We start from the raw sequence: 120,592 nt of genomic DNA on the forward strand, positions 1-120,592 counted from the left end.
TGAAACAGGCCCTGTCCACCGGCACATACGATGAAGAGTCGGGAAAAAATACCATCCCCCTTTTTTAATAGTGATCTTAATGGTTTGCAATAAATTCCCTCTTCCCATTTGTAAGATTAAGTGGAGCTTTTCACTCCTGGTGGTCTTTCTTTTAATACCTCTGCCTTTGAAGATATCACATTCTGAGGGAGTCAGATCTACATTACAATTTTTTTTATATTTAAATAGAAAAGAACAAGCAAAAACCTAAATTATAAAAGTTTATTTTAATACCATTGTTACACAATTAAACAGGTTTATAAAGTAGTGTTATTCAGTTAGGCATTTATTCTGAAGTCAAAGTGGAATGTTTTTCATAAACTGCAGCATTGCAAATTCTCGCTACTTCACACACATGTATGTATGTGAGTATAAATAGTTAAACTGCAGCTCAGTGGTATAATACATGTATCCTTAGATTTTTCATATTGTGAAAAGCAACTCAATAAACAAGACTTGTAAAACCGTAAGAAAATAACACTGGATAAAAAGTGACTCTTGGGTGTTGTCAGACATGGGGCAACCCCACATCACTGAATCATAGGTTCTCCCATTAGTGTCAAAGCACACAGACACACTTTTCCTCATTGTGTTGTATGCCTTATTCACTGTCAGTCATCTTCCTTGCCTCTGAGAACTCAACATACAGCAGTCAGAACTATGCCAAGTAATTTCATGGTTCTAAAAAGGCAAGCTTATGCAACACACAATTAAATAATAAGTTCCACATGATTAAAGTGACATCAAAAAGACAGATCATAATTTTAAAATATAAAAGGAGTGTCAGTTGAATAAACTCAAATATAAGAGTGCTTATATACTGTACAAATGGTACAATAGGCCTACAGAAAATGATTACATCAGACACTAATTCGCATTGAAGGCCAAGATCAAACATTACCAGAGATAGCCATCTTCATTGGGTCCTTGTACCACTGGATTTGTTCCATAAGGTCAACATGAGCAACAGTGAGAAGCTACAGTGAAATGTATATACATCTGGGGCAAATACTTGTCTGCAAGGTTTCAACTGGACCCTGTAAACTGCTCATTCATTATCAAATGTGTGTGTATGTGTCTTTGTCTGTGTTGTGTGTTTGTGCTTGCATGTGTATCTTGTACACATTTGTGCGTATGTTCTTACCATGTGTGTGTGTGTGTGTGTGTGTGTGTGTGATCCTCTTTTTGTGCTCTGACCAATTGTCTGTGGCCATGCTGTGAGTTAAGTGAGCCTGTTTGTGACCAGCATAATGTGATGACGCCTATGGGAAGGGACAATGCAATGCTCTCAGATGTCAGTGGTCTCCAGAATCCTTGGCGTGTCCATCTCCCTATTGGTGCAGTGCTTGCCGTTGCTCTGTCCATTGGCTCGGTAGTGTACACTGCCACCTGGCTTAATGATGGTGTCCTCCTCAGAAGCGGTAAGCTCCAGGCTGACTGTAGCGCGACTCGTCTCGGTCACAGAGGAGTTGATGTTGTAGTGGGAGTAGGAATCTGTCCATTTCCACACCAGCTTGGTCTGGGCCCATTTCCTTCTAAGACATGCCTGCACCTGTGGAACCAAAGACAGAGTGGTTTAAGAGCAACATAAATGCAAGCTTGAACCTTATCAGTAAATACTGGCAAACAAATATATAGAGAATTACTGAATGACAATGATTCTACTTCTAAATGAAAAGATAGACTGAGGGTAATCATCAGCTATTTAAGAAATACTGGCACTTACCTCTGCATTGCAAAAGCAGAATATAATTGCGACCAGGAGTCCCTATAAAGGAATAAATATTCAGTGAATATTCCTCCAGATGAAACATTCTGTAATGGCCTTATATCGCTTGTGGATATTGGGTGGTGAAAGGTTATCAGATTTGCTTTTAATAAAAAAAACACCCATACCTGGAAATGTGTGAAGATGTTCATGGTGAACTCGTAGATGGCCCTGGCTTTATGTCCCTCTGGTCTCCAAGGAACCAGGATGAACTGGGCTCCCAGCAGAGGTATCAGGATTAGAGTGGCTCGCACAGCCTTCATATAGGCATTGGACTGTGCGCTGTGGGTCACCTGCAGCTTGGTGATCAGCACACGCACTATGTTGAGTAGGAAGAACAGGTTCACCTGGAAACAGCCAGAGGGAAGCAGAGGAGGAGGGATCGAGTTTGAGCACGCTGTCCACTTTGGTTTCTATTTTTGTTAGATATTTTTGTTTTGGTAGTGCAGACTCACCAGCAGGGCAGCCTGGAAAGGACCATGGATGATGTAGAGCAGGTGTGTGTCGGAACTGATCCAGCATCTGGGAGACATGGAGAGACGAGGCTAAACTCAACTGAGACAGTCAAATAAGATCCTGACCTTTACTGGGACACAAGTATTGTAACTGACAGGATGCAGCGTACGATTGCAGCATGCAGTGCACTGTCAACCTCTGCTATTATTGTGCACAGTAGCATATTATTCAGAGGGAGGAGTTGACACATTACCTGTCATCATAGAAGACCCCGCGGGCCACAGCATGTGTAATGGCAGGAATGATGGGGAAGCCTGGGAGAGAGACAGGAGTCCATGGCTGCAGTTCAAACGCAAAGTAGACGGCCCTCAGCCCTAAACCCTCAGCCCTTGAATGACGTTTTACATCGTTACATTGGAGTGTACCTTAAATGTCCCTTGCCCAAGCGAGGGAGAGAGAGGCAATGTCCTTGGTGAAAATCTTGAAGTTGAGCTTAAAAACAACCAACCTAAAGCTATTAATGTAGGCAGCAAGCTAACGTAACTAGCTAGCACTCCTGTCAGGTATCTAGCTACAGTTACCCATAGCTGGCTAGCTAGTTTTATAGTTTGGTCATTTATTCCAAATCATTTTCAGAATTCCCAAAAATGTTTATGAAGCTAGCTACATTTTATAGTCTCATAGTGAGGAGCCTAAGCCAATTTGAGCATTATTCCCATTTGCCAATGCTAAAATCAAATAAAATTGTAGTTGTCACATGCCCGAATACAACAGGTATACAGCAGTTGACATACCAGGCAGTGACGCAACTAGTCCGGATGCTATCAATTGTGCAGCTGTAGAATTTGAGGATCTGAGGACCCATGCCTAATCTTTTCAGTCTCCTGGCATTGACGTGCCCTCTACACGACTGTCTTGGAGTGTTTGGACCATGATAGTTTGTTGGTGATGTGGACACCAAGTAACTTGAAGCTCTCAACCTGCTCCACTACAGCCCTGGCGATGTAGTCCATGATCATCTCCTTTGTCTTGATCACGTTGAGGGAGAGGTTGTTATCCTGGCACCACACTGCCAGGTCTCTGACCTCCTCCCTATAGGCTGTCTCGTCGTTGTCGGTGATCAGGACTACCACTGTTGTGTCGTTGGCAAACTTAATGGTGGTGTTGGAGTCGTGCTTGGCCATGGAGTCATGGGTGAACAGGGAGTACAGGAGGGGACTTAGCACACACCCCTGAGGGGCCCCCGTGTTGAGTATCAGCGTGTCAGATTTGTTGTTGCCTACCCTAACCACCTGGGGGTGGCCCGTCAGGAAGCCTAGGATCCAGTTGCAGAGGGAGGTGTTTAGTCCCAGGATCCTTAGCTTAGTGATGAGCTTTGAGGGTACTATGAATAGCATTCTCACGTAGGTGTTCCTTTTGTCCAGGTGGGAAAGGGCAGTGCAAAGAGATTGCGTCATCTGTGGATCTGTTGGGGCGGTATGCAAATTAGAGTGGGTCTAGTGTTTCTGGGATAATGGTGTCGATGTGAGCCATGACCAGCCTTTCAAAGCACTTCAAGGCTACAGAAGTGAGTGCTACGTGTCGCTACAGGTCACAATATCATCTGTATATATATTTTTAGCAACCGAGCTTAATCATTTTGTTGATTAAATTTGACACTTCGTGGCCACCGGAGTTTGACACGTGGCTACAGTTTGTAGTCACATGTCAACCCCACAAGTGATTAAAGTTCTTCACTCGCTTCCTCAAGCTAAATCGAGGGCCGAGGGGGCAACGTTTGTGAATTTAACCTCCACTTACGTCGGCAATCAAACTGCATCTGGTTTCGACGGGGATTCCCCCAAGGGAAAGTGGCAAGCGCAAGGGCTGAGGGGGTAAAATGAACTTGTTTGGACTGCAGCCCAAGACTGTCATGAGCTTCCATAAGGCCTTCTTAGATGACATGATGCATAATATAGAGATATGAAAGCATAGAAGAGATATTCAACATTGTGCTAGGGGAACAGGATGCTGAAACAACAATGAATTTCAGACAGCGGAGCAGAACATACAGCAGTGTGACAAAGATGCAGTCAGTCACTCACCCCAACCAAGGACATAATACCAGCCCAGCTGCTGCTCTCCCACAAACACAGAAATGACGATGAGAGTGTGCAGGTAGATCCCCTCACACAGCATCCAGAAGTAGTTGGAGCCAAATGTATACTGGTTCAGGACTGTCAGAATCTTGCATCCAATCTGAGAACAGCACAGGGACAACTTTCTGAAGTTGTCACCGTCACTCATTGCCACACATTGTGGAGTGTAGCACCTCAAAATTGCATCTTCACCAACTTCATGAGTTCAACCAGTAGCCATTCATGTTCAGAGTAATCCCCCTGATGTCAGAGGTGTACATTACTTACAGGGTAGCTGGCCCCCAGCTGCTGGTTGTTGGCTACAGAGAGCCAGATGACGGTGCAGATGGAGTTGAAGATAAAGGACAGGAACATGTTCTTATGGAGGGAGATCCTCTGGCAGCTCAGACTCCTAATGGGAGGATTAGAACAGAGGGACACAACTCAAGAAACAAGTGGTGTGGTATGGTATGTGTAGGTCATAGGATAACTTTCTTATTTTTCACTTTTCCACTTCATGGTGTAGCACTAGTAGTCAAATGTTGTGAATTCAAGTTGGCAATGTAGGAAGAACCAAATACCTTTGTTTTAGAATAGAGGGCTCTGTGTGTAGTTAGAACCAAATACCTCTTGTCACGTCCTGACCAGCAGAGGGAGTAATTGTATTAGTTTTGGTCAGGACGTGGCAGAGGGTTTGTATGTATTTCTACGTTCTGTCTAGTTTAGTTTTTCTATGTTTAGGTTTGGGTGTTGGACTCTCAATTGGAGGCAGGTGTTTCTAGTTGCCTCTGATTGAGAGTCCTATATATAGGTGTGTGTTTGGTTTGGGTTTTTGTGGGTAGTTGATTTTGCACTGCTGTATGTAAGTACTTAGCCTGTAAAACTGTCGGTCTGTCGTTCTCTTTTGTTTATTGTTTTTCCCGTGTTCACGTTTATTTAATAAATTATCATGATGAACACGCAACCCGCTGCGTATTGGTCCACCTTTTCTGACAGTGATTTTAACATATCGTCAGATGAAGGAAAAGACTGTTACAGAACTACCCACCACAACAGGACCAAGCAGCGGAGGAAATCTGGCGAGGACCGGGGAACACGGCTGGTAAAGGAGCCCGAGAGGCAGCCCCAATATTTTTTTGGGGGGGGGCACAAGGGCAGTTTGGCGGGGCGAGGATGGAGCCCTAGGCCAGCTCCCCGTACCCTTTTTAGGCAGAGACGAACTGGACAGGTCCCGTGCTTTGGGGTGATGGGTACGGTGGCGAGGCCGAGCATTTTCAGGCCAGTACGCGCAGTACCAGCGCCCCGCATGTGCCAGGGGAAAGTGGGCATCCAGCCAGTAGGGGTGATGCCAGTCCTGCGCTCAAGACCGCCAGTTTGCCTCTACGGTCCAGTGTTTCCTGCTACACGCACGAGCCTTGAGGTGTGTGTCTCCAGGCTGGCACGTCCAGTACCAGCCCCACGCATCAGGCTTCTAGTGCGTCAGCCCAGCCTCGCCAGTCTGGAGCCACCGGAGCCGCCCGCCAGTCTGGAGCCGCCCGCCAGTCTGGAGCCGCCCGCCAGTCTGGAGCCGCCCGCCAGTCTGGAGCCGCCGGAGCCGCCCGCCAGTCTGGAGCCGCCCGCCAGTCTGGAGCCGCCAGAGCCGCCCGCCAGTCTGGAGCCGCCAGAGCCGCCCGCCAGTCTGGAGCCGCCAGGGTCGTCAGCCAGGCGAGCGCAGCAAGTGTCGCCCGCCAGCCGGGCGCAGCCAGGATCGCCCGCCAGCCGGGCGCAGTCAGGGTCGCCCACCGGTCCTCCGACGCGGCCAGGGGCGCCACCTAAGTGGGCGCCGTCGAGGGTGGAGCGGGGTCCACGTCCCGCACCTGAGCCGCCTCCGATATAGGTGGGTTGGAGGGTGGGTGTAGCACAGTGCCGTCGTTGACGGCAGCCACCCTCCCTTCCCTCCCTTTAGTTTAGGGGGATGTTTTTGTCTTTTCTTTTAGGTGCATTCAGGGTCTGCACCTTTAGGGGGGGGGGGGGGGGTACTGTCACGTCCTGACCAGCAGAGGGAGTAATTGTATTACTTTTGGTCAGGACGTGGCAGAGGGTTTGTGTTTTGTATGTATTTCTACGTTCTGTCTAGTTTAGTTTTTCTATGTTTAGGTTTGGGTGTTGGACTCTCAATTGGAGGCAGGTGTTTCTAGTTGCCTCTGATTGAGTCCTATATATAGGTGTGTGTTTGGGTTTTTGTGGGTAGTTGATTTTGCACTGCTGTATGTAAGTACTTAGCCTGTAAAACTGTCGGTCTGTCGTTCTCTTTTGTTTATTGTTTTTCCCGTGTTCACGTTTATTTAATAAATTATCATGATGAACACGCAACCCGCTGCGTATTGGTCCACCTTTTCTGACAGTGATTTTAACATATCGTCAGATGAAGGAGAAGACTGTTACACCTCTGTTTTAGAATAGAGGGCTCTGTGTGTAGGAAGAACCAAATACCTCTGTTTTAGAATAGAGGGCTCTGTCTGTAGGAAGAGCAACACCAACAGAATCACTTTGATTCAAGGATGTAAAGTGAAAAAGTACACTAATGTGACAGTCTACCGTTGTACTCTGAATATCTGCCTCAATGGGTCCATGGAGGAAACCATGAATGACTTACTTGAAGTAGGAGAAGATGCAGAGTGAGATGATGAGGGATACCACAGACAATCCATGTCCCACAATGGCCAAGTAGTACAAGCTGAAAGCAAACTGGGAAAGAAGGGAATAAGGAAGCATTAATTCACTTCTTTAACTAAGTGGACACAATAGAGACGTTGACAACAACAATCACTAAATTGACTAATAAAAATGGTTTAGCCACTGTCAGAATTGATAAACTACTTGGCTTAGAAGTATACCATCAGTTTACCCTTGGTGTACATCTGACACTGAGTGTAATTGGACCAAATACGGTTGCTCTCAGGGTGACGAAACCACTGTCCATCCAAGTTGCACACTTTGGTCGCTTTCTCTGTTTGAATGGACACAGGGAGAGGACGATGTCACAAAACATTTCAGCTAGGGCATCATCAGTAAAGATCAAGTCAGTTGAATTGTGATTGAATGAGATGTGTGGCTGACTGGCTGGCTCACCTGAGGGGTCAAAGTCCTGGAAGTAATCAGGGCAGAGCTGCATGGCCGTGCCAGGGGCAGAGTCACTCCAACACAGCCATCCGTCCCATGTGCGGTTACAGAATGTGCCTGCAGGGGGCGAAGAGGGAGGAGCAGCTGTTTGCAGTGTATTATAGTAATGCAACCATTTCATTTTTCAAAAAGTTTAGGTTCATTGCATTAGTGAACTCTGAACTGTGTATTATATCATGAACATATACAGGTAGAGTGACATCTGGTAGTTATATTAGTGATTAAAGAACAGTTCTAATAACCTAGGTATAAATCTTTTACACTTATTTTAAAATATTGTGTTGGGTCGTTTTCTAAGACAAACTGAAAACAGTCTCTTATTTCCTGTGAATGTGACGCAAAAGCCAACAGAAAAATGAAAAGCAGATGCAAACCAACACCTAAAATGTCCCTTCAAAATGATTTGTATTAAACATTGAATATTGTATCAATACTGTACATTAAAACAGCTGAGAGAAACAGCTACATATGCAAACACACATATCACTTTAAATACATTCCTAGTAAACAATACAAGGATGTCTGTGTCCAGGTTGTTGTATGTAGGGAAATGGAGCGCAAAATAGCATTTCAAAGGCTGTTATTTACTGAGCTCCAGTAACGGAAGCAGCTTGGAGACAAAGAGCACTTCCCTCCTTTCAGACCTGAGGGTAGTCACTTCCCTTCTCCCTATTTCTCTCCTGACCTGCACTACTCCTCCACTCTTATTATGATGAGTGTGTATGTGGCTGCATGTTAGTGGCGGTCAGTGCCATTTATTTTGATTATTAGACTGTATTTAACCAGGAGAACCCATTGAGACCAGGGTCTCATTTCCAATGGTGCCCTGAGAACAACAGTGAGCAACAATTCAAGCATGATCACTACAACATTACAGTTAAACTACGGTCCGTTCAAAGGGGCAGTAGAAACAAATAAACTCAGCAAAAAAAGAAATGTCCCTTTTTCAGGACCCTGTCTTTCAAAGATAATTCATAAAAAAATGAATAACTTCACAGATCTTCATTGTAAAGGGTTTAAACACTGTTTCCCATGCATGTTCAATGAACCCTTAACAATTAATCAACATGCACCTGTGGAACGGTCGTTAAGACACTAACAGCTTACAGATGGTAGGCAATTAAGGTCACAGTTATGAAAACGTAGGACACTAAAGAGGCCTTTCTACTGACTCTGAAAAACACCAAAAGAAAGATGTCCAGGGTCCCTGCTCATCTGCGTGAACGTGCCTTAGGCATGCTGCCAGGAGGCATGAGGACTGCAGTAGTGGCCAGGGCAATAAATTGCAATGTCCGTACTGTGAGACGCCTAAGACAGCGCTACAGGGAGACAGGACGGACAGCTGATCGTCCTCGCAGTGGCAGACCACGTGCGACAACACCTGCACAGGATCGGTACATCAGAACATCACACCTGCGGGACAGGTACAGGATGGCAACAACAACTGCCCGAGTTACACCAGGAACGCACAATCCCTCCATCAGTAATCAGACTGTACTCAATAGGCTGAGAGAGGCTGGACTGAGGGCTTGTAGGCCTGTTGTAGGTCCTGGCTGGTCCTCACCAGACATCACCGGCAACAACGTCACCTATGGGCACAAACCCACCGTCGCTGGACCAGACCAGACTGGCAAAAAGTGCTCTTCACTGACGAGTCGTGGTTTTGTCTCACCAGGGTTGATGGTCGGATTCGCATTTATCGTCGAAGGAATGAGCGTTACACCAAGGCCTGTACTCTGGAGCGGGATCGATTTGGAGGTGGAGGGTCCGTCATGGTCTGGGGCAGTGTGTCACAGCATCATCGGACTGAGCTTGTCATTATAGGCAATCTCAACACTGTGCGTTACAGGGAAGACATCCTCCTCCCTCATGTGGTACCCTTCCTGCAGGCTCATCCTGACATGACCCTCCAGCATGACAATTCCACCAGCCATACTGCTCGTTCTGTGCGTGATTTCCTGCAAGACAGGAATGTCAGTGTTCTGCCATGTCCAGCGAAGAGCCTGGATCTCAATCCCATTGAGCACGTCTGGGACCTGTTGGATCGGAGGGTGAGGGCTAGGGCCAATCCCCCCAGAAATGTGCGGGAACTTGCAGGTGCCTTGGTGGAAGAGTGGGGTAACATCTCACAGCAAGAACTGGCAAATCTGGTGCAGTCAATGAGGAGGAGATGCACTGCAGTACTTAATGCAGCTGGTGGCCACACCAGATACTGACTGTTACGTTTGATTTTAACCCCCCCCCCCCTTGTTCAGGGACACATTATTCCATTTCTGTTAGTCACTTGTCTCTGGAACTTGTTCAGTTTACGTCTCAGTTGTTGAATCTTATGTTCATACAAATATTTACACGTTAAGTTTGCTGAAAATAAACACAGTTGACAGAGGTCGTTTCTTTTTTTGCTGAGTTTATATACAGTCAATCAAAACAAGTACAGTTTTCATTGGTCAGATTTTTTTATCAGAGCCCTGAATTTACCTTTAAAGACCAAATAATGAAGTTTTAGAGTGACCTGTAAGTCATTCCAGGACGGAGAAGCATAGTAACTGAAACTGTCTTCCCTAACTCAAAGGAGACACTGGAACCTTTAGTACCAACCAGTCTTGAGAGCGAGTCTTATAGCTACTATATTTCCAATTTAGTGAGGTGAGGTAATAAGGGAGTTCCTGGAGAAGTGCTTTATATACGAATAATAGCCAATGTTGGGGTCTTCTGTTAGTCAGAGACTCCGAGCCAACAGAAATATATAAGAGACATGATGCGTACCGAATTCTCACCAGTGATAAAACGCAAGGCTGAGCGGTAGACTGAATCCAGAGGTTTTAACAGGCTGCTGGGTGCATGTAGATCGTGTCGCCATAGTCAATTACTGGGAGGAGTGTCTTCCTCTTATTTTCAAAAGTGAGACAGGATTTATTTCTATACTCGCAACTTTGTCAGCTTATCAATGTGTGTTTTTTTAAAAGGCCGGCTTATCGTCAATCAAATACCTAGATAATTATAATGGGTGCTTAGCTTAATTTGGACTTATTTTAATGTACATATATGCAGGTCTTTAGGATACATTTTAATGAGACCTGGAGAAAAATATAAAAACGTTGTTTTATCAACATTGTAGCACTAATTTAAGATTGAATTTAATCAAAGCCAAGCTGAAAGTTGTGAATGGCCTGCTGCACTGAGGGGACGGGAATACGTAACTGTCATCCACAGAGATGTAAGCCCCAGTTGTTGTTGTTGGGGGACAAACCAAAATTATGAATGTAAATAGTGAACAGTAAGGGCCTAGTACTGAGCCTTGTGGCACTCCTTTGGTTATGTTAAGAAAATTAGACTGAACTCCATCAACAGATATACACTGACTTCTGTCGTGCAGGTCATTTTTTAACCAGCCATAGGTCTCTTGGTCTAGACCAACTTCGGATAGCCTCCGTAGCAGGAGTGCATGATAAACTATATCGGATACTTTCGACAGATTAATAAAAAAGGCAGCGCAGTGCTCTTTCCTGTCTTGTGTGTTTATGTAATTTAAGACTCGAGAAGCAGCGAGATGGTGCTGTGACCTGGCCTAAAGCCTGACTGGTGAGCATTCAGAATACATTTTCTAAAAAGGACCGCATTTGAGAATTTACCAAGAGTTCTAATATTGTCGCTAGACGTGAACGTTTTGAGATCAGGCAATAATTATTAAGATCGCAGGGATCACCACCTTTGTGGAGCGGGAGAACAAAAAGGGCCAACTTCCACACCTTAGGAATAATACCCAAGAGAATGGCTAGATTAAAAACATGTCAAGGGCTCCAGAATCAGGCATGTGTCAAGCATGTCTGTCCCAGTGGATTTTTTTACACAAATAAAATAGGATTACTAGGAAAAGTTCTGGACGCTAACGGATTATTTTCATACCATAACTGCTACACAGGGTTGGGAAGGGTTGCATTCTTTATTTATTTAACAAGGCAAGTCAGTTAAGAACAAATTCTTATTTACCACGACAGCCTACCAAAAGGCAAAAGACCTCCTGCGGGGAAGGGGGCTGGGATTAAAAATAATTATAATCATTTCTAAATGTAATACATTAGTTACTAGATACCAGTCCAAAATTGTAATCAGTAACATAACTTTTGGATTACCCAAACTCAGTAATGTGATTAGTCAGTTACTTTTAGATTGTTTTCTTTTAATGACTCTTAGGGGAAAGTAAAAAAGATCCATCAAACGCATTTAGTGTGTCATCACATTGGTCTCTGACTTGTGGTTAGACTCACTCAGGTGGAACAAACTTAAACTTGTGCCTTTTTTCAACGCTGAATTGAATGTCAGAGGACAAAGGTATCATAATGTATTTTCTCTTTTTTCGCTAACATCCTTTCTGAATTTAAAAGTAATCTAGGTTTTTCAAAAGTATCTGCAATCTGATTACAATATTTTTGTGGGTAATGTAACTGATTACAGTTAGTTTCTTTTTAATAACATGCAATCAGTTACTCAACCAACCCCGCGTCTACACAACCTACATCGTTGTCACCATATTAGCTAACATCATAGTCAACAGCGAAACTAACGCGTTAGTAAACCTACAACCCAATCCATGTGTACAATCACGCAGTAGTGTACAGCAAGTAGTTACACCGTTGGGGCCCAGTGGCAATAAATTAATAAAAAATTGCCACTGTGTTGCAGTGTTGGATAGCCTTAGCCAGCTAGCTAACATTTTAATAGCATTCCTCTCTGTTTAAGTCAGGTTGTTGAGTAGGCTAAATTTGCTGCATTAGCTAGCTAAGTAAGTGAAAGGTAAAACAAAAAATGTAATGAAATATAACTAGCTCTCTCTCTGCTGCTTTTCCTTAATTTTTTAATACAGGAATTTGTTCAAAACTGTACAACTATTGTCTTTCTCTCTCTTTGAGTCAACTACTCACCACACGTTATGCCCTGCAGTGCTAGCTATTTGCAGCTTATCCTTTCAGTACTGGATGATTTATCTGATCTTTTGATTGGATGGACAACATCTCAGTTCATGCTGCAAGAGCTCCGATAGGTTGGAGGCCGTCCTCCGGAAGTCATCATAATTACTGTGTAAGTCTATGGAAGGGGGTGAGAACAATGAGCCTACTAGGTTTAGTATTGAAGTCAATGTACCCAGAGGATGGAAGCTAGCTGTCCTCCAGCTACACCATGGTGCTACCCTACAGAGTGCTGTTGAGGCTACTGTAGACCTTCATTGCAAAACAGTGTGTTTTAAATCAGCCATTTGGTGACTTGTGAATATATTTTTATTATAGTTTTTATTAGAGCCTCCACAGGTGCATGTGTGTGTGGGGGTGCATGTGTATAGTGCCTCACCATCTTCATTGTGTGGTGGGTCATGAAGAATCTTTAGGTAGCACTCAAACTGAGCTGACAGAATCTGGCTGCGTGTCACTGTCGTTGACACAGGGTTGATAGGCACCTCTTCTGATTCCAGCACATCTTCACAGTGGCACACCTATTGGATATGTTTAAGGGCCCCTTTTCAGTTTTTAATATTATAAAAGACATCACACACACACACACACACACACACACACACACACACACACACACACAGAGTAGTTGCGCTCTCTCACCTCAACTCCCAGGAGTAGCACCGGAAGCCATAGTGCTAGGATCCTCCACATGGTTCTATATGGGACAAAGAGAGGTGTTGCCAGTGAGCATCAGTGAACTATGGCGAGAGGAATCACAAGCATGGAAATAATATAGAGGAGCGTGTGGCTGTATTTCTAACTTTGGGATATACTTCATGTGGTTTGGTTCACGGTGGGGATTAATTGCAGCAATAGCTCCCATTTGAAATGGACCACTCAACAGTAATTGGCCATACTATGAGGAAACAACAAAAATACTTGTTTGTTCATGATTCTACTGTCTGTCTTTGCACTCGCTGAACACGCAGCGCAGTGTGTACAAGTGTCTCAGAACAGGATGTCCACCCTCAATAGGAGGTCACAGCAGTCGTTCCACTCAAGGTCAGGGAACATGCATATTTACAATACCAAGCAGGATGTTTATTTGATTATGGTTGAAATTTGAAACTGGAAAAACGTGAAGTATAACACTAGTCGCCCATCATGAAATCCAAATGTTAATTGACTAACCCAGTTTAAAGCACAGTAAACTTCCTGTTAAAACAGGAACATAAGTATGTTGATTTTTTTAGTACTACGCGACATGAAAACATATTTTTAGTGAGTTATAAAACATGAGCAAAGGGAGAGAAAGACAGGAGGAAAAGAGAGAGGATAGAATATGGAACACTGTGGAGCTTTGGGTGAAGACCAAGGACAATCCACAGAGGCTTATGATTGGCCCAGAAATACAATACACTGGTGTAGTGTATACACTCTTAAAAAAAAAAGGTGCTATCTAGAACCAAAGGGTTATTCGGCTGTCTCCATTGGAGAACCCTTTGAAGAACCATTTTTGATTGTAGGTAGAACCCTTTTGGGTTCCATGTAGAACCCTTTCTATAGGGAAAGCCAAATAACCCTTTTTTCTAAGTGTGTATATACAGTGCATTCGGAAAGTATTCAGACTCCAACTTTTTTCACACTTTCCTCATCAATCTACACAAAATACCACAATGATAAAGCAAAAAAAAAAAAAAAAAATACTTATTCAGACTATTTGATAGGAGATTCAAAATTGAGCTCAGGTGCATCCTGTTTCCATTGATCATCCTCAACATATATTTCTACAAATTGATTGGAGTTCACCTGCGGTAAATTCAATTGATTGGACATGATTTGGAAAGGCACACTATATAAGGTCCCACAGTTGAGAGTGCATGTCAGAGCAAAAACCAAGCCATGAGGTCAAAGGATTTGTCCTAGAGCTCCGAGACAGGTTTGTGTCGAGGCACAGATTTGGGGAAGGGTACCAAACATTTTCTGTAGCATTGAAAGTCCCCAAGAACACAGTGGCCTCCATCATTCTTAAATGGAAGAAGTTTGGAACCACCAAGACTCTTCCTAGAGCTGGCCGCCCGGCCAAACTAAGTAATCGGGGGAGAAGGGCCTTGGTCAGGGAGGTGACCAAGAACCTGATGCTCACTCCAGAGTTCCTCTGTGGAGATGGGAGAACTTCCAGAAGGACAACCATCTCTGCAGCACTCCACCAATCAGGCCTTTATGGTAGAGTGGCCGGATGGAAGCAACTCCTCAGTAAAAGGCACGACAGCCCATTTGGAGTTTGCCAAGAGGCACTTAAAGAACATGAGAAACAAGATTCTCTGGTCTGATGAAACCAAGATAGAACTCTTTTGCCTGAATGCCAAGCGTCACGTCTGGAGGAAACCTGGCACCATCCCTACAGTGAAGCATGGTGATGGCAGCATAATGCTGTGGGGATGTTTTTCAGCGGCAGGTACTGGGAGACTAGTCAGGATCGACAGAAAGATGAAAAGGGCAAAGTACAGAGAGATCCTTAGCAAAATCCTGATCCAGAGCGCTCAGGACTTCAGACTGGGGTCAAGGTTCACCTTCCAACAGGACAATGACCCTAAGCACTCAGCCAAGACAACGCAGGAGTGGCTTTGGGACAAGTCTCTGAATGTCCTAGAGTGGCCCAGCCAGAGCCCGGACATGAACCCGATCGAACATCCTCTGGAGAGACATGAAAATAGCTGTGCAGCGACGCTCCCACCCAACTTGAGGCTGTAAACGGCTGCCAAAGGTGCTTCACCAAAGTACTGAGTAAAGGGTCTAAATACTTATATGATACAGTTTTATATTTGCAAAAACAAAACAACTCATTATGTTGTATTGTGTGTAGATTGGTGAGGGGGGAAAAAACAATTAAATCCATTTTAGAATAAAATAACTTAATAAAATGTGGAAAAAGTCAAAGGGTCTGAATACTTTCCGAATGCACTGTAGGGTCCTCGCTCTTCAATGACTTATCACCTGACCAAAGTCCCAAAGGGAGACACAGGGACATGGTGTCACACGTGTTCAACAGTGTTCTCATCCAAGACTATACAACACCCTTTCACAATCAAGCCACGTTCCCAATCCCTTTACATCTATAAAACTACTATTTGCCTCCTATGCCAAGGAAAACAAACTATAATGAGAACTGTAATAACAGTCCGGTTGTTATCATAAACGGAGTAGTAATGAGCAGAATATTACATTCTGAGGACATCAATTCATCAGATGAGAGAGACTGCTAGGCCTGTGGGGAAGAATGTCCAACAGAAAATTATTCCATGGAGGGACATATTTCCATGGAGGGACAATTTTCAGGTTGTTCTCCATCATCTAGGGTTGTGTTTCCATGGAGGGACCTAGATCAGTCTATCATGTGAGTGACACCCTTCACTTTCTCCTTTTATGAAGGATAAAGGTCATCAGCAAACATCATGATCACACAACCCTAGATGATGGAGAACAACCTGAAAATAGTCCCTCCAACTGTCCTTTTGATGCTCTAAAGCTCTAGCATAGTGATCAGTAGATTTTCTGCCAACAACAGTTTTTTCCAAGAGGAACCCTTTTGGGTTCCAGGTAGAACCCTTTCTACAGAGGGTTCTACATGTAACCCAAAAGGGTTCCCCTATGGGGATAGCTGAAGAACCCTTTTACACATCCCAAGTAGCTCAGTTGGTAGAGCATGGTGCTTGCAACACCACGGTTGTGGGTTTGATTCCCATGGTGGACCAGTATGAAAAAGGTACGGAAATGGATGCACTCACTGTAAGTTGCTCTGGATAAGAGCATCTGCTAAATGACTAAAATGTAAATGTCAGTGGATTTTCTGCCAACTACAGTTAAGTACGAAATACAATGCTTAGTTGAGTAAATCTTGTAAAAAAAAAAAGTGTTAACGCCACTGTAGTTTGTCTGTGAACAAAGCTGATATTGTGTCATTGAATATTAGTGTCAAACAAGTCTGGGATTTTTTTTCTTTTCAATTTCATTTGGCACTATGCTTTGCCACATTAAATTAGCCCAATTAACAAATATTGATTCAAACACATGCAGTGTTTGCTATCAAAGCATTTGAATTCCTGTAGACCGGACAAAGAGGCCTAATTAGGCTATGAAAAATATCAAGACCAAGAAAGAAACTGCAAAAGAAAGCCTTAATCAAGCGGTTTCATTTGTTGCCAGAAACAAAGCCATGACTCATGAGCTACAACAGCTTTGGGTAGAGATCCATTTGTCTATTGTTATTGTACTGTTCTATGTGTTTGTTGCTTTGATGTAGAGAATCGAGGAAGAACGGAAAACAAAAGATAGAGGCCATGCTGTGATTGTGAACACCCTTGACTTGTATAAGGACGAGAAAGATATTACCAGAGGCCACTGCCTCCTATCATTACCCTGACATGGAGGGGAAGAGTAGTCTGTTTGGATATGTGTCTGTGGCCAACACTAATGGTCCCATACTCTGAGTCCGAATCTAGGTTCAAGAGAATTTCAACTCAAAACAAAATACACCAGAGATGGCGTTAAGAAACTCACATCCCTGGTCCAGCATCCTAGGTAATCAACATATTTAAAGATCAAATTGGTACTTATATTAATAGTTGATGCAAAAATTTGATTGACACAATTTACATTGATTTATTCACTGGTTTGCACACTGACATATTTACAGGTATGACTATTTAAAAATTGTAATTACTGCTAGAAACTGTCCCTTGACAACCACTCAGGAGGCTCTTCATAACCACTCAAATAATTTATTCATTCCAGTCCAAGTCTTTTAAGTCTGACTCACAGGATGTATTCTGTGTTCTAAGCTTTCAATGCACTTTTACTTGTTTTGTTTATCTTCTTGGGTTACATATAGCACATGTGCACTTTCATAGATAAATTAAAATGTCCATTTACACTTTCATAAATGTGTATGGGTAGGTTCAGACAAACCTTTCTCATGTTCACTCTTCCTTACATTATTTTCTACCAAAGAGTCCTGCCACTGGAAAAATACAGATGTGGCTGCAGTGTGTCTTCCCACATGAAAAAAAATACTACAGTTTTCTATAGTAAAATGTAGTATACTATACGACACACTGTAGCAATCAAGTCAAATTAAACTTTAATGGTTGTATACACATATGTAGCAGATGTTATTGGGGGTGTAGCAATGCTTACAATGTAGCAAAATGCTTGTAAAAACTACTATCCCTCGATCATGTGTAGTACTTACTATAGAATGTTGTAGTATACTATAGAATAATATAGTAAATACTACAGTATTATCATCAAAAACACACTGTAGTAAATAAAAGTAATGTTTTTTCACTATAGTAAAAACTACAGTATTTCATTTGCATATACCCTGCCCATTCCCCTCCCTTTGTATTGCAATTTGTGCCACCCATTAGTGAGTAACCTAAATGCCAAGTGTGGACCATATATTGTGTTCCCTACAGGTTATAGTTCAGCGCTTCTGCTCTGTTCCGACCCCAGTTTGACCTATCTACAAGTTATGGAAAATGTGCGCTTTTCTCCAGTATGTTTCCTGAAGACACTATAGTAAACACTGCAGTAATGTCCACAAACACACTACAGTAAAAATTACAGTATACTAGACTGCAAAAATAATACAGTAAATACTACAGTCCGCAAAAACACTACATGAATTAATATATTATAAACAAGTATATTTACTACAGTATTTAGTTGAGTTAACTGTAAATACTACATTAAATACTGAGTAAAGTCCACAAAAACACTATGGGAAATATAGTTTTTATACCATAGTATACTATAGTATTTTTTTAATGTGGGTCGCACCGTATATTGAACATCTTGAGTATTTCCGACAGCAGCAAGAGGAGCTGTTTATATTGTGTTGGACTTTTACGAGGGAACTCGAAGTGGATGGAGGGGAAGCAACACGTTTCCCACGATTTCCATTGGACTCTAAAGTGGCTGACGCGTTTGTGAAATGGATTGCCATGAAAATGTCATTTTCAACCCAGATCCTGAAACCTTTTTGTGTTATGATGTGCAGAATCATCCCAAGGCTCAACTACCCCCGTCACGTGGCAAGAAGACCCCTTCTTTATGATTTGTCTAACCTGGCTGTCTTTGACCGAACAATACAATATCATCTTATGGTGTGATTCTAAAACCAAGGTCTCTCAGGAAAGCTTTTCTCATGTTATTTTGTCTCTACCAAGCACCATCCTCCCTAACTCTAAACTGTTTACCGTTTTATTTCACCATTTAAAAAAAACTTGAATCCAGTCAGTTTTATAAATTCCTCTGAGACATCAGACCTTAATGACGTCTGGACTCTAAATTTCCACCCACGCGTTAGAAGCATCTGTAACCCATTTGACTAGGAGAGATGCTAATCATGCATTCCATGTTTTTATGAAAAATATTTGGATTTCCCAGCTCCTTTTTGATGACCCCATGACCCCCGAGAGCAATTCATCTATTTCTGTCCTTTAGGGGTTACATTCTAATGGTGGCTCTCTGGTGCCAATTAGTTGTTTCTTGCCACATGATGGTGGTAGTTTTGATATTTTATTATGATTCCCATTAGCTGTTGCAAAAGCAGCAGCTACTCTTCCTGGGTCCACACAAAACATGACATAATACAGAACATTAATAGACAAGAACAGCTCAAGGACAGAACTACATAAAAAATGTTTAAAGGCACACATAGCCTACATATCAGTGCATACACACAAACTATCTAGGTCAAATAGGGGAGAGGCGTTGTGCTGTGAGGTGTTGCTTCATCTGTTTTTTAAAACCAGGTTTGCTGTTTATTTGAGCAATATGAGATGGAACGGAGTTCCATGCAATAATGGTAAACCATTTGTTGAGCTTAGGGACGACCTCTACACAACTTCCCCCTCTCTTTTGCTAATTGTAGGTCAGGCAGTCATAGCTCACTGACTGTTACTCACTGGGGAGAGGCCTGTTTATTTGTATTTCAAAGGGGCTGCGGAGAGCCTCTCCAAATCCCAGGAAGGATAAAGTATGAGGAGGCCTCTCTTCCTTAGTTGTCCTGGCACTTCCGTCCCCCTCTCACAACAGCCACAGGTTAAAAATACGCCATTGTTACACCTACACAAAGGCAGAGGGTTTTAGAAGAAAATGTTGAACTTTCAACATTGGGTGTTGGTGTCAGTAATACTATATTTTTAACATTTAACTGCCTGAAAATGATTCCCGAAATGTTTTATTATAACTAAAACAGTTCTGTCAAATCAAAATGTATTCGTCATATACGGCGAATACAACGGATATAGACTTTACCGTAAAATGCTTGCTTACGAGCCCTTACCAATGATGCAGAGTAAAAAAATATTTTCACCTTCCAGGAATTGTGTACATAGCCTTGCGACCATGGGGCCGTGCATTATCATGCTGAAACATGAGATGATGGCGGCAGATGAAAGGCATGACAATGGGCCTCAGGATCTCATCACGGTATCTCTGTGCATTCAAATTGACATAAATAAAATGAAATTGTAATTGTATTCGTTGTCCGTAGCTTATGCCTGCCCATACCATAATCCCATCGCCACTGTAGGCCACTCTGTTCACAACGTTGGCATCAGAAAACCGCTCGCCCACACGACGCCATCTGCCTGGTACAGTTAATCGGGGTTCATCTGTGAAGAGCACACTTCTCCAGTATGCCAGTGGCCAACTAAGGTGAGAATTTGCCCACTGAAGTCTGTTACTACACCAAACTGCAGTCAGGTCTAGACCCTGGTGAGGATGACGAGCACGCAGATGAGCTTCCCTGAGACAGTCTGTGCAGAAATGTTTCGGTTGTGCAAACCCACAGTTTCATCAGCTGTCCGGGTGGCTGGTCTCAGATGATCCCGCAGGTGAAGAAGCCAGATGTGGAGGTCCTGGGCTGGCGTGGTTACACGTGGTCTGCAGTTGTGAGGCCGGTTGGACGTACTACCAAATTCTCTAAGATGACTTTAAGAGATTTTTGTTCAGTGTACATCTGGATAGATGGTACTTAAACACATCCAGTATACTGTACATTATATATAGTGTTTGTAGTCATAAATATCATAGATCAAGGGCTTTTAAACCCACCCCTCAGCTGCTCTCAGCCCATCCCACCTACAGTATCTCCGTAAACCACCCCCTTATGATTTTCATGTGCCATATATTTTTCAACTGTGCTGGGATAATTCACATACATTCTGAACCTTTCTAATCACATAGTATCTACAGATTGTAAGTTAAGATGAATATTTTTACATAAGTTATTATATTGTTGATTGACTATGGCTTTCCAAATCTCCCAACAGTGCTATTTGCAGGGCTAGTTTTAGGTAAATGTGATTTTTCAGACACTCCTGAACCTGTGATCAGAAATAAGCTACATAGGGGTAATACCAGAATAAATGATCTAATGATTCTGTTCCTTCTCAGCAAAATCTGCCAAGGTGAGATGGTTGTATGCCCCATACACATAACATTCTATTGGTGGCAAGAAATTTGAATAATAATTTTAATTGAAAAACTTTAAGTTTTGAATAAAGCGTTGTTTTGTGTATCAGTTCATAAACCATGTGCCATGGAATCGGAAAATCCCAAATCTTTTCCCAGCTATTTTGCAACCTGTATTGCGCCACCGCTGTCAACATTTGTCCTCAAATGAAACTGGAAAATGTGTTTATTTTATAATTGCTAATTTTGGTATTTTAATAAAAGGCAGACACACAAGAACCTTCTCCCCCTTCCACCTGCCTCCTCCATTTTTGCAGTAATGCTGCAATCAGTTGGTTTTGATAGTGAACAAAAATCTGGAAATGTTTGCTCTGCACTTGTGACATAACTCCACCATTCCTATTCATAATATCACTTTTTTTTAATAAAGAGTGTTTTTTTTATCAGTATATTTGCGTTTAACCATAATATTTATTCTGTCTTTTCTAGGGGATAACTGGAATTGCAACCAGCTTTGTATGGCTTGTTTGGGTATAACTTTTGTATTACTTTAGCTTTTAGTGAGAGGTTTAATGCTTTAATGTGTAATAATTTTAGACTCAAACTCTTATTCATTATATAAATAGGCATATTTAATTTTGTCTGTCTTACCGTTCCAAATAAAATTATTTTTTGCTCATTTGAAAAACTATTAGTCTGGAGTAAGCAGCGCCATAAGTCATTATGTAAACTGTGATATGACTAAAGAGTTAAATCAGTGTGATTTTTTTTTCCATAAATGGAGAGGTATTGCACTCTCCATGGTTGCAAGATCCTGTTAATTTTTGCTAACTTTCTATTGAAATTTGTTGTAGCGAGTTCATTTATTTTTGGGGGCATATGAATACCAAGTATGTCTACTTCACCATCAGACCAATTTATTGGTAAACTATAGGGTAATGTTAAAGTTGTCTTTTAACGATTAAATACGTAATATGGTTTTAGTCCAGAAAGGCTAGAGGAAAATATCTAGATCCTCAATGAGACTGTGCAGTGATCCAGATTGCAGACTTAAGAGAACTTAAGTCGTCAGCATACATTGACACTTTGGTTTTTAAACACTGGATTTGTAACCCCTTGACATTATTGTTGGAACTGATTTTCATAGTTAACATTTAGATGACCAAAACAAAGATACGAAGACAATGGGCAACCTTGTTTAACTCCTTGACAGTTCAATACTTTGAGAAGTAACCATTATTTACATTGCCTTCAGAAAGTACTCACACACACCTTGACTTTTTCCACATTTTTCTGTGTTACAGCCTGAATTTAAAATTGATTAAACATTGATTTGTCACTTGCCTACACACAATGCCCCATAATGTCATTATATATATATATATATATATATATATATATTATTTTTTATTATTTTTATTACAAATGAAAAGCTGAAATATATTGAGTCAATTCGTATTAAACCCCTTTGTTATGGCAAACCTAAATAAGTTCAGGAGTAACAATTAGCTTAACAAGTGACATAAGTTGTATGGACTCACTCTGTGTGCAATAATAGTGTTTAACATGATTTTTGAATGACTACCTCATCTCTGTACCCCACACATACAGATAATTGTAAGGTCCTTCAGTCGAACTGTGAATTTCAAACAGATTCAATCAAAGACCAGGGAGGATTTCCAATGCTTTGCAAAGAAGGGCAGCTATTGGTAGAGTGCATTTGGAAAGTATTCAGACCCCTTGACTTCTTCCACATTGTTACATTACAGCCTTATTCTAAAATTGATTTTTAAAAATTCCCCTCATCTATTTCATAACGGCAAAGCAAAAACAGGTTTTTGAAATGTTTGCTAATTTATCAAAAATAAAAATCTGAAACATTACATTTACATAACTATTCAGAACCTTTGCTATGAGACTCGAAATTGAGCTCAAGTGCATCCTGTTTCCATTGATCATCCTTGAGATGTTTCTACAACTTGATTAGAGTCCACCTTTTTGTAAATTAAATTGATTGGACATGATTTGGAAAGGCACACACCTGTCTATATGAGGTCCCACAGTTGACAGTGCATGTCAGAGCAAAAACCAAGCAATGAGGTTGAATTCCTTGTTTGGACAGTTTGCACATTCAGATCAAGACAATTGATCATTTAATATCATCACCCCTTTTGAGTTTCTTTGCCCATGACAGAAATATATTGCTCTCTCCCAGTCCTTTTCCACACAACCTCATCTGTAATTGTAGAGTGAGTTTACCTGGCTAAAAGACTCATCGTCTTTTTTTTCTAATCTGCTAAACCACTACAATTATAACTAGCTATACTCATAATGAGGTACAAGTTTCAATTATACATACATACATACATACATACATACATACATACATACATACATGTAAACTTACTAACAAAATGTACCATGATGATCAAGCTGCTAGACACTCTAAATGTATCATACCAATACCACAAGAATCAATACATGACCTCTATCCATGTAACTGTACTATAATTATAATGTATGCACTGCTAAACATACTGTAGCTGCAACTGACTCTCAGTAGACCTCCAGCTGTCTTCCAAAATCCTTCCTGTGAAAGTCTCCCCGATCCCAGATGGGGCTGTTGTCCCTGATACTATCATACCACCTCTGTACCCGTAACGCGCCTTTAGTGTCTTAAAGCACACCTTCAACCACCGATTGGCATGGCCAAAGTAAAGAATTGGTACTGTCCCATGACACGTTTCAATGCTGCCACCCCTCAAGCGCCCAGCCAAAACCCTGTAAGCCTATGGCATGACCATGAGAAGTGCATCCTCTTTTGGAATTCATGGAAAAAGAAAAAAGGACAGAGAGAAAGAGAACAATAAATGTAGTGCTATTGAGGACAAAAAGACCTTAAGATACCCAGATAACAGCAAAGTGTGGAACATAATACTAATGATAATAACTAATTATATCAATAGTGATAATAGTCTAACAACTAATCATCTTCCCAATATTATACCAATATTCACTTGTGAGCTTTACCTTTAACAGCATTGTATGCTGTATGAGGTAGATACTGTATGTACATGAAGGCAGGGTAAAGTCACTAGGTGTCAGGATAGATAAGAGTTGTAGTGTGTGTGTGTGCTTGTATGTGTGTTTGTCTTGTCTGTACGCGTGTGTGTGCGTTTGTAGTGTATGTGAATTTGTGTTGGTTTTGTGTGAGAGTGGCAGTGTAGTGTGTGTGGAGTGAGTGTATGTATACACTTAGTGTACAAAACATTAAGAACACCTTCCTAATATTGAGTTCCACCCCCCCTTTGCCCCCAGAACAGCCTCAATTCATCAGGACATGGACGCTACAAGGTATCCAAAGCATTCCACAGCGATGCTGGCCCATGTTGACTCCAATGCTTCCCACAGTTGTGTCAAGTTGGCTGTATGTCCTTTGGTGGACAATTCTTGATACACATGGGAATCTGTTTAGTGTGAAAAGCCCAGCAGTGTGGCAGTTCTTGACACAAACCAGTCTGCCTGGCACCTACTACCATACCCCGTTTAAAGAAACTTACATTTTTTGTCTTGCCCATTCACCCTCTGAAAGGCACACATACACAATCTATGTCTCAATTGTCTCAAGGCTTAAAAATCTGTATTTAACCTGTCTCCTCACCTTCATCTACACTGATGTATTTAACAAGTGACATCAATAAGGGATCATAGCTTTCACCTGAATCCCCCTGGTCAGTCTATGTCATGGAAAGAGTAGGTGTTCTTAATGTTTTCTACGCTCAGTGTATATAGTCTTGTGAGTGTGCATAGAGTCAGTGCAAGATAGGGTCAGTGCATACTGTACATAATGTGTAAACCTACCTCAACTACTGTATGGACCACAGTACAAAGTCTAATATGACAAAAGGTAAAGTATTTCATGGAAAAGATTCTTTACTTTTACTGACTGATTCCATAAATCACCGTTTTGTTTTCAAGGGATTTTCAAAAAGCTGTCTATTTGTGAGTGATTATGGACTTGCTTATTTTCCCATAGCTGGATCCAAAAATAGTTTTCCAAGCTTGGAGCCATGCCATACTTTTTCCTGGAGGCAAAGAGAGAAAGAGCGATAGAGAGAAAGGCAGCACAGACTGTCCAGAACAGCTCCCCAACACACTGTCCCGACTATCATAACTTATCACTGTGATACCCCCAAACAAATACACTCTGGTTGCACTCCCCCCAACTGTCAGTTTATAAGCCATCCAGTTACTCAAAATAAAAAATAATCCATAGGTAACATGATACCCAGGCCCCCCATTTCCTTTCGCTACCCCAAAAAAGCAGAGGTTAGTTAGGCACAGTGTCTTGGCATGATTGCAAAAGGGTTTTGGACTAAAGTATTAGGCACACAAAACCTATTTATACCACTCAACAGCTGCTTGGCAGGTCCAGCATGTTCTGGGGCAAAGACATGTTGGGGGGCGGGGACTTCTGAACAGCACCATTAAAATCGATAGTTCACCCAAATAAAAAAATGACACATTGGTTTCTTTAACCTGTAAGCAGTCTGTAGACAAGACAAGACCACAATCATGCTTTGGTTTAGTTTCCAGTGGTGGAAAAAGTACCCAATTGTCATAGTTGAGTAAAAGTTAAGATTCCTTCATAGAAAATTACTGAAGTAAAAGTGAAAGTCACAGAGTAAAATAATACTTAAGTCTAAAAGTATTTGGTTTTAAATATACTTAAAAGGAAAAGTCCACCCATACACTACATTTTGGTATTTGTTTCATTAGTCCATTGTTGATATAGTCCCAAAATGTTTTGAATATAAGCAAGTTAAGATATAAACTTTCAAAATACATAAATACAGCTGGTATGAATGCATCATATTGTCTGCATTTATGCATTTTGAAAGTTATACATCTTAAACTTGATTGCTTACATGCAAAACAAATTGCTAAAATATACTTAAGTAAATGTTATAAATCATTTCAAATGTATTATATTAAGCAAACAAGATAAACAAGAAATCGTGCTAACATTTTTCAGATAGCCAGGGCCACATTCCAACACTCAGACGTCATCTACAAATGAAGCATTTGTGTTTAGTGAGTCCGCCAAATCAGAGGCACTTGGGGTGACCACGTGAATTGGACCATTTTCCTGTCCTGCTAAGCGATCGAAATGTGAAGAATACGTTTGGGTGTCAGACGAAATGTACAAGAGTAAAAATAACTTATTTTCTTTATGAATGTAGTGGACTAAAAGTAATCAAAAATATAAATAGTAAGGTACAGATAACCAAAAAACGACTTAATAAGTAGTACTTCAAAGTATTTTTACTGTTAGTTTCCCTGGTCTGTTTCCACATGCTAACATTTTAGCATTTGTGGCACAAGCCCCATTCAAGTCATGGTACTTTCTCACACATGTTCAAAACCATCCTAAAGTATCTCAAATTGATTTGTGAAGCTCAACATAGTCACTTATAGATGTTTTAAATATGATGCACGAAAATGTCTAATATTGGTCCCATGACTTGAATGGAATTTGTGCCACAAATGATAAAACGTTAGCATGTGGAAACCGTGACAGGGAAACTAAATCAAAGCACGGACTGCAGTCATACCTTGTCCATAGAGTGCTTACAGGGTAAGGAAACCCAAATACAAATGTGTAATTTGGGCGAACTATCCCTTTAAAACAATATGCATAAATAGAACAGATCTGGAAACACCTCAAGTTACTTATTGCCAGCATTTGATGTGAACCACTACTCATAATTTGAGTGACACAAAACAGTCACATGTAGTTATGAAGGCACAACAGTCAAGGAAATTAATTTCATTTCACATACATCACTTGTTCATAAAAAGCTAATTTGTTGCACTAACCACGTACGTCCACACGCACGCGCACAAACACGTACACACAATTACATTTTGCAACTTTAAATTCATGCACTCCGATTCCCAAACAAGGCAACCAACTAACTGGTCTGGGCTTGTTTATCACTCAACATGCTTTGGTGGAGTTATTCGTGCATTAATGCCCAAATGTGCTTTAATTGTTTTTACTAATTTACATTTTTTTTTGTTTATAAACAAAAATGTTCCATTTACTTAAAAGAACACTAAATTCTTGAAGTTTCGCTGGGCATACATACAGTAAGCTACTGATAGGCTACGCGCGTTGCCTATCTATGATTTGAACTCGTGAGACAATCACAGTAACATAGATGTCACATTCTGTAGCTGGTAAAAAAAAAAAAAAGCTATTTATGTTACAAGCAAAAACATTTAAATCTAACATAGACATACTCTTGGAAAATGTGCAAAAATACCTTCAGAATTTGTTGGATGCTCTAACTACTTTCCAAATCTTCCCACCTTCACATGTTCCAGTGTAAATGTGTCAGGCACTGCGTCCAGCCCGCACCAACGCATTGAATTGATAACCGCGGATATTGAGGGCGGTCCATCTCACGGGCAATGAGGCTCTTGGGGATTTTACTATCAACATTAAAGGTGCAATATGCAAAAATCACACCACCATTTCCTGGTTGCTAAAATTCGAAAAGTTCTACTAATTTCACTTTATGTGACAAAACAAGCAATGTACAATATTCATTGTACCATCTCAACCGATGTGAAATATATTTTCAATAACCATACATATTGTATTTTCTGATTTTTGAAGCTGGTGAACAAAACTGAAAGTAAAAGAAGCAAATATGAAACTTCAGAACTGGAAGCATAGTGCACAAAGAACAGATATACCACTTCTTAGACTTGCTTTCAATGAGAATGACAGATCTATAACTCATATGTCTACATGAATTCGGTAGGTAGCCCAAAAAGTGACATATTGCAGCTTTACATTTAATTGGCTATTTCCATGATTGATTCAGTGTTTCAATTGTTGAAGTAATGCTCAGACATATTTTATAGTCACTATTATGTGATGTAGTCAACCTACTACTCCTTCCAATGCACATGACTGTTGACATTAATGGCAGGTCAGCTGTCTGAGGCTTTTAGACTATAGCAAGCTGCTGCTTCACTCACATTAAATAGAAAATGCATGAATTAATTGGCTGAAGAGTGTGTGATTATTATTATTTTTTTTCAATTTAATGAAGTCACAGTTACATTTATAAACATAGACCTTACATGGTCAACAAAAAAAAGGAAACTCTGCACAACCCGAATTTTGGTAACTCACTCAATTTCTCATGATCTAACATTGTAGTTAATATTCAAGAGTACTGAGCACAGACATAAGGATTTCCACCCTCTGACATAGAGAAGACATTACACGTAGACACTCAGTAGCTACTGAGTAATGCTGCCCTCTGATGTCTATTTAGGGCTCTCATTTTCTCATTTTATTTTTGTGCTGAATATATTCTGTACAATCTTTTGCATGAAATTTACTGGATCAACAACATTATACAAATGATGATGAACAAGTAAAAGTAATCATGTCATTAAGCCTGGAGATAAAAATGAATACATTGTATGTTATATTACAAAATGGAAGCTGAAATCTAGAACCACAAATAATTGTCAGTAACCACATTTCCATCCACAATTTTTATCATAAAGTATGAAAAAAAAGCACAACAGCTCTGATGGAAATAGGACTTTTCGGTAAAATGTTATAAATGCCGACAGATCATTTGTTAGTTTGACATGAGGGGGATCTTTTTGTCTAAAGTGAGTTATGCAAGAAATGTAGGACATAAGGTTACACATCCTTTATATGTATATGACTCGGGAAACCATGCCGTTAATTAGTCTACAGATTAAATAAATGATGATGAACTTCACAGAGTTGTGAAAATGCATGGTCATATTGATGCTCCTTACAATAAATATCGAAGGTGTTATTCTGGTGACATGATGATCGATGCTTGACAGCCTTTTGACGAATAAAAATATTCTAGCTTTTATCCATAATAATCTCATCATGTAGAACCTATCAGCACTGTATCTGCGAGCTGTTGGCTAGAGCGCACGTGCAAAAACCAGAGTAGGCACATTTGCTATTTAAAGCAGCAGTTTTTGTGACAAACTACAGTAGAGTTGAAAATAAGATGGAAACATGAAAATGTAAGCGAAGAAAAATTAATTTTGTGTGCACTATGTCATCATGCACTGACTGTTATCTGCAACAAGTCCGCTTGGTGGAAACACACTGGTGGGAAAATGCATATATTTTCTTTATGGTGATATTTGCATGAAAATCCGTCGCCAATTGGATGGAAACCTAGCTAGTGTGTTACATTTTTGGCTATAATGTTTTATCTGTATCCTTTTCCAGCGGTGGGGGCAGGCTCCATCACACATATAAATAGATATAGGACTCATCTTTATATCTGTGCCATTATAGCGTATGTGGCAGCATTGGTAGCGCCATAGCGATGTAGGTAGAGTTGGGAGAGATGATGTTAAAGTTAAGAAGACAACAACTAAGCATGACACATTGGGTAAATCTACAAAGACATAAGGTTACACATCCTACAAAAATGGTACTCGTGGAGTGCTGGAAACATGAACGAAATCTGAATACCAGTTTTGGGTGGATAGGCAATGGCATGGCGAGATGTTTGGGAAGAAGTTTAGCTGGTTCTTCCTGCTATCCCACCTTGGTTGCTCCCTCAGCCAGTGATAGATGTATGGTTGCTTGAGAGGGTAAGATATGTTGAGGAAGGAGTAGATTCAGTTGTAAGTGACCATTTAAGAACACAGTACTATGCTTTCTTGAATATATTCACAAATGGATCTAAGGACCATAAAACAGGGAGGACAGGTGCAGCTTTTGGTGTTCCTGAGTTTAAGGTCACAGTGATAAAAAGAGCAACAGATAATTTATCTGTTTACACAATGGAGTTGCTGGCCATACTTTTGGCTGCAGAGTGGGTGGAGGAGGTGAGGCCAGACAGGGTAGTCATCTTCTCTGTTACCTGTGCAGCACTGAGGAACTTAAATTAATTTGTGTCTCAGAGCAGACAAGATGTATCTGCTCTGCATACAATGTATTAATATCGGCACAGGCCTTTCCTGTGGCTCAGTTGGTAGAGCATGGTGTTTGCAACGCCAGCATGGTGTGTGCAACACCAGGGTTGTGGGTTCGATTCCCACGGGGGGCCATTACAAAAATACAAAAAATGCATGAAATTAAATGTATGCATTCACTACTGTAAGTCGCTCTGGATAAGAGCGTCTGCTAAATGACTAAAATGAAAATGTAAAAATGTATGAGGTTTTGCAGTGCTTGTATAGAGTGAGACAGATGGGTGTATGTGTGATGTTCCTCTGGGTACCAGCTCATATGGGAGTAGAGGGAAATGAGGAGGTGGATGTTTTCGCGAAGCAGGGTCCGAAACATCCTAATGTTGAGATTGAACTGTCAATCAGTAAAGCAGAAGCCAAGGGGTTGATCTAAACAGTGTTTAAAAACAAATGGCAAGAGTTGTGGAAAAAGGAGGGAAAGACATCTGTGTAAGATCCAGGAAAAGGTGGGGGCAGGAAGGGCTGAGACTGACTGGGAGGTGGGATCATTGTCAGAAGGAGATGGAGACAGTGGAACAATTTCTACTTTAGTGCCAGCAATATAGGAGGGAAAGGGAGCGATTTGTTATTAGATTTAAGGAGAAATGGGGTTGAAAAGCCAAGATGAAGTGAACTGCTGGGGATATCTTCAGTGGATGTACTATTTCATTATGCATTTCAATTTTGGGTAGGATTCAGACCTTTCCTGTCACTGGTCCACACTCCAGTACAGTAAGTAATGCACCTTAAAGTTGGTTGACAACCGCCATAAAATATCCACAGAAGAAGAATCTTAGCACTGTTGAGGCTATAACCCATAGGAATCCCAAACCAGGTGACTATTTTGACAACTTTATAATGGCAGAAGCATGTTGGAAGCCCTCAATGGCACTGCCCATGCTAAAACCACAGTTTCTAAACCCAGAGAAACAACATTACGAAACTTCCGAGAACGCTTGCAAAACAGACAAAACAGACTAGGCTGGGGTTTGAGAAGTCAATGAGAGATGTGAAAAATACTTATTTGGTAATTCTAACCGATGTCTTCAAGGGATACTTTCGGATTTTGGCAACAAGGCCCTTTATCTACTACCCCAGAATCAGATAAACTTGTGGATAACATCTGTGCCCATTTATAAAAGTAATATTGCAATATATTAATATTACTTATGTTTTACGTACATTACATATGGAAAGTATTCAGACCCCTTGACTTTTTCTACATTTTGTTAAGTTACAGCCTTACTCTAAAATTGATGAAATTGTTTTTTCCCCGTCAATCTACACACAATACCCAATAATAACAAAGCAAAAAGAGGTTTAAAAATTTAGCAAATGTATTACATATAAAAACCTGAAAGTTTTACATTATTATTCAGACCCTTTACTCAGTACTTTTCTGAAGCACCTTTGGCAGTGATTACAGCATCGAGTCTTTTGGAGTATGACGCTACAAGCTTGGCTCACCTGAAATGGCGCCGGAGAGGATGGCTGATATTTTACGTGCTCCTAACCAACTTATTTTGTTAATTTTTTTGCATTGTTTGTAACTAATTTTTGTAACTTATTTTGTACATAATGTTGCTGCTACCATCTCTTATGACCGAAAATAACTTCTGGACATCAGAACAGCAATTATTCAGCATGAACTGGAAGAAGCTTTTTCCTTTAACGAGTCCGACGAGAAGGATATACTGCTTTCACGGGAACAGGCCCAATTCCCTGTCATTTGTGTGAAGAGAAGATGGAGAAATATGGGGCGGAGGTCGGGCTGCCTTCTGAGAATTCGTAGGCGAGCGAGTACCAATTCGAGTTCCAATTCTATTGGCAAACATGCAATCATTGGAAAATAAAATCGATGAACTACGAGCAAGATTAAACTACCAATGGGATATTAAAAACTGTAATATCTTATGTTTCACCGAGTCGTGGCTGAATGACGACGTGAACAACATACAGCTGACGGGTTTTACACTGTATCGGCAGGATAGAACAGCAGCCTCTGGTAAGACAAGGGGTGTCGGTCTATGTATATTTGTAAACAACAGATGGTGCACAATATCTAAGGAAGTCTCAAGGTATTGTTCGCCTGAGGTAGAGTATCTCATGATAAGCTGTAGACCACACTAACTACCTAGAGAGTTTTCATCTGTATTTTTCGTAGCTGTCTACATACCACCACAGACCGATTCTGTTACAAAGACCGCACTCAATGAGCTGTATACCGCCATAAGCAAACAGGAAAACGTTCATCCAGAGGTGGCGCTCCTAGTGGCCGGGGACTTTAATGCAGGGAAACGTAAATCCGTTTTACCTCATTTCTACCAGAATGTAGAATGTGCAACCAGAGGGAAAAAAACTTGAGACCACCTTTACTCCACATAGAGACGCGTACAAAGCTCTCCCTCACCCTTCATTTGGCAAATCTGACCAAAATGTAATCCTCCTGATTCCTGCTTACAAGCAAAAATTTAAACGGGAAGCACCAGTAACTCTGTCAATAAAAAAGTGATCAGATGAAACAGATGCTAAGCTACAGGACTGTTTTGCTAGCACAGACTGGAAAATGTTCCGGGATTCTTCCGATGGCATTGTGGAGTACACCACATCAGTCACTGGCTTCATCAATAAGTACATTGATGACGTCATCCCCACAGTGACTGTACGTACTTACCCCAACCAGAAGCCATGGATTAGAGGCAACATCGGCACTGAGCTAATGGGTAGTGATAACTCATTCAAGGAGCAGGACTCTAACCCGCAAGCTTATAAGAAATCCTGCCATGCCCTCCGACGAACCATCAAACAGGCAAAGCGTCAAAACAGGACTAAGATCGAATCGTACCCCACCGGCTACGACTCTCGCTGGATGTGGCAGAGCTATTATAGACTTCAAAGGGAAGCACAACCCAGAGTTGCCCAGTGACACAAGCCTACCAGACAAGCTAAATTACTTCTATGCTCGGTTCGAGGCAAGTAACACTGAAACATGCATGAGAGAATCAGCTGTTCCAGACGACTGTGTGATCACGCTCCCCGCAGCCAATGTGAGTAAGACCTTTAAACAAGTCAAAATTCACAAGGCCCGCAGGGCCAGACGGATTACCAGGACGTGTACTCCGAGCATGCGCTGACCAACTGGCAAGTGTCTTCACTGACATTTTTAACCTCTGTCTGAGTCTGCAATACCAACTTGTTTCAAGCAGACCACCATAGTCCCTCTGCCCAAGAACACTAAGGTAACCTGCCTAAATGTCTACTGACCCGTAGCACTCACGTCTGTAGCCATGAAGTGCTTTGAAAGGCTGGTCATGGCACACATCAACACCATTATCCCAGAAACCCTAGACCCACTCCAATTTGCATACCGCCCTAATAGATCCACAGATGATGCAATCTATATTGCACTTCACAACACCTTTTCCCACCTGGACAAAAGGAACACCTACAGTTGAAGTCGGAAGTTTACATACACTTAGGTTGGAGTCATTAAAACTAGTTTTTCAACCACTTGTCACGCCCTGACCAGGTGAACTCGGGTATTTTGGTCAGGGTGTGTCATGTTGGGTATTTTTCCTTGGTTTGTTTTCTATGTTTGTGTTATAGCCTTGTGTGAGCTCTATGTGGCTTATTTCTATGTTGGGTTCTGTCGATTCCCAATCAGAGACAGCTGTCGCTAGTTGTCTCTGATTGGGATCACATTTAAGTTCCTTTTTCCCCCACGCTGTTTGTGGGGTGTTGTCTCTTTGTTTTGAGCAAGTAACGTATCGGCCTTGTCTTGGTTTTGTGTACGTGTTTATTTTCAGGTTAAAGAATAAACATGTGTTCGCTCCCAGCTGCGTTTTGGTCCGCTTCCTCATCACCCGACGACGAACGTTACACCACTCCACAAATTTCTTGTTAACAAACTATAGTTTTGGCAAGTCGGTTAGGACATCTACTTTGTGCATGACGTCATTTTTCCAACAATTGTTTACAGACAGATTATTTCACTTATAATTCACTGTATCACAATTCCAGTGGGTCAGAAGTTTACATACGCTAAGTTGACTGGGCGTTTAAACAGCTTGGAAAATTACAGAAAATGATGTCATGGCTTTAGAAGCTTCTGATAGGTTAATTGACATCATTTGAGTCAATTGGAGGTGTACCTGTGGATGGATTTCAAGGACTATCTTCAAACTCTTTGCTTGACATCATGGGTAAATCAAAAGAAATCAGCCAAGTCCTCAGTGTCACGACTTCTGCCGAAGTCGGCTCCTCTCCTTGTTCGGGCGGTGTTCAGCGGTCGACGTCACCGATCTTCTAGCCATCGCCGCTCCACTGTTCATTGTTCCATTTGTTTTGTCTTGTTTCCCCGCACACCTGGTTTACATTCCCTAATCACACTACATATATATTCCCTCTGTTCCCCCCATGTCTTTGTGTGGAATTGTTTTTGTTACATGTTTCGTGTTACGCGCCAGGCTGATTTTCCCCGGGTACCGTGTTGTACCCGAGTGTGTTTAATTGTTTAACTTATGCATTATTGTGACTGTTGTCGCGCTTTGCACTTTTGCCATTTTGGCAGGAGGTTTTTGATGCAGTTGCGTCTGTCTGTTGTTACTTCTGCCAATTAAAGTGAACAACAGCAAAGAACCTTGTGAAGATGCTGGAGTAAACAGGTACAAAAGTATCTATGTCCACAATAAAACAAGTCCTATATATCGACACAAGCTGAAAGGCCGCTCAGCAAGGAAGAAGCCACTGCTCCAAAACCGCCATGAAAAAGCCAGACTACGGTGGGGACATGGGGACAAAGATCGTACTTTTTGGAGAAATGTCCTTTGGTCTGATGAAACAAAAACAGAACTGTTTGGCCATAATGACCATCGTTATGTTAGGAGGCTTGCAAGCCAAAGAACACCATCCCAAACGTGAAACACGGGGGTGGCAGCATCATGTTGTGGGGGTGCTTTGCTGCAGGAAGGACTGGTGCACTTCACAAAATAGATGGCATCATGAGGGGGGAAAATTACGTGGATATATTGAAGCAACATCTCAAGACATCAGTCAGGAAGTTAAAGCATGGGTCTTCCAAATGGACAATGACCCCAAGCATACTTCCACAGTTGTGGAAAAATAGCTTAAGAACAACAAAGTCAAGGTATTGGAGTGGCCATCACAAAGCCCTGACCTCAATCCCATAGAAAGTTTGTGGGCAGAACTGAAAAAGCGTGTGCGAGCACGGAGGCCTACAAACCTGACTCAGTTACACCAGCTCTGTCAGGAGGAATGGGCCAGAAATTCACCCAACTTATTGTGGGAAGCTTGTGGAAGGCTACCCGAAACGTTTGACCCAAGTTAAACAATTCAAAGGCAATGCTACCAAGTACTAATTGAGTGTATGTAAACTTCTGACCCACTGGGAATGTGATGAAATAAATAAAAGCTGATAATAAATCGTTCACTCTACTGTTATTCTGACATTTCACATTCTTAAAATAAAGTGGTGATCCTAACTGACCTAAGACAGGGAATTTTTACTAGGATTAAATGTCAGGAATTGTGAAAACTGAGTTTAAATGTATTTGGCTAAGGTGTGTGCAAACTTCTGACTTCAACTGTATGTGAGAATGCTATTCATTGACTACAGCTCAGCATTCAACACCATAGTGCCCTCAAAGCTCATCAATAAGCTAACGACCCTGGGACTAAACACCTCCCTCTGCAACTGGATCCTGGACTTCTTGACGGGCCGCCCCCGGTGGTAAGGGTAGGTAACAACACATCCGCCATGATGATCCTCAACATGGGGGCCCCTCAGGGGTGCGTGCTCAATCCCCTCTTGTACCCTCTGTTCACGCATGACTGCGCGGCCAGGCACAACTCCAACACCACCATTAAGTTTTCCGATGACACAACGTAGGCCTGATCACTTTCAACGAGGAGACAGCCTATAGGGAGGAGGTCTGAGTCCTGGCCGTGTGGTGCCAGGACAACATCCTCTCCCTCAATGTGATCAAGACAAAGGAGATGATCGTGGACTACTGGAAAAAGAGGACTGCGCACGCCTCCATTCTCATCGACAGGGCTGTAGTGGAGCAGGTTGAGAGCTTCAAGTTCCTTGGTGTCCACATCACCAACAAACTAACATGGTCCAAGCACACCAAGACAGTCGTGAAGAGGGCATGACAAAACATATTCCCCCTCACGAGACTGAAAAGATTTGGGTACTCAGAACCTCAAAAGGCTCTACAGCTGCACCATCGAGAGCATTCTGACTGGTTGCATCACTGCCTGGTATGGCAACTGCTCGGCCTCCATCCGCAAGGCACTACAGAGGGTAGTGCGTACGGCCCAGTACATCACTGGGGCCAAGCTTCCTGCCATGCTGGACCTCCATACCAGGTGTTGTCAGAGGATGGCCCTAAAAATTGTCAGACTCCAGCCACCCTAGTCGTAGACTGTTCTCTCTGCTACCGCATGGCAGGAGGTACCGGAGCGCCAAGTCTAGGTTCAAGAGGCTTCAAAACAGCTTCTACCCCCAATCCATAAGACTCCTGAACATCTAATCAAATGGCTACCTAGACTTACCCAGGTCCCGAGTCACCTGGAGCAGGTTTTCATCAAGGATCTCTCTGTACTTTGCTCCGTTCATCTTTGCCTAGATCCTGACAAGTCGCATGATGCTGCCACCACCATGATTGACCATAGGGATGGTGCCAGGTTTCCTCCAGACGTGACGCTTGGCATTCAGGCCAAAGAGTTCAATCTTGGTTTCATCAGACCAGAGAATCGTTTTTCTCATGGTCTGATAGTCTTTAGATACCTTTTTGGCAAAAACCCAGCGTGCTGTCATGTGCCTTTTACTGAGGAATGGCTTCCGTCTGGCCACTCTACAATGAAGGCCTAATTTGATGGAGTGCTGCATAGATGGTCTTCCTTCTGAAAGGTTCTCTCATCTCCACAGAGGAACATCTCCACAGAGGAACTCTAGAGCTCTGTCAGAGTGACCATCGAGTTCTTGGTCACCTCCCTGACCAAGGCCCTTCTCCCAGATTGCTCAGTTTGGCCGGGGTGGCCAGCTCTAGGAAAAGTCTTGGTGGTTCCAAACTTCTTCCATTTAAGAATAATGGAGCCCACTGTGTTCTTGGGGACCTTCAATGCTGCAGACATTTTTTGGTACCCTTCCCCAGATCTGTGCCTCGACACAATCCTGTCTCTGATCTCTACGGACAATTCCTTCGACCTCATGGCTTGGTTTTTTTCTCTGACATAAACTGTGGGACCTTATATAGACAGGTGTTTGCCTTTCCAAATCATGTCCACTCAATTGAATTTACCACAGATGGACTCCAAGTTGGAAAACATCTCAAGGATGATCAATGGAAACAGGATGCACCGTAGCTCCATTTTGAGACTCATAGCAAAGTGTCTGAATACTTATGTAAATAAGGTATTTCAGTTATAATGTTTTTTATACATCTGCAAAAATGTCTAAAAATGTGTTTTCGCTTCATTATTATGGGGTATTGTGTGTAGATTGATTTTAATCCATTTTAGAATAAGGCTGTAATGTAACAAATGTAGAAAAAGTCAAGGGGTATGAATACTTTCCGTAAGGCACTATATATCAGGATTTTATGCTCATATATACAGATGGATCAGAAGATCCATGGACAGGTATCACTGGGTCAGCCTTTGCTGTACAGGGAAGTGGTTTTGCAGTAAGGAAACATATTACAGACCACCTGGCTGTATGCATTGCAAAACTGATGGCTGTACTGTTGGCCTTGCAGTGAGTGGTGGAAGTCAAGCCAAACAGAATAGATATATGCTCTGATTCATGTACTGTGTTGATGAGTATGCAAACACTTAGCTCATATAGCAGCTATATGAGGTACTCCAAATTCATGCACGGGTGAGACAGATGGGTGTCCAGAGGTTTTTGCTTGGGTCCCAGCCCATGTGGGGGTGAAAGGGAATGAGGAAGTAGATATGCTAGCTAAACAGGCCTTTAGGAGAAAGGATGTGGAGTAAAACATTTTAAGAGTGTCTCAACATTTTTAAGAGAAACGGAACTGGCACGTAGGATTTACTTCCTTCCTGTCTCTGGCCCACACTCCAGTACAGTAGGTGGCGGTAATATACCATAAAGTTGGATGCCAACCGCAGATAAACACCACAGAAATAGTATGCGTGCGCGCCACCTTGTTTCGGTCACGTGAGACGATTACGATTATGGTGGAAGTGTATTTCTTGAAGTGAAGCCGCAAAAGAACCAAAACAGACCGGGATATTAAGGAAAGTTGCCTGTCACGTCTTGAACTTCTTCTGCCCTTGGATTCGGGTAAGCATAACATCCGAGGTGGAAAGTCCTCAACCACAATATTTAGCCTAAACACTGGGTCAGCTAGCCACGACACAGTCTAGCCTGCCAGCTTTTTATTTATCTTTTGTATTTCGTGCACTTGTGTTGTCACGAGTAGTTGTGTGTAACCCATTCATAGATGGTATAACCATTCATAAGTTGCCAGGTGATATGTAACACGTGAACAACACAAATATTGCATCCAATCTCTGTATTCCGGAGCAGAACGTAAATAACATTTCGCTAGTTAGCAGATAGCTGAGTTCCAAGGTTGTAATTTAACTCGTTTTGAGTTAGACTACATCTAATTTAGCCACTCAGCCTCCTAGGCTAAACACGTTAGCCTTCTTCCTTGTCACACATGTCGGAGATACTTACACTTTGCCTTTTGCTAATGTCATGCGACTTATGGTTAACATCAAATCCTAGCGATGGCAAACAATCATAGTTAGCTATGTTTATGTTCTCCAGACATATTGTTATTGCGTAAAATGACGTTGGGGTTTTCTTGCTGTCATCCAGTCACATGGGTTCATAAAGCATACTGTCATTTCAACAACCCCACCCTGCCAATTTGTTTGAATTGAGGGGTGGGGCTCGGTAAATGTAGCGAACCTTTCACAATGCATTGTGGGTAATGATTTGTAAGGAGGAAGTTTGGCATTTATAAGTTGTATTCTTCAAGAAACAAAGTTCTTCCTGGAATGTTGCACTCTAACCAATACTTTAAAAACAAGTTAAACATGCCTGTGTGTATATTATACTGAACAACAATATAAATGCAACAATTTCAAAGATTTTATTGAGTTACAGTTCATATAAGGAAGTCATTCAATTGAAAAACATTAATTAGGACCTCATCTATGGATTTCACATGACTGAGCAGGGGTGAGGCCATGGGTGGTCCTGAGAGGGCATAGGCCCACCCACTGGGGATCTAAGCCCAGCCAATCAGAATGAGTTTTTTTTCCCCACAAAAGGGCTTTTATTACAGACAGAAATACTTCTCAGTTTCATCAGCTGGCGGTGTGGCAGGTCTCAGACGATCCCGCAAGTGAAGAAGCCATATCGGTAGGTCCTGGGCTGGCGTGGTTACAAGTGGTCTGCGGTTGTGAGGCTAGTTGGACGTACTGCCAAATTTTCTAAAACAAATATTTTATTTCAGCCCATGAAACATGGGTCCAACAATTATATTTTTGTACAGTATAGTTGATTTTGTCAGTTCATATGTTAACTATTAACTTGGTAGTGCGTTAGCTAAACCCAAAGACATAACCTAACCAAAACAGTAGTTTATGTGGAAAGATAGTCGTAGCCTACTAGCCTTGTCAACAAGAACCTCAGCGGCAGAGCTTTCCTGAGGTTGTGTACAGTTGCTTAAGCTGCTTTTTAGCCTTTAATCAGGACCTTTTCGTCTAACCTTGGCAATACTTAATTCGTTCTCGATTTGGACGTCACCGGTATTTAAACTCCCGAGGCTAGTTTCAGGGGGAAAGTTGGAATTTATTTATGCCCTGTTAATAAATTAAATATGTTTTTGCTGCATGAAGTAATCGAACAAGACTAGATGGCGGTGTATACCTTGTCGGGTTATTTCATGGATAAAAATTTATTTTAATTTAATTAAGGAGCATTTTCTAATTTCCAACTTTCCCCCTGCAACTAGCCATGGGAGTTTAGAAGACTTTTGTTGTTAGAAAATCTCTCTTTTGAATAGTTCAACATACCAGCTACAACAGTAAATGTTACATAGCTGTATTATCTACTTAGCCTTGCATTGTGTAACAATGTAACATAATGTAGATACAAAAATGGTTGAACTGCAGCTTTTAACACTGACAAGGGACTTGTGACTCGAGAATAAAGGACTGACTCGTACTCGAAACCTAAGAACTTGATTAGGATTCATGGTTTATTGACTTGACTACTGCCATCAGCTAGCCTACTTCTAGCCCTATCCTGTGTTGTAGGCATTCAAGCATTCCAAAATTCATAACCACCTGTTATCAACTCTATTAGCCTAGGCTGTGTTTCCACTTTTTTATTCATTTGTGCATTATCTCATATTTAGCTGAGGGAGGTAGGTAATCATTGGCTTATGATGAGTCTGATCCTGGTCATAGCTGATGAGTTTCTGACTAGTGAGTTACCTGGCACATAAAGCAGTCGCTCACTGTAGGCCCAGGATCAGCAGTAATAAATTATTAACTCCGGGTACAGCCAAAGTTAGTTTGTCAAGAGCTTTTTCCTCTCGTCTGCACAGGGGAGAAAGGCAAGGAACATACTTGTGTAATATAGTGTATGTAGACACTGCTTCAAATTAGTGGATTCTGCTATTTCAGCTGCACCTGTTGCTGACAGGTGTATAAAATCGAGCACACAGCCATGTAATCTCCATAGACAAACATTGACAGTAGAATGGCCTTACTGAAGCGCTCAGTGACTTTCAACGTGGTACCGTCATAGGATGCCACCTTTCATTGGTCCTGGTCAACTGTAAGTGCTGTTATTGTGACATGAAAACGTCCAAGAGCAACATCGGGTAAGCCGCGAAGTGTTAGGCCACAGAAGCTCACAGAACGGGAACTGTGAGTGCTGATGCGCGTAAAAAATGCCCCTGGAAGCATGTCAGCATAACTGTTTTGTCAGGGGCTTTATGAATTGTGTTTCCATGGCCGAGCAGCCTCACACAAGCCTAAGATCACCATGCACAATGTCAAGCGTTGGCTGGAGTGATGTTAAGCTTGACGCCATTAGACTCTGGAGCAGTGGAAACGCGTTCTCTGGAGGGATGAATCGCGCTTCACCATCTGGCAGTCCGACGGACAAATCTGGGTTTGACGGATGTCAGGAGAACGCTACCTGTCCCAATGCATAGTGCCAACTATAAAGTTTGGTGGAGGAGGAATAATGGTCTGGGGCTGTTTTTCATAGTTTGGGCTAGTTAGTTCCAATTTAAGGAAAATCTTAACGCTAAACCATACAATAACATTCTAGACTATTCTGTGCTTCCAACTTTGTGGCAAGAGTTTGGGGAAGTCCCTTTCCTGTTTCAGCATGACAATGCCCCTGTACACAACACAAGTTCCATACAGAAATGGTTTGTTGAGATCGGTGTGGAAGAACTTGGAATGGCTTGAACAGAGTCTTGACCTCAACCCCATCAAACACCTTTGGGACGAATTGGTACGCCGACTGCGAGCCAGGTCTAATTGCCCATGATTTTGGAATGATATGTTCGAGCAGGTGTCCACATACCTTTGGTCATGTACTGTGCATTCGGAAAGTATTCAGACCCCTTGACTTTTTCCACATTTTGTTACAGCCCTATTCTAAAGTTGATTCAATAGTTTCCCCCCCCCCTCAAATCTACAGAAAATATCCCATAATGACAAAACAAAATGTATTAAAAATAAAACTGAAAAATCACATTTGCATAAGTATTCAGACCCTTTACTCAGTACTTTGTTGAAGCACCTTTGGCAGCAATTACACCCTTTTTGGATATGACGCAACAAGATTGGCACACCTGTATTTGGGGAGTTTCTCCCATGCTTCTCTGCAGATCCTCTCAAGCTCTGTCAGGTTGGATGAGGAGCATCACTGCACAGCTCTTTTCAGGTCTCTCCAGAGATGTTGGATCGTGTTCAAGTCCGGGCTCTGGCTCAGGCACTCAAGGACATTCAGAGACTTGTCCCAGAGCCACTCCTGCATTGTCTTGGCTGTGTGCTTAGGGTCGTTGTCCTGTTGGAAGGTGAACCTTTGCCCCGGTCTACTGTCCTGAGTGCTCTGGAGTGTTCATCTTTCCCTCAATCGTGACTAGTCTCCCAATCCCTGCCACTGAAAACATCCCCACAGCATGATGCTGCCTCCATGCTTCACCGTAGGGATGGAGCCAGGTTTCCTCCAGATGTGACGCTTGGCATTCAGGCCAAATAGTTCAATCTTGGTTTCATCAGACCAGAGAATCTTGTTTTCTCCTGGTTTGTTTTGGCAAACTTCAAGAGGGCTGTCATGTGCCTTTTACCGTGGAGTGGCTTCCGTCCGGCCACTCTACCCTAAAGGCCTGATTGGTGGAGTGCTGCAAGGTTCTCCCATCTCCACAGAGGAACTCTAGAGCTCTGTCAGTGACAGTTCTTGGTCACCTCCCTGACCAAGGCCCTTCTCCCCCGATTGCTCAGTTTGGCTGGGCAGCAAGGTCTAGGAAGAGTGTTGGTGGTTCCAAACTTCTTCCATTTCAGAATGATGGAGACTTATGTGTTCTTGGGGAGTGGGGTGGTATCACACTCGAGGCATTTTCCAGAGAACAGTTATTTGTAGTTGGGTAATTCCACAGTAACAGAGTGGGACTGTTTCACTTTAAAATACATCTCAAACAAACCAATGATTGTGAAGTTGTCACTCTGTTACTGTGGAATTACCTAAATGACTCTTAGGAATCTTATAACTATACATCTTAACTTGGTAAGTTTGACCCCGACTTCCATGTACAGTCGTATGAAAACGTTTGGCCACCCTGACCATTTCCATGATTTCCATTTATAAATAATTGGTTGTTTGGATCAGCAATTTCATTTTCATCTATCAAATAACTGATGGACACAGTAATATTTCAGTAGTGAAATTAGACAGGTGCATAAATTTGGACACCCCAATAGAAAAATCACATCAATATTTAGTAGAGCCTCCTTTTGCTAAAATATCAGCCTCTAGATGCTTCCTATAGCCTCTAATGAGATTCTGGATGAAGGTATTTTGGACCATTCCTCCTTACAAAACATCTCCAGTTCAGTTAGGTTTGATGGTTACCGAGCATGGACAGCCCGCTTCAAATCATCCCACAGATTCTCAATGATATTCAGGTCTGGGGACTGGGATGGCCATTCCAGAACATTGTACTTGTTCCTCTGCATAAATACCCGGGTAGATTTTGAGCAGTGTTTTGTGTCGTTGTCTTGTTGAAATATCCAGCCCCGGCGTAACTTCAACTTTGTGACTGATTCTTCAACATTATGCCCAAGAATCTGCTGATACTGAGTGGAATCCATGCGACCCTCAACTTTAACAAGATTCCCAGTACCGGCACTGGCCACACAGCCCCACAGCATGATGGAACCCCCACAATTTTACTCTGGGTAGCAAGTGTTTTTCTTGGAACGCTGTGTTCTTTTGCCGCCATGCATAACGTCCCTTGTTATGACCAAATAATTAAATCTTTGTTTCATCAGGCCACAGCACCTTATTCCAAAATGAAGCTGGCTTGTCCAAATGTGCGTTTGCATACCTCAAGCGTGTGTGCAGAAAAGGCTTCTTCCGCATCACTCTCCCATACAGCTTCTCCTTGTGCAAAGTGCGCTGAATTGTTGAAGGATGCACAGTGACACCATCTACAGCAAGATGAGGTTGTAGGTCTTTGGAGGTGGTCTGTGGGCTGTTTTTGACCGTTCTCACCATCCCTCGCCTTTGCCTCTCCGATATTTTACTTGGCCTGCCACTTCTGGCCTTAACAAGAACTGTGCCTGTGGTCTTCCATTTCCTCACGATGTTCCTCACAGTGGACACTGACAGCTTACATCTCTGCGATAGCTTTTTGTAGCCTTCCTCTAAACCATAATGTTGAACAATCTTTGTTTTCAGGTCATTTGAGAGTTGTTTTGAAGCCCCCATGTTGCCACTCTTCAGAGGAGAGTCAAAGAGAACAACAACTTGCAATTGGCCACCTTAAATACCTTTTCTCATGATTGGATGCACTTGTCTATGAAGTTCAAGACTTAATGAGCTCACCAAACCAATTGTGTGTTCCAATTAATCAGTGCTAAGTAGTTACAGGTATTCAAATCAACAGAATGACAAGGGTGCCCAAATGTTTGCATAGCCTATTTTTCACATCTGATTTAATTTCATACAACTTAATATTGCTACACTAAAAATCTTTGTCTGGACAATACTCCAGAACTCAGCTTTTATTAGAAAATTAATGGCATGCCACTGTGATCATTTTCTGTGACGACAGAGTAAATTATTATGCATCCTCAGAGGGGTGCCCAAACTTTTTCATACGACTGTACTTATAGAGAAGACTAGCCTAGTCAGAGAATGGTAGGTACAAGCATAACTGTGTTACACCTTTTAACTAATAGCAATATCATTTCATTACCATTCAAAAGAAGTCTGTGTTAGTTGCTGGGTGGTAATAGTGTAACTAACAGAGTGCTGACCATGATTTTTTGTTGTTGTTCCATTACAATCAGATAAACTCACTGTAATATCATTAAGCATCTCGCACAAGGCACTGAACACAAATGTTATGTCTAGACAGAGGATAGAAAGGCTGGAACTTGCATTGCATGCAATGTGTGTTGGGCCATTGAATGTTTGACTGAGTGTGGTGTTTGTTGCAGGTATGTCATGGCCTCCAGCATTGCTAAACCAGGCCCTGGGAATGGCTACCCCATGAAGGCACAACTGCAAATTATGGGTAGGTTCTTAATCCTGATCCTTGTCATTTATTTTGGGTGTTGAAGGGCTTAGTCCATACCAAACATAGAAAACTCTCTCTCAGGGTGTGGGCGACGTTCATAAAACAGAATTGACTCGACGTGCCCTATAATATAGTAATATGTCAATTAGCAGATGCTTTTATCAAAAGAGACTTAGTCATGTGTGCATACATTTTTATGCATGTATGGGGGGTGAAATCAAAGCCACTACCCAGGCGTTGCAAGCACCGTGACTACTAACTGAGCTGCTGTCAAACAAACTTCTAGCTCTGCCATAATTCACAACACTCTTCATCTCCTCAGTGCTATCAGCAAAACTGAAAGAGAACAAGAAGAACTGGTTTGGCCCCAGTCCATATGTTGAAGTTGCAGTTGACGGCCAGTCCAAAAAGACCGAAAAATGCAACAACACCCACAGTCCCAAATGGAAGCAGCCGCTCACAGTGTAAGTTGTCGTCGTGTTATTGTTGACAGTCAGTGTTGAGAACAAGGAACAGCCGCCTATTAATTTAACGAGTACAAATTCTCTCGCAAGTGTACAGGGTTGACTGAGGATCCACTCATGATTTAGTAGTGCCAAGTGCCAACACATCCACACAATCAATCCCTTCTTTATATAGCTCTGGAGTCTTACTCTGCAGTCCCTTCTTAATTTAAAGTCCCTCTCCAATTTCAGTATGTCTTGGTGTGGAGAATTCAGAGCAGTTATACTATGTTTGAGTAAGCTGATGCGCTTCCATAACTGTCTTTTCCTGCAAATATTCAGGGTTTAAGTAGGCAGCTGTTATAGTGGGCATGGACACTTGCTTCTATTTGTCTCCATGCTAACTCTGTTTGTTTTGTCTTCAGATATTTGAAAATAATTGACTATTTGGTGTCTGATAAACTCTCATCTAAAATGTATGCTATATTCCCAGTGAATTAACCAATGTGATCTTCATTGTATGTTTTTCTTTTCTCGGCAATAGAATTGTCACTCCTTTCAGCAAGCTCATCTTCCGGGTATGGAGTCACCAGACCTTGAAGTCGGACGTATTGTTAGGCATGGCAACTTTGGAGGTCAGCGACACACTCAAATCCAATGACATGAATAGTGAGTGCCTTCCTTGTGTCATGTTATGCATACCTTGCTTGGCTGTGTGATAAGGGCCTGTACTGTGTCTGTGCTCTTTCTCTCTTACATAACACAGCCACAAGCACCTCCCTCTGCTTTGACTGTGTGATGTCACAGATCAGAGGCAGATGAGATTACTTCCCCTTCATAAAGAGTTCATTCAGTCCCCTGCCAATTTTCGAAATGCATTTAAGACAAACCAGATTGAACATATCACACCAGTCTCCTATTTTGACAAAACAGTAAACAATGACAGCTTAGTTTTGGAGTAGGGTAATTACTCTGTTTCTTATGGCTGGATATTTGTTTGACTCTCCTTGTATTCCTTTTACGGGAATGATCTCTCCATGACTTTTTTTCCACTAGTTTGTTGAAGATATATTTCATAAGGTGACAACAGAGATAATCATTGGTCCATAGCCTATGTGGTATACTATCCAAGCAGTTCTTTACTGTCCCTCTTGTGTCCCAAACTCAAGGTTATCATCCTGGTGCAAAGTGGCAGGATGACTCAAAGTGCTGATAAAGGCTTTTGACAGACAGGGAGCTGAGTGGAAGGAGGCTTTTTATTACATAACCAATAGTGCTGGGAATTGCCAGGGACCTCACGATACGACATTGTCATGATACTTAGGTGCTGATATGTATTGCGATTGGATATTGTGATTTTATTGCAACTCTATATTCCAAACATATTGCTCACCATATGTCTGCTGCAGAGGGACAAGAGAGCCATGAGAAAATGAGTTTTGATCAGTCATGGAAATTAAAGTGCAGAAAACAAATTGGCTCCCTATTTAAAAAGATGGAGAACAAGCTATGACGGAAAAATACTATCGTTTTGGTGCACATACAGCCAACTAGCACAAACATAATATTCAGCTTATTGACAATACGATATTTTGTCAAAAATATCCCGATTTGTAACTAGATTCTTTCCCCCATCTCTGATAACCAATGATTTTGTTCCATGGTGTTTTTCCTTCAGTCTCTGAGGTGGTGCAGACCCTGCAGCTGAGTGCAGACAAAGACCAGACGGATGTGGTGGGGGACCTGTCTGTCTGTCTGGACGGCATGCAAGTCGACCCAGAGATGTTTGCCTCTGCTGCCGAGGCCAACAACCGAAGTGCGTCTGCTCTGTGCAATGTTATCTGCACTGTTATCTGTATTGATTTATGGGGGGGAGTTCTGGTTTTCCCAACCTGCCCAGAAAATAAGCTCCAGCTTCCCGTCAGTATGTTCAGTTCACAACTCTGTTTGTGTTTCTGATCTCAGGTACGTCAAATGGGGAATCGCAACACAACGGGGATCATGATGTGAGGTAAGCCTATTATTCCTGCTTACTGTGGTAATGATGGTCTTGCTTATGGACAGAGTTAATAGTTGACCTTGTGGCAGGCGGAGTAGAGATGGCTCTCCTTCTGTGGATGGTTTGGAGCACAGAGCTTCCCCAACTGGGCGTGCAGTCGCAGTGAACGGCACAGGGTCTCCCGCTCTGTCAGCAGGGGGCTCCAAGGGGAATCCTCTACGGCCCCCCAGGCCCTCCCGACCCCCACCACCCACCCCGCGCAGACCAACCTCCTCTCCAGGTGAGTGGGTCAACCTCTTAGCCCATCTTAAACCAACACTAATGCTCCTGGGGATTTTATGGTATTTTGCTTTATGCATTTGTCAGATAATGTGGCGGAAAACAACCATTTAGTGTCGTTTTCTCAATCTTTTTTCTCATTCTCTGGTTTTCGGCAGCATCCTCTAATAGTTCCATACCAACTGAAGGAAGCGATGGCCCCAGCTCAGAAACCCCAGTCCGTATGCCTGCACCTGCAGTACCAGCCGCAGACCCCAATGCACCACCCCCTACACACGACCAGAGCCAAGCAATGGCAGCCAGACAAGCAGCCAGTGTTACCCCAGGCCCCCCCAGAGTCCCCACTGTCGCTGCAGGCCCACTGCTTCCAGGGTAAGGGTCAAGCCATCCATGTTGATCGGTCTGGCAGTAACAGTCAGTTAGTGGTGTCAATACAACTCTCAGGAGTTCATCTGACTATTATGTTCTGTTAAACTGAAGATGTAAGCAAGAGAGCTGTTTGAAATATGTCTGCTGTGACTGCTTACCAACTGCAATTACCTGTTATTATTGCTCTAGGGTTACATAGTCTCATAATTTGTATACTTTAACGCTACACTCTAGACTGTTTTTTTAAGTGTTAACATTTTATTTGAATCGCGTTTTGCTGTGAAGATGGGAGCAGAGGGTGGATCAGAACGGAAGGCTGTATTTTGTAGATCATGTGGAAAAGAGGACCACGTGGGAGCGGCCTGAGCCTCTACCTTCTGGGTAACTCCCCTTACATATCCTGTGTCTTCATACTCAACTGATACTCAAACTACAATGTACATTCTACATGCAGTATTCAAATGCATTTTTCCTACCCCTGTATTAACACAGAGAATAGTGTCTTTGTTACTAGAGGATACTAAATGCCAAAGGTCTTATACAGTCTCCCATGTTCCTCTTTGCCCTGTGTGTAGGTGGGAGCGGCGAGTGGACCCCATGGGCAGGGTCTACTTTGTAGACCACATCACCAGAACTACCACCTGGCAACGGCCCACCATGGAGACGGTACGGAACTATGAACAGTGGCAGCACCAACGCAACCAGCTACAGGGTGCCATGCAGCAGTTCAACCAGCGCTTCATATATGGGGTGAATGGGGTAAGTGGGAACTCTATGACTGGTCAAATCAAGTGTTCAGTTCCTTCAATAACAGTACTGAACAGTTGTGAAACACTCAACAGATGAAGATTTTAAATAAATGGGGCAAGCTGCTTTTTGCACTGTGTGACATAATGTCATCAAATGGATTGTGTAATTTACAGGAAGTTTATTAGGAACAAAATAACTAAAGGGGATGCTACCTCACACCTGGCTTTATTTAGCCAAATGAGCTAGCTGGCTAGCCAGACATAATATTATCTTCCTAGAACTGCTCTAACTATGAAATGTAATTAATTGGGCCTTGCTGTAGTGTCCAGACAATCTATTAGTGTTTATGTGTCAGCCTTATCAGATTGTCTGTTTCTCTTCATTCTTTACATATTGTGCTGTAAACAGTTTCCCCTTTTTCAGTTGGTGATATTTAACCAATCTTGATCAGTCGACAGTTGAGTTTTTTTTTAACTTTGTTCAAATATTATTCCTTATTTTCTCTGGTGCACTGAAGCTCCAGGACCAGGTTCCAGCCACTGAGAATAAGCAGTTTGATCCCCTGGGCCCTCTGCCACATGGATGGGGTAAGATCTCACTCACTACCTCACAGATTAATTAAGAGTTTTCTAGAATTTTTCATGAATTGATTTACGTCCTCAGAGAAAAGAACTGACAGCAACGAGAGAGTGTACTTTGTCCAACACACCACACGGACTACACAGTGGGAGGACCCTCGCACTCAGGGGTGAGAAGTTCATCTGTGCTACTCTTAGTGTAGATATGTATTCTAACATCTACTTTTAACTTCAGTGGGGGCTATCCTGGAAAGATTAGCTCAGCCCCTGGATGTAGTACTCTCCACATGCCCATGTGCTGGAACTGAAGTGTTAATTCAAATATTGTGCAGATCTGTGTCTGACTCTTGGTCCTAGTGATGACACTCTCTCTCAGGCTGCTGAATGAAAAGCCTCTTCCAGAGGGCTGGGAGATGAGGTTCACTGTCGACGGCATCCCATACTTTGTGGACCACAACAGGAGAGCCACTACATACATCGACCCTCGCACTGGAACATCCTCACTGTACGTCACAAGATTCCATTCACTTGATATAAAAGCATTGGGCTACCACTCTGACTAAACCATTTTTCTTGAGGCCATATTTTAGACTAAAACTAGGCTGTATGTAGCAAACACAGTTCTGTTTGAGACTAGTTTTGACCTAAAACAGACTGGTGATGGAAGTGTTGCTATTAATAACAGCCCTTTCTTTATGTTCTAAAAACGTCAAATAAGGATGACTGAAATGGGCTGAACCGATACTGTACTGTCTATCTTTAAGTATTCTAATGAGCCGCACCTGAGGGATGATGGTGTACTGTCAACATGACTGCTCTCTGTGCAGTAGTTACTTTGCTTAGCTCTATTCCCCAACTAACAGGAATTACTTGTTTGGTGCCTTTCACAGGACTGAGGTTATTGATATTTTCCCTCTAGTTGTTTCAGTCTGCTCACATGTAGCATGTTTTGGCTGAAATAATTGTCATTATCTAATCATTTGTTATTTCTGAAGAGTAGTGAACACATACCATTGTCTGTCTGGGGTCTATGATTTGACATTATTGTATAGTTCTCATAAACTATATTAAAAGCCAGGTAATCTGACAGGACTGATTTTGTGTTTTGGCCATAATGTGTGCCTTGTTCCTTCTCTCTTACTATAAAACAGTGAAAACGGGCCCCAGATTACTTACGTTCGAGACTTTAAAGCCAAAGTCCAGTACTTCAGATTCTGGTGCCAGGTAGGTGTCATGCCTTCTGAGTTTGAGTGGTTAAACATTGTCATTGTTTTTATGATCAACAGAACCACATGAATTCTAATACAGTGACCCAATTAAATGAAAATGATGACCTGTTATTTCTGTTGGCCCGTTCTGAAAGAAATCACATGCTTCAAAATCACTTATGATTTCCTCTTCTTCTTGTCCAGCAATTGTCAATGCCTCAGCACATCAAGATCACTGTCACCCGCAAAACCCTGTTTGAGGACTCGTTCCAACAAGTGAGTAAACATCCTCCCAAATGATCATGTTGACACTGACATATGTTGTCCATATTAATTTGACTCTTTCCGGTGTAGATAATGAGCTTCAATGCACAGGACCTCCGCAGGAGACTATGGATCATATTCCCTGGGGAAGAAGGCCTCGATTATGGTGGGGTGGCAAGGTAAAGCTCGAATGTGCTCTTGTACAGTCATTGCACTCCAATAAATAATACGTCATTGTAGTGATAAAGTTGCCTTTGGTCAAGGTTTCAGCTATTTGAATTGCCTTGTAAAATATCCTAGATAAGTGGTTGTCTACCAGTTATTTGATCACGTTATAAAGTATGGCGTTAGCTGGATGCTTGCAGAGAGGTATTGTGATGAGTTATCAATTTCTTCCTCTGTAGGGAGTGGTTTTTCCTGCTGTCTCATGAGGTGCTGAACCCCATGTACTGCCTATTTGAATATGCTGGGAAGGACAACTACTGCCTGCAGATCAACCCTGCCTCATACATCAACCCTGACCACCTCAAATACTTTAAATTCATTGGACGCTTCATCGCTATGGTAACTATTTTGAGTCACTAAGTTCAACTTTTTCTACTGCAATGTGATGTGTTTGCAAGTGCAAAGATCTGATGCAGTTCTATATTTTTAGATGTTAACCTCCTGATCTCTTTTCCCAGGCTCTTTTCCATGGGAAGTTCATTGACACAGGCTTCTCGCTGCCGTTCTACAAGCGCATGCTGAACAAGCCATGGGCACTGAAAGATCTAGAGTCCATTGACACAGAATTCTACAATTCTCTTATCTGGATTAAGTGAGTCTTCTGCGGAAGCTGTACTGATATTAACTTTGTTTGTAACGGATGTTAATGTTTGTTCAATGTTTTGGTCCCATTTTTCTTAATGAAAGAGTTGTTTTCTGTGTTAAGTCGCTGACACATGTCTTTGTCATCTTTTTGTGTACTTCAGGGAGAATGACATTGAGGAGTGTGGCCTGGAGATGTACTTCTCTGTGGACAAAGAGATTCTGGGTGAAATCACCACTCATGAGCTCAAGCCGGATGGTGGCGAGGTCCTGGTCACTGAGGAGAACAAGGGGGAGTATATTAGGTCTGTCTTAGCATATGGCCGCCTTCTCCCCTCTTGGTACCTCTGAACTCTTTTCACTACTGTCCTGGTGTGTGGTGCCTTGATGGTCTGCGTTTCTCCCCCAGGCTTGTAGCAGAGTGGAGGTTGTCCAGAGGTGTGGAGGAGCAGACCCAGGCCTTCTTTGAGGGTTTCAACGAGGTCCTCCCACAGCAGTACCTGCAGTACTTTGACGCCAAAGAACTGGAGGTATGAGTCTTAGTTTGGCCTACTTATTTACACCAGGTTCCCAATATTCACTCTGGTAAAGATCAGTTGTTCCAACGCATGTTCCATTGAACCAATTGTGACGTATTCACTTCCTGCAGGTGATGCTGTGTGGGATGCAGGAGATCGACCTGACAGACTGGCAGAGGAACACCATCTACAGACACTACGCACGCAGCAGCAAGCAGGTCCTCTGGTTCTGGCAGGTCAGTGTTACTACTCACCTGTGCTACAGTCAGATGCCACATCTCCTCAGTATCATTACATTCAGATCATGCACGAAAGAACATGCCTGGACCTCCTGTACTTTCCATCCAGCTCATCAAAGAGATGGACAACGAGAAGCGGATGAGGCTCCTCCAGTTCGTCACAGGCACCTGTCGCCTTCCTGTTGGAGGCTTTGCTGACCTATTGGGTAAGTTTGAGGCTGTTCCTTCCCCTCATGGGTGGATAACAAATACAATCTGCAGAGGTAAAAGATTGTGCCCTTTTTACCTGTAAGTAGATGGGTTAGTGACTTACATATTTGGTTTTGTAGGAAGCAATGGCCCGCAGAAGTTCTGCATTGAGAAGGTGGGAAAGGAGAACTGGCTGCCCAGAAGTCACACCTGGTGAGTAGTGTATGGAAGAGTCAAGGTTAAAACTGAGTAAAGGCTTCATTCGACAGATAACGAACCTGCCCCTGTTTTCCCCTTTTCTAGCTTCAATCGATTGGATCTGCCTCCTTACAAAAGCTATGAGCAGCTGAAGGAGAAATTGATGTTTGCGATTGAAGAGACTGAGGGCTTTGGGCAGGAGTGATCTAGCAACTGATCGATAGACACAGGAGTGTGGTCTTCGTTTGTCAGTGTTTTAGCCAGGGAGCCCGTCTCATAGAATGTGTGCCCCCCCATCATGCATTAACGCTGGAAACTCACCCTCAATAACATCATATCATATACGGGACAGGATTATCAACAGCATCGGTCCCACCACTATTTCTGACTAACCCAACACTGACTTTGAGGAAAATGTTGTAATTTCATCAGAAATAAAATTCTTATGTCTGATAAGACAATGGGAAGGTGCAATGCACATGCTTTAAAATAGAACAGTTCTTCTGTTCAAGGCTCCTTAGCATTTATCTGTGAATCAATAAAATATTGCACGGGACAATATTGGCCCCTATATTTATAAAGGTACATGGATGTGGCTCTACTATGACCCTAGTTTTATAGGGCGTTGTGACATGATGATAAAATGTAATCTCTTTAAATATTCTGGGGAAAAGGAAGTGTGAAATGTTTGTGTCCAGAATATTGCCTTGATGTCTTGGCTGATTTGAGATTTAACCAAGTTGTGTGCTGAGGTTGTGCCTGTGAAGACTAAACCGGTAGCTTTTAAAAGAGATTTTTTTTAATAAACTGATTTATCCATTTTATATTAATGGGAGATGTTTTTCTGGCCGTGGCAAAGGCATGGGAACGTCGGTGAGAATACATTTTGTTTGATTTTCTGGGTTGATTTTGAATGGAAATCCTAGGGAAGTTAATGTGTAAATAATGATAATTTATGGTGCATTGCAAATAAAAAGTCAGCTCCTATTTTTGTCTCCAGATTTATCCTTAATGCAACTTAAACTGCTCTCCTTGTATATGAAACCATGTTGTAAATTGTGTTAATAACAAATTAATTTCATTTTGTAAAATAAAAATAGCGTTTAGTAATAAGGGGTGTATTGTGAAACACAATTTGAAAGATTTTTCCCGTGTTGATTTATATGTACATTATGAATTTGTGTAAAAAAAAATATTAAAAATATCAAATTAATTCTATGGGTTTGTTTTCCTTTTGTGGTGTTACTGTGGTAGTGAAGTCAGTGAAGAAATCTAAACAATCTAGTTAAACGGCTTCAAATCATGGCTATCCATTTTGAATAGTTTCATTTTAGCTAAATGCAGCGTATTATACAGAGTGCATGCCTTAAGATTCATTCATAGTGTTATACAAAAATAGAATTGGTACCTCCAAAGAAAGTCAGGAATCTGCACGATAGATTTACTGTACATGCGGCAGGTGAAAAAAGACATCTGCCCATGGATGAGATAGTGACTTTACCACATTGTGTTACAGCCTGAATTCAAAATGAATCAAATGTTTTTCTCACCCATCTACATACAATACCCCATGACAAAGTTAAAAACATGTTTTTATAGATTTTTTTTTCCCCCAACTTATTAAAAATGAAAAATCGAAATTGCCTAAGTATTCAGACCACTGAGTCATTACTTTGTAGAAGCACATTTAACAGTGACTACAGCGGAGTCTTTCTGGGTAAGTCTTTAAGAGCTTTTCACACATGGATTATACAGCATTTGCCCATTGTTGAAAAGAATATACTTCAAGCGCTGTCAAATTGGTTATTGATCATTGCTATACAACCATTTCCAGGTCTTGCCATAGATTTAAGTCAATTGTAACTCGGCCACTCTATTCACGGTCTTCTTGGTAAGCAACTCGAGTGTAGATTTGGCCTTCTGTTTTAGATTATCCTGCTGGAAGGTGAATTCATCTCCGTGTCTCGGAAAGCAGACTGAAGGTTTTCCTCTAGGATTTTGCCAGTGCTAAACTCCATTCTGTTTTTTTAATCCTGAAAAACTCCCCAGTCCTTAACTATTACAAGCAAACATAACATGCAGCCACCACTGTGGTTGAAAATATGGAGTGATACTCAGTAATGTTATTGGATTTACCCCAAACATACCACTTAATATTCAAGACAAATGAATTACTCAGCCAATTTGTTTTGCGGTATTACTTTAGTGCCTTGTTGCAAGAAGCATTCATGTTTTGGAATATTTGTATTCTGTACAGGCTTCCTTTCCACTATCAATTAGGTAAGTATTGTGGAGTAACAGTGTTGATCCATCCCCAGTTTCACAGCCATTAAACTCAGTAACTGTTTTAAAGTCACCATTGGCCTCTTGGTGAAATCCCTGAGCAATTTCCATCTTCTCCAGCAGAGTTAGGAAGGACGCCTGTATCATTGTAGTGACACTCCATCCAAAGTGTAATTAATAAGTTCACCATGCTCAAAGGGATATTCAATGTCATTTTTTTTTACCCATCTACCAATAGGTGCCATTCTTTGCGAAGCATTGGCAAACCTCCCTGGTCTGTGGTTCAATCTGTGATTGAAATTCACTGCTCGACTGAGCGACCTTACAATTATCTGTATGTGTGGGGTAAAGAGATGAGGTAGTCATAAAAAAAAATAATCATGTTAAACACTTATTGCACACAGTGAGTCCATGGAACTTGACTTAAGCACATTTTTACTCCTGAACTTATTTAGGCTTGCCATACAAAGGGGTTGAATACTTGACAAGACATTTTAGCTTCATTTTTAAATATTAAAAAAAAAAAAATCCACTTTGACAACATGGGGTATGTGTAGGCCAGTCACAAAAGTATTTTTTGGGACAATTTTAAACTCAAGCTGTAACACAAAATATGGAAAAAGTCAAGGGGTGTGTATACTTTCTGAAGACACTAACTCACTGTTCTGAATAACAATCATCACTGAAAGAAAAGTGCAAAGCTTCAATGTTTTAATATAAAACAAATATTGAACCCCCTTTAATTTAATTGGAGCGATATAGTGAGAGATTCAAATCCCTTCCATATGCAAAGGTAGTCTCAGGACAATTTTTTCAAGATTCTGCTTGAATAACTCAGGCCTAGTCTTGGCACTAGTCTGTTTAGCTATCCTTCCACTCCTGTCATGCAAAACGTTGGCATTTGACAAGGAGACAAGGTGTGGAATGTTAGCTAAACAGACTGGTACCTAAGCTAACTCAGAACTCAATCCACTGTCTCTACGAACATGGGTGCTCTGCTGTAACCAGCCAGTCTCACTCAGCAGTCTCCAAAGTGTTCCTCTAGCTCTGCCTCTCCTCCCGCCGACAGATCCTCAACTGGGACAACTGACCACCTGAGGGTCCTCAATCCTCTCCTCTTCATCATCTTCCTCGTCGCCCTCCTTTTCATCCACCTCTTCCACCTTTGACCCCTCGTTCCCCTCTGTTCCATGTCCCTGCCTCGTCACTCTTTTCTCCGCCCTGTCCTTCTCCACCGCAGCCCCTGCCATGGGGCACTTGTGGTCTCTGTAATACTTCTGTCGGGTGAAGCCCTTTTTGCAGGTGGCACATCGGAAACGATAGTTGTTTGTGTGGGAGCGTTGGTGCTCAAGCATGTGGGCTCTTCTGCTGAAAGCTTTCTGGCAGTACCCACATTTATAGGGCTTGATACCTTGGGACAACAGAAACAAAAGCATGGCTCTAAATTGTTTTGAATCAGCACTTTAAATGGCCGTCAAGAGCTGCAACAAGGTAAATTATGTTTACAGTTGTGACTGGTGTATTAATAATTTACTACAACAGACAGGAAATACTCACCAGAATGAGACAGTATGTGTGCCTTCAGCTTGTCTGGTCTGTTAAACTCTTTAATGCAGCCAACATGTGTCCTGAAAGTACAAAATGCTTTGAATACACCAATAAAAAAAACGCAACTTTCTGTTACATTGACGTCGAAGGTATCCCCAGGTTTTTATTGGAATCTTTTGTGGCTCAGGTTTCCAAATAGGCTCACATATGATCTGTTAGTAAAATAGACACCTCACTTACCGAAATGGACATTTGTATTTCTTAAAGGGCTCATGAATGAGCATGTGCCTCTTCACCTTGTCCTTCCTGTTGAACATGGCCTCACAAACAGAACATTGGTATGGCTTTTCTCCTGCAATGAAATGACAGTGTTGCCATAAGCACAGCAGAGAGAATCGAGTGAAAGTTATTTGCACCATGGGGTAATGTGTCTGCATGCCTCACCTGAGTGGATACGAGTGTGCAGTTTGAGGTAGTGCTCTGTTTTGAAGAACTTTGTACATATCTGACATTTGAACCTTCCTCCGATACCATGTGTGGGCAGGTGCCGCCGGAAATACCTCTCACAAGGAAAAACCTGTTAAAAATAAATGCATTATTTAGAGTGACTTAAATTCTAACATAGCAGCGAGTGACATCCATTTTTTCTAGAGCATACCTTTTGGCAATGTGGGCAGGGGAAGTTATGTGAGGCGTTTAACAAATGCTGCTCCAAGGCCTCTTGCGTGGAGTACCGGCTTTGGCATTTCCCGCACCTGAGTGTGACAGTAACACTGGTGAAACCCGTAACCATGGGGTCAAACTAAAGGCCATATAAAACACAGAGAGAAGCCGTGATCACACTGAAAAGAAAGCAACTGACAACTTTGTAGGCATTAGTGTGGCCTAATTAGGAGACTGGAGATAGTGAAGCTAACCTATAGAAAGTGGTCTCCTTGCGTGGGTTCTGCTGGGGACAGAAGCAGTGGGAGTACTGGTGCACCCCCAGCTCAAACAGTGAGGGGAACACCTTGCCACACAGGTGGCAGCGGTAGGTGAGCTGCTCCTGGTGCATCCGGGTGTGCTCCAGGAACAGATCCAGCTTCTGGAACGTCTGGGAACAGGTCTTCACCACACACTTATATACCTGAAACACAGCAGGAAGGAACATTAGAAGGATGAGTGGTGAGGACAGAGCTCTTAACGAAGACATCTGACACAATAACATTTCTATTTGAAAACCTGTTCAAAGGAGAACCATTTTTTTCTCTCCAAATAATATGAACACCGATTGCCCCCTGTGCTTAATAATGCTTGTGCTTCATTATTGTTCTGGGTAGATCCTTCCCTCTGGCCATGTGGACTCACCTGCTCTCCTTTGTGCTGGGTCATGTGAGATTTGAGCTGGAAGTAGGTGCTGAACTTGCCAGCACAGAACTGGCACTGGTAAGAGCTGTCGATCAGGATGATCTGCTTGGTCTGAGCCTGCTGGCTGTTGTGCTTGCCGTCACCATCACCCAGGCTGTCTACATCAGTCTGGGAGTCACAGTCTCTCTCCTCAGGCTTACCTGGGGCTTCTAAACACACAATCTACATTTATAATACATACTTATGCCCTTAATAATACATTCATTATGACATACTTCATTGATTTTGGTTATTATTACCACTATGTCATCCACAAAAGGTCTCAATGGCCTATAGAAAAATAAAGATTCCACAGTGAGATGATTACCTGGCTGCTCCTCCTCCTCCTCATGCTGTTGTTCCTCCTGTTGTTGTTCCTCCTGTTGCTCCATGACCTCCTCTGCACACAGTGGGACCACCTTGACTGTGATGGGCAGTCTGGACACTGTACTGGCCACGCCCGAGGGCCACACTTTGTGTGTCTGCATGTGCTTCTTCACATTAGACTTCTGGGCAAAGGCCCGGCCGCATACGATGCACTGGAAAGGCTTCTCCCCTGTGTGACTGTAGAGACATCAAAGATTCTAAATGTAAAACATATATTATTATCCTGGGTAGATTCAATGCATATGGATATAGCTTTTCTGTTTTGGCTGAATGGTACATTTGGTTTGTTAAGCTCACCTTCTGATATGTTGCTGGAGATCAAAGTTTTTGGAGAAGACTTTGTCACAGAAATTGCACTTCAGCTTCTGCAACTTTCCTTTCATTTGTTCTGCTGAAGTGCCAATGGATATTAACAACATTGTTTCTCATCATTGGCTAAATTAAACAATGTAAAAAATATATTTGTTAGGATCAGACCAATATGTACTGTATATTGACATTTGTTTTCAAAATCATACCCACTGCTCCATCCTGGCCTTTCTTGCCATTTTTGGGTCGTTTAGGAATGATCACTTTGTCAAACTCCTCAAGCCCAGTTAGGTTTGCAGTGATGCTGCAGGTTTTAGTTTTGGTGCCTTGCTTCCCAGGGCTGTATACTGGAGGAGTATTGAATGACTGGCTCTCCACACACTGACTCGGGACCTGTGGGCAGAAAAAAATACATCTATAGTGTTAGTGAACTACTGAGCCAAACTCTTTTGGAAAATGCCCAAACACTGCAGAGTACAAGTCTGTCATCCTCCTCATTCTCTGCAAATGACAGATTGCATTAGTTAAAGCTCACCTGTACAGATTGGAACAGCTGCAAACCCAAGGTGTGAATCTCTGCACTACCACTCCCAGACATTTGAGGCATTGTGCTGTAGACCTGGACCACTGAGTTGCTGATACTGGATGGCACCTGGGAGGACAGAGGCTGAGACTGTCCGGGGGGGAGAGAGTGGGAGGACTGCTGATGGTGCTGAAGGTAGGATGCCCCTGTGTGCATACTCAGGTTACTCTGAGAAGGAAAGGTAAACACGATATGCAGTGAATAAAGGCTAAAGGAATATACATTTTACATTTTAGTCATTTAGCAGACGCTCTTATCCAGAGCGACTTACAGTAGTGAATGCATACATTTCATTTTATTTATTTATTTTATGTGCTGGCCCCCCGTGGGAAACGAACCCACAACCCTGGCGTTGCAAACACCATGCTCTACCAACTGAGCTACACAACCCTGGCTTCTGAGACCCACAACCAACTGAGACCCACAACCCTGGCTTCTTATTGAGAAGAATAGCTTAATTCGGGATGCAAAGTTCCGTTAACAATTCCGGAAAGCTTCCCACACAAGTTAGGCAATAAGCAAGGAAATCTGCAATCCTACAAAATGAGATTTCTGGAAAACCAAGGAATCTTGGGAAAGTTACTGGAATTGTGCAACCCTATACTTAATTGAATGAAAACAACTTACCTGAATAGGTGGCTGCATTGCTGCCATGGGTTGGTCAATGGATGTGAAGGCAGAGATGGCAGACATCAGAACATCATCGCTCACTAAAACATTGCCTTGGACCAGTGTGTGAGTAAGAGGAGATGGAGGCACTGTGATGTATGTGGATACCTGATGTGGATAGCAAAAACAAAGAAAAAAGGAAGACTGCATTTACATTGCAAGTGAATTATTCTTCTGGTGCATGCTATGATACTCCCCAGCCCATACAGTAAGTACAGGAGATAGGTAACTAGGTTCTTGCCAGACTCATGGTGTGCCGCTGTGGGAAAAGACTAAGTAATTAAAAAAAACATCTTAGCTATCAATCAAAACCTTACATCATAAGCCAGTAGTGCTGTACCCACCTGTCTGTTGGCGGGGGTCTGTGGCACAGAGCTAATGGAGGGCACAGGGGTGTAGGCGTTACTAGATGCCAGTGATACTGTAGACAGGGAAGGGGCATTGGACTGGCACTGCTCTCGCTTGTGGGTCATAAATGCAGGCAATGAGTTGAACTGTTTCTTGCACTTCCCACAAAGAAAGACATCTTCATCATCTGTAGAGAACAATTGGGAATATACAGTACTTTCAGAAAGTATTCACACCCCTTGACTTTTTCCATATTTTGATACATTACAGACTGAATTTAAAATGTATTAAATTTAGATGTTAAGACACTAGCCTACACACTATACCCCATAATGTCAAAGTGGAATTATGTTCAGGAGTAAAAATATGCTTAACAAGTTGCACGGACTCACTGTGTGCAATAATATTGTTTAACACGATTTGTACCCCACACATACAACTATCTGTAAGGTCCCTCAGTCAAGCAGTGAATTTCAAACACAGATTCATCCACAAAGACCAGGGCGGTTTGTCAAAGCCTCACAAAGAAACGCACCTATTGGTAGATGTGTAAAAAAAATTATTAACCCGACATTGAATATCCCTTTGAGCATGATGAAGTTATTAATTTGACTTTGGGTGTTGTATCAATACACCCAGTCACTACAAAGATGCAGGTGTCCTTCCTAACTCAGTTGCTGGAGAGAAAGGAAACCGTTCAGGGATTTCACCATGAGGTTAATGGTGACTATAAAACAGTTACAGAGTTTAATGGCTGTAATAAGAGAAAACTGAGGAATGGTCAACATTGTAGTTACTCCACAATAAATGACAGAGTGAAAATATGGAAGTGTGTACAGAATAAAAAAATATTCCAAAACATGCATCTTGTTTGCAATAGGGCACTAAAGTAAATCTGGAAAAAACGTGGCCAAGAAATTAACTTTGTCCTGAATACAAAGCGTTATGTTTGTGGCAAATCCAACACAACACGAGTACCAATCTCCATATTTTCATGGTGGTGGCTGCATCATGTTATAGGTATGCTTGTTATCGGCAAGAACTAGGGAGTTTTTTTAGGATAATAAGAAACAGAAGAGCTAAGCACAGGCAAAATCCTAGAGGAAAACCTGGTTCAATTTACTTTCCAACAGACACTGGAAGACAATAACCTAAAATACAAGGCTAATTATAAACTGGAGATGCTTACCAAGATGACACTAAATGTTCCAGAAGAGCCTAGTTACAGTTTTGACTCAAATCTGCTTGAAAATCTATGGCAAGACTTGAAAATGGATGTCTAGCAATGATCAACAACCAACTTGGCAGAATAATAAAAAAATAAAAAATTATGTGCAAATATTGTACAATCCAGGTGTGCAAAGCTCTTAGACTTACCCAGAAAGACAGCTGTAATCACTGCCAAATGTGATTCTAACGTATTGACTCAGGGATCTGAATACTTATGCAAAATGAGATTTCTGTATTTCATTTTCAATTTCTAAAAACATGTTTTCACTTTGTCATTATGGGGTATTGTGTGTAGATGAGTGAGACAAAACATATATTTTGAATTCAAGCTTTAACACAACAAAATGTGGAATCAAGGGTATGAATACTTTCTGAAGGCACTGTATCAACACTTCCATATTTAAACTGCAATCAGTGGAGATACAGAATGCATCCTTGTTTTGAGTTACTGTAGTACCTAGTTCTCTGATCAACACAATAGAAATTGCAGTGAGACAAAAATGAAGTGGATAAAGGGAAGTACACACCCATTGCCTGAATGGTAGATGAGCCTGAGATGTTCTGGTTGTTTGGGTCAGGGACACCTCCCTGGCCATCCAACAGAGACTGGACAGCCAGGACTGTCTGGTTGTCCATCCCTAGAAGAGAATAATAGATCTGGAGGTCAGAACGGTGCAGATCATGGTGATGATATACCATAGCACGACAGGAACAAATCAAAATAGGATTGGTGCGCCACTGCTATTTTGACAACAAGCAGCCTCTCAGTGGGTTGTAGCTAGCGCAAGTGGCTGTTGTTTCAATGCGACATACTCCCTCTTCTCAAAACAATCCCCAAACAAAGGAAATAGCAATACATTACCATAAGCAAATTTAAAGAACACATGCAAAATTATCCAAATTTACTCAACGAAATGATAACTAGCTAGCTCTCTGGCATCGATTATTATAATACAAATTGTGCTTTACCATATGACATTGCCATAATTACACCTCCTAGATAACCCAAAATAACCTCACTTTTTAGAGAAAAAGTTGTCTTACAACCCATTCATATGTTGTTAAATTAAAAGCGTGGTATATGATCAACGTATCGATACCTTCCAGGACTTCAAATATAGCCTGCGCCATCTTGTAGTTCTTCTGTGTGTAGGCGTTCGATGAATACGACTGCGTAGCCGATAACGTTAATGTAGGCGGATTCTCTCTGCCCAACAGCTAGTCCAGGGCCAGTTTCAACAGTTTTTGTTATATTTTTAGTTTTGGATTCGGGTAGGAAAGGCTGATCCCAAGTCAGACGTTAACTCATTCATCACCCCTCTCGATTTGCTTCACAAAATAGTTACCAAAGAATAAGCTAATCAAATCACTCATGACATATTCAAAGGTACACTTTCTCACAGTTTATCTATTAGCCAAAAACATGTTTTCCCATTCATAACAATGAAAAGCGTGGCATCACAGAGAGTGGCATTTCATGGGAGCCAATGACAAGTCTGGGAAATTCTGACGTTAGAGGGGCGCATTCGCCCAACCAATAGAAATCGTGATTTTCATGCACGTGCATGTTTCGCGGCAAAAATATTTGGCGCGTAAACCTCAACACTTGTTCTGATCAGCTGGAACAATAACAACAATAACACCGTCGGTTTGGCGCTCAGATTATAACTTTTATGGATGGACTTCAGTCAAGGTGATCCATATAATTTGTTTATAGGATATGTAGACTGTCGGATTGGTTCCTGGGTATGCTGACCAAACGACAGGGTGAAGAACTGAGTTTGCTGGTAACGTTACTGCAGCAAGCTAGCTAGCATTCTAAGGTGCCCTAATTGTCATTTGAAAGGATGCGTAATAAATCCAGTTATTCGTCCAAGGTAGCTGAACTAAAAGTTGACGTTAGTGCAATATTGCGTTAGGAAGAATACAAGCTATTTAGGTTGCTGATTTGTTTGTAGCTAATATGTTGCTGGTACATTTTGTCTGAAACTGAATTGGCTTGCGTCTTCTGTCCCATCCTAACCCTGAAGCGAACACAACCACTTTTCTTGGCTAACAATACCAGCTAGGTAGCTAACTAGAGTAGCTAAGTTTTTCTAGGTCGTTGCAGTATTCAAGGAACTCTGCTTGCTAGCAACACAGTAAGCAAGTGATGAGTTGTGTTTACAAACTGTACCAAACGAACGTTATTTTGATGTCAACTAACGTTAGGTAGCGATTTAGCAATTGACAAAGGGAAAGTAGTTGATAGATGTGGCCAGGCCTCACCGGACTCTCATTGTAAATATGAAAACAATAGATTGCATAGAAAAGCTAGCAGCGAGTTAGCACGCTAGCTAACATTGATGCATGTTTATTTCACTTTTGTAAACTATAGATTAATTATTCAATATAACAATTTATCTTGTATAGTTACGGACTGTAACTACAATCTGCTAGACTGCAGCTGTCAGAAAGCGCAACAACTGTCTCTAAAGTTATATTATAGCTGGCTAAATGTGAGGAAGCATTACCATGCATTTTTGATTTTGTGAGTTTTAGTTGTTGACGCTTGATTGTCAGTAAGCTAATGTTAATATTAGACATGCTTAACCTCGGTATTTGTAAACCAACTCTTCTAATACGTTTGCACTATTATTCTCACAAATTAGACATGACTTGTGTTAGAAGGTGCTGATAGTACCATATCAAGCCATTGGACTTGAACTCTGCCACAAAAGACAATTTAGGGGACTTGAGCACCCAGTTGTGTGTGCCATGTCAGAGGCACTCGTATCAGGTCAGACGTCGGAGGATCTTTTGGCAGACTTTGAGTCTCTTTTGAATGCTGGGAGTATTGACCTATCAGAGAACCACCAGATAGTCATAATTTCCACCCCCAGCAATGTGGGCTTAAACTCAGCTGTCCCCAGCAACACTGGAGAGATCCTCCTGTTCGCTACCCCCCAAGGCCCTGCGGATGTGGTCCAGGACCAGCGACGGCCAACTCTGGGACGACCTCCGGTAGGTAGCTAACTGACCATTTTGATATGGGTGTTGGCCGGGGTGGGAATATGATGTAAAGTTATCCCTGTACAATGACTGCAGAAAGTGTGTCTGTGTGAGAAAGAATGATCTGTGGCATCCACACTAACTTTGTACCTTTGTTCCCCCCCATAACTTGTTTCAGGTGAAGAGGAAGCTGGACTTGGACAGTGATCACCAGTATGTCAGCACCTCTCGCCCACCTTCTCTTGGGAGGGCCCCAACGTCCACACCAGCACCACCCAGAGGTACAGACCCCCTGTTCACAATTCAAATATAACTATTCATTTGAATTCAGTTGTAACTATTATAATTTTGGCCAAAGACAATAAATAAAAGTATTTTTATTAATGTGTCCCGCTCTCAGTTCCAAAGCCTTCGACAGAGAAGTCTCGCTATGACACATCTTTGAACCTGACCACCAAGCGTTTCTTGGACCTGCTAGCACAGTCTCCTGACGGGGTGGTGGACCTAAACTGGGCCTCACAGGTCCTGGAAGTGCAGAAGAGACGCATCTATGACATCACCAATGTCTTGGAGGGTATCCAGCTCATCTCCAAGAAATCAAAGAACAACATACAATGGCTGTAAGTCTGGACTCTCATACTGTACAGTATGACAATATCAAAAGTGTGTTCTGGCCTTTCTGGCTTACAATCCATATTGTCTCAACAGCCTCTACAGATATTATTCAATACATACAATACACCATCATCAGTGATTCCACAGGATATGTGTATTAGTTAAAAAATAAAAACATTATCCTAACATTCTCTTTGTCACAGGGGGAACCGCATTGATGGAGCGTCTGTTTCCCGTTACCAGGACCTACAGAAAGAGGTCTCTGATTTGACACAGGCGGAGGAGAAACTGGATGAGCTCATTACCAAGTGTAACTTCCAGCTCAGACTCCTCACTGAGGATACCCAGAACAAGAAATATCCTTTTGTGTCTTGTCTGTCTTTCTCTTTGTGTGTCTGTGCTTTTTGTATCTACTGTATGTATTTGAATATGCATTATAGGTCAATGTTTTTTTCTTTAACATAATTGCACGTTGGGTTATTTGATGTGCCAGGATCTACGGAAGTCTTTTGACTCTCCTGACCAGCTGGTGATGGTCATCAGAGCCCCTCCAGAGACCCAGATGCAAGTCTCAGAGCCCAGTGAGGCATGTGGGAGGATAATAGACCAATGGATGCTTGCTCAAGACTCTTTTTCTGGACCAAATACTGTATTCCAGCTAATGTGGTTTACATACCAACCACAAGTATTGAATTGTATCCTCTCTGTTTCAATAAAGTATTCCTTTGTTGTCTTCTGGCAGGGCTATCAGGTCTCCCTGAAGAGCACCCAGGGTCCCATCGACGTCTTCCTTTGTCCAGAGGACATTTCTGGTGTCTGCAGCCCAGTGACAGGCATCAGCCCTTCTAAAGCCACATACCAGATAATGCCCCAGCCTGCAGAACAACCACAGTGCAGCTCCACACAGGAAATGACATCGTCAACAGCTGCGTCCCAACAGAACTCCTCTCCACTGCCATTGTTTCGTGAAGCGGGTAAGCTGCTCTCACTAGTGTCACACTGTCACCCTGATAGGTTCAAGAATGTCAGAGATTTCTTCCAAGAAATCCATTAAAGCACAACTGAAGGCAATAAGCAACTTATCTGATAGAAAACAGCTTATGGGAATCAATATTGGTCAGAAACACAAGGTGAGACAGACTACTCAGTAGCGTATTGTACTTTGTTTACATAAGACATCACGTCACACATTTTATTACATGAGAAATACTGCACCTTAGGTAGATTTAAATTGCCCGACCAAAACCTATGCGATAACGTCAGTTAATTACACATTTCTTGAGTTGTATTACAGTGCATTTTGTTACGTTACAGCCTTATTCCCGTTACCAGGACCTTATTCCTGTTACCAGGACCTTACAGCCTTATTCCCGTTACCATTCCTAAAATTGAATATTATTTTTTTCCCCTCATCAATGCCCCAAAATGACAAAGCAAAAACAGGTTTTTAGACATTTTTGCAAATGTATAAAAAATACAAAACTGAAATACCTTATTTACATAAGCATTCAGACCTTTGCTATGAGACTCGAAATTGAGCTCAGTTGCATCCTGTTTCCATTGATCATCCTTGAGATGTTTCTTCAACTTGATTAGAGTTCACCTGTGGTAAATTAAATTGATTGGACATGACTTGGAAAGGCACATACCTGTCTATGATCCCACATTTGACAGTGCATGTCAGAGCAAAAACCAAGCCATGAGGTCAAAGGAATTGTTCGTAGAGCTCAGAGACAGGATTGTGTCGACTCACAATTCTGGGGGAGGGTACCAAAAAATGTCTGCAGCATTGAAGGTTCCCAAGAACAGTGGCCTCCATCGTTATTAAATTACTCTTCCTAGACCTGGCCGCCCAGCCAAACTGAGCAATCGGGGGGGGGAAGGGCCTTGGTCAGGGAGGTGGCCAAGAACCCAATGGTCACTCTGACAGAGCTCCAGAATTCCTCTGTGGAGATGGGACAACCTTTCAGATGGACAACCATCTCTGTAGCACTCCACCAATCAGGCCTTTCTGGTAGAGTGGCCAGATGGAAGCCACTCCTCTGTAAAAGGCACATGACGGCCCGCTTGGAGTTTGCCAAAAGGCACCTAAAGGACTCTAACCATGAGAAAAAAGATTCTCTGGTCTGATGAAACCAAGATTAAACTATTTGGCCTGAATGCCAAGCGTCACGTCTGGAGGAAACCTGGCACCATCCCTACGGTGAAGCATGGTGGTGGCAGCATCATACTGTGGAGATGTTTTTCAGCGGCAGGTGCTGATAGACTAGTCTTGATCGAGGGATAGATGAACGGAGCAAAGTACAGAGAGATTCTTGATGACAACCTGTTCCAGAGTGCTCAGGACCTCAGACTGGGGCAAAGGTTCACCTTCCAACAGGACCACGACCCTAAGCACACATCCAAGATGACGCAGGAGTGGCTTCGGGACAAGTCTGAATGTCCTTGAGTGACCCAGCCAGAGCCTGTACTTGAACCCGATCCAACATCTTTGGATAGACCTGAAAATAGCTGTGCAGTGACGCTCCCCATCCAACCTGACAGAGCTTGAGAGGATCTGCAGAGAAGAATGGGAGAAACTCCCCAAATACAGGTGTGCCAAGCTTGTAGCGTCATACCCAAGAATACTCAAGGCTGTAATCTCTGCCAAAGGTGCTTCAACAAAGAACTGAGTAAAGGGTCTGAATACTTGTTTTTCTTAATGAGCAACAGAGAAACCCATACAGAATCGGTGCGTTCAGTCGCTCTTTAACATTCCTCAATGGCTATTGGCCGTGGTCACTGAAACTGCATTTCCATTTCTTTTTTCCTTTACAGGAGCAGTCCTGGAATGTGATCCGTTCCCCAACTTGGGAGTGCTGCCAGAATTTGACCTTTCACCCTTGTCATCCTCTGACTTCCTCAGTGGGGAGGGCCTTGGTAACCCACTGGATGGGTTCATCAACTTGTCCCCTCCACAAAGCCACGGCTACCACTTTGGCCTAGATGAGCATGAGGGCATCACTGAACTGTTTGACTCTGACTTTGGAGACTTCACCCCACTAGAGTTGGGGTGGAGAGAAACACCCACAGAACAAGAATGAGGTTGTATCTCTATGGAAACACCCAAAACACACCCTTTTCCCCTATCAGAAAAGTATTCCCATGTGGCTATAATACAGAATTGTACAGCACAGACAGTAATGGCACTTAAGTCGTCTAGCAAAAGAGGTTAGCTTTCGATGGCTATTTAATTTATTTCTATACAGATAATGTTTTTGTACCAAGAATGTTTTTTTTATATTTTTTTTCTTCTAAGTGGCTTGTGAAGATGTACTTGTGGGATATGGACTTATCAGCTTGGAAGCTAATACTGAATTTGTTATATTAGGTAGGCATTTTTGCCATAGTCTCAGGTGTAAGGAAGAGCTTGACTTTTCCGCTAAGAGTTGGGTTTCAGATGCATTTTAAGAAGTCTTACAGTATGTTGGCCAATGGTAATGGCAGGATATAGCCTATGTAGGTTAAGAGACCTTTTTATAGATGAAGTTTGGGATGGGGGTTGGGATGTCATGCCTTAAAGCAGTGGTTCTCATTCCTGGTCCTGGGGACCCAAAGGTGTGCACATTTTAGTTTTTGCCCCAGCACTACACACCTGATTCAAAGCCTTTTGATGAGTTGATCATTTGAATCAGGTGTGTAGTGCTAGGGCAAAAATAAAAATGTGTTTCCCTTTGGGTCCCCAGGACCAGGATTGAGAACCAGTACCTTAAAGGTAAGATTCACCCATTTTGAATGTTATATTGTTTTTGTGCATCTCTGAGCGATGTTCTATCGATTCCCGGGGTCCTTTCATGTTTTCACGTGTATCTAAGCTATTGCCTTTTCAATTTTGAGATGCACAAAAACGCTTACATTCAAAATGGCCGAACCTTTCCTAATGACCAATAAGAAAATATTATCTCTTAAAATCTGTCCATATTGGTCTACAGTTTGAATATATTGTTTTACCAGGCTTTACATTTGGTTGATTGTCAGTCATACATTATATCACAGTTTGTCGTTATCATGAACCTTATCACAGCTCCTTTTCTGCAGGTCTTATGCAGTGCCTTATATAAAAAAGTGTTGGATGGATTCAGTTCAGGTGTTATTCTGTGTCTATAATTGAGGTGTTTGAATGAAAGTGTTAGATTTGCATTTCTTAACAGCAAATTGTGGATTACTACTATTTGGGGCTGTCAGGCTACTGTACTTGAGAATTCAGCCACTGTGTTAAAAGTGCTTAAGGGAATTTAACTCTGTAATCAATTTCACATTGTTCAGCGCTTTGTTTTATAACAACATTACAAAATGAACTTTTTTTCCCCCACAAATTCAGTGGTGAAAATGCTTACTTGTACCAGACCGAGTGGTTTATCAAGCATGTATTTTGTATCAAATTAGTTTTTTGAAGAATAAAAACATTGCTATATGGGGCAGTTGATGATAAAAAATAAAGTGAAAACAAACTGTGAAGAGTTCCATTAGCGTAAAACAGATATTTCTAGTTCCATCCCGTTGTTTAAGTGACCAGTGAGCTGAGATAAGGCGGGGCTTTACCTAGCAAAGACTTATAGATGACCTGGAGCCAGTGGGTTTGGTGACAAATATGAAGCGAGGGCCAGCCAACAAGAGCATACAGGTCGCAGTGGTGGGTAATATATGGGGCTTTGGTGACAAAACCGATGGCACTGTGATAGACTACATCCAATTTGCTGAGTAGAGTGTTGGAGGCTATTTTATAAATTACATCGCCGAAGTCAAGGATCGGTAGGATACTCAGTTTTACGAGGGTATGTTTAGCAGCATGAGTGAAGGAGGCTGTGTTGCAAAATAGGAAGCTGATTCTAGATGTAATTTTGGGTTGGAGATGCTTAATGTGAGTCTGGAAGGAGAGTTTACAGTCTAACCAGACACCTAGGTATTTGTAGTTGTCCAAATATTCTAAGTCATAACCGTCCAGAGTAGTGATGCTAGTCGGGCGGGCAGGTGCGGGCAGCAATCGGTTGAAGAGCATGCATTTAGTTTTACTAACATTTAAGAGCAGTTGGAGGCCACGGAAGGAGAGTTGTTTGGCATTGAAGCTTGTTTGGAGGTTTGCTAACACAGTGTCCAAAGAGGGGCCAGAAGTATACAGAATGGTGTCGTCTGCGTAGAGGTGGATCAGAGAATCACCAGCAGCAAGAGCGACATCATTGGTATATACAGAGAAAAGAGTCGGCCCGAGAATTGAACCCTGTGGCACCCCCATAGAGACTGCCAGAGGTCCGAACAACAGGCCCTCCGATTTGACACACTGAACTCTGTCTGAGAAGTAGTTGGTGAACCAGGCGAGGCAGTCATTTGAGAAACCAAGGCTATTGAGTCTGTTCTTTTTGAGAGAAAAAAATATTACTTGTTAAACAAAATCTCTTGTAGCTCAGTATTTGTATGTGCCAATAATTCTGGACCTCACTGTATATTGCAATATATGGCACTTCTGCGTGTACATAACTAATTTACATTTTTGGCTAAATTATCATTAAAATCAGGCAAGCAAAAAAATACTGATCGGCAAGTGCCTTTCAGAATTTAATCTCAATCCCTGGTTCAAGATATAAATAATTGAAATGTCACTGAGTTTTAATGTGTTCTTTAATTCACTGAGTGTACAAAACATTAGGAACAGCTTCCTAATTTGAGTTGCACTCGCTTTTGCCCTCAGAACAGCCTCAATTTGTCCGGCATGGACTCTACAAGGTGTCAAAAGCGTTCCAAAGGGATGCTGGCCCATGTTGAGTCCATGTTGAGTCCAATGCTTCCCACAGTTGTGTCAAGTTGCCTGGATGTCCTTTGGGTAGTGGACCATTCTTGACACACACGGGAAACTGTGGAGTGTGAAAAACGCAGCACCATTGCTGTTCTTGACACACTCAAACCGGTGCGCATGGCACCTACTACCATACCCCGCACTTAAATATTTTGTCTTACCCATTCACCCTCTGAATGGCACACATACACAATCCGTGTCCCAATTGTCTCAAGGCTTAAAAATCCTTCTTTAACCTGTCTCCTCGTATTCATCTACACTGATTGAAGTGGATTTAACAAGTGACATCAAAAAGGGATCATAGCTTTCACCTGGATTCACCTGGTCTCTCTATATCATGGAAAGAGCCAGCGTTCTGAATGGTTTCTGCAGTCAGTGTATATGTCATGTATTGGTGGATTCTCCATTGTAAGGTGTAATGTTTGTGCCAAGCCAACAAAATGCTCATCACATACAGCACCAAGTTTGGGAACAACTGTAACCTCTCTCTGTGTGTCTCCTCTTCCTCCTGCATTGCAGCCTGCCTTATATACATGATAATAATATTGAATTGACTTTATATTTAAATTATTTATATTTCACAGCATTTTAGGTCCCACATGCTGTCCCAACACAAAGTGCGTTCTAACAGTGTAAAAGACCCTTAGTTTACCCATTTGAAGAGAAACAAGTTATTGTGTTTGATAAGATTAAAGATTATCTCAGGGGACCCTATTTAAATTTCATGGGACCCCACATGGATCCCCTACCCCAAGTTTGGGAAGCACTGTACTACTAGTCTCGCTCTCTGTGTCTCCTTTGCCTCCTGCATTGCAGGCTGCCTCACCAATGTCTGTCTCACTATTCTCTTTAAAGCAAGGTTATTTTGTTATGAGAACTTATGTAGCCTATCTTTTGTTAATATTATAGCTAGCTTTGAAAAGGCTTTTGATAAAGTTTGACTGGAATGTATATATAAATGCCTGGAATATAACAATTTGTACAATGGGTTAAAGTGATGTATAGTCACCCTAGGTGTAAAAGAGTAAATAATGGCTACTTCTCAGAAAGTTTTAAGAGGAGCTAAACAAGGTTGTTCACTATCGGCATATCTATTTATTATGGCCATCGAAATATTATCTATTAAAATCAGATCTAACAATAATATCAAGGGGCTAGTAAATCCAGGGATTAAAAACAGGTGTCATTGTATGCTGATGATTCATGTTCTCTTTCAAATCCACAATTAGAATCCCTCCACTGCCTCAATAATGATTTAGATAATTTTTCGAACCTCTCTGGATTACAATCAAATGATGATATGTGTACTATATTGCGTATTCGAGCACAAAAAAAATACAACTTTTACATTACCGTGTAGTTTTCCAATAAAATGGTCTGACGGTGAAGTGGAAATACTAAAATCAAATCAAACTTTATTTGTCACATGCGCCGAATACAACAAGGGTAGACCTTACCGTGAAATGCTTACTTAGAAGCCTTTAACCAACAGTGCAGTTCAAGAAGTGTTAAGAACATATTTACCAAATAAACTATTTGCAGTGTAATAGTCCGGTGGCCATTTGATTAATTGTTCAGCCATCTTATGACTTGGGGGTAGAAGCTGTTAAGGAGCCTTTTGGTCCTAGACTTGTAGTCCGTAATAGTTTTCAAGCCCTGCCACATCCGACGAGCGTCAGAGCTGGTGTAGTTGGATTCAATCTTAATCCTGTATTGATGCTTTGCTTGTTTGATGGTTCGTCTGAGGGAATAGCGGGATTTTTTTATAGGCGTCCGGATTAGTGTCCTGCTCCTTGAAAGCGGCAGCTCTAGCCTTTAGCTCGATGCGGATGTTGCCTGTAATCCATGACTTCTGGTTGGGATTTGTACGTACGGTCACTATGGGGATGACGTTGTCGATGCACTTATTGATGAAGCCGATGACGGAGGTGGTATACTTCTCAATGCCATTGGATGAATCCCGGAACATATTCCTGTGTTAGCAAAACAGTCCTGTAGCGTAGCATCCGCGTCATCTGACCACTTCCGTATTGAGCGAGTCACTGGTACTTCCTGCTTGTAAGCAGGAGGATAGAATTCTGGTCAGATTGGCCCACCACCACCGAGACTGGTCCACCACCACCGAGCAGCATCAGCTGAAGAGCTTGGCATGGCCTCATACCACAGGAGGTTTGTACGGGGCTTCTCAAGTGTCCCTGCTCCCCTGAACCGCCTGCTGCTGAAGGACAAGGTCTTCACTTGGACAGTGGGGTGTGAGGGGGCCTTCAACACCCTCAAACATGATCGAGGCCCCTGTGCTTGCCCCCCCTTGACCTCACCTTGACCTTTATCCTGGACACAAACGCGAGCAATGTGGGCATGGGTGGGGTGCTGGCCCAGGTGGGGCCAGAGGGGATGAGAGTGGGGGCGTACTTCAGCAAAACATTTGACAAACATGAGCACTGCTACTGTGTCACCCAGCGGGAGCTCCTTGCTGTTGTGGCTTCCATCAAACACTTCAATTACTACCTGGGTGGCCTGCCCTTTACTGTAAGGACTGACCACTCTGCTCTCCAGTGGCTCATGTCTTTCAGAGAGCCAGAGGGGCAGGTGGCACGCTGGTTGGAGGAGCTTCAGCCGTACGACTTTACAGTGGTGCACAGGGCAGGGGCACGCCACTCCAACACATGGCGTCGGCCCTGTACTGCAGACGGGTGTCACCACTGTGAGCGGAGAGAGGGCTGTGAGAGAGAGCTGTGTGCAGAAGAGGGGGTCTGTGCCACAGTATGTCGGGCGAGCTGCCTGTCTGCTGTGAGCTGTAGACTGTCGACGTGGGGCAGCAGCAGGGACGGGACACAGACCTACAGCCGGTGCTACAGTGGGTAGAGGCGCAGTTGAGCCCACCGTGGGAAGAGGTGGCAGCACTTTCACTTGCGACCAAAGGGTTGTGGTCATAGTTTGAGAGACTGCGGCTGGCTGATGGCGTGCTACAGCGGGCATGGAAGGAATCAGCTACGGGAGAGGAGACGTGGCAGATGGTGGTCCCAAAAGCACTGCGGGGGACTGTGCTCCAGAGCACTCATGGGGGGATGGGGACCGGACACTTTGGGGTCACAAAAACACTCCGCCGCTGCTGCCCCCTGTAAAAGCCCTCTGTCAGGGCTTTTACAGGAGGCAGCACAAGAGAGACTTTTCCCGCCACTGTGACAACTGCACAGCGAGAAATGGCCCTCCAGGCCACTCTCATGCTCAGCTCCAACAGTTCCCAGTGGGGGCTCCCATGGAGAGGGTGGGAGTGGATGTAGTTGGGCCGTTCCCCACCACAGACAGTGGAAACCGCTGGGTGCTCACGGCCATGGACTATTTCACAAAATGGCCCGAGGCCTATGCTCTGCCTGACCAGGAGGCAGAGACCATCGTCGACGCCCAGACAGCGGGGATGTTCAGCAGGTTTGGAGCTGCGGAGTCCATCCACAGCGACCAAGGCAGAAACTTTGAGTCCCATCTGTTCGCCACCATGTGTGAGAGGCTGGGTATGCACAAGACCCGCACTACTCCTCTCCATCCTCAAAGTGATGGCCTTGTGGAGTGCTTCAACAAAACGCTTGGACAGCAGCTGGCCGTCAATCCCGGTCAAACACCAGCTTGACTGAGACAAGCACCTGCCTATGGTCCTCATGGCATGCCGCTCCGCTGTCCAAGACTCCACCTCCTGCACGCCTGCCCTCCTCATGCTGGAGAGAGAGATCCGCACGCCTATGGAAATGGCGTTTGGTCGGCCCCTGGATATCCCTCCTGTTCCCCCAGGGCCAGAGTATGCCCGGAGACTCCAGGACCGCCTGGAGACAGCCCACACCTTCACCAGAGTGCAGCTGGTGAATGCAGGAGTGAGGCAGAAAAGGAACTATGATGTGCACACCCGGGGAAAGCACTTTGTGGCTGGGGAGCTGGTCTGGGTCTACAATCCTCTGAGAAAGAAAGGCAGATGCCCCAAGTTGGCCCTGCATCATCCTTGAGAGGGTAGGGGAGGTTGTTTACCGGGTGCAGCTTTCTCCCAGGGTGAGAAAGGAGGCATTGCACCGGGACAGGTTAATGGTCATTAGCTTATTGGGTTATGTTGAAAGACTGTGAGGTTGAGCATCACACTGCTACTGTTCTAGACTGTTGGGAATATAAGGCAGTGGTTTTGGTTGGACAGTTGGAAAGATTGCTGATGAGATCAATTTGAGGGAGTTGGAGGTTGGCCCTTCTGTGGTGATAGGGGGTTTTCTACCATGGAAACTCCCATATCCTGTTGTTGATATTACCTTGGTAGAGAAAAGGAAAGATTGGTCAGAAGTCAGTGATATAGGGAAACTGGTTGAAAATTACATTGGTTGAAGTTTTGATGCTTTTTTACTACTTTTCACAGATGGACCCTGATAGTGGGCCCACAGGAGCAAGCGTTTATGTTCCTGAATTTGATGTGCAGATATGTAGAAGACTAACAGATGAACTGTCAGTATACTCAGTGGGACTGTTGGCGATAGTAGTTGCCCTCCAGTGAGTGGAGGACGTACAACCTGTTAGAATTATAGTATGCTCTCTGTCTATATTGAATAGTTTATCATCTGGTAAATCTAATAGGAGTGACCTACTATTGGAGGTATTAATGTTATTATGGAGAATTGAGAGACTGGGTGTAGTAGTGAGATTCTGCTGGGTCCCAGCACATTCGGGTGTGGAAGGGAATGACATTTAAGACCAGTTAGCCAAAAGAGCTTTGAAACTAGAAAAAATAGCTACTAATGTTCCTCTGGGTAGAAGTGAGGCCAAATGAAAGATCAGAGACATTTTGATAGATGTGTGGCAGAAGAGATGGGACTCTGAGCCCAAGGGCCGGCATTAAAATACCCTCCTAAGAAAGGTCGGTGGACCAAGATTCAAAGGTCAGATTAGGAAGGAAGAGGTGGTGTTTGCTTGATTGTGCTTAGGGCATTGTACATTGAACTCGTTATTACATCTGGTTGGCAAGCATGTGAATGGTTTGTGTATGGTCGATGAAACGGTGGAGAATGTTATATTGTTGTAAGTATGTTGTAGAGAGGGAAAGATTGAAGTGTAGGTTCATTGAGGTTGGACGGGGTTAAGTTTTTTTTAAGGGATTTGGGGGTGGGGAGGGTATATTTGAAGTTAGTAGGGCTCTTTTTATTTTCTCAGAAGTACTGAGTTAGGTAGGATTTAGAAATGTTGTAAACCGTGATTGACCACACACTCCAGCACAGTAGATGGCGGCATGCACCTTTAACGTTTGTTTGCGCACCACCATTATAAACTCAGCAACAAAAGAAATGTCCCTTTTTCAGGACCCTGTCTTTCAAAAATAATTCGTAAAAATCCAAATAACTTCACAGATCTTCATTGTAAAGGGTTTTAACACTGTTTCCCATGCTTGTTCAATGAAACATAAACAATTAATGAACATGCACATGTGGAATGGTAATTAAGACACTAACAGCTTACAGTCGGTAGGCAATTAAGGTCACAGTTATGTAAACGTAGGACACTAAAGAGGCCTTTCTACTGACTCTGAAAAACACCAAAAGAAAGATGTCCAGGGTCCCTGCTCATCTGCGTGAATGTGCCTTAGGCATGCTGCCAGGAGGCATGAGGACTGCAGTAGTGGCCAGGGCAATAAATTGCAATATCCGTACTGTGAGACGCCTAAGACAGCGCTACAGGGAGACAGGACGGACAGCTGATCGTCCTCGCAGTGGCAGACCACGTATAACAACACCTGCACAGGATCGGTACATCCGAACATCACACCTGCGGGACAGGTACAGGATGGCAACAACAACTGCCCGAGTTACACCAGGAATGCATACTCCCTCCATCGGTGCTCAGACTGTCCGCAATAGGCTGAGAGATGCTAGACAGAGGGCTTGTATGCCTGTTGTAAGGCAGGTCCTCATCAGACATCACCAGCAACAATGTCGCCTATGGGCACAAACCCACCGCCGCTGGACCAGACAGGACTGCCAAAAAGTGCTCTTCACTGACGAGTCGTGGTTTTGTCTCACCCGGGTTGATGGTCGGATTCGCGTTTATCGTCGAAGGAATGAGCGTTACACCGAGGCCTGTACTCTGGAGCGGGATCGATTTGGAGGTGGAGGGTCTGTCATGGTCTGGGGCAGTGTGTCACAGCATCATCGGACTGAGCTTGGTGTCATTGCAAGGAATCTCAACGCTGTGCGTTACAGGGAAGACATCCTCCTCCCTCATGTGGTACCCTTCCTGCAGGCTCATCCTGACATGACCCTCCAGCATGACAATGCCACCAGCCATACTGCTCGTTCTGTGCCGGATTTCCTGCAAGACAGGAATGTCAGTGTTCTGTCATGGCCAGCGAAGAGCTCGGATCTCAATCCCATTGAGCACGTCTGGGACCTGTTGGATCTGAGGGTGAGGGCTACGGCTGGTGCAGTCGAGATGCACTGCAGTACTTAATGCAGCTGGTGGCCACACCAGATACTGACTGTTACTTTGATTTTGACCCCCCCCCCCCTTTGTTCAGGGGGACATTATTCCATTTCTGTTAGTCACATGTCTGTGGAACTTGTTCAGTTTATGTCTGTTGTTGAATCTTGTTATGTTCATACAAATATTTACACATGTTAAGTTTGCTGAAAATAAAGACAGTTGACAGTGAGGTTTGTTTTTTTGCTGAGTTTATCATCGAATAAGAATTTATGTAGCAGGTTAGCTGAATTGGGTTAAGTTTAGAATAAGAGTTAGGGGAAGAGTTAGTTAAGATGCTATGGTTGTCCCTGACAAGACTGGAACATGCAAGTTTTGGATTGACCTTTGTGGATTATGCCTACCCATCCTCCCTGACCACTTTCCCAACTTTTATTTCCGTCTCACGCAACTAGAGCATTAGTATGTATCATAGATGGGTTGGTTGTTTAGTAACAAAACTGACGCGTACACAACTATGGGACAAAACAGAGGTGTTGGCTGACCATGGAAGGCTCAGGATTGATCGAGGGCAAAGACCAGACCAAGTAAGTGATCGTGCACCGGAAGACCAAGAAACTGATATTCTAAACTATTCTGAAAAACCAAATAATACATTGAGCTCTCTGTCTCTATGGAACACATTCTAAGTTTAACACTTTATGTTTTGATGACAACAAAAACACCTGTTCTTGAGGAAGTATTGTAGAAACGTAGTATTGGTATGTCACCAGGTATGCTTTTGGTTGTCAGTTTCATGGAACTAATGCATGTGGTTGCATCATAAGACTTTGACCACAAACTAAAAAGGTCACACAGGTTGTATAATGCCTGTCTCAGACAATAACATACTAACGCTATATATACACAGTATATTCCTGTGTTTTATATACTGTATATGGTTTTAGCAACAGTAGAAGGAATAGGGGCGTTCATGGATCTTATAGTGACATCCTAGATTAACTCAATACAGGCATTCCTTGACATTTACTCTAGCCATTCTCTACAAATATTTTTCTCCTCTTAAGGTGTACCTAGTGCAACCAGGACAGACCATGGAGAAAAAAGGTTTCTTTCACCCCCCACAACAACTGGCACAAAACTGTTGCAGGCAAGCCTGGTTTACAACAACAGTCCCACAGCCATCAGAAACTTCCTCAAAGTCTCTGTTTCTGCATAAAGCATTATTGCTTTCTACTGAGCATACTGAAGGATGTGAGTGTTTGTAATGTCTTCATTTTGCTTTTGCTAAGTTCATGTTAAAATGTGTTATTCCTATTATTGATTTATTTCAAGAAAGATTTGTCAACATATTGAAAATGTTTTGTCTACGTTTCATAAAAATCAAGCAAGTCCAGCCTTCTTCCCTGAATGCATTGTGAATTAATCAATCAATGCAATGTGGAGCGAGCATGCCATTATTGTTACAAAAACCTGTCAAGAGTTATATGTTAATTCAGCTCTTGGTTGATTAATGGGAGTGTATGTCCCCCGTTAGAACATGTATCCCTCTAACAGACATTGTGTTGTCCAGTGACTGTAGTATGATGAACTCCTATTGGATGATAAGGGGCTATCATACCACTCACTGGTAGGGAGTGTTTCCTCGACAGACAGTGTGAGGGAAACGTTTCACAGAGATAAGAGGCACATGAAAAAACATGGAACATGATAGAATGAACAACATTTACAGTGAAGTTTAGCTCTCAGACATAGTGCTGTCCTAATTGTTAAATGACAACATTGACGTTTTATTAGTAATATGTATAGGATACACATGGTTTGTACTGTCCAACGTAATGCTTACTTACAGGTTCCTTCTCGACAATGCAACAATTGGAAATAAAAGTTAAGAAAACAAACATTAAATGGCTTAGTAGAATATAGACATTTTAGCATCAGTATATAATACAGGAAGGCACTATTTATAGTCCAATATTTACAAGTATCAGGGAAGGGGGAGATTCGGGGGCAAGTGTTTAAATTGTGCAGTATTAGCAATAATAAATTGGTGGGAAGCCCAGTTAGAGTGTTCAGCAGTCAGGTGGCTTGTAGATACAGTGGCTTGTGTGGGAGATAAGCAGCTGTGCTGAAGGAGAAAGAACATAAATACATAAATACTGGCTATAGGAGGAGAAGATGACATCTGTTTCTGATTGAGCAACAGGCCACTGTGGGAGGCATAGCGACCTGACAACCAGACTTGAGTTATGCAGAAAGGGCCCCAAATACTCAAGATAGCCAGACAAAGGGGTACAGAGAAAAGGATGAGCATGCAGTGCATGCATTATTTTTGTACCACATGAGGAGGCCCTGCTAGCATTATAACCTATACAGCTGTCAGATGTGGGCGTTAACAAGCAACAACTGATATGGAGAGATAATGGTAAAGAACGGTCAAGGGAGGCTATTTTCATATAGAGGGAGGGGACTCTATACGTTATGCAAAGACAGAATCATATAAAGATAGGACTCTGTAATATGAGAATTTAGTATTTTCCATGGAGGGGCTTGGCTCTGTTACGTGTGTAATAAGGTCCTTTCATGGAAGGACTTGGCTTTGCTACTCTGTATTAAAGTCTATATTGAATTCACAAGTTCTTGTAAGAGTATTATGTTCTTAAGACAATTTTCCATGACACAATCAACCCCGTTTGCATTTTTCCTATTTTGTTGCCTTACAACCTGGAATTAAAATTGTTTTGGGGGTTTGTATAATTTGATTTACACAACATGCCTAACACTTTGAAGATGCAAAATATTTTTTCTTGTGAAACAAACAAGACAAAAAACGGAAAACTTGAACGTGCATAACTACTCACCCCCCCCCCCCCGAAGTCAATACTTTGTAGAGACACCTTTTGCAGCAATTACAGCTGCAAGTCTCTTGGGGTATGTCTCTATAAGATTGGCACATCTAGCCACTGGGATTTTTGCCTATTCTTCAAGGTAAAACTGCTTCAGCTCCTTCAAGTTGGATGGGTTCCGCTGGTGTACAGAAATCTTAAAGTCATACCACAGATACTCAATTGGATTGAGGTCTGGGCCTTGACTAGGCCATTCCAAGACATTGAAATGTTTCCCCTTAAACCACTCAAGTGTTGCTTTAGCAGTATGCTTAGGGTCATTGTCCTGCAGGAAGGTGAACCTCCGTCCCAGTCTCAAATCTCTTGAAGACTGAAACAGGTTTCCCTCAAGGATTTCCCTATATTTAGCACCATCGATCATTCCTTCAATTCTGACCAGTGTCCCAGTCCCTGCTGATGAAAAACAGGAGCTTTGCAGCTCCTTCAGGGTTATCTTTGGCCTCTCTGATTAATGCCCTCCTTGTGTGGTCCACGAGTTTTGGTGGGCGGCCCTCTCTTGGCAGGTTTGTTGTGGTGCCATATTCTTTTTTAATAATGGATTTAATGGTGCTCCATGGGATGTTCAAAGTTTCAGATTTTTTTTTATAACCCAACCCTGATCTGTACTTCTCCATAACTTTGTCCCTGACCTGTTTGGCGAGCTCCTTGGTCTTCATGGTGCCGCTTGCTTGGTGGTGCCCCTTGCTTAGTGGTGTTGCAGACTCTGTGGCCTTTTATATACAGATGTATATATATATATACTGAGATCATGTGACAGATCATGTGACACTTAGATTGCATACAGGTTTACTTTATTTAACTAAATGTGACTTCTGAAGGTAATTGGTTGTAACAAATCTTATTTAGGGGCTTCATAGCAAAGGGGGTGAATACATATGCACACACCACTTTTCTGTTTTAATTTTTTAGAATTTTTTGAAAAAAGTAATTTTTTTATTTCACTTCACCAATTTGGACTATTTTGTGTATGTCCATTACATGAAATCCAAATTCAATTCAATTTAAATTACAGGTTGTAATGCAACAAAATATGAAAAATGCCAAGGGGGTGAATACTTTTGCAAGGCACTGTAGAAACCTGTCTCCGAGCCTGTTGATATCAGACCTCATGCTCCGATACCGTCTGCCTGACGGAAAGGGAGTGAACAGCTTGTGCCTGGGGTGTGTGGGGTCCTTGATGATGCTGTGGGACTTCTTCAGGTACCGTTTCAAGTAGCTGTTTGTTATTTGGTATTTTATTAAGAGAATCATTAGCTGTTGCAAAAGCAGCAGCTACTCTTCCTGGGTTCCACACAAAACATGACATAATACAAAACATGAATAGACAAGAACAGCTCAAGGACAGAACTACATAAAAACATTTTTAAAGGCACATTTTGCCTACATATCAATACATACACACAAACTATCTACGTCAAATAGGGGAGAGGCATTCGAACGTGAGGTGTTGCTTTATCTGTTTTTTAAACCAGGGTTGCTGTTTATTTGAGCAATACAAGATGGAACCTAGTTCCATGCAATAATGGCTCTATAAAATACTATACATTTTCTTGAATTTCTTCTGGACTTGGGGACTGTGAAAATACTCCTGGTGGCATGTCTGGTGGGGTAAGTGTGTGTGTCAGAGCTGTGTCTAAGTTGACTATGCAAACTATTTGGGATTTTCAACACATTAATGTTTCTTATAAAAAGATTTGATGAAGTCACTCTCTCCTCAACTCTTTGCCAACAGAGACTGACATGCATATTATTTACAGTGCCTTCGGAAAGTATTCAGACCCCTTGAATTTTTCCACTTTTTTTTACATTACAACCTTATTCTAAAATGGATTGAATGAAAAATGTCCTCAGCCATCTACACATAATACCCCATAATGACAAAGCGAAACCAGAAATACCTTATTTACATAAGCATTCAGACCATTTGCTATAAGACTGGAAATTGCGCTCAGGTGCATCCTGTTTCTATTGATCATCCTTGAGATGTTTCTACAACTTGATTGGAGTCCACCTGTGGTAAATTCAATTAATTGGACATTATTTGGAAGGGCACACACCTGTCTATACAAGGTCCCACAGTTGACAGTGCATTTCAGAGCAAAAACCAAGCCATGAGGTCAAAGGAATTGTCCGTGGAGCTCCGAGACAGGATTATGCCGAGGCACAGATCTGGGGAAGGGTACCGAAAAACGTCTGCAGCACCGAAAACAGTGGCCTCAACTCCTTGTATGACCTCTTATACACTATATTAGGCCCAGCCTTTGGAACTTTTGTTTTCCTAGATATGGCTGCTATATTGTGATCACTTCATCTGATGGATCTGGATACTGCTTTCAAGCAAATTTCTGCAACATTAGTAAAGATGTGCTCAATACATGTTGATGATTTCATTCCTGTGCTGTTTGTAACTACCATGATAGGTTGACTGATAACCTGAACCATGTTGCAGGCACTGGTTACAGTGTGAAGCTTTTTCTTGAGTGGGCAGCTTGGTAAAAATAGAAAAGAGTAGAGGGCCTAGAGAGCTGCCCTGTGGTACACCACACTTTACATGGTTTGACATTAGAGAAGCTTCCATTAAAGAAAACCCTTTGAGTTCGATAAGATAGATAGCTCTGAATCCATGATATGGCAGAGTTTGAAAATGTTTTTCAACAACAGGTTATAGTCAATAGTATCAAAGGCTGCACTGAAATCTAACAGTACAGCTCCCACAATCTTCTTATTATAAATGTATTTCAACCAATCATCAGCTATTTGTGTCAGTGCAGTACATGTTGAGTGCCCTTCTCTGTAAGCATGCTGAAACAGAGAAATAGCATTGTATTTGGTCAACAAAAAAAATCCAACAGTTTGCTAAGAGCTGGCAGCAAGCTTATAGGTCTGCTATTAGAATGAGTAAAGGCCACTTTACCACTCTTGGGTAGCGGAATTATTTTGGCTTCCCTCCAGACTAGAGGATAAAGTCTTTCCTCTAGGCTCAGAATAAAGATATGACAGATAGGAGTAGTTATAGAGTTAGCTACCATCCTCAGTAGCTTTCTATCTAAGTTGTCAATGCCAGGAGGTTTCATTATTGATCGATAACAATAACTTTACAAAATACAAACTTGCAATGCTTTTCTTTCATAATTTATTTTTTAATGCATGAATACGATGGCTCACTGTTCGATATTGGTATTTCCTGCCTAAGTTTGCCCACTTTGCAAATTAAGTAATCCTTAAAATAACTGCCAACATCAAATGGTTTTGTGATGAATAAGCCATCTGATTCGATAAAAGATGAAGTTGAATTTGTCTTTCTGCCCATAATTTCATTTAAAGTACTCCAAAGTTTTTTTTCCATCATTCTTTATGTCATTGATCTTGGCTTAATAATACAGTTTCTTCTTCTATTGTTGAGTTTAGTCACATCATTTCTCAATTTGCAGTAGTCAGACTTATTAGCCACTCCTTTTGCCCCATCTCTTTCAACCATACAATTTTTCAATTCCCCATCAATCCATGGAGCCTTAACAGTTCTAACGGTCAGTTTCTTAACAGGTGCATGTTTATCAATAATTAGAAGAAGCAATTTCATAAATTCAGTGCAGCGTCTGGATGCTCCTTATTAATAACATCAGACCAACAAATATTTTTAACATCCACATAAGAGTCACAGCAAAATCTTTTGTATGATCTCTTATATACTATTTTCGCCCCAGCTGTTGGAACTTTGGCTTTCCTGGATATAGCCACTATATTGTGATCACTGCATCCAATGGGTATGGATACAGCTTTAGAACAAAGTTCTACAGTATTAGTAAAAATGTGATTGATACATGTGGATGATCTTGTTCCTGTAGTGTTTGTAAACACCCTGGTAGGTAGATTCATATCCTGAACCAGATTACAGGCACTGGTTACAGTAACAAGCTTCCTCTTGAGCGGATAACTTGATGAAAGCCAGTCAATATTCAGGTCCCCAAGAAAGTAGACCTCTCTGTTTACATCACATACACTATCAAGCATTTCACACATATTACTTAGATACTGACTGTTAGCACTTTGTGGCCTATAGCAACACCCTGAAAGAAAAGGCTTTAGATGTGCCAAGTGAACCTGCAACCACAACACTTCAATAACACTTGACATGAGCTCTTCTCTAAGCATTACATGGATATGGCTCTAAATATATACAGCAACACCTCCCCCATAAGCATTTCTGTCTCTTCTATAGATGTTATATCCTTGTACTGCTACTGCTGTATCATCAAATGAATGATCTAAGTGAATCTCAGAAATGTCTACTATATGAATGTTATCTGATGTTAGCAAGTTATTGATTTCATGAACCTTATTTCTAAGGATACATATATTAATATGGGCTATTTTCAGCCCTTTCCTGGGTAGCTTATCAGAGATAGACATAATACTGAAAAGAGAAAATAAAGCAAGAAAAAAGAATATACATACAACAGTCCATTAATCACTTGGTGTGTGGCTCTCTCATCCCTTCCAGGCTTCTGAGAGCGAGGGTGGACAATGATCCTGTCATAGCGGATGTAAGCAATGCCCCCACGCGCACTGGCAGCTTTCATGGCTGGGATCAGTTCTTTCCTCTTCTGGTGCACAGCTTCAGGACAGTCCTCGTTGAGGAAGATATATGTTCCTCTCAAGTTCTTGGCTCTTTCCAGAACAGCTACCTTGTCCTTGAACGTCAGGAACTTGACCACTATAGGCCTGGGCCTATCACCTAGGCCGGTGGGTTTTTTTCCAGTCCTGTGGGCGCACTCCACCTCAATCTTCCTGTGGTCCATCTTCAATTTCTCAGAGATCATTTCCCTCACTTTGTCCTGTCTCTGTCCAGGTCTCACGTGGAGATTCTGCAATTCCATCCACAACCATGTTGTTCCGCCTTGATTGTCCCTCAATTTATATGTCATTGTTATCATGGATTTACGCACATAATCTCAAATATACAATATATTTTGATTTGTTTAACACTTGTTGGGTTACTACATGATTCAATATGGGTTATTTCATAGTTTTGATGTCTTCACTATTATTCTGCAATGTAGAAAATAGTAAAAATAAAGAAAAACCCTGGAATGAGTAGGTGTGTCCAAACTTTTGACTGCTTCTGTATATTCTGACAATTATGTAGATTTACCTCTAGAATAGGTAGATAGTCTTGGCATGTTGCCTGTTAAAGACCATGAAAAGCATATGCATAACCATTGTAGCAATTGAAAGGGAACAGTTTGGAGATAATCTCTAGAAAATTGTTTTAAAAAAAAACCTGGAATGAGTAGGCGTGTCCAAATGTTTGACTGGTACTATAGGGCTTCTCACCAGGGGTATGGATTAGTTTATAGGACTTGAGGTGTACCGTGTAGTCCTACCTGTTATGATCTTGATTCGCCACTAGATGGCAGTAATGAAGTTTCAAAATTAATGTCACCTTCTTGTCTCTGTGTGTGTTTGCCTTTGTATCCCTTCTGTGTGAATATGGCAAGGTGTCATATTTAAAATTCTTTCTAATGTCAACATTGTTTTGACAAATGTTCTGCTGTGGCATAGAAAATAATAAGCATGATTTTTGCTGAAGTCAATTTGATAGGTCTATAACCTAGGCTAGAAATGGTGGGTGAAGGCTGATGTTTTGAACATCCTTGCGAACTCTCTCTTCTGGTGCCGTGGAGCTTTCATACGCAGTCATATTGGCAGATGTGTGCGATAATCAGACTGCACGGTTGCTGATTTTCAGACAAATTAAATGTCAGGGGGAAACCGGGGAGTGGGACCACTCCAGTGTTTGAAAAGCTGAGGCAACCATAAATTATTAAAGGCATAGTGCAGTCAAAAACGTGATTTCCCTGTGAAATTGGGAAAATTATGATAATGCCCTTTTAGTGTAAGAGCTGTTTAAAAAGACCACCTGAAATTTTTGCCTGTTTTGGTGGGATTAAGTTTTGGCCTGCCTGGTGACATCACCAGGCGATAAATGAGTTAATAGACCAACAAGAAAGAGAATTCCAAACCTCTCTGGCAATAACAGCTAGTTTTCCCCTCCCCATTAAGACCACTCCCAGACCGTCCTAACAAAATTCTTGCTTGAGAAATTGCTATTTGCTAACAGGCTATTTTTGTTTCTTTTTGACCATTTTAATTGAAAAGAATCAAAGTAAGGTACTTAATTGTTACCCAGAAATTATTTGATATTGAGATAAAAATGGCTGCATTGGACCTTTAACAGCTTCTTCTCTCCCTCCCTCTGCCGTTTCTAAGAGCTTCACACTGAGATTTGAGTTGAGAGGTAAAGTTTCTGAACTTCACAGAGGAGTGGGGGAAACAAAGTGAGAGAGCAGATATATAGTAGCTGTATTAAACTGAACAATGACGAAGCTGCAAAGTAAAGTGTCAGTCCACTAACTCTTATGGACAAGCAGAGACGGTGCAAGGTTTCATAGTTTGGGATAAAAAAGACTGATTCCTCTTTACTTTTCATTATTCTGTAGTCTATATAGTGTATGATTTTGAAGTATGCCCTATCTTTCCAGAGAACAGTTCAATGAAGCCTTTACAGAGTTCCACTGCCAAATGATGTCACCTATTGCAAATATGGACATATAATGGGGAATTCAGAGGGAAATATTATTCAAGCTATTGCATTGGTGGTAATAATAGTCCCCAGCCCTAGCTCCCACCCCCTGATTGAGAAATGTGAGTAATCAGACTTTAATGACTGTGATAATGAATCTAGTAGTGACCCATCCGTCGTCACCCGTTAATGGGTTTTCCCCGAGGTCACAGCTTCAATAGCTAATTATTAACATTGGCTTATGTGCCAGAAGCGCCACGCATTGGTCAAACAGTCCATTCTTTTAGCCGTGCAACTGCCGTTGCCTTGCTTCCTCTCACGCCATTGATCTCTGTGTTTCATTATGATCTATGAATGCTTGGAGAGGTGAGTGAGGGTATTTCCAATGCTACCGATACTAACTCTGCATTGTTTCATTAGCCAAGAGAGGGTCGCCTGTGGTCATTGCAATTACTCTGACCACAAAATGTTTCACCTCCTGGCCAGGCTAGGTAATATGTGTGGAATTGCTGTTCTAATAGGTGCAGATTGATGGAGATGTAGCCAGGTCTAGCAGTTCTGTGTTTGCTTTGTTTTATTGATCATGTTTACACTGTCCATGGTACTGCTGGGCAGAGGTACCCTGTGGATAAAGCCTGTGCTATTTTTCCTGAGTGCTTAGCTTATCTGTCTTGGAGCTTGTTTTTGTATTTATTCAGAATGCTATTCTGTTATAAAGGCTATTGTAGTTGACTAACACTCATCTTGAATCACTGGGTTTTCATGGCCCCATAGCCACACCTGTAGAGAGACAGGTCCTCAGGTTGGTGATATGGCGACTGGTCTGGGATGACGTTTGTTGAAATGGCTATTTTCTTACCACCATAAATCACAGGCAGGATTGAGGTCTGGATGACAACAGCAATCTTTCTCAATGGTTTACTGAAATACCAAAGGGAAAATGAATTGATGGGAACGTTGCCATTCACACCCAGGTCTCTGTGTTTTTCTGCTAGAGGAAAGGATTGGGATGGTCACCTGCATTGACATGAATTGTAATTTGAGTGTTTGTCTCCGTATCCGCAAAGTATGATACCCCTAAAATGACAACTTATTTGCTGCCATGTTCATGGCCAAATCAATACTCGCCACAAACTGTTTTTGACCTCTGTCCAGCCCACCTTGTCCTGCCTTGACTCGCAGCACATTCTCATGTTGAAGCTATTACTTCTCTGTAGAACCACAGGACATGAAAGACCAAAATAGCCTCTGGGCATTTTGTAGGATTTGGTATGTAAATTTGTATCCCTCCATTTAGTATCATAAATTACGTTACGTTACAATAGAGGGTCATGTGATACCACACTGTTATGCTCTGTGCTGTAGAATAGCAGCATGTATGTAGACATACAGTATGTGACGCAATACAATATTGCAGTAGAGAAATAAAAAACGTGCATCATTCCCATCTGTGCCATGCAAGTCAGCCATTTGTAAGCCACTATATTTGTAAGGGTTTAATCAATCAATTAGACCAGTGGATGATGAATATGGCAGGATTGGCAGAACTAGAGCCAACACAGAATTTGGCCAACCGACCAGGATCATTCCACTATTAATTACAGTAAGTGGGCTGTGAGTTGGGACCATTTTGTATGATTAAGTCAAGAAAGAAAACAGGATACATACACACGGCATAACTGCATACCGAAATTCAATTCAATACAAACTAATATTGGTAGCCAAGTATTCATGTAATCATCAGTTAAAATATAAGCATCTTGTCAGGAGTTGGTAGGGCTGAAATCAATTCAAGAGATCAACTTCTTGATAATCCATAACCTTCCCCATGGTTGATTCAACGTTGTTTCCACGTCATTTTAAGTACATCGAACCAACATGGAATAAATGTTGAATTGACATCTGTTCCCAGTGGGTTGGGTCATATAGGCTGCTGAGCATTGATCAAGGTTCTCTATTTAAAGTTCACTACATTTCATTAATATTCTAATAATACCTCAGACTGTTTCCTCCAGAAATAAGTACAGTGTAATACATTTTCCAGTAGAATAAAAGGGAGCTTTAGGATAAGCAGCGCCTGTACAAATGGAGCAGCATGCCATGAGGTTTAATTAAGTCCCCGGCTCTCCCATTTTAATATAGAGGGATTATTAATCAGAATGTGACTTTACAGGTGAGCCAAACAGAGCCTGACGAGTTTGTATATCAGTCCCGTCCCCCTGGGGTTATGACATCAATCTACACAGCGATAGCTCGTCTGAATGATTATGTAGCCATTTACACTCGTACCCGTATATGGGTTGAAAATGGCAGATTTGGGCACTAATACTGTAGGTGCCTAAATTGGAATGTAGTGGCTGTACAGTAACATGTAATACATGACATCAGAGCTCTGGCTCTGCGTTTCACAGCGTTGTATTGGTTTTGACTGACAGCTGTTCTGAACTTGACCACCGCACATGACAAGAAGTTGCCCCCATCCCTCCTGGTAATTGGGCAACTTTTGCAACAAAAAATTATGTCTGAGTAAGGGAAATGCTGTACATTTTGTTGTCTCGATATATTTTGAAAGATGAGATGTTGAGGATTATAATAAATACTGCTTTGATGTCATACAAGCAAGCCAAACACAAATGTGCACTTCACATCTCCAAATCATGAAACTCATGTCATATACAGTGTCAACATTTATGATCACTGTGTTTGATGTATGGCGTCATACCCTGGGTTGTTCTGAACAGAAAAAGCCTATGTCTGTTTATTGTGAAGAACATTTGCAACAGTATTCACACCTGAATGCACTGATGACTCCTTTCTATGCACACCAAAATTACAATCTGTTTCCCTGAATTGCCTTGTGGAAAGCCTAACACTGTAAGATCATATTTTATAACTTAGCTAGTCATGTTGGCAATAGAACAAGCTTTCATATCATGCCCACCTGACCCAGATTCTTCTAATCATAAAAGTGCATTGAAATTGCTTTAGGAACTGTACTCACTTTGGAGAGGTGTATGTCCACTTGAAGACACCAGTTATTCCTCTCACTCAAACCCTTGTAATTTCTTTGTCTTATGTTGCACTTACCCCACATTTTCTAGGAATATTCATATCATGTTACTGAACGTATCCAGTGTATTTTCTGATTTCATTATCAGTAAATGCGGCAAATGTACAGGAAATGTAAAACGCACATACAATCATCAGTGTAATGTGAAGATTCAGACTTATGTCAGGGGAACTGTTGTTGAACTCTGATCTAATCATTTTCCCATTATCCCCAAACTGTTCCCTTTCAATTGCTACAATGGTTATGCATATGCTTTTCATGGTCTTTAACAGGCAACATGCCAAGACTATCTACCTATTCTAGAGGTAAATCTACATAATTGTCAGAATATACAGAAGCAGTCAAAAGTTTGGACACACCTACTCATTCCAGGGTTTTTCTTTATTTTTACTATTTTCTACATTGTAGAATAATAGTGAAGACATCAAAACTATGAAATAACCCATATGGAGTCATGAAGTAACCAAAAAAGTTTTATATTTGAGATTCTTCAAAGTAGCCACCCTTTGCCTTGATGACAGCTTTGCACACTCTTGGCATTCTCTCAACCAGCTTCATGAGGTAGTCACCTGGAATGCATTTCAATTAACAGGTGTGCCTTGTTAAAAGTGAATTTGTGAAATGTCTTTCCTTCTTAATGTGTTTGAGCCAATCAGTTGTGTTGTGACAAGGTAGGGGGGTATACAGAAGATAGCCCTATTTGGTAAAAGACCAAGTCCATATTATGGCAAGAACAGCTCAAATAAGCAAAGATAATCATTACTTTTAGACATGAAGGTCAGTCAATGCGGAACATTTCAAGAACTTTTAAAGTTTAAGTGCAGTCAAAAAAACATCAAGCGCTATGATGAAACTGGTTTTCATGAGGACCCCCATGGGAAAGGAAGACCCAGAGTTACCACTGCTGCAGAGGATATGTTCATTACAGTTACCAGCCTCAGAAATTGCAGCCCAAATAAATGCTTCACAGAGTAGAAATAACAGACACATCTCAACATCAACTGTTCAGAGGAGACTGCGTGAATCAGGCCTTTATGGTCAAATTGCTGCAAAGAAACTACCACCAAAGGACACCAATAATAGGAAGAGACTTGCTTGGGCCAAGAAACACAAGGAATGGACATTAGACCTGTGGAAATATGTCCTTTGGTCTGATGAGTCCAAATTTGAGATTTTTGGTTCCAACCGCCGTGTCTTTGTGAGACGCAGAGTAGGTGAACGGATGATCTGTGCATGTGTGGTTCCCACCGTGAAGCATGGAGGAGGTGTGATGGTGTGGGGGTGCTTTGCTGGTGACACTGTTTGTGATTTATTTAGAATTCAAGGCACACTTAACCAGCATGGCTACCACAGCATTCTGCAGCGATTCGCCATCTCATCTGGTTTGCGCTTAGTGGGACTATCATTTGTTTTTCAACAGGACAATGACACAACACACCTCCAGGCTGTATAAGGGCTATCTGACCAAGAAGGAGAGTGATGGAGTGCTGCATCAGATGACCTGGCCTCCTCAATCACCTGACCTCAACCCAATTGAGATGGTTTGGGATGAGTTGGACTGCAGACTGTTGGAAAAGCATTCCAGGTGAAGCTGGTTGAGAAAATGCCACGAGTGTGCAAAGCTGTCATCAAGGCAAAGGGTGGCTACTTTGAAGTATCTAAGATATGAAAGCACTTTTTTGCTTACTACATGATTCCATATGTGTTATTTGATCGTTTTGATGTCTTCACTACATGACATTTTAGGGAAGACCCAGATGCAGTGTCAAAGTAACAAAAGTGTATCACTAGAACAGGGGCAGGCAAAACGACAGGTCAAGGGCAGGCAGAGGTCAGTAATCTAGATCAAAGTAAAAAAGAACAGAACAACAGGCAGTCTCAGAGTCAGGGCAGCCAGAGGTCAATAATACAGGGCGGTGTGACAAGGTCCAGAAGGCAGGCAGGCTCAGGGCAGACAGAATGGTCAAAACTGGGAAAACTAGAAAACAGGAACTATAGAAAAAGACAGGAGCAAGGGGAAAACCACTGGTAGTCTTGACAGACCAAACGAAGTGTCAACAGACAAACAGAGAACACAGGCATAAATACACAGGGGATAATGGAGAAGATGGGCGACACCTGGAGGGGGGTGGAGGCAAGCACAAAGACAGGTGAAACAGATCAGGGTGTGACACACTAGTATTCTACAATGTAGAAAATAGTAAAAATAAAGAAAAACCCTTGAATGATTAGGTGTCCAAACTTTTGACTGGTACTGTACATGCCACCAAATTAGTTGTAGTTTACTATAGATGTTGACATTTAGCTATTTCCTCTGTTGTGATGAGCTACACTGAATTTGCAGGAATGGATAGTCTTTACAGAATCGCATTATACAATGTTATAGGTTACCACCCAAAGAAACCATTTACTGTAATACTTTCTGTAAATTAATGGATGTGTGCTACTACTGTAGATGTGTATTCACAATTTTCAATGGACAAAGATTACTGTGAGAATTTAGGACTGAGCTATACTGCTATACAAAATAGAAATGTGGAAAAGCTGGAAATAAAGTGATTTTGTGACTAGTCAATTGTAAAACTCTCCAGAAGTCTGATTCCTCCAGTAAGCTCCCTTTGGCACAGAGTTCCCTTTCCCCAGAGAATAAATCATGAATCGTGAACAATAATAAGCAGGAGATAATTTTCCTATGAGGGAAATAAGTGTAAAAGCATTTCATCTCAGTGGCTTGGAAGAACTCCAACCTCATCAGAGGAGCACATTTATTTTGGACTCAGAATGCATTCCCTTTAATTTCACGCTTAATGCCCTGATACCAGCCAGAAGAGAAAGTATAACATTTAATTTTCTGTCAAGAGTAACTAAGAGAATGTAAGTGCCACACACAAAGGAAAGAGAAGAAAAAGTTTATTTCAGAGGTTCTTTTTTTTGCATTTGTTTACTTCACTTGTCTTAGATGTTTTTTCCTCTGCTTTAGAAGGGGTATAACTGATGTTTGCTCTGTCTGCTGTGTCAGATATAATATGAAGAGATTGACTTTGAGGGCATTCCACTTTTGTGTGCCATTCATATTCCTCTGTGTTGTCTGGCCTGTTGATGCCTCCATGCTTTTGGGTCTTAAAACCTCTTAGATGTAAAGTCCCCTGTTTAGGGGACCTGCGTGGTTCGGGTACCGGTTCCAACCGACATTTCCACTTATACATCGATCTTTGGACACTGTAATCGAAATGGCTTGCATTGAGCAATAGCCCTGGTTCCCACAGACACAGCAGCATGTATTCTGAGCCTGTAGGACGTGAAATCTGAAACCACTTGAAGCTGAGACGTACCTCCTACCATTTAATTCGCTCTTCCGACTGTCCATCAACTCCTGGCTGAACCATATGTCACAGCCACTGACAAACCATTATATTGTAGCACATCCAGAGATTGATATACAGCTATTCATCTAAAATAATTCATACATTTTAAACAAAAAACACTGTGTTTGTCATAAACGGAGAAGATTAATGAGATGAAATGTGAGTTCCTAACGAGTTCAAGAAGCCAAGCTAGAGCTCTGTGAGATGTTCACAGCGATGAGGGCAGACATTTTGATCAAGAGAGACATTGTCTCGTCCTGACCAGTAAAGGGGTTATTTGTTATTGTAGTTTGGTCAGGACGTGGCAGGGGGGTGTTTGTTTTATGTGGTTCGGGGTTTGTTGGGATATGTGGTTATGTAGAGGGGTGTTTGTTTAGAGTATTCCGGGGTTTTTGGTTATATTCTATGTTTTGTATTTCTATGATCTGTCTATGTTGTGTATTTCTTTGTGTTGGCCTGGTATGGCTCTCAATCAGGAACATCGTTGTTGCTGATTGGGAGTCATACTTAGATAGCCCTGTTTTCACATGTCCCTTGTGGGAAGTTGTTTTTGCACTGCTGTGTTTAGCCTGCAAGACTGTTTAGCTGTCGTTCGTTTTTGTTAATTGTTCAAGTTTATTAAAATAAAATGTTAAAATGAGCACTCAACCCGCTGCGCCTTAGTCTACTTCATACGATGGCCGTTACAGACATTTTGAAATAGGCACAAACATACAAACATACAAATATGTATTTGACAGTTATAAGAAAGGTGAAATCTTATAGTCAGTCGTTTTATAATTTGATTATACTATTTTTAGAAAGTATATAAGTAATTTCAAGCTTTATTCATACAGTTTTGTTGAATAAGAAATACATCATATAAAATATTTTAGAAATATTTTAGATTTGTATCATATTGGTACTGTGTACTTGAGTTTGTGTCCTCAAAAGTGACCACACCTCAGCAAGTTAGAACTATTTTTACCAGAAAGGTGAGATTTGAACCTTTCTTGGAGTATGCAGCATTAATAGTTATTGTTTATAGCCCTCTTATGATAAATAATTACTTTTGTGGATTACGCAGATAACGTTTTCGATTACATTTAGTTACATTTAACCGGTTTTAAAAAACAATTAACACAGAGAATGGAGTTTTCTTTATTCCAGCTAGCTGCCTGAAGGATAGTTGAAATGTTCTATATCAATTCCTCTTAGAGCAGGAAATCTCATCAACAAAACAAAGACGGTTCTGCCAAGTTGCTCTGCAGAGTTATTCGAGGAAGGAAAGAGAGGAAGGCTCCACACCACTCTCTCACTTGAGTATCTTACCTAGTTATTTTCAGATGACTTCATTCTGCTCTTTTGTAGCTTTGTTAACTATGTGTGTGTGTTTTCTATACCTGTTCGCTCATTTCCCTGTAGAGTCTCCCCACCTCTTGCCTGCAACCCTTCTAATTTAGTATACCCTCCGCACAAAACCCATGTGGAATTCCTGGTCTCCAGAAACGTTTGGAACTGCTGATCAGTGGTCAAGAACACAGAGTTCATCTCAGCCTATGCTGCCCTTCAGTTCCTAGACTTTTTGGCCCTGACGGAGACATGGATCACCCCAGAGAACACTGCTACTCCAGCTGCTCTCTCTTCATCTGACTACCTGTTCTCTCATAGTCTGAGAGCATCTGGTTGTCACGATGGTGGCTACTCATTTCACCGAAGTGGAGATTTTATATTTTCTCCCTCACTCACCTGTCCATCTTCACATTTGAATTCCATCTGTCGCCCATCAGGTACCCTTAGAGAGTTCCTCAATGAGCTTGACACCTTGATAAGCTCATTTCCTGACGATGACTCACTTCTCATTGTACTGATTAACTTCAACCTCCTGACATCTGCATTCGCAAAAATCTACATTTTTCTGTCCCCTCCTTGCCTATTTTGACCTCACTCTTTCCTAGTCCCCTCCCACTCACAAGGCAGGCAATACACTTGACCTCATCTTTACTAGAAGCTGTTTGCCTACAAATCTCACTGCAAACCCTCCAGGTCACCGTTTCCTGTTCTATCTATCTCCCTATCCTCTAACCCTACCCACTCAGCCCCTACCCAGATGGTAATTCGCCATCTCATTCTTCGCTCTCTATCTCCCACTACTCTCTCCTCTTCTATCCTATCATCTCTCCCTTCTGCTAAATCGCTCTCCCTCCTATCTCCTGATTCTGCCTCTTCGACCCTACTCTCCTCACTTTCCGCAACCTATGACTCACACTGTCCCCTTTCCTCTAGGCCGGCTCGGCCCTCCCATCCTGTTCCGTGGCTGAGTGACTCATTGCGAGCTTATAGAACAGGGCTGCGGGCAACTGAGTGAAAATTTAGGAAAACCAAACTTCCGGAGGACCTACAGTGAGGGAAAAAAGTATTTGATCCCCTGCTGATTTTGTACGTTTGCCCACTGACAAAGAAATGATCAGTCTATAATTTTAATGGTAGGTTTATTTGAACAGTGAGAGACAGAATAACAACAACAAAAATCCAGAAAAACGCATGTCAAAAATGTTATGAATTGATTTGCATTTTAATGAGGGAAATAAGTTTTTGACCCCTCTGCAAAACATGACTTAGACTTGGTGGCAAAACCCTTGTTGGCAATCACAGAGGTCAGACGTTTCTTGTAGTTGGCCACCAGGTTTGCACACATCTCAGGAGGGATTTTGTCCCACTCCTCTTTGCAGATCTTCTCCAAGTCATTCAAGGTTTCGAGGCTGACTTTTGGCAACTCGAACCTTCAGCTCCCTCCACAGATTTTCTATGGGATTAAGGTCTGGAGACTAGCTAGGCCATTCCAGGACCTTAATGTGCTTCTTCTTGAGCCACTCCTTTGTTGCCTTGGCCGTGTGTTTAGGGTCATTGTCATGCTGGAATACCCATCCACGACCCATTTTCAATGCCCTGGCTGAGGGAAGGAGTTTCTCACCCAAGATTTGATGGTACATGGCCCCGTCCATCATCCCTTTGATGCGGTGAAGTTGTCCTGTCCCCTTAGCAGAAAAACACCCCCAAAGCATAATGTTTCCACCTCCATATTTGACGGTGGGGATGGTGTTCTTGGGGTCATAGGCAGCATTCCTCCTCCTCCAAACACGGCGAGTTGAGTTGATGCCAAAGAGCTCCATTTTGGTCTCATCTGACCACAACACTTTCACCCAGTTGTCCTCTGAATCATTCAGATGTTCATTGGAAAACTTCAGACGGGCATGTATATGTGCTTTCTTGAGCAGGGGGACCTTGCGGGCGCTGCAGGATTTCAGTCCTTTACGGCGTAGTGTGTTACCAATTGTTTTCTTGGTGACTATGGTCCCAGCTGCCTTGAGATCATTGACAAGATCCTCCCGTGTAGTTCTGGGCTGATTCCTCACAGTTCTCATGATCATTGCAACTCCCCGAGGTGAGATCTTGCATGGAGCCCCAGGCCGAGGGAGACTGACAGTTATTTTGTGTTTCTTCTATTTGTGAATAATTGTACCAACTGTTGTCAACTTCTCACTAAGCTGCTTGGCGATGGTACTGTAGCCCATTCCAGCCTTGTGTAGGTCTACAATCTTGTCCCTGACATCCTTGGAGAGCTCTTTGGTCTTGGCCATGGTGGAGAGTTTGGAATCTGATTGATTGATTGCTTCTGTGGACAGGTGTCTTTTATACAGGTAACAAGCTGAGATTAGGAGCACTCCCTTTAAGAAGATTTTTTTGTGGTTATTCTGTCTCTCACTGTTCAAATAAACCTACCATTAAAATTATAGACTGATCATTTCTTTGTCAGTGGGCAAACATACAAAATCAGCAGGAGATCAAATTATTTTTTTCCCTCACTGTATCATCCTTTCACTCCCTCCTCTCGATCTTCCCTTTCTCTGTATCCGCTGCTAACACCATTTTCAAAATTGTAAGATTCTGCCCTAGGAAACTTTTTTCCACCTTCTCCTCTCTCCTATTAATCCTTCACCCCTCCCCCTCCCTCCCCTCCAACTTTGTCAACCACTTTGAAAAGAAGGTTGATGACATCCACTCCTCTTTCACTCAGCCTATTGAGTCCACTGGTTACACTCACACAGATCTACCCTGCGCCTTGACCTCTTTCTCCCCTCTCGCTCTAGGTGAAATCCTGCAATCCCCCCCCCCCCCAAAAAAACTTGCCTTTCACAAACTAACACTCGCACTTTACTCCCCCCCCCCCCCTTAGTATCACTGACTTTGCTGATAGCTACTCTATGGAGGTAAAATGTACTTACTATGACATGTGGTTGTCCCACCTAGCTATCTTAAGATGTATGCACTAACTTTAAGTCGCTCTGGATAAGAGTGTCTGCTAAATGACTAAATTATAAATGTAAATCAATGACGGCATTACCAGATTTTCTCCCCTGATGAATTGTTTTTGATTTCTGCTGTCAACAGACATAATGGGTTTTTGCCCATGTACAGTGCCTTCAGAAAGTATTCATACCCCTTGACTTATTCCACATGTTGTTGTGTTACAGCCTGCATTCAGAATTGATTAAATCGTTTTTTTCTTCTTGCCCATCTCCACATAATATCCCATAATGACAACGTGAAAACATGTTTTTGGACATTTTGGCAAATGTATTGAACATTTTATACAGAAATAACAAATGTACATATGTATTCACACCCATCAGTCAATGCATGTTAGAATCACCTTCGGCAGTGAGTACAGTTGCGAATCTTTCTGGGTAAGTGTCACGAACGTCGTAGTAAGTGGACCAAGGCGCAGCAGGTCGAGTGCTCATCTTAACTTTATTTGTGAACACATAAATAACAAAACAAGAAATGAACTAACAGTCTTGCAGGATAAATACAGCAGTGCATAGAACAACCTCCCACAATCCCCAAAACAAACATACTCCTAATTATAGGACCTTCAATCAGAGGCAACGATACACAGCTGCCTCCAAATGAAGGCCCCAATCCCAAATACCTAAACATAGAATTAAACACCCTAGAACAGACATAGAAAGATACAATATAGAACAATGACCAAAACCCCGGAATACATAAATCAAACGCCCCTCTACATAAACACACACTCAAAACCATATAAAACAAATACCCCCTGCCACGTCCTGACCAAACTATAATAACAAATAACCCCTTTACTGGTCAGGACGTGACAGTAAGTCTCTAAGAGCTTTGCACATCTGGATTGCACAATATTTGTCAAATTGGTTGTTGATCATTGCAAGATAACAATTTTCAAGTTTTGGCTGTGCTTAGTTCCATTCAGTTTCTTTTTTATCCGGAAAAACTTCCCAGTCCTTTATGATTACAAGCATACCCATAACATGATGCAACCATCACTATGCTTGAAATATGGAGAGTGGTGCTCAGTAATGTGTTGTATTGGATTTACCTCAAACATAACGCCATGTATTCAGGACAAAAAGTGAATTGCTTGCCATATTTTTTGCAGAATGACTTTAGTGCCTTGTTGCAAACAGGATGCATGTTTTGGAATATTTTTTATTCTGTACATGGTTCATTCTTTTCACTCTGTCAATTAGGTTAGTATTGTGAAGTAACTACAATGTTGTTGATTCATCCTCAGTTTTCTCCTATCACAGCCATTATACTCAGTAACTGTTTTAAAGTCACCATTGGCCTCATGGTGAAATCCCTGAGCAGTTTCCTTCCTCTCCAACAACTGAGTTAGGAAGGACGCCTGTATCTTTGTAGTGACTAGGTGTATTGATACACCATCCAAAATGTAATTAATAACGTCACCATGCTCAAAGGGATATTCAATGTCTGCTTTTTTTATTTGTTATCTATCAATATTATTTTGTATCTACCAAATAGATGCCCTTCTTTGAGAGGCATTGGAAAACCTCCGGGTCTTTATGGTTGAATCTGTGTTTGAAATTCACTGCTTGACTGAGGGACCTTACAGATAATTGTATGTGTGGGGTACAGAGATGAGGTAGTCATTCAAAAATAATGTTAAACACTATTATTGCACATAGAGAGAGTTCATGCAACTTATTATGTGACTTGTTAAGAAAAGGTTTACTTATTTAGGCTTGCCATAACAAAGGGGTTGAACACTTATTGACTCAAGAAATTTAATTTGTACCAAAAAAAATGGAAAACATAATTCCATTTTGACATTATGGGGTATTGTGTGTAGTCCAATTTAAAAAAATCTCAATTTAATCAATTTTAAATTCAGGCAGTTACAGGAAGAAAAAGTCAAGGGGTGTTAATACTTTATGGAGGCACTGTAGGTGTGTGATTCTGCAACTGCAGGCACTTATGTCCTCTGGGTAAAAAACATTTTTTACATTCTTTATATGCTAAGTTCACACTACAATCCCTCCAGACTTTTTTAACACCTCTCTATCAAGTATTTTTGCTACTTTTCAGATGCATTTTATACCTAAATGTCGCTGTTACGCTCCTGTCCCTTACCCAGACTTTTGAGATACTACTATCTTTTTATATGAGAAAGCATTAAAAATGACACATTCTATGAGGTTATCTACTAGAGAAAGAGTCAATTAAATAAAATCTATATTAATATTTATTGTGAGTATGCCCTTTATATCGTTTTTTCCCCAAAATATACCTGTCCTTTGTTAGTGGTGTCATTTAAACCACTGAGGACATATTCCTCATTAATATATTTTTTTTCAAGAGAATGTTCATTTAGTTACCATGGAAACTTATTGTGACACTGAAGCACATGGCTGCAGCAGACAGATGTTCCAGATGTGATGTCCAGAAGTTAAAGAAAAATATAAGTAAATATTGCTTGTGTAGAGAATATTTGTATTATCAGTAATTTCCAAACAGGCTATAATTTATTTAATTTGTGGAAAAATGTTGTATATTTTATGTAATTAGTGTAAACTATATGCTAGCTGTAATACTAGCCAAAGAATGTTAAGGAGCCTGTCACGCCCTGACCTTGGAGATCCTTTATTCTCTATTTTGGTTAGGTCGGGATGTGACTAGGGTGGGCATTCTTGTTTCTTTATTTCTAGGTTGGCTTGGTATAGTTCCCAATCAGAGGCAGCTGTCTATCGTTGTCTCTGATTGGGGATCATATTTGGGCAGCTTTTTCCCACTTGTTGGGTGTGGGATCTTGTTTGTGTATAGTTGCCTTGAGCACTGCATAGCTTCACATTCGTTTAGTTCTTTTCTTTTTTTTTACCGGTTCACGTAATAAAGATGAACCCAAACCACGCTGCATTTTGGTCCGATTCTTACAACAACGGCCATGACAGAGCCTGTCATTTTTCTCCAAAAACTGTAGAAGCATAATTTCCATCACAGTCATTTCCATCACAAACTCAACTGTGGTGGAAATGACAGAATGTGGTGGAAATGACAAAAATCCATTATCTTATTAGTTGAAACTTTTTTTTTTACTTTAGGCTTATTTAATGTTTTAAATTAATTTAATCTAGAACATGTTACAAAAAACGAAGTAGTATTTTTGTTGTTGTTGTTTTTAGAAGATGCCACATAAAACAGCACAGAGATCACAGACATAAAAAAAAAAATATATATATCCTTTATGATACCAGGAACATCTGCAAAAAGACAGGGAGAGATACTGGAAGAAAAAAGAGAAGGGAGAAGTGAAATCTATCTCTGAGCTTACAAAGCGAGAACAAAGAAGCAAGAGAAGGTAACGGAAATGCAACGGAATAGAAGAGACTTTAAAGAGAACAGATGCAATGGACACCTACCTATCAAGCAACACACCACCTCAGTCACCAGATAACTTGCAGCCAGAACATGAGGCCAACATACCTGCCCTTAACTTGCCTACGCCTGATGTACGCTCTGATACCCCTTCCTCATCGTCTGCAACAGGAATGAGTAGTCGAATACCTGCTGGAAGGAAAAAGGTTGGAAGAGGTTGCTCAAAAACATACAGAGATCTTTGCATGACAAATGTCAAACTTGATATTGCTTTATGGAAAACTGAGAAATACAAAAAAGGTATGATTGACTGATGAAGTAAATGGAGACACAAGCTTCCCCAAAGACCAAGACAAAACAGCAAATGAAGGGAACTTCAAAGAACTTGAGAAGGATTTTATAGTTTCAAAATGTTAAAGTATCAAAAAATGTGCAGTGCCAAGGACAAACAGGTGTCTTCAAAAATGCTCAGAAGCAACATCCTGAGAAAGTATGGCCTGGTCAAAGACGCAAACAGAGAATTTGGATTTTCAACAAAAGCAATGAGAGCAAATGAAAACAGGCCAACATGTCTTCAATACTCCAAGAAAAAGCAGTGTAACAGAATTACCACAGCCACAGAAGAGAAAATCACTAGATTATATGAACGTGATGACAACAGTAGAGCAACAACAAGGAAAAAGGACTATGAAGCTGCACCAGGTAAAGTTGTGGGTTATTTTATGTCAAACCTCACATTTGTTATACGAACATATTATCACTACACTATGTATCACTAGACTATGCTGTCATTACATATTTTGAATGTGCATAACTTTTAGAATTTCCTGTGTTTCCATATCATCACCGACAGTCCAGGAGAGATAACTTGGACGATACTCAGTTGCTTCTGGTCCTTTCCACATCACTGCAGCTGTTTCAGCCCACAGACCGTGACTCTGGTTGAAAAATCAGAGGCAGACCAAGATGGAAAATCCAACACATCTCACAGCGCCTTCCAGCCTATTGAAGATCTAAGTGAAGCATTGATCGGAAAGTGGTGTGTGGTGGAGCATGATCAGGACGTTTACCCTGGCATCGGGCAATGCGTTCACGCAGAGAGTGGTGCTCTTGTGAAAACCTTGAGTCGCATTGGCCCCAACTGTTTTTTGGGGACGATGAGAGATAGCATCATAAGGTACAGACCACAGCATGTGATTGGACTTGTCCCTGAGCCCCATCCAGTGACCAAAAGGCACATGGAGCTGGATGCCTTGGTCTCGGAGGAACTTTGCTCTCTTTCTAAGCCTTAGATACCCTTGAAAACTCACTATATAGTACATACAAAGCAGGACATGAAATCATACATTAAATAAAACATGTGCAGCTCTCAATTAACTCTTCCCTCAATATATAGTGCATTCGGACTTCCTTCACTTTTTCCACATTTTGTTATGTTACAGCCTTATTCTAAAATAAATTGTTTTCCTCATCAATCTACCCACAATACCCTATAATGACAAAGCAAAAACAGGTTTTCAGAACAGAAATACCTTATTTACATAACTATTCAGACCCTTTGCTTTGAGACTCAAAATTGAGCTCAAGTGCATCCTGTTTCCATTGATCATCCTTGAGATGGTTCCACAACTTGATTGGATTCCACATGTGGTAAATTCAATTGATTGGACATGATTTAGAAAGGCACTCAATTGTTAACAAACGTGACAGTACCCCCCCCCCTAAAGATGCAGACCCCGGATGCACCTCATAAATAATAAAAAAAAAAAACAACAACAAAAAATCCCCCTAAACTAAAGGGAGGGAAGGGAGGGTGGCTGCCGTTACCGACGGCACTTGTGCTACACCCCCCCCTCCCCAACCCACCTATACAGGAGGTGGTTCTGGCTCCGGCCTACTGTCCTCCAGAATGCAGACAGACTTGATTCGTTTCGGGCCGTAGGCAGACTCCCCTTGTTCCGGATCGTAGGCAGACCTCTTCCTTTCCACACTGTAGGCAGACTCATTAAATACATAGTTAATCATTTTTAGTTCCGGATCGTCAATTGCCTTACTTAGTTCCGGGTTGCTGATAGACTCCTTTGGTTCCGGGTCATAGGCAGACTCACCCGGTTCTGGGTCATAGGCAGACTCACCCGGTTCTGGGTCACAGGCAGACCCCTTCGGTTCCGGGTCACAGGCAGACCCCTTCGGTTCCGGGTCACAAGCAGACCCCTTCGGTTCCGGGTCACAGGCAGACCCCTTCGGTTCCGGGTCACAGGCAGACCCCTTTTGTTCCGGGTTGCAGGCAGACTCCCTCGGTTCCGGGTCGCAGGCAGACTCCCTCGGTTCCGGGTCGCAGGCAGACTCCCTCGGTTCCGGGTCGCAGGCAGACTCCCTCGGTTCCGGGTCGCAGGCAGTCTCCCTCGGTTCCGGACTAGACACTGCTGCCGGATACTCTGGACCGCACACTGGTGCCGGATACTCTGGACCGCACACTGGTGCCGGATACTCTGGACCGCACACTGGTGCCGGATACTCTGGACCGCACACTGGTGCCGGATACTCTGGACCGCACACTGTTGCCGGATACTCTGGACCGCATACTGTTGCCGGATACTCTGGACTGCACACTATTGCCGAACTCTCGAGGCTGGGCTGACGCACTGGAAGCCTGATGCGTGGTACTGGTACTGGATGTGCCAGTCTGGGGACACGCACCTCAGGGCTAGTGCGGGGAGCGGGAACAGGCCGAGTCGGACTGGGTTGACGCACTGGAAGCCTGATGCGTGGTGCTGGTACTGGAGGTATCAGCCTGGGAACACGCACCTCAGGGATAACGCGGGGAGCGGGAACAGGACGAGTCGGACTGGGCTGACGCACTGGAAGCCTGATGCGTGGTGCTGGTACTGGAGGTATCAGCCTGGGAACACGCACCTCAGGGCTAGTGCGGGGAGCGGGAACAGGCCGAGTCGGACTGGGTTGACGCACTGGACCGTAGAGGCGTACTGGCGGTCTCGAGCGAAGAACTGGCATCGCTCGTACTGGCTGGATGCCCACTTCCCCCTGGCAAATGCGGGGCGCTGGTATTGCGCGTACCGGCCTAAAAATACTTGGCCTCGCCACAGTACCCATTTCCCCGAAGCACGGGACCTGTCCATTCACTGGTTGCCCAGAAAAGGTACGGGGATTTGGCCTGAGGCTCAAACCTCGCCCAGCCAAACTACCCATGTGCCCCCCCAAAATGAATTCTTGGGGCTGCCTCTCGGGCTTAAACGCCAGTCGTGTTCCCCGGTAGTGTTCCCGGTCCTCACCAGACTTCCTCCATGGGCCCTCTCCGGACAGAATCTGCTCCCACGTCCATTTCTCCCGCCAGTCCATATTGAATTCCCCTTGCTCCTTACTCCGCTGCTTGGTCCATTTGTGGTGGGAGATTCTGTAACGGTTGTCGTTGGGAATGGAGGACCAAAACGCAGCAGGAATGTGGATGCTCATCTTGTATTTTATTTTAAACCAAGAAAACACCAAAATAACAAAATGAAGAACGAACAACAAAACAGTCTTGTCAGGCTCACACACGCAAAACAAGAAACAATCTCCCACAAACACTAAACCAAACAATTACCCATATATAGGACTCTCAATCAGAGGCAACGAGAAAGCACCTGCCTCCAATTGAGAGTCCAACCCCCCATTAACCTACACATAGAAATACACCAACCCAGAAAGAACATAGAAGTACACAACATAGAACATAAACCAAAACCCGGAAATAATAAATCAAATACCCTACTAAATAAACCACCACCCCGAACCACATAAAACAAATATCCTCTGCCACGTCCTGACCAAACTACAATAACAAATAACCCTTATACTGGTCAGGACGTGACACCACCAATCAGGCATTTATGGTAGAGTGACCAGACAGAAGCCCCTCCTCAGTAAAAGGCACATGACAGCCCGCTTGGAGTTTGCCAAAAGACACCTAAAAGACTCTCAGACCATGAGAAACAAGATTCTCTGGTCTGATGAAACCAAGATTGAACTATTTGGTCTGAATGCCTAGAGTCACGTTTGGAGGAAACCAGGCACTGCTCATCACCTGGCCAATAATATCCCCATAGCATGATGCTGCCACCCCCATCCCTGGGGTGAAGCATGGTGGTGGCAGCATCATGCTGTGGGGATATTTTTCAGCGGCAGGGACTGGGAGACCAGTCAGGATCAACGGAAAGATGAACGCAGCAAAGTACAGAGAGATCCTTGATGAAAACCTGCTCCAGAGCACTCAGGACCTCAGACTGGGAGCGAAGGTTTACCTTCCAATAGGACAACGACCCTAGGCACACACCCAAGGCAACGCAAGAGTGGCTTTGGTACAAATATCTGAATGTCCTTGAGTGGCCCAGCCAGAGCCTGGACTTGATCCCGATCAAACATCTTTGGAGAGACCTGAAAATAGCTGTGCAGCCATGCTCCCCATCCAACCTGACAGAGCTTGAGAGAATCTGCAGAGAATAATGGGAGAAACTCCAAAAATACCGGTGTGCCAAGCTTGTTGCGCCATACTCAAGAAGACTCGAGGCTATAATCACTTGAAAAGGTGCTTCAACAAAGTTCTACTTAGCTAACATGTGGAATTGTTTTAACATGGTCATACCATTGATCATTAGCTATTTGATTTGGAAATGTAGGACCCCTGTAGGTTAAAAAATATATATCAAATCAAATATTTGATGAACCATTGAATTTGGCCGTACTGCTATTAACCCATAGAAACACATTGAATAACACATTCATACATGGCAAAACATTTAGTAAAAACAATTATCAAAAATAAGTATTTGAGCGATATAAGAAAGGTCAGTAGAATGACCAGTATACCTTTAACAAGGAAATGCCCTATTTACTTCCATTCAGTTTTGCCCGGTACTGGGTTACCTTCGGACGAGTCTTGCAAGGCTTGTGGGCATTGTAGCGCAAAAAGAGGCATGTTCTAGGGTTGAATGGCGGGAACCCTGCTCAGGCGTTTATTTTACCCATGGTACGTTAGGTTAGCTTAAAGAGAAAGACTGATGAGGATTTATTATTATGCTAATTCAATTTTTTCGCGGCCAAGGACATCGACTTTAGACCTCTTTTGTGGTTGCAACACCCCAGTAATTTGGTGGATTGTCACAATTAGACTTGTATACAATATGGAAATGTTATTTTATTGTTGTGTGAAGTAGTTTTGGATGGACATCCATCAAGTTGCTGTTGCTTTGGCTGTAGATTTTTGCTCCCCTAACATGCAATGAAAATCACTTTGTATCGAAGTACCATAAAAAGAGTGTGTCCCGTCGATTTTTACGAATTTCATTTATTTCTAAATTGACAGATTGCAATCAAAACACAAGTCAAAGTACTGTGTGGACTGCTTTCTGCCATCTTTGTATTTACATTCTTATTCATTTTCAGCAGAGTAATACCTGAAGGAGAACGAATGAGACATTGATTTAGGCCCTCTAGGGTAGTTAGTTATTTTTTACTGGAGCGAAAGTGGGACCAGCCCCGCCCATAACCCTGGCTGCCAATCTATTCCTATCAATAGACATTATGCTTTCTATAAATCTCTCTTCTGAAATCAATAGACATAAAATATCATCATCACTTGCACATTCCCAAGCAGCACAAGCTCAAACTGCAGGTAGATATCACAGTGAAAACTATTCTAGCTGTGTACACATCTGGCTTTTAAACATCAGCTGAGAGCAGTAGTAACTGTTACTGAAAGAAATCAGCTTAAAACACCATGCTCATGCGCGTTTTTCAGGTTGTGTAATATCACTATAGTGCTTTGACAGTTTCAGTCAACATACTGTCCACTCTAACCACTGAACTGTTACAACCAAATGTATGATGAACCACATGTATTAAAGGGGAAGTGAAGCATGTCGGGCAACTTAGGAATTTGGAATATGTAGATGGAGGGCTTGTTGGATTTTTCAGAGTATGTTGCAGGTCTTGGTCACATGCTGAGATCATCAATCATCCCTGACTTTGTTGTAGAATATAAGGTCATTGTTTGCCGCCTCTGCTTGTTGACGTGGATCCAAAGGTACACTACTTGTCAGACACATATTAAGATGGATAGTGCGTGTGTGTGTGTGTGTGTGTGTGTGTGTGTGTGTGTGTGTGTGTGTGTGTGTGTGTGTGTGTGTGTGTGTGTGTGTGTGTGTGTGTGTGTGTGTGTGTGTGTGTGTGTGTGTGTGTGCGCGCTCACATTTGCGTGTCAAATAAAAATTGTCACAAAATTAAACCATGGTATGTATGTCAGTCATCTATCTGCCTTTCATGTAAGTTTCACCATGGTAATGAGCGAGCGGTCAGCTAACAGTCACCTTGTTGCCCTACTGTATGTGGGGAGTTTATGAGTGTGACACATTCAGGACACTGTACTGACAGAATAACAGATGTATCCCTGTGTTCTTCTCCTAAGTGTGCTCAGAATAGGTTATCACAAAGGTGACTTTATGCTATCATAGATGAAGTAAAAATGGGGGAAAGAAGATACAAATTCTATTGACCATGGTGATTCATGTTCAGACTCTCTGATGGTAGATGGCCTTATGACTAAGATCTAATGACTACTTATTAGCTGCAATTAGCCATTAAACGCATTAATCAGATCTATTGGCAACGTTTTAGTTCAGAACCACATGTTCATATGAACTCATTAATAGTGTGAATAGCATTTTGAAGCGCTAACCTCTGCATCTACAGTATATATTCTCACAGGTGATTCGAACAAAATGTAATTAAATTACAATGTTCTTTGTCCCATGCTTCGTAAACAGCAGGTGTAGACTAACACTGAAATGCTTACTTACGACCCCTTCCCAACAATGCAGAGAGAAAAATATAAGAAATATAAGAAAGAAATAATAACACAAAAATAAATACACAATGAGTAATGATAACTTGGCTATATAAATAGGGTTAGGGGTAGTACCAAGTCGATGTTCAGGGTTACGAGGTAATTGAGGTAGATATGTACATATAGGTAGGGATAAAGTGACTAGACAACAGGATAGATAAAAAACAGTAGCAGCAATGTATGTGATGAGTCAAAAGAGTTAGTGTAAAAAGTGTCAATGCAGATAGTCTAGGTAGCTATTTGGTTAACTATTTAGTAGTCTTATGGCTTGGGGATAGAAGCTGTTCAGGGTCCTGTTGGTTCCAGACTGCATCGGTACCACTTGCTATGCGGTAGCAGAAAGAAAGGTCTGTGACTTGGGTGACTGGAGTCTTTGAAAAATATTTAGGAGCTTCCTCTGACACCGCCTGTTAGAGAGGTCCTGGATGGCAGGGAGCTAGGCCCCAGTGATGTACTGGGCTGTACATACTACCCTCTGTAGCACCTTGCGGCTGAATGCCAAGCAGTTGCCATACCAAGCAATGATGCAGCCAATCAAGATGCTCTCAATGGTGCAGCTGTATTACTTTTTGAGGATCTGAGGGCCCATGCCAAATCTTTTTAGCCTCCTGAGGGGAAGGGAAGAAGGGTTTTCATGCCTTATTCATGACCGTGTTGGTGTGTGTGAATCATGTTAATTCATTAGTAATGTGGACACTGAGGAACTTGAAGCTCTCGACCCGCTCCACTACAGCCCCGTCAATGTGGAAGGGGCGTGCTCGGCACTCTGTTTCCTGAAGTCTACGATCAGCTACTTTGTCTTGCTGACGTTGAGGGAGAGGTTTTTGTCCTGCCACCACACTGCCAGGTCTCTGACTTCCTCTCTATAGGCTGTCTCATCTTCGTCTGTGATCAGGCCTACCAACATTGCATCTTCAGCAAACTTGATGATGGCGTTGTAGTCGTGGAGGAAGAGGGAGTACAGGAGGGGACAAAGCACACACCCCTGAGGGGCCACCGTGTTGAGGGTCAGCGTGGCAGATGTGTTGTTACCTACCCTTACCACCTGGGGGCGGCCCGTCAGGAACAGCATTCTCACATAGGTGCTCTTCTTGTCCAGGTGGGAGAAGGCAGTGTGGAGTGCAATAGAGATTGTGTCATCTGTGGATCTGTTGGGGCAAAATGCAAATTGGAGCCCAGGGTGTCTGGGATGATGGTGTTGATGTTAGCCATGACCAGCCTTTCAAAGCATGTTGTGGCTACAGATGTGAGTGCTACAGGGCAATAGTCATTTAGACAGGTTACCTTCGTCTTCTTGGGAACAGGGACTATGGTGATCTGCTTGAAACATGTTGGTCAGAAGTATTCAACTCTTACACTACAAGGTCCAGAGCTTGCTGATTTTCTGTTCTACCTGATAATGAATTACACCTACCTGGTGTCCCAGGTCTAAATCAGTTCCTGATTAGAGGGGAACAATGAAAAAACGCTGGGTAACTGGCTTTGAGGTCCAGAGTTGAGTTTGAGGGGTGTAGGTATTACAGACTGGGTCAGGGAGACGTTGAAAATGTCTACTGAAGCCCATGGACTCATTCTGTATTTTGAGATCCATGTCAACAACCTGGCAGGGAGAGCCACATCTCCCAAGGTCAATAAGCTGCTTGAGGCTAAAAGAGGCTGATATTATGCTTGTTCCATAGCAACGGTTGGAGCAACCTAGCTCACAGACGCTTTATGTAGGAGACCCATGTACAGCCAGAAGCAGGCTGACACACACACACACACACACACACACACACACACACACACACACACACACACACACACAGACACACACACACACACACACACACACACACACACACACACACACACACACACACACACACACACACACACAGAGAGAGAGAGAGAGAGATTGTAATGCAAGAGTATGCAACTCCAGAGCATATTATGGAGAGATGCCCTCCCTATCCACTGCAGAGGGAACTTAATGTTGGTGACATAGTTTGTTGAAGGATATATTAGTTACATACATCATTGTAAAAAAAAATATGCACATGACATCTATTGATATTAAAAATGTCTTTGTGATGGACCAAAAGACCACAACAACCATTTCCATAAGGATATTCTGAAGAGATCTGATGCTAGATTAATAATTACCTCTCACAACTCTCTTCTGTGTATTCAATTTCTCAGCTTTGACATACTGTCAGACATTTATATACTGCTGTAGTTTCAACTGTTCAAATACTCTCTAGTCTTCTCTTGTCTTTCAAATCAGATTTTATTAGTCACATGCGCCGAATACACATGCGCCCAATAAACCTTACAGTGAAATGCTTACTTACGAGCCCCTAACCAACAACGCAGTTTCAAAAAATATAGATAAGAATAAGAGATAAAAGTAACAAGTAATTAAAGAGCAGCAGTGAAATAACAATAGCGAGACTATATACAGGGGGGGGGGGGGTATCGAGACAGAGACAATATGCGGGGGTACTCGTTAGTTGAGGTTGAGTTATGAACAGAGAGTAGCAGCGGTGTAAAGGGGGGGGGGGGGGGGGGGCAATGCAAATAGTCTGGGTAGCCATTTGACTAGATGTTCGGGAGTCTTATGGCTTGTGGGTAGAAGCTGTTTAGAAGCCTCTTGGACCTAGACTTGGCACTCCGGTACCGCTTGCCGTGCAGTAGCAGAGAGAACAGTCTATGACTAGGGTGGCTGGAGTCTTTGACAATTTTTAGGACCTTCCTCTGACACCGCCTGGTATAGAGGTCCTGGATGGCAGGAAGCTTGGCCCCAGTGATAGGCCGTTCGCACTACCCTCTGTAGTGCCTTGCAGTTGGAGGCCGAGCAGTTGCCATACCAGGCAGTGATGCAACACAGTCAGGATGCTCTCGATGGTGCAGCAGTAGAACCTTTTGAGGATCTGAGGAACCTTGCCAAATCTTTTCAGTCTCCTGAGGGGGAATAGATTTTGTCGTGCCCTCTCCATGACTGTCTTGGTGTGCTTGGACCATGTTAGTTTGTTGGTGATGTGGACACCAAGGAACTTGAAGCTCTCAACCTGCTTCACTGCAGTCCTGTCGAAGAGAATGGGGGCGTGCTCGGTCCTCTTTTTCCTGTAGTCCACAATCATCTCCTTTGTCTTGGTCACAATGAGGGAGAGGTTGTTGTCCTGTCACGACATGACCAGGTCTCTGACCTCCTCCCTATAGGCTATCTCCTTGTTGTCGGTGATCAGGCCTACCACTGTTGTGTCATCGGCAAATTTAATGATGGTGTTGGAGTCATGCCTGACCGTGCAGTCATGAGTGAACAGGGACTACAAGGGGGGACTGACCACGCACCCCTGACGGGCCCCTGTGTTGAGGATCAGCATGGCGGATGTGTTGTTACCTACACTTACCACCTGGGGGCGGCCCATCAGGAAGTCCAGGATCCAGTTGCAGAGGGAGGTGTTTAGTCCCAGAGTTCTTAGCTTAATGATGAGCTTGGAGGGCACTATGGTGTTGAACACTGTAGTCAATGAATAGCATTCTCACATAGGTGTTCCTTTTGTCCAGGTGGGAAAGGGCAGTGTGGAGTGCAATGGAGATATGCATCAGCTGTGGATCTGTTGGGGCGGTATGCAAATTGGAGTGGATCTAGGACTTTTGGGATGATGGTGTTGATGTGAGTCAACGACATGCCTTTCAAGGCACTTCATGGCTACAGACGTGTGCTACGGGTCGGTAGTCGTTGAGGCAGGTTACCTTAGTGTTCTTGGTCACAGGGACTATGGTGGTCTGCTTGAAACATGTTGGTATTACAGACTCGGGACAGGGAGAGGTTGAAAATGTCAGTGAAGACACTTGCCAATTGGTCAGCGCATGCTCGCAGTATAGGTCCTGGTAATCCGTCTGGCCCTGCGGCCTTGTGAATGTTGACCTGTTTAAAGGTCTTACTCACATTGGCTGCGGAGAGCGTGATCACACAGTCTTCCGGAACAGCTGGTGCTCTCATACATGTTTCAGTGTTACTTGCCTCGAAGAGAGCAGAGAAGTAGTTTAGCACGTCTGGTAGGCTTGTGTCACTGTGCAGCTCTCGGCTGTGCTTCTGTAATGGTCTGTAATGGTTTGCAAGCCCTGCTACATCTGACGAGCGTCCGAGCCGGTGTAGTACGATTCGATGTTAGTCCTCTGTGAGTACAGCAAAGAGATAGAGGGGAGCAGAGACAAAGCGGTCAAAACATGTGGAACCTGCAAGAAGGACTTAAAGCAGCGTTTCCCAAACTCGGTCATGGGGACCCAAAGGGGTGCACATGTAGTTTTTTGCTCTAGCACTACACAGCTGATTCAAATAATCAAGGCTTCATGATGAGTTCATTATTTGAATCAGCTGTGTGGTGCTAGGGCAAAAACCAAAACGTCCACTCAGAGGAGGGGCCCCAGGACACAGTTTGGAAAACTCTGACTTACAGGAAGTGACTATTACCGGTAGTTAATATGTTTGGTAACACTTTCTTTGGATAGTTCATCTGTAGATGCTCTAAAGACTATAAGTAACATTTCAACTATTTTCTACTAACCCTAACACTAGCTCTAACCCTAACCTTAACACTTATCCTAACTCTAAACTTAACCCTTACCCTAGCCTAAACCCTTAGCCTAATCCTTATTTATTGTTGTATTTTACCCACTATTTCGATCTTGTCTCATCGCTGCAACTCCCCAACAGGCTTGGGTGAGGCGAAGTCATGCGTCCTCCGAAACGTGACCCGCCTAACCCCGCTCCTTAAGAAGGAAGCCAGCCACACCAATGTGTTGGAGGAAACACAGTTCAACTGGCGACCGGGGACAGCCTGCAAGCACCCGGCCTACCAAAAGGAGTCGCTAGAGCATGATGAGCCAAGTGAAGCCCCACCGGCCAAACTCTCCCCTAACACGGACGACGCTGGGCCAATAATGAACCCGGGTCTGTAGTAACACCTCTATCACTGAAATTCTGTGCCTTAGACCGCTGCGCCACTAGGGAGGCCCTAACCCTTATTCTAAACCTAACTATAACTGTAACCTTAGCAAACAGTTGCTTATCAACATATAATCAGTTGCTTAGTATGACCATCTTTTTATTTATCCCTTATTTACCAGGTAAGTTGACTGAGAACACATTCTCATTTACAGCAACAACAGAGGGAATAGTTACAGGGGATGAATGAGCCAATTTTAAGATGGGGATGATTAGGTGACCATGATGGTATGAACGCCAGATTGGGAATTTAGCCAGGACACCAGGGTTAACACCTCTATTCTTACAATAAGTGCCATGGGATCTTTACTGACCACAGAGAGTCAGGACACCCATTTAATGTCCCATCTGAAAGACTGCTGCCCTACACAGGGCAATGTCCCCAATCACTGCCCTGGGGCATTGGGATATTTTTTTTTAGACCAGAGGAAAGGGTGCCTCTTACTGGCCCTCCAACACCACTTCCAGCAACATCTGGCCTCCCATCCAAGGACTGACCAGGATCAACTCCGCTTAGCTTCAGAAGCAAGCCAGCAGTGGGATGCAGGGGGGTATGCTGCTGGCCATCTAAAGATGGAAAATGCTCTGTTCTGCTAGCTTCCCTATCTTACTGTATCAATAAATGTATCTTTCAGGAATAGGTCATGGCTTTTAATATTTATTATACTTTATCTGTGATCATACACAGTTGCATGGTCAATTAATACTGACTTACAAAACCAACCTATTCAAAACAGATTATTATTTTGATGACTTTAGGAACAGGAAGCGAGGGGATCTGCCTTTTAACTTGACCAGGAGAGGTGGCATGACATTTAAAAATAAGAATTATCACGTGGGATCATCAAGGTTAAGACCAGCTTTACCTTGTATCTCTTGGCTGATGCCTGAAGCCTTGTAGAATAGACATATAAAGTCCTTTATCTCTGCCCTCTCTCCCTCTGTCACGTCCTGACCATAGAGAGCTCTTATTTTCTATGGTAGAGTAGGTCAGGACGTGACTGGGGTTTTTCTAGTTATTATTTTCTATGTGGGGTTCTAGTTTAGTTTTTCTATGTTTTGGTGATTTGTATGATTCCCAATTAGAGGCAGCTGGTTATCGTTGTCTCTAATTGGGGATCATACTTAAGTAGAATTTTTCCACCTGTGGGTTATGGGATATTGTTTATGTGTAGTTGCATTGTCGTCATGGTTTGTTTATTCGTTATTGTTTTGTATTTTTTGAAAGTTTCACTTTCTAATAAATTATGTGGAACGCTACTCACGCTGCGCTTTGGTCTGATCATTCCAACGAACGTGACACCCTCCCTGTTTCCCATTGACCACAGACACCTGTCAGGAACCTTCCTGTGGATTCTCTTGAGAGTTACGAAAGGAATGTTTTCATATCATTGACATTCGCTTCGCTTGTCCAGAGGCATCTTTTGTGTTTTATTTCGCAGTGTATTTGTGGTTTGTCCTGCAGTGATATTTTATCTCCCATGCCCCTCCTCTCAGCTGGCCTTCTTTCTGTCACCTTGCTGCTCTCGCAGGCTTGACTGATGGGCTATTGAGCCAGGACAGACGGACACCCGGTGAAGGATTGCCCCTGCCAAGTGCTGACATAAACCCATTCAGCCCAGGGAAATGATAGATGTTAAATCTAATTTTAAACACCCCCAACTAAATTCCCCTCGACAGATGATCCAGACGGCGATGGGGACACAGCTGTGGGATTCAGATAAGGTGTACAGTCACCTGTGCCTCCCCAAACCCTGAAGAACCAGGAGGCCATGAATGATCAATGTTACACAAAGAGGAGGCAGGGGAGAGACAGGGAAAAGTGGTCGGGTAGATGAATTAGCAGATCAGGGTAGAGATACGTGTGGCTGCTATAGTAATGTGCTCCACATAACGTCCAAGCACATTGAGTATTCAATCCAGAATCTGTGTTGTTTTTGATTCACACTTTTCCCCAAGAGTGTGCAGCTACACCAGTGGCCTTCATGCATAGCCAATGGGCTTAGGTCTAAGAGTCTCTCAGGTAGGTGTGGAGACGGGCTGTCTTAAGGTGCAATAATTCACAGCTGATGATGATTTATGGGTTAGTGGGTGCACTGATTAAATCACAGAGTGCCAGGTTGCATTACTGCATGATCTCTGTTTTATAAGGCTGTTGCCTGGCAACTAGGGCTGGGAATTGCCAGGGTCTTCATGATAAGATATTATCACGATACTTAAGTACCGATACCATATGTATTGTGATTCGTGACTCTGATTTTATTGCGATTCGATGTTCCAAACATATTGCTCACCATATGCCTGATGCAGAGGGACAAGAGAGAGCCATGATTTCTGTAGTAATCTGCCTCAAATGAAGAAATATTGCTTCTGTCTGAATCTGTTACGCTGTCTTTAAGGTGTTACTCCGTTTCGTTATGTTATATGCATTTATTGAAAGAAAGAGAGAGAGCAGGGGTGTGTGTCTGTGTGTGTGACGCGTGTGTGACGTGTGCGTGAGAGAGAGAGAGGGAGAAGAAAGTGTGAGAGAGAAGAGAGCGAGAATAGGGAGAGAGAGAGAGACGGGTGTGGGTTGGCTTATTCTGCTTAGAATCTTATGGGATTTAAATCAATGCATCCTATACTTCTAGTTTAAAAGCATCCAAAAAAGTAAAGTAATTAAGAGCAGAAAGAACTTGGAATAATTTCATTATGTTTTAAAGTTTGGGAGAAACAAAACAAAATTAATCAAATAAAGTTTAGAATGTTATTTCCACCCACTACTGCAATTTATCACATTTAGAGAACAAATCAAGAGTAAGTGGAACCAAAGTAACTTTTTGCCATAGTTGTAACAAGAATGGACTCTTGATTGCATCGTTGGGAGTCTGGCCGGCCATCCATCTATCCCTCGATTCATTGATTCTCAACCTGAGCTACTTTTGAGAACTGTTTTGTGTTCATCAACATTTCAAATTCAATTGATTATGACAGAGATTTTAACCAAAGTATGCAAGTTAGTTGACATTTAGCTACAGAGCTTAGAATGCCCAGAAACATCCACAATGAAGCTCTTTCATTTACTGTACCTTCACTGTTATTTTGTTTATTTGCACCAAAGAGAACAAGTCATAGACAGCAATACAGATACAAATAATAAAAAATAAATGGTGTGCAGGTGTGGTTGGAAGCCTAAGGGCTTACATGAAAAACACACGAGAAAAAAACAATAAAATATATAAGTTTAAACGTGTGTGTGCATCAGTGGAGGCTGGTGGGAGGCGCTATAGGAGGATGGGCTCATTGTAATGGCTGGAATGGATGAATGGAACAGAGTCAAATTTGTGGTTTCCATATGTTTGATACAATTCCATTAATTCCATTCCAGCCATTACAATGAGCCCGTCCTCCTATAGCTCCTTCCACTAGTCTCCACTGGTGTGCATGTGTGCATGTGAGTGTGAGAGAGTTAGGCTATACAGTGGGGGGGGGGGGAGTATTTGATCCCCTGCTGATTTTGTACATTTGCCCACTGACAAAGAAATTATCAGTCTATAATTTTAATGGTAGGTTTATTTGAACAGTGAGAGACAGAATAACAACAAAAAAATACAGAAAAACGCATGTCAAAAATGTTATAAATTGATTAGCATTTTAATGAGGGGAAATAAGTATTTGATCCCTCTGCAAAACATGACTTAGTACTTGCTGGCAAAACCCTTGTTGGCAATCACAGAGGTCAGACGTTTCTTGTAGTTGGCCACCAGGTTTGCACACATCTCACACATCCCACTCCTCTTTGCAGATCTTCTCCAAGTCATTAAGGTTTCGAGGCTGACGTTTGGCAACTCGAACCTTCAGCTCCCTCCACAGATTTTCTATGGGATTAAGGTCTGGAGACAGGCTAGGCCACTCCAGGACCTTAATGTGCTTCTTCTTGAGCCACTCCTTTGTTGCCTTGGCCATGTGTTTTGGGTCATTGTCATACTGGAATACCCATCCACGACCCATTTTCAATGCCCTGGCTGAGGGAAGGAGTTTCTCACCCAAGATTTGACGGTACATGGCCCCGTCCATCATCCCTTTGATGCGGTGAAGTTGTCCTGTCCCCTTAGCAGAAAAACACCCCCAAAGCATAATGTTTCCACCTCCATGTATGACGGTGGGGATGGTGTTCTTGGGGTCATAGGCAGCATTCCTTCTCCTCCAAACACGGCGAGTTGAGTTGATGCCAAAGGGCTCCATTTTGGTCTCATCTGACCACAACACTTTCACCCAGTTGTCCTCTGAATCATTCAGATGTTCATTGGCAAACTTCAGAAGGGCATGTGTATGTGCTTTCTTGAGCAGGGGGACCTTGCAGGCGCTCCAGGATTTCAGTCCTTCACGGCGTAGTGTGTTACCAATTGTTTTCTTGGTGACTATGGTCCCAGCTGCCTTGAGATCATTGACAAGATCCTCCCGTGTGGTTCTGGGTTGATTCCTCACTATTCTCATGATCATTGCAACTCCACGAGGTGAGATCTTGCATGGAGCCCCAGGCCGAGGCAGATTGACAGTTCTTTTGTGTTTCTTCCATTTGCGAATAATCGCACCAACTGTTGTCACCTTCTCACCAAGCTGCTTGGCGATGGTCTTGTAGCCCATTCCAGCCTTGTGTAGGTCTACAATCTTGTCCCTGACATCCTTGGAGAGCTCTTTGGTCTTGGCCATGGTGGAGAGTTTGGAATCTGATTGATTGATTGCTTCTGTGGACAGGTGTCTTTTATACAGGTAACAAGCTGAGATTAGGAGCACTCCCTTTAAGAGTGTGCTCCTAATATCAGCTCGTTACCTGTATAAAAGACACCTGGGAGCCAGAAATCTTACTGATTGAGAGGGGGTCAAATACTTATTTCCCTCATTAAAATGCAAATCAATTTATAACATTTTTTACATGCGTTTTTCAGGATTTTTCTGTTGTTATTCTGTCTCTCGCTGTTCAAATAAACCTACCATTAAAATTATAGACTGATCATTTCTTTGTCAGTGGGCAAACGTACAAAATCAGCAGGGGATCAAATACTTTTTTCCCTCACTGTATGGAGGAGATAACTGAGTAGTTTGGTTCATCAGGCTGACCTGAAGTTTTTGAGGGATGATGATGTTTTGGCAATGTGAATATAAGAATTCCAGAGTATGGGACCCTCTGTATCTGATAGAGAATTGACTATGTGAGGTACGGCAGTGGGGAGGGTGAAGGTTATCCCAGTGTCTTGTGTTATATAGATGGATTTCAGAATCAACCTGGAAGAATCCATTGAAGAGTTTATGTACACTGTCTGGGAGGTATGAATATTTGTAGATGAAAGTGCATAATTGGCGTACATGAATGTCGTAAATAGACAAGATATTGAGTTTCTTAAACAAAGGTGCAGATGGAGCCAGTTATTTAAAGGTGGTGGCTAGTCAAGCAAATGTATTTTGTATGATGAGTAATTTGTGTAGGCAGGAGGCATATGTACTGGCCCAGACAATATTACAGTAAATGAGATATGGGTAAATGAAGTCTGATGAACCAAACCACCAATCCTTCTGGTAATACCAACAGATTTCATCACTTTGCTGCAGACACATTTAATATGATCCAGGATAACTTTTCAACAATTACAACTCAGAGGAATCTAGTGGACGTGACTTGTTCCATTTCATTCCCATCAATTGAGATTCAGACTTTTTTTTTTACAATATTTCCTATTCTTACTAGTGAATACAATAAAGTTGCATTTTTTTAAACATTTATAGATAATTTGTTTATCTGGAACCATTCAGAAAATGTGTCCATTCCCGTATTGGCTTCATTAACTAGTGAATACATTTTTCTAGGGTCCATTTTTGTATGTGTAATAAAATCGAATTGGTATCATCAGTATAGACAATGGGAAGTATGGTAGAAGACACAGCAGCAAGGTCTATTTTTCCAACACGTTTTTCTGTCAGACAAATCTCTTAGAGGACATGTATTCCTTCCAAATTGTTTATATCTTGCTTGATAGATTATTTTCTGAACACCTAATGACGGAATTGTACATTTGCATAGATACAGTGAGCTCTGAAGATACAGTATTTCAATATGATAACTCTAGGGGTTGCTGCATTCAGAGTGTTTATAATCAGCATTCATAGTTCTTAACTGTAGAAACACTGAATGGAGACAGAAAGAAAGACAGAGGGGATACCTGGAATGAGAATGAGTGGCCGGTTTGTGCTCAGTGTGATCGAGGGCTTTCTCAGGGCTTTCCAGCGGGGTGGAATTACTGCCACATCTGTGACACACACACACACACACACACACACACACACACACACACACACACACACACACACACACACACACACACACACACACACACACACACACACACACACACACACACACACACACACACACACACACCACATACAACAGGCCGGGCCAGTTCAGGCCATGCCAAGCCCTCAAGCCAACTTTCTGAAGGCCAACTGATTTTTAAGAGAGATAGATGAACAGAGGGCTTATCAGTGTAACAGATGTCCCATAGTAGAGTGTGGGTAATTACACTGGGCCTTGTGTTCCCATCATTCCCCTCTCCTCCTGCAGACCTGCCACTGAGTACACACTCAGAGGGGCTACCACTACCCAACAGATAGCTCTGCAGAGGGGGGTAGTGTTCTTATAGGGACTTTATGTGGGACTGCTGCTGGTCCAATCCACTAAACCGATTTTCAGCTCATGCCCTGCCATTATGATTTCCCTCACTGTTGTTTATATTTCTTTTTGTGGATTGCACTGAATTCTTACAGTGAGTGCTGCTGTTTCTTTGAGAATTTGGTCGAAATTCAAAGTTCCCCTGTTATCCTTTTGACATTGTGAGGACAGTACACTCACAGTTTGCATCACTAATATCAATGTCTGGGATAATTCTGTCTCGTGTTGTGAATCATCTTCTCTGAAAGGGTTTACTGAAACACTACTGAATGCCTACAGTCACTCCTTGATGCCTACTTACCTTGGCATCTCTGTGAGTGTGCTAATCCAAAAAATGGTTTCTGGCAGAGGGCAATGTGATTTCATCAATGCTGAAGTTTTGAGGTGGAATTTGTATTGTGCCAGTGACAACTAAGGACAATACCTGCAGAGAGAGTGAGAGGACAAAGCAAATGGGTAATTCAATTTAGTGACCATAGCAACCTCATCTTCAGTGTACAACTGACCCAATTTAAAGGTCACCTGGATGGAAGAGATACTTCCTTGGGAAGGGGTTCCCTCCTCTGATATACAGTTTGTTGATACTGTAGGACATTTCCTGAGTTAGTCATGATATTCTGTATGATTTGAATATAAAGTAAGAGGACCAATGTAGCACATTTAAGCCCCAAATATGAAGCCATGTAGGTAGGGCTAAGAAATAGTCTAGCTCTCCAGACTTGGACTAATAACGAACGATTTACCTTCTGGCATTTTTAAAGCAGTGCAAATTTCTCTTAATATGAATTGAAAAGCGCTGAAGTAGAAAATCATTTCATCACAGTGTCAGAAGCAGAGTCATTCTCTGAATCCATCAGCGATAAATGATTACCTCTGTTAAGATGGAGAACTGAGCTGGAAGGCCTGTGATATCCCCTGTCATTTAACTCAACACACCACCCACACCACTAAGTACCCGCCACACAGTAAGTGCAAAACTTCATTGGGTGTTCAGACATGATTGATAATAAAGATCCAACACATTTGGATAGAGCTAACACCATGACCAAACCGGCCCC

At 42.3% G+C, this 120,592-nt stretch overlaps 4 protein-coding genes across 11 annotated transcripts; 2 read left to right on the top strand and 2 right to left on the bottom strand.

The window, feature by feature from the left end:
- Positions 1-247: 247 nt before the first annotated feature.
- Positions 248-27,443, bottom strand: LOC106572364 (calcitonin gene-related peptide type 1 receptor). 4 transcript variants are annotated; one of them, XM_082962115.1, is made up of 13 exons: positions 27,305-27,443; positions 13,152-13,206; positions 12,889-13,030; positions 7,492-7,599; positions 7,268-7,369; positions 7,016-7,107; positions 4,669-4,792; positions 4,348-4,501; positions 2,517-2,577; positions 2,263-2,329; positions 1,936-2,154; positions 1,766-1,807; positions 248-1,591 (listed from the first exon to the last, which is right to left on the bottom strand). In XM_082962115.1, the coding sequence occupies exons 3-13, from the start codon at positions 12,910-12,912 to the stop codon at positions 1,328-1,330; spliced, it is 1,257 nt and encodes a 418-aa protein (XP_082818241.1). In that variant the 5' UTR covers positions 12,913-13,030; positions 13,152-13,206; positions 27,305-27,443; the 3' UTR covers positions 248-1,327. The 4 variants fall into 4 exon arrangements, with proteins under 4 accessions (XP_082818241.1, XP_014001906.1, XP_082818240.1 ...); XM_014146431.3 differs by having other exon boundaries at positions 7,257-7,369; XM_082962114.1 differs by lacking the exon at positions 12,889-13,030.
- A 10,742-nt stretch (positions 27,444-38,185) lies between these two features.
- On the top strand, positions 38,186-53,905 carry LOC106572363 (E3 ubiquitin-protein ligase Itchy). Of its 3 annotated transcripts, none has more exons than XM_014146426.3 (24): positions 38,186-38,349; positions 44,772-44,848; positions 45,174-45,315; positions 45,839-45,963; positions 46,973-47,110; positions 47,260-47,305; positions 47,383-47,573; positions 47,731-47,944; positions 48,227-48,322; positions 48,517-48,700; positions 49,209-49,278; positions 49,355-49,439; positions 49,646-49,774; positions 50,421-50,493; positions 50,682-50,753; positions 50,832-50,920; positions 51,146-51,305; positions 51,425-51,558; positions 51,713-51,853; positions 51,958-52,078; positions 52,198-52,302; positions 52,415-52,511; positions 52,635-52,707; positions 52,798-53,905. In XM_014146426.3, exons 2-24 carry the CDS (start codon positions 44,779-44,781, stop codon positions 52,895-52,897), a joined length of 2,655 nt encoding a protein of 884 aa, XP_014001901.1. In that variant the 5' UTR covers positions 38,186-38,349; positions 44,772-44,778; the 3' UTR covers positions 52,898-53,905. The 3 variants fall into 3 exon arrangements, with proteins under 3 accessions (XP_014001901.1, XP_082818243.1, XP_014001904.2); XM_082962117.1 differs by lacking the exon at positions 38,186-38,349 and adding an exon at positions 39,365-39,441; XM_014146429.3 differs by lacking the exons at positions 38,186-38,349; positions 44,772-44,848 and having other exon boundaries at positions 45,173-45,315; positions 45,839-45,929.
- Positions 53,906-54,119: 214 nt separating this feature from the next.
- On the bottom strand, positions 54,120-62,845 carry LOC106572362 (zinc finger protein 341). Of its 2 annotated transcripts, none has more exons than XM_014146425.3 (15): positions 62,536-62,845; positions 61,963-62,073; positions 60,202-60,392; positions 59,816-59,965; positions 59,141-59,356; positions 58,815-58,998; positions 58,594-58,684; positions 58,238-58,473; positions 57,871-58,079; positions 57,441-57,649; positions 57,182-57,278; positions 56,968-57,100; positions 56,764-56,875; positions 56,533-56,603; positions 54,120-56,386 (listed from the first exon to the last, which is right to left on the bottom strand). In XM_014146425.3, the coding sequence occupies exons 1-15, from the start codon at positions 62,564-62,566 to the stop codon at positions 56,049-56,051; spliced, it is 2,379 nt and encodes a 792-aa protein (XP_014001900.3). In that variant the 5' UTR covers positions 62,567-62,845; the 3' UTR covers positions 54,120-56,048. The 2 variants fall into 2 exon arrangements, with proteins under 2 accessions (XP_014001900.3, XP_014001899.3); XM_014146424.3 differs by having other exon boundaries at positions 58,594-58,687; positions 62,536-62,844.
- A 169-nt stretch (positions 62,846-63,014) lies between these two features.
- LOC106572360 (transcription factor E2F1) lies at positions 63,015-69,561 on the top strand. Of its 2 annotated transcripts, XM_014146423.3 has the most exons (7): positions 63,015-64,438; positions 64,605-64,707; positions 64,827-65,046; positions 65,245-65,397; positions 65,513-65,627; positions 65,784-66,015; positions 67,859-69,561. In XM_014146423.3, the coding sequence occupies exons 1-7, from the start codon at positions 64,193-64,195 to the stop codon at positions 68,122-68,124; spliced, it is 1,335 nt and encodes a 444-aa protein (XP_014001898.1). In that variant the 5' UTR covers positions 63,015-64,192; the 3' UTR covers positions 68,125-69,561. The 2 variants fall into 2 exon arrangements, with proteins under 2 accessions (XP_014001898.1, XP_014001897.1); XM_014146422.3 differs by having other exon boundaries at positions 65,513-66,015.
- The last annotated feature ends 51,031 nt before the right edge of the window (positions 69,562-120,592 follow it).

The sequence above is a fragment of the Salmo salar genome, chromosome 15, assembly GCF_965601325.2.
Source record: "Salmo salar chromosome 15, fSalSal1, whole genome shotgun sequence".
NCBI lineage: Eukaryota > Metazoa > Chordata > Actinopteri > Salmoniformes > Salmonidae > Salmo > Salmo salar.

Bases quoted from the DNA above. Each gene is read 5' to 3' on its own strand.
- LOC106572364 (XM_014146431.3), bottom strand. From the start codon at position 13,202: ATGTGGAGGATCCTAGCACTATGGCTTCCGGTGCTACTCCTGGGAGTT. The intron at 7,108-7,256 runs GTATACTTCTAA...CTTCTTTCCCAG, and splicing joins ACACCAAGGGTAAACTGATG to TTTGCTTTCAGCTTGTACTA. The intron at 4,793-7,015 runs GTAAGTCATTCA...TCCTCCCATTAG, and splicing joins TGCATCTTCTCCTACTTCAA to GAGTCTGAGCTGCCAGAGGA.
- LOC106572363 (XM_014146426.3), top strand. From the start codon at position 44,779: ATGGCCTCCAGCATTGCTAAACCAGGCCCTGGGAATGGCTACCCCATG. The intron at 51,854-51,957 runs GTCTGTCTTAGC...TTTCTCCCCCAG, and splicing joins AACAAGGGGGAGTATATTAG to GCTTGTAGCAGAGTGGAGGT. The intron at 52,512-52,634 runs GTAAGTTTGAGG...TTGGTTTTGTAG, and splicing joins AGGCTTTGCTGACCTATTGG to GAAGCAATGGCCCGCAGAAG.
- LOC106572362 (XM_014146424.3), bottom strand. From the start codon at position 62,566: ATGGCGCAGGCTATATTTGAAGTCCTGGAAG. The intron at 58,999-59,140 runs GTGAGCTTTAAC...TTCTGCCCACAG, and splicing joins AGCTGTTCCAATCTGTACAG to GTCCCGAGTCAGTGTGTGGA. The intron at 57,650-57,870 runs GTGAGTCCACAT...GCTGTGTTTCAG, and splicing joins CCCAGCACAAAGGAGAGCAG to GTATATAAGTGTGTGGTGAA.
- LOC106572360 (XM_014146422.3), top strand. From the start codon at position 64,193: ATGTCAGAGGCACTCGTATCAGGTCAGACGTCGGAGGATCTTTTGGCA. The intron at 64,708-64,826 runs GTACAGACCCCC...TCCCGCTCTCAG, and splicing joins CACACCAGCACCACCCAGAG to TTCCAAAGCCTTCGACAGAG. The intron at 65,047-65,244 runs GTAAGTCTGGAC...TCTTTGTCACAG, and splicing joins AAGAACAACATACAATGGCT to GGGGAACCGCATTGATGGAG.